At 38.0% G+C, this 144,179-nt stretch overlaps 8 protein-coding genes and 4 pseudogenes across 9 annotated transcripts in view; 4 read left to right on the top strand and 8 right to left on the bottom strand.

Annotated features, from left to right (window-relative positions):
- Positions 1-770, top strand: part of LOC138083260 (olfactory receptor 8D2-like) — a 933-nt gene extending 163 nt beyond the window's left edge. The window contains exon 1 of the mRNA XM_068977041.1: positions 1-770. This exon is cut by the window's left edge and continues 163 nt beyond it. Within this exon, the coding sequence (XP_068833142.1) occupies positions 1-770 (770 nt within the window).
- A 16,914-nt stretch (positions 771-17,684) lies between these two features.
- LOC138082997 (olfactory receptor 8G1-like) lies at positions 17,685-18,671 on the bottom strand. The gene is given in 1 exon segment (XM_068976536.1): positions 17,685-18,671. A coding segment is annotated over 1 exon segment (951 nt). The 5' UTR covers positions 18,636-18,671.
- Positions 18,672-24,159: 5,488 nt separating this feature from the next.
- LOC138084737 (olfactory receptor 8G1-like) lies at positions 24,160-25,100 on the bottom strand. Its single transcript, XM_068979108.1, is given in 2 exon segments — positions 24,160-24,647; positions 24,650-25,100. Coding segments are annotated over 2 exon segments (939 nt in total).
- Positions 25,101-30,367: 5,267 nt separating this feature from the next.
- Positions 30,368-31,289, bottom strand: LOC138083479 (putative olfactory receptor 8G3; annotated as a pseudogene).
- Positions 31,290-38,147: 6,858 nt separating this feature from the next.
- On the bottom strand, positions 38,148-43,543 carry LOC138084427 (olfactory receptor 8G1-like). The gene is made up of 2 exons (XM_068978715.1): positions 43,534-43,543; positions 38,148-39,088 (listed from the first exon to the last, which is right to left on the bottom strand). Exons 1-2 carry the CDS (start codon positions 43,541-43,543, stop codon positions 38,148-38,150), a joined length of 951 nt encoding a protein of 316 aa, XP_068834816.1.
- A 5,830-nt stretch (positions 43,544-49,373) lies between these two features.
- On the bottom strand, positions 49,374-50,583 carry LOC138082960 (putative olfactory receptor 8G3). Of its 2 annotated transcripts, XM_068976474.1 has the most exons (2): positions 50,572-50,583; positions 49,374-50,312 (listed from the first exon to the last, which is right to left on the bottom strand). In XM_068976474.1, the coding sequence occupies exons 1-2, from the start codon at positions 50,581-50,583 to the stop codon at positions 49,374-49,376; spliced, it is 951 nt and encodes a 316-aa protein (XP_068832575.1). The 2 variants fall into 2 exon arrangements, with proteins under 2 accessions (XP_068832575.1, XP_068832576.1); XM_068976475.1 differs by lacking the exon at positions 50,572-50,583 and having other exon boundaries at positions 49,374-50,336.
- A 12,499-nt stretch (positions 50,584-63,082) lies between these two features.
- On the bottom strand, positions 63,083-64,039 carry LOC138084119 (putative olfactory receptor 8G3). Its single transcript, XM_068978234.1, has one exon. It carries the CDS (start codon positions 64,004-64,006, stop codon positions 63,083-63,085), a length of 924 nt encoding a protein of 307 aa, XP_068834335.1. The 5' UTR covers positions 64,007-64,039.
- A 9,915-nt stretch (positions 64,040-73,954) lies between these two features.
- Positions 73,955-74,887, bottom strand: LOC138084602 (putative olfactory receptor 8G3). Its single transcript, XM_068978945.1, has one exon. It carries the CDS (start codon positions 74,885-74,887, stop codon positions 73,955-73,957), a length of 933 nt encoding a protein of 310 aa, XP_068835046.1.
- Positions 74,888-83,580: 8,693 nt separating this feature from the next.
- LOC138083274 (olfactory receptor 8G1-like) lies at positions 83,581-84,542 on the bottom strand (annotated as a pseudogene).
- Positions 84,543-104,747: 20,205 nt separating this feature from the next.
- LOC138083480 (transmembrane protein 225-like) lies at positions 104,748-107,243 on the top strand (annotated as a pseudogene).
- A 3,137-nt stretch (positions 107,244-110,380) lies between these two features.
- LOC138082836 (olfactory receptor 8B3-like) lies at positions 110,381-111,325 on the top strand (annotated as a pseudogene).
- An 8,314-nt stretch (positions 111,326-119,639) lies between these two features.
- On the top strand, positions 119,640-120,674 carry LOC138083481 (olfactory receptor 8C8-like). The gene has a single exon (XM_068977347.1). It carries the CDS (start codon positions 119,643-119,645, stop codon positions 120,672-120,674), a length of 1,032 nt encoding a protein of 343 aa, XP_068833448.1. The 5' UTR covers positions 119,640-119,642.
- The last annotated feature ends 23,505 nt before the right edge of the window (positions 120,675-144,179 follow it).

The raw sequence follows: 144,179 nt of genomic DNA on the forward strand, positions 1-144,179 counted from the left end.
CTCAACTTCACTCTCCAATGTATTATTTTCTCAGCCATTTGTCATTCATTGATCTCTGCTACTCCTCTGTCATTACACCAAAGATGCTGGTGAACTTTGTGTTAGAGAAGAATGTTATTTCCTTCCTGGAATGCATGGCTCAGCTTTACTTCTTCCTTATTTTTGTAATAGCAGAAGGTTATCTTCTCACTGCCATGGCGTATGATCATTATGTTGCAATCTGCTGCCCACTGCTTTACAATATTATCATGTCCCCTAGGGTCTGTTCCATAATGATGGGTGTAGTATATTCACTGGGCTTGTTTGGGGCCACAGTTCATACTACCTGCATGTCAATGTTGTCCTTTTGTGGGTCTCATGTTATCAGTCATTATTTTTGTGATATTCTTCCCTTGTTGAGTCTCTCTTGCTCCAGCACCCATGTTAATGAGATACTGTTGTTTATTATTGGAGGAGTTAATACCTTGGCACCGATACTGGCTGTAATCATCTCTTATGCTTTCATCCTCTCTAGTATCCTCCATATTCACTCCATCAAGGGATGGTCCAAAGCCTTTGGCACTTGTAGCTCCCATCTCATGGCTGTGGTTATCTTTTTCGGGTCTATAACATTCATGTATTTCAAGCCTCCTTCGAGCAATACTATGGAACAGGAGAAAGTGTCCTCCGTGTTTTATACCACTGTGATACCCATGCTGAACCCCTTGATCTACAGTTTAAGGAACAAGGACGTGAAGAATGCACTGAGGAAGATGCTTAGGGGAAAGTAATCACCCCAGCAAAGGAGATTTCTACAGAGAGGAAGGAGTGAACCAGATGAAAAATTGTCATGAGCTCTGTGTTATTTCTTTTTCTCCTGTAGAGACAAAATGCACTGTTACTTATAAAATATATATTTGTACTTGAGAGTGTTTGAGGCATTTTGGTCATTTTTATCAAACAATAAGATTTTCTCATAGCCAATATAATATTTGGAAATTTTACTTGTACTAGGGTTGTGTTTGAAAAGAGATGATGCTAACTGATTCAACATATTGAAAGGCAGAAAGAGAAGTATTTTTAAACTTCCAAAGGAAGCTTTTTTTTTTCTATCCCCAAGCCATTATAGTGAAATATTGAGAATATTGATATCATGACCGAGCTGTGAGGATGCAGTACTTATAGCAAAGAACCACATATAGGTGGATTGCAGTGTGTGTGTTTGAGGGGAGAATAGCTTTAGGGTGGAGAGATGAGGGTAAGAGATGTCAAAGTTAGCCTAGTCTTATCATATTCAGTTAAGATCAATTATAACTAATCTAAAATCTCACATTGCCTTTCTTTGGAGGATATCACTTAAGCCATAACTATCCATTAGAAATCTAATAGAGTCTTGTTCCAACTTGGGGAGTTTAACTTACTATTCTGTATTAGAATAATCAGTTTAATGAGGGCAATGCTGTTTCTTTTCTCCTGGAATTGTATATAGCTCTTTCCCACCCACCCTCTGTATGAATCATAGTGTTGTTTGCTTTGTTTGTTTGTTTATCACCTTGTGACTTTGCCTGTATCCACAATTTCCCTCTGGTGCAGGAATCCAGCCCTCTTGGAGATCAGAAACACAACTTCCTTGGTGCTTCCTTGCCCTGAGACATCATTTTGGGCATCAGCGCATAACTTCCATCTTACTCTACTCTTAAGTATGGGAGTCTTAGAGGTATATGCATGAAGTGGCTGGGGGTCTAGCTAAATGATTTTTTTTTTTTTTGTCGTTCTTCAATGACTTGAATAATCATATAGGAAATGAATCACCAGTCTAGGTTCGATGCAGGATACAGGATGCTTGGGGCTGGTGCACTGGGATGACCCAGAGGGATGGCATGGGAAGGGAGGTGGGAGGGGAGATCAGGATTGGGAACATGTGTACACCCATGGTGGATTCATGTTGATGTATGGTAAAACAAATACAATATTGTAATGTAAAAAAAAAAAAAAAGTTAATGTTACCTTAGCTGCAATAGCTGCATTTTAGCAGAGTAATAAAACTTCAAAAAAATCATGTGCACTATAATGATTAGAATACTCCCATTTGAATGTAATTCATTCAGTGGATATCACTTTTCAAAAACCTTTGGCTCCTTTTGCATTCTGAGGTCTATGGGCATGATGAATAAGGGACTTGAAATCATACATCCATTCCTATCTTCATTATCTTGGTTATTCATACAGCAAATACTACAGTATATACCTAGCCTATTCCTCATACTGGTGATAAAGAGATGAATAAAAGAACAGAAGTCTTTGTCTTCATTAGATTTAGGTTTTGGTATCAAACAAAATAAACAAGGAGACATATATGTAATGTAACAGGTCACAAAATACTTTTTTAATAAATCAGGTAAGGCAAGAGAATATGGGTGGGGAGGGTGCTTAGATTCAAAAAAGAAAAAAAGAAAAAAGAGCAGAAGTTTGGTTGTGAAACTTGTGGTAGTTTTTGCCACAGGACATAACTAGGCTATGAGGAAGAAAGTTGCAGAGCGTCACATTTTTCTGACAATTTAAGAAAGTCTTTTTCTCAAATTTCTCATTTCCATACCATCACCATTTGTAAGTGTGCCTCCAGCCTCTGTATGCTCATTTCCTGGCCTGAACACAGCTTTCATCTAAGAAGGTGAAATTTGGGGGTTGGGGGCATCTTTCTCTCGAGGAGCTATAGCAAATCTTTGTTTTGGGCCTTCTATTAGTTCCCTGTGGCTACTGTAATGAATTACCATGTGAAAAAGAAAGTGAAAATGTTAGTTGCTCAGTCATGTCCTACTCTTTTGTCAACCCATGGACAGTAGCCCACCAGGTTCTTCTGTCCATGAGATTTCCTAGGCAAGAGTGCCGCAGTGGGGTGCCATTTCCTTCTCCAGGGGATCTTCCGGACCCAGGGAATGAACCCAGGTTTCTGCCTGAGCCACCAGGGAAGCCAAATCAGTTCAGTTCAGTCGCTCAGTCGTGTCTGACTCTTTGCCACCCCATGGATTGCAGCACGCCACGCCTCCCTGTTCATCACCAACTCCCGGAGTTCACTCAGACTCACGTCCATCGAGTCAGTGATGCCATCCAGCCATCTCGTCCTCTGTCGTCCCTTTCTCCTCCTGCCCCCAATCCCTCCCAGCATCAGAGTCTTTTCCAATGAGTCAACTCTTCGCATGAGGTGGCCAAAGTACTGGAGTTTCAGCTTTAGCATCATTCCTTCCAAAGAAATTCTAGGGCTGATCTTCTTCAAAATGGATTGGTTGGGTCTCCTTGCAGTCCAAGGGACTCTCAAGAGTCTTCTCCAACACCACAGTTCAAAAGCATCAATTCTTCGGCACTCAGCCTTCTTCACAGTCCAACTCTCACATCCATACATGACCACAGGAAAAACCATAGCCTTGACTAGACGGACCTTAGTCGGCAAAGTAATGTCTCTGCTTTTGAATCTGCTATCTAGGTTGGTCATAACTTTTCTTCCAAGGAGTAAGCGTCTTTTAAATTCATGGCTTCAGTCACCATCTGCGGTGATTTTGGAGCTCAAAAAAATAAAGTCTGACACTGTTTCCACTGTTTCCTCGTCTATTTCCCATGAAGTGATGGGAAGCCCAATAAATTACCATAATGGAACTTTATTCTCTCACAGTTCTGTAGGTCAGACATCCAAAAATCACATTGAGTGGACAAGAGCCTAGTCCCCCTAGAGGCTCTAGGGAGAATTTGATCCTGGCCTCTTCTGGCTTCTGGTGGAATTCCTTGGCTTTTGGCTGTATCACCACAATCTCTGCCTGATTGGTTACATCGCTGCCTCCTGTTCAGTGTGAAATCACCCTATGCTTCCCTCTTATAAGCATGTGTTTGACTGTATTTAGGACCTTCTGGATAATCCATTGTACTCTCCCCATCTCAAGATCTTAATGTAGTCACATCTGCATAGCCTGTTGTGGCCCTAAAATGTAGCACCCATAGGTTCCAGGGTTTAGGAAGTAGATATCTTTGGGGAGATAGTTTTTCAGTTTATCACAGGTCCATGGGAAAACAAGGACCTATGAGATTAATTTAGAATTGTGTGTAACTTCTAGGCTTCTCAGATAGCTAGTCTTAGACAATAGCATGAAAAAAAATGACTCAAACTACAAGACATAAAGCCACAAAATATTACTGTAACGATTTTAGGACATGTATCTAGATACCTGGAAAAAGGATATTCTTTGAGTCCAAGTTATTATCAGGATATGTGGATATAAAAAAAAGCAATTTCTTTTTTTTTTTTTCCTTTTTTTTTTTTTTTTTGTTTTTTGTTTTTTTTTTTTTATTTTTTTTTATTTTTTTATTTTTTATTAAATTTTAAAATCTTTAATTCTTACATGTGTTCCCAAACATGAAACCCCCTCCCACCTCCCTCCCCATAACATCTCTGTGGGTGATCCCCATGCACCAGCCCCAATCATGCTGTATCCTGCATTTCTATACCCTGGAGGCTCACTAGAGGCATTCATAGGTTTTTCATATCTGTCTTTTAAAATAAACTCCAGTACTTTAGTCAGCCATAATGATCTCACTTATCTTTTCTGAGGGTTTGGCTCCTTGTATTGATTTGAAGTAGAGTGTCTGTCACATTATCTAATCATCTATATTTTACTCAGGCAGGTTCTAAGCTGGCAGAAACAGATCCTATACATTATGGTTAGTCAACAAATCTACCTCCGTCATTGCCTACATACAGAATAATTTTGCCCATCCATATAAGTGAGAAAGAAGAACATATATGAGTGGTAGGAGAAAGTGAGTCTCAGAGAATTCTAGGAACTTCCTGAGTTCAGTTATTTTGACCAAATGGACAGTATATATGTAAAATGCTTAGTTATAAGCATCTATTAACAGTGGTTCTAATTGTAAACCTAGGAAGAGCAGTTATAGTCAGTGATATTAATATTATTGGAACAGGTTTGGAACCAGAGAATGAAAACACACTACTGAACAAATCCAACTCTGAATCAACTGTATTGATACATCATTCATGTGTCAAATTTTGCTAGGGATCCTTGGAAGCTTTACAAATGAACTTCATTAGAGAAGGGAGTTCAGTGGTAAAACCCTGGTATTTCTGGCAAACCTAGAACAGAAAAGCTGAGGGGGCTCTTAAACACTACCATTGTCTTTGATAGTGGTGAGATGGTTGGATGGCATCATCAACTCAATGGATATGAGTTTGAGCAAACTCTGGGAGATAGTGGAGGACAGAGAAATCTGGCGTTCTGCAGTCCATGTGGTTGCAAAGAGTCAGACATGACTGAGTGACTGAAGAGCAGCAACTAAGTCACTAAGAACACATGCCACAATTATCTTAGAATAGGAAGAGCATGGGAAAGTTTTAATAAACAAAAATGGATTTAGGTTGCTCAAACCATTTAATGATATTGACTCCTGTCACAGGAAACAGTATTGGAGCAGACGCAGAACCATCATTGCATTCTGGTAATTAAAGACGAGTTCAGGGGGGAAGATTCGTGGAATATATGTCTTGGGCTCCCAGGAGATTTCTGACCTGTATAATGCTCTGAGTCCTTAGATAGGAAGGGCAGACAAGACTTTTGTCTATATTGCCAAACTCTGTGGTTCACAGCATTTGGCCTCTAGAGGGCTGCCACATTTTTAGTTTGACAGAAGTGCTGTGCTTAGTCACTCAGTCGTGTACCACTCTTTGCAACCCATGGACTTTAGTCTACCAGGCTCCTCTGCCATGGGATTTTTCAGGCAAGAAAACTGGAGTGGGTTGCTATTTCCTCCTTCAGGGGATCTTCCCCAAACAGAGATCAAACCTGCATATCCTGTGTCTCCTGCTTGCAGGTGGATTCTTTACCCTCTGAACCATAGTCATTCAAACAGAATGAGCAAACAAATAAGCAAATAACCAAGAAATATAACTATAATTTACTGTCAGCATCATACCATATAATTAAACAGTATTTGGAATCCCAACCACAATAAAAATAAGATGGAAATGATAACCCCCTCCCCCCAAAAAAGAGGAATATTTGTACGCCCATGTTCATAGCAGCATTATTCACAACAGTTGAAAGTTGGAAGCAACCCAGATTCTATTATCAAATGAGTAAACAAAATGTGATATGTACATACAGTGAAAAATTATTTGGCCTTAAGAAAGAAATTATGACTCTCACCATAACATGGGTGAACCTTAAGGAGATTATGCTTAATGAAATAAGCTGAACACAGGGAGAAAAACATTATGATTTTGCTTATATGTAATATCTAGTGTAGTCAAATTCATAGAGACTGAAAGGAGTGTGGTTACCATGACCTGGGAAGAGAGAGAATGGTAAGTTATTGTTTAATGAGTATAGTTTCAGTTTCTGGGGATGATGGTGATGATGATTGAATGACAATGTGAATGTACTTAATGGCACAGAACTGTACACATTAAAATAGTAAATATGTATATTTTATTATAATTTTTAAAGGGAAAATAAAGACAGTCTTTACATTGAATCATTTAGCTGTAAGGAAAATTATATTTTATTAGTTTCCTCCATTTTTTTCTACTGACTGATGAAATCATAGTCAAGAACCAGCTGAAATCATAGTCAAGAACCAGCAATTGCCTTTCAGCAATCACTGATCTTATTTCACTGTGTTTCAGAATCCTCATAGGTGACATGAAAATATAAAATAAGAAGCTTCTGTTGGGATCTTTACTACTCTTGGGAAATACAGCAATAGGCAGGCACAGGGGATGATAAGATTATTTTTGAAAAGGATTCTTAAATACTGAGCACTGGGATAATCTCTAGGCTCAATGGGTATTGGGGGACCTGTGAGTATATTTAATGGTGTCCCTAAGTTTAACAAGCCACAAACAAAAGTGGAATAACATGCCACTCCCTTGCTTTTTAAGACCAGGAAATCGAACATCACGATGTTTTTTGGTAAGAGTTTGTACTATTAGATCAATTTTGATGTTTTACCTTTAGCCAATCAAATAATTCAACCATTGACATATAAATGTGCACATCAGCCAGTTGAAAGGGATTTGTTCTTTCTTTGTGATTACAAGAACCTGTTTCCTAAGCAAAGTAAGCAATTTTTAAGAACTTCAGTCTCTGAGCAGTGTCAGGGTAAGTGTCCAGTTTTATTCATGGCAATTGTACCCAATCTAATAGAGGATGGTTGGTGATTAGCAATGCTGCTAACCATGTGTAATGTTTGTGCTTTATCCAGGAGACTTGACCTACTGTTCTTTCCACTTGGTTATGTCCACCCTTCTCCTCTCTTATTAATATCATCTTGTCTCTTCCTCCTAATTTGGGTACAACCTCCTGCAGGTGTGTTTCCAAACTGAGTTCACCTACCTCTGGTGCTTAAAGCGTCAATGGGATTTCCATATGGCTCTGAGCTTTCACTTCCCTGTAGTGCTTCTAGTTGATGTATTTATTACTTGTCCTTTTTGTACACCAGCCCGCATAAGTCTCCACAAGATAAAAAATAGATGTAGATACAAACCCAGGTAACATATTAAATATTGGAAAGAATATTAGACAAAAAATCCTACTCCTCTTTTGACTTGAAACATTGTTCTCAGGTCAGTGGGAGATAGAGAAGAGTCCTTTCACCTCCTTAGCCCTGCTTTGTTTCCTCTTGGTCTCAGAAGCACTTGCCAAAGGTACACTCTTTGGAATAAAGAGCCTTCAATGCCAATAATATGCAATACTTCCAATGCCTCTCAAAATATACAAATATGTAGATCAAATGTTTAAAAGCCTAAGCCCCTCAAACGTTTAAAATAATTTTATCACTCACACCAAGATGAAAAATCTAGAATGAATAAGAAACACACAGATGCTTTTTCTTCCTATAAAGGTAATGTATATCCATTTCCCTGCATTGTGTTCCTTTTGAAAAAAAAAAAAAAAACTGTAGTAGGGTATAGTGACTTTGTGACTCCTTTGTCGCTCAGTTGGTAAAGAATCTGCCTGCAGTCCAGGAGACCCGGGTTTGATCCCTGGGTTGGGAAGATACCCTGGAGAAGGAAATGGCAACCCACTCCAGTATCCTTGCCTGGAAAATCTCATGGACATAGGAAACTGGTGGGTTACAGTCTATTGGGTCGCAAAGAGTCAGGCACGACTGAGCGACTAACACTCACACTATAGTGACTTTACAATGTTGTGTTAGTTTCTACTATATTATCCTCTTTCTTTTAGATTTCTTTCCCATTTAGGTCACTACAGAGCACTGAGTAGAGTTCCTTGAGCTACAGAGTAGTTCAAACTATAACACTCCTCTAAGTTTTATAGTTTTTGGTCTTACATTTAGATCTTTAATCCATTTGAGTTTATTTTTGTATATGGTGTTAGAAAATGTTCTAGTTTCATTCTTTTACAAGTGACTGACCAGTTTTCCCAGCACCACATGTTAAAGAGATTGTCTTTTGTCCATTATATATTCTTGCCTCCTTTGTCAAAGATAAGGTGTCCATCAGTTCAGTTCAGTTGCTCAGTCATGTCTGACTCTTCATGATCCCATGAATCGCAGCACGCCAGGCCTCCCTGTCCATCACCAACTCTCGGAGTTCACTCAGACTCATGTCCATTGAGTCAGTGATGCCATCCAGCCATCTCATCTTCTGTCGTCCCCTTCTCCTCCTGCCCCCAATCCCTCCCAGCATCAGAGTCTTTTCCAGTGAGTCAACTCTTTGCGTGAGGTAGCCAGAGTATTGGAGTTTCAGCTTTAGCATCAGTCCTTCCAAAGAACACCCAGGACTGATCTCCTTCAGAATGGATTGGTTGGATCTCCTTGCAGTCCAAGGAAATCTCAAGAGGCTTATCCAATACCACAGTTCAAGAGAATCAATTCTTCGGCGCTCAGCCTTCTTCACAGTCCAACTCTCACATCCATACATGACCACAGGAAAAACCATAGCCTCGACTAGACGGACCTTAATCGGCAAAGTAATGTCTCTGCTTTTGAATATGCTATCTAGGTTGGTCATAACTTTTAGGTGCGTGGATTTATCTCTGGGCTTTCTATACTGTTCCATTGATCTATATTTCTGTCTTTGTGCCTATACCATACTGTCTTGACTGTGGCTTTGTAGTAGAGCCTGAAGTTAGGCAGGTTGATTTCTCCAGTTCCATTCTTCTTTCTCAATGTTGCTTTGGCTATTCGAGGTTTTTTGTATTTCCATACAAATTGTGAAATTATTTGTTCTAGTTCTGTGAAAAATATGGCTGGTAGCTTGATAGGGATTGCATTGAATCTATAGATTGCTTTGGGTAGTATACTCATTTTCACTATATTGATTCTTCCAATCCATGAACATGGTATATTTCTCCATCTATTAGTGTCCTCTTTGATTTCTTTCACAAGTGTTTTATAGTTTTCTATATATAGGTCTTCTGTTTCTTTAGGTAGATATATTTCTAAGTATTTTATTCTTTTCGTTGTAATGGTGAATGGAATTGTTTCCTTAATTTCTCTTTCTATTTTCTCATTCTTAGTGTATAGACACACAAGGGATTTCTATGTGTTGATTTTATATCCTGCAACTTTACTATATTCATTGATTAACTCTAGTAATTTTCTGGTGGAGTCTTTAGGGTTTTCTGTGTAGAGGATCATGTCATCTGCAAACAGTGAAAGTTTTACTTCTTCTTTTCCAATTTGGATTCCTTTTATTTCTTTTTCTGCTCTGATTGCTGTGGCCAAAACTTCCAGAACTATGTTGAATAGTAGTGGTGAAAGTGGGCACCCTTGTCTTTTTCCTGACTTTAGGGGAAATGCTTTCAGTTTCTCACCATTGAGGATAATGTTTGCTGTGGGTTTGTCATATATAGCTTTTTTAATGTTGAGATATGTTCCTTCTATTCCTGTTTTCTGGAGAGTTTTTATCATAAATGGATGTTGAATTTTGTCAAAGGCTTTCTCTGTATCTATTGAGATAATCATATGGTGTTTTTTTCTCAATTTGTTAATGTGGTGAATTACATTGATTGATTTGCAGATACTGAAGAATCCTTGCATCCCTGGGATAAAGCCCACTTGGTCATGGTGTATGATCTTTTTAATGCATTGTTGTATTCTGATTGCTAGAATTTTGTTAAGGATTTTTGCATCTATATTCATCAGTGATATTGGCCTGTAATTTTCTTTTTTTTTTGTGGCATCTTTGTCAGGTTTTGATATTAGGGTGATGGTGGCCTCATAGAATGAGTTTGGAAGTTTACCTTCATCTGTAATTTTCTGGAAGAGTTTGAGTAGGATAGGTATTAGCTCTTCTCTAAATTTTTGGTAGAATTCAACTGTGAAACCATCTGGACCTGGGCTTTTGTTTGCAGGAAGATTTCTGATTACAGTTTCAATTTCCATACTTGTGATGGGTCTGTTAAGATTTTCTATTTCTTCCTGGTTCAGTTTTGGAAACCACTTGTAAAAGAATGAAACTAGAACACTTTCTAACACCACACACAAAAATAAACTCAAAATGGATTAAAGATCTAAATGTAAGACCAGAAACTATAAAACTCCTAGAGAAGAACATAGGCAAAAGACTCTCCGACATAAATCACAGCAGGATCCTTTATGACCCACCTCCCAGAATACTGGAAATAAAAGTGAAAATAAACAAATAGGATCTAATTAAAATTAAAAGGTTCTGCACAACAAATGAAAATATAAGCAAGGTGAAAAGACAGCCTTCGAAATGGGAGAAAATAATAGCAAATGAAGTAACTGACAAACAACTAATTTCAAAAATATACAAGCAACTCCTACAGCTCAATTCCAGAAAAATAAAGACCCAATCAAAAAATGGGCCAAAGAACTAAATAGACATTTCTCCAAAGAAGACATACAGATGGCTAACAAACACATGAAAAGATGCTCAACATCACTCATTATTAGAGAAATGCAAATCAAAACCACAATGAGGTACCATTTCACACCAGTCAGAATGGCTGCTATCCAAAAGTCTACAAGCAATCAATGCTGGAGAGGGTATGGAGAAAACAGAACCATCTTACACTGTTGGTGGGAATGCAAACTAGTACAGCCACTATGGAGAACAGTGTGGAGATTCCTTAAAAAACTGGAAATAGACTGCCTTATGACCCAGCAATCCCACTGCTGGTCATACACACTGGGAAACCAGAATTGAAAGAGATACGTGTACCCTGATGTTCATCCAGCACTGTTTATAATAGCCAGGACATGGAAGCAACCTAGATGTCCATCAGCAGATGAATGGATAACAAAGCAGTGGTACATATACATAATGGAGTATTACTCAGCCATGAAAAATAATACATTTGAACCAGTTCTAATGAGGTGGATGAAACTGGAGCCTATTATACAGAGTGTAGTAGGCCAGAAAGAAAAACACCAATACAGTATACTAACACATATACTATGGAATTTAGAAAGATGGTAACGATACCCTGAATGTGAGACAGCAAAAGAGACACAGATGTATAGAACAGTCTTTGGAGTCTGTGGGAGAGGGAGAAGGTGGGATGATATGGGAGAATGGTATTGAAACATGTATAATATCATATATGAAATGAATGGCCAGTCCAGGTTTGATGCATGATACTGGATGCTTGGGGCTGGTGCATTGGGACGACCCAGAGGGATGGTACAGGGAGGGTTGAAGGAAGGGGGGTTCAGGATGGGAACACGTGTATATCTGTGGCAGATTCATGTTGATGTATAGAAAACCAATACAATATTGTAAAGTAATTAACCTCCAATTAAAATAAATATATTTATATTAAAAATGCTTAAAAGGAAAAAAATCATTCCTTATGAAAATGCTTTATTTAAAATAACAGCTTTTGACTAAGTATTTGCAAGTGTTATGCTAATTTCTTTTATTTTAAAATTTAAGTCTCAGAAACAACCTTATTAAGTGAAAGAAGACATAAAAAGCTTGGGGAGTTTTTAGTAACCTGATCATGTAGCTAGAAAGTAACTGATCTGAGATTAAAACTCAGGCCTGATTGCAGTTAAACTTCTAACATCTCTGCTGTGAAAGCTCCCAGGAAATTTTACTTAGAGAAGCAGAGACCTGATGTTCATATTCAAATAATCGGAGGGCTGCTTGTTGATGTGTTGTGTGCTTATCCGGGGTGAATAACGTGTAAATAACTGGAACTAGTAAAAATTTAGATTTTGTTTCAGTATAGGAAAAAATGAATGGCTGAGTTGCCTTGTTAAGTGTTGTGTTCTCATCATGATAAGGGTTTGATTATTTGTAGGATGATATTCTTTCAAATATGAAGAACTTGCATTCCCAGTTTAAATGCAAAGTTTTCCTACCCACACCCTTAATATCCTCTGAAATTCTTTGCCTTTATTACATTGTTCATTTTCTCAAATATATCTGAAAAGGCACACATTTAACAAATGATTCTCCTGGTGAGCAGGTGGCTTTGATTTAAATATGATATATCTATCTATCTCTATAACAATGAGAATTATGAATATAGGTATAAAAGTTACAATAACAACTTAATACCATTCTTAATGTATCTTAATAAAAGATAGACATGTGCCATGGGGAAGGCCAGAATACCACTGAGTAAGAGCCCCTTAAAATGGCAGAAACTCTTTGGGATGCTTTTGTGTTTGGTCTGTAGTTTTTTTTTTTTAAAGGAGGTAAGAATCTGTTGTGTGTGTGTGTGTGTATATATATATATATATATATATATATATATATATATATATATATATAGTTGATTCATGTTGTTATATTGTAGAAACTAACACAACATGCTTGTAAAGTAATTATACTCCAATTTTTTTAAAGTATAAAAATTGATTAATTTAAAAAGAGACAAAACTGAAGTTACGTTAATAGAAAAATGTCCAGGCACTGCTGAATGCTTCATGTACATTAACACCTTTAGTCCTTACCACAATTCTCTGAGGTAGGTAGGGTTAATTCCTGTTTACATTAGGAAACTGAGGTACAAAGAGTTAAGAAAATTGCCCAAGTTCCTACATCTGTTAGATGGTAGAGTCAGATCTCCCAGAAAGTACAGTAGGAACATCTGCTGAGTTATTGGGCTTCCCTGATAGCTCAGTTGGTAAAGAATCTACCTGCAATGCAGGAGACCCCAGTTCGATTCCTGGGTTGGGAAGATCCCCTGGAGAAGAGATAGGCTACCCATTCCAGTATTCTTGGGCTTCCCTTGTGGCTCAGCTGGTAAAGAATCCGCCTGCAATGTGGGAGACCTGGGTTCAATCCCTGGTTTTGGAAGATGCCCTGGAGAAGGGAGCGGCTATGCACTCCAGTATTCTGGCCTGGAGAATTCCATGGACTATACAGTCCACGGGGTTGCAGAGAGTCAGACACAACTGAGCAAGCTACTCATGACTGAGCTGAGTTACTAATTCTGCCTTTCTAACATTCATTCAAAATAATGATAATTTTAAATGAAAATAAGTTTATATTGCTTATTTTTATAATGTAATTTTATTATCTCTTAATTCTCACAAAATCCTTGTGAAACAGTGATAATGAATCCCAATTTCTAAAAAAGAACACTGACATTCAGATAGTTAGAAACTTTTCTGAAACTAAAAAGTGAAGAGCAAGTCATACTCAGATCTTCTGATTCCAAGTTTAGTGTTCTTTCCTCAAAAAAAAAAAAAAAAGACAATACAGATGCCAATTGTCCTTTTATGACTGAAAAACCACTTATAGATTCATTCTTAAGATTTGGAGAAGTCTTCCAGGCATCCCCACAACCATTAACTGTCCATTTATTATTCACTGAAAAATTTATGGTACTAGATTGTAGCTCCAGAGAGGGAGGTGAGTCTCTCAACAACATATTATGTTTCAATAGGTCCCACAGCTACATTAGTTCTTCCCTGGTGCCTCAGATGGTAAAACACCTGCCTACAATGTGAGAGACCTGGGTTCAATCCCTGGGTTGGGGAGATCTCCTAGAGAAGGAAATGGCAACCCACTCCAGTACTCTTGCCTGGAAAAGCCCATGGACAGAAGAGCCTGGTAGGCTACAGTCCATGAGGTCACAAAGAGTCAGGCACGACTGAGTGACTTCACTTTCACTTTCATAGCTACAGAGAAATTTCATTTCTTGAGGACAATCCCTAAGGGGATATCTCAGATTATGGTGCAGCATCAATGAAAATTTACATCAAGAAATATCAGCCTGTCTCTTTACTTCACTTCTATTTATGAGTTTCAATATTCTTCAAGTTTTGCAGATATTTCCCCCATTGAACTGGCCTGAAATAGTCTCACTCAGAGAAATAACTTCTACCTCTCTAATTGGGTGTTGATTTTTACTTTTGCAAGTTTGTCCATTTACATGAACACAAAAGCATTTATTTATTTTTTTTTCTTTTTTTTTTATTAAATTTTAAAATCTTTAATTCTTACATGTGTTCCCAAACATGAAACCCCCTCCCACCTCCCTCCCCATAACATCTCTGTGGGTGATCCCCATGCACCAGCCCCAAGCATGCTGTATCCTGCGTCAGACATAGACTGGCGATTCAATTCTTACATGATAGTATACATGATAGAATGCCATTCTCCCAAATCATCCCGCCCTCTCCCTCTCTCTCTGAGTCCAAAAGTCCGTTATACACAGCTGTGTCTTTTTTCCTGTCTTGCATACAGGGTCGTCATTGCCATCTTTCTAAATTCCATATATATGTGTTAGTATACTGTATTGGTGTTTTTCTTTCTGGCTTACTTCACTCTGTATAATCGGCTCCAGTTTCATCCATCTCATCAGAACTGATTCAAATGAATTCACAAAAGCATTTATTTAAAGTATGTATTCTCATATTATTTGTTTTGTAAGTGCATGGGTGGGTGGTAGAAATTGGTCAAGAAAATCAGAAGAGGAAAAAGTCAAGTAGGGTTAAAAGACTGATGAATTGAATGTGAAACAGAAGGGAAGGATACTTTTTCATATGATTCATACATGTGAAAAGTTATACATATGAAAGAAATATCCAAGTTTGGAAAAGAAGATCTAGGGTTCACTCTACGTATTGTGAATGATGCTATAGATTTGTATGTCATCCTCTTCAGGGTAAAAGCTGAAACTCTGAGCAACTGCAGAATTAATACCAACTAATGCCATAGTTCTTCCCTTGGTTTATAGACTTCAAGCATTCCTGAAAAGCAAAAAGAAGATAGGCTGATACGGCTAAATCATCATAAGTGATGATAGTTTCTTATGATTCTAACCAACATCATGAGAACAGTTGAGTGTAGTGTCTCTTGCACAATTCAGAAAAGGAAACTTTCACAAATATTTAAGTACAAAACTTTATTAATTATTATAATATTATCTTCCCTAAATGTCTCTCATTTTGTCATTGTAGAAACTCATTTATAATAATAAATGTCTAATTTCATTAACAAAAGAGGCTGCAGGGGCAAACACTTGCATCTGCCTTTTTAAGCCAGTTTTCTGTATTTCAAAACTATAACATCTCAAATGTTATACAACATTTCCAACAATTCCTGAGACACCATTGGTTCATAATAACTTGCCTTAGTGTGCCAATGTAACAGTGTAGCATATATTATAAATCAGATTATTTTGACATACCAACTAGGCAACAATCAAGTTATTTTTAAGAGTCTATAGATCTGTCTTCTAGATCTATACAGAGTACATTTTGTATAGATCTTCTTTATATTTTCTTACATGTTTTGAAGATCACAGAAGTTATATTATATAACAAAATATTTAAGGATGGGTATGACTGACCTAAAAAACCCTTCTTAGAATATGAGAAAGCTGAAGGAAAAAGACCTGCTCATCAATGCATTTCAGTCCATGTGTCCGAATATTAACTTTCATCTGGTTCTGATTAAATCTCTGAAGCCACTTTCCAGTAGTTTTGAATACAGGTAACAAAGAAAGTACAGAAACGAATGTGTCTGGTTCTCACATTCTAATAGACTTGATTGAATCCATGATTTGTGAATTATGAATATGAGAATTTAAATACCCTAAATCCAGCATCAAGAAATAAATTTTCACAAACAATTTATACAAATTAACTTCCTTCATGTGTTAAAATGACCTTCAAAATCCGCTTGTAATTCAGTTCTCTCTCATCAACGTAAAAAACTGCTTGTGAAAAAGCAATTGAAGCTATTATTAAGTCAAATGGAATGATAAATTTGATGCTCCTCTTTTGGGAGTTCACCAATGCAGGAGCCACAGGAGATGTGAATTGGATCTCTAGATCTGGAAGATCCCCTGGAGTAAGAAATGGCACCCCACTTCAGTATTCTTACCTGAAAAATTCCATGGGCACAGGAGCTTGGTAGGCTACTGTCCATGGGGCCTCAAAGAGTTAGACATGACTGAGCAACTGAGCAAGCGTGCATGCGCACACACACACACCCAGTGACAGTATCTTCAATTGTAACCCTGAGTTGCCTAGATTAGCAACCCATTGTCTTGGTAATGGTAAGCCTGACATGCCCAGTATATAAAGTAAGTATTCACATATTACTTCTTTTATAAGTGCATGGGTGGGTGGTAGAAATTGGTCAAGAAAACCAAAGAGGAAAAAGTCAAGCATGATTCTTTGAACTCCTGATACCTCAAAAATGTTGAATTGAATGTAACTCAGAAGGGAAGAGTACTTTTTTCTTATGATTTGTAAACATGAAAGGTTATACATATGGAAGAGTTATCCGAGTCTGGAAAGGAAGATGTAGTGTTCATTCTAGGAATTGTGGCTAATGTGGCTTCTGGTATAGTGCCAGAATTATGTAATAGATTCACACTTGTTTTCTAGAGTCCAGTCACACATCAGAAACAAGGTAAACTCTAGGATTCTTTAAGTATCATCTAACATTAGCAAAAAAGGATATTGTAAAAAGACTTAAAGAGAATGCATGATACACTAAACTGGATAATGAATTATAGTAGGTCATGTGATTTTCATTTATCATAAAAAAGTGCCACTTAAGAAAGCAAAACATGAAACCTGGAAATTACTGTTTATCCATCTATCTACATATATATTAGATGTAAAAATAAAAGTGTATACACTTATCTAAAACCATCTTTTATTTTCTTAACACTGTCTTTGAAAAGCAAAATATTTTAATTTTGATGAGTTATGATTTTGGGATCATATCTAGAAATTTTTTCCAGGCCCAAGGTTGGTTGTCAATGCAACTTAATGACTTGAGAAATCAGATATTCACAAGTTAGGGTTTGGGAAAGGTACTTTTCCAGATTAGATGTGCAAAAGTTAGAGATTACAATCATTATACTGATAGCAGTTTCGCTGTTTTCTTTTCTTTTCTTTTCTTTTTTGGACAGAAGAAAGAACATTAGTGATAACTGCAAGAAGATATTTCATTGACAGAAGGTTTTTATCAATTGTAGACAAGAATAGAGGGAGGAACGGTGTTGATGGCTTTAAGTGGGCCCATGTATCCAGATCATCCTATTTCTTTTAATCTGTACCTCAGTGATGTTTATGAGAGAAAAACTCAGAGACAAATGGCATCACATGAAATAATGTCAATAGAATGCCACTAAATGTATGGATATATATTAATAAATATATATTAACATGTGGGTTAAAATTAAATATTAAGTTGCACAATAAAACAGGTAGTTAATTAGACTAAAACTTCATTCTCATATTAATTCTGATCAGAAGAATATTCTTCTCTCTAGCATTTTCTTCAGGGCAACATTGACATCCCTGTTCCGTAGACTATAAATCAGGGGGTTCAGCATGGGTACAACAATAGTGTAAAACACAGAGGACACTTTCCCTTCATCCATGGAACTGACTGATGATGGCTGCAGATACATGAATGCTGCAGACCCATAGAAAATAGCAACAGCTGAGATGTGGGAGCTGCATGTGCTGAAGGCTTTAGATCTGCCCTTCACTGAAGGAATGCGGAGGACGCTGGAAATAATGAAGACGTAGGAGCTGACAATGATCAGGCTGGGGGCAAAGATGTTAAGTGCGCTAAAACATAGAACCAGTAATTCATTGACATAGGTGCTAGAGCAGGAAAGCTTTAGGAGGGACAGAAGATCACAGAAATAATGGTTGATCACATCTAATTTGCAGAAATGAACTCTAAGCGTGCAGCCTGTGTGGGCGAAGGCACATATCAATCCCATCATATACACTCCCGAAATGAGGGAGAAACAGGCCTGATGTGACATGATAATATTATACAGCAAGGGGATACAGATGGCAACATAGCGATCATATGCCATTGCAGCCAACATGTAACACTCAGAGATAGCAAAAAGAAGGAAGAAGTAAAGCTGAGTTATGCATTCAGGGTAGGAGATGATGCTCTTCTCTGTCATAAAGTTCACCAGCATTCTGGGGGTAATGACAGTGGACTGACAGAGGTCAATGAAAGACAAGCTGCTTAGGAAATAGTACATGGGAGTGTGCAGGCAAGAACTGAGCCCAATCAATATGATCATGCCCAGGTTCCCCACCACCGTGACCACATAGATTCCTAGGAGGAGGAGGAAAAGGGGCAGCTGGAGTCGTGGCTGTTCTGTGAGGCCAGCAAGGACGAATTCAGTCACTGATGAGTGATTTCCAGGGTCCATTTTCTTCTCTGCAGGTTCTAAGTTTGAAAACAGAAAAATGAGTGCACATGTGTGTGTGTGTGTGTTTTTGTGTGTTTGTGTATGTGTGTGTATGACAGAGATAGAGGCTTATGCATATATGTATGTGTGTGTGTGTGTTTGTGGGTGTGAGAGGCAGAGAATAATTCTGCAGAGATCATTCTTTATCCATCATCAGAGGACACACATAATGAAGGGAATTCTCCAGTATATCCTGCTACTGTAGGATAAACAATCATTCTGGTTGATTTAGAATAGAAATTATAAACTTCAAGCTCTTTATAATTAAGATATTTCATAAAGTTTAAGAGAAACAATTTATAAATTTTTAAAGCCAGTCAAAAGAAATATTTCTAATATTATTTCTGAGTATTCATCTTTCCTCCAAATTTTTATGTTTATATATTAATATCATCAATGTCAAGTGGCATAGAACTTTCCTTTCATTTATAATAAGTAATATAGTGTATGCTTTCTTTTCTTTTTTTTTTTAGTGTATGCTTTCTATAATTAATAAAGAAAGGATTCATAAGTCTTTGAAAAGTAATTATATTAGTTGAGGTTATATTCTTTAGTAACATCTCAACTGAAAATATCTGATGACCAGTATCATTTCACCTGAGATCAATGCTTTAATGGCTCAGCTTCCTTCTCCCTGGATTTTGACTCCAGAGGGCAGAAATGCAACTGCTTGGCAGACATCATGTTTATACCTCAACAGATTTTCCCACCCCAGGAACCATTCATTCTTCTTATTCTAAATAGGATAATCTTAGGGGTGAGAATATAATGGCCCAAATACAAGCCATGTACTCTACCACTATGACCAGGGCATCACTGTACTGAGATTGATCTATACAGAAACGCTTAAGTGTTAGGTATGCCAATATTTTAAAAATATAATCATGTATTTTGTACATGTTCTCAAAAGAATTCAAAGATGGTAGAGATGTGGATGAGTAAAGTACATGCAAAATAAAATAAGTAATTTTAGTGTCAATTCAATACTAGTCAACAGTGATATGTTTTTTTAAAGACCAGTGTACCTTTGGTCTAGATTTGCAAAGGAAATGAGTAGGTACTAGAAAATAGAAATTCATATTCTTAACAGTCAAGCAATATTTGGACTATTGTGTTCAGTTTGAAGTAAAATACTGTGTGTGATAAAGGAGAAGCTGCACAGTTTCATAAATTTGATCTATAAATATGGTATTTTAAGATGGCTAAAACAATCGAAGATATTTTTTTCCAGCAAAGGAAAAATTCTTGTGACACTGGGCAGTTATCTCAACGTTCATTATATGGCAGTGAGAGGTACTGAACTTATTTTATATGTTCAAGAGATTGAGTAAAATTAACTGCTTCAAATTATGGAAAGAAATATTTGGTTTTACAGCAAAGACAAATATCCCTATCATCAGACACACCCCAAGCTGACAATCATAAAATTTGAGCTCAGACTGAGAAACCATGTGCATAGCACGTATTCTTTAAGGACACACCTAATGAGTAGTTGGATTTAACGTAATTCTATTATCTTCATTCTAATGGAACCTGAATATTGTGGACAGTAGGAGATTGAATCCTCAGCTAAACACCATTCTTGCTGTGTGGTCTTGAGATAACATGTTTACTCTCCAACACTCCGAAAAACAGAAATAATAAAATCTACCTTCCATGTAAATTCTGATAAATGATTCCTATGAGATGCTTAGCATGGTACATACCTTTGGAAAGACCTTAATACTGTCAATGCTATTTTAATTTTGATCTATTGAGTTTGTTCCATTATATCTTTTGGTTCAGTGGCATTTTCATTTCTGCTATAATGGCTGGCTGCATATTATCACTCTGGGTTATTTAACTTATATGCATAGTACATCATGAGAATCGCTGGGCTGAATGAAGCACAAGCTGGAATCAAGATTTCTGGGAGAAATATCAATAACCTCAGATATGCAGATGACACCACCCTTATGATAGAAAGCGAAGAAGAACTAAAGAGCCTCTTGATGAAAGTGAAAGAGGAGAGTGAAATATCTGGTTTAAAACTCAACATTGAGAAAACTAAGGTCATGGCATCTGATCCCATCACTTCATGGCAAATAGATGGGGAAACAGTGGAAAGAGTTACAGATTCTATTTTTTTGGGCTCCAAAATCATTGCAGATGGTGACTGCAGCCATGAAATTAAGAGACACTTGCTCCTTGGAAGAAAAGATATGACCAACCTAGACAGCATATTAAAAAGCAGAGACATTACTTTGCCAACAAAGGTTGGTCTGGTCAAAGCTATGGTTTTTCCAGCAGTCATGTATGGATGTGAGAGTTGGACTATAAAGAAAGCTGAGTGCTGAAGAATTGATGCTTTTGAACTGTGGTGTTGGAAAAGACTCTTGAGAGTCCCTTGAACTTCAAGGAGATCCAGCAAGTCCACCCTAATGGAAACCAGTCCTGATTATTCATTGGAAGGTCTGATGTTGAATCTGAAACTCCAATAGTTGGCCACCTGATGTGAAGAACTGACTCTTTTGAAAAGACCCTGATGGTGGGAAGGATTGAGGGCAGGAGAAGAAGGGGATAACGGAGGATAAGATGGTTAGATGGCATCAATGATTCAATGGACATGAGTTTAGGTAAACTCTGGGAGTTGGTGATGGACTGCGAGGCCTTGTGTGCTGCAGTCCATGGGGTCACAAGTAGTTGGATACAACTGAGCCACTGAACTGAACTGAACTGAACTGATGATGGCTGGAATTTTTTTTTTTTTCTTAAGACATTTTCTTGTTCCTCCTTTCTACCTAAATACATACAATGATCATGAAATTTGAAGTTTTTACTAAAAATAAACTTCCTAAATATTAATATTTTATAAGGTATCCAAATGAAGTTTGAATAAATTTCTGTCATTCCATGATTTATTTCACCCAACAGCAAAAATTATTATTTTTATGTCTCACCAGGTGTCACATGTTTTAAGTATTATACAAAACAGCATTTGATAGAATTTCTTTTATGACTCATTATATTTCTTTATCTTCTCTCACACATTCCCAGTGTATCTGATGAAATATATTCAATAGTTAGAGTCCTTGAGTTAAAGGCTTTAATAATGGAAACGCCAGTTATAAGATCATTTTCTGTGTGCTGAGGATACCTTTCTCATGTTTACATTTAGTACGTGCTTAATTCTGTATCAATTATTATGAGTTACTTATCAGCTTTTCTTCTATACTAGACTGTTAATACAGTGTTTGGCACAATGCCTTATATACAAGTATCAGTAAATATGATTTTTAATAAAATTGTTGAAAGGAGTGTAGTGATAAGCTAACATAGACTGCAACACAAGTGAACAAAGCTCTCACACTACCTGAGTTGAAATGAGTAAACAAAGAAATACTGGCCATACTTTTATCCAGCGGACACAGAGAGATGATAAGGGAAACTTTGTTCCTCAGGGAGTGTGGATATTAGAGTGAGGAGTGATAGAGACAGAAAAATAGCTACTCACATCTTTTCATCTGAGGGACCTAGAACAGAAGATTCAACTTTCTAAAGTCCTGGACTGGGATGCAGATACATCTCTCTTTGTCTCCAAAACACCAGTGCTGTGTATTCTTCTCCTCTATTTCTCTGTAGGGAAAATGGTTCTGGTGATGCAGGTGGATAGTTCTGAGTACTAACCTTGCAGAACTTCTTGTTGTTGTAGGGTCATAACCTAGAAGACTGTTGTAATAATTGTGAGTCACTGGTCCTAGCTTCTGTTGAAGTTGATGGCCCCATGCAAATGTTGGTTGATGTGAATGGTGACTTATAATCTGAGTATTGATGCTAAGAGTCAGATGAGGAACAGATAATGCTAATGATCTCCCATTAGGATCATATCCCACACATATCAACTCTTGGGAAGAGTTACAATTAGCAATTCCCTCTTCTCCCGTTGACTCTCTAGTGTTTAATAGTGTCATATCATTGTAATTTATCATTTTTGTTAGATTATAGGTTGGAAGAAAGGCTGGGATAGATCTTATTAGAACTCTGGTGAATTTCATGTCAAGCTATATAAGAACTCAAAATTTTAGGAAAATTTTAAGACCTGCGTTGAACACTCTAAAATGATTTCACAAAAGAGATTAAAAAAATAAAAATAAATTTGTGTGCAATATTTGAACAATTTTTTTCTCATTGACATATATTAACTGTATTCAGATGCCATGATGTATTTATAAAGCAGTAGTGCTTGAAATATTTTAACATGTAGGCTGCAGGAAGGTTTCAGCTGGTTACTGTCATAATCCCATGAAAAGTTCCTAACAAGTAGAATAAGTTAATGACTTTATCTAACTCTATAAAAAAAGAAATATTGAGGAATAATATAGAAATATGTCACTTAATGTGAAAAAGTTTACTAGATGTTGTTTGCTTAATGCATAGAATAATTAAAAATCATGTTCTGGTTCAAGGTGACAACCTAGGAAGATCCACAACTCTGATTGCAGCAATATAGCAAACTGCATTGTATTTTCTCTTTATCTTAAAAACAAATTTATTGAACTATAATTTACATGTGGTAAAATTCTACATATTAAGAATTTTCTCAATATCAATATAGGTGAAGTTCTTCTGCTTGGGTATAGAAAACCATGATAATCTAGACTGGAGTATTTGAGTTCCAGATACCAATGTATCTCCAGATTTGTTATGTTGACCCATCAGATACCAACCATACATACTATTTTTTAACACATGTAGACTGCATGCTTGAAAACCAAGAGTTTTGTTTCAAGGATATTGGCTTTTCAACTTTATTTAATGACTTAAGAAATCAGCTGTTCACAAGTTATCTTACCTGCAGTGGGGCTTGATACAGAAGCTACTTACATTCATGCTTCGAAGTTTTTGTATAGAAATAATTTATGATGTCATCAGTTTTATTGCAGGTCTTTGAAGAACTCATCAAATATAAATTTAATTGATTTTAACTTGGTGGATTCATGTTGATGTATGGCAAAACCAATACAGTATTGTAAAGTAAAATAAAGTAAAAGAAAAATAAATAAATAAATAAAAATACTGAGAACTGAAAAAAAAATAAAGTCATATGTAGCTAATTAGAGAAAGTAAAGGACAAAGACAGTATGAAATATATACAGCTTCACATAAATGTTTTTAAAAAGGAAATAAGGAAGTTATCAAAGTGTTTCTAGTGTCAAGAACTATTTTAGGTCCTGAAGATATGGAAGTAAAATACAAGCATGGGGGTAACCTTTACGAACATTACAGTAGATATATATTTTGGACAGTAAGCATGCAAGTACACACCAAAAACAATAAATGGCATAGTAGGAGGCATACTGGTTCGAGCAATGTAACAAAGCATGAAACTTTGTTCTTAACTCAGATTTTAAGCTCTGGTAAGGATTTTGAAGTAAGAGAATCATATATCCATTCAATGTAATAGGCAATGACTAGATCTAAAATATCATGCTCATGTTATGTCTGGTCATAAAAATATTCTTCTCTCAAGAATTTTCTTCAGGGCAACATTGACATCTTTATTCCTGAGGCTATAGATTAGGGGATTCAGCAATGGCACAACAATAGTATAAAACACAGAGGACACTTTCCCTTGGTCCATGGAACTCACAGATGATGGCTGTAGGTACATGAATGCTTCAGATCCATAGAAAATAGTGACAGCTGAGATGTGGGAGCTGCATGTGCTGAAGGCTTTGGACCTGCCCTCCATGGAACGAATGTGGAGGATGCTGGAGATGATGAAGATGTAGGAGCTGAGGATGGTCAGGATGGGGACAAAGATGTTAAGTGCACCAAAGCATAGAACCAGTATTTCGTTGACATAGGTGCTAGAGCAGGAGAGCTTTAGGAGAGGCAGAAGATCACAGAAATAATGGTTGATCACATCTAATTTGCAGAAATGAACTCTAAGCATGCAGCCTGTGTGAGAGAATGCACATACCAATCCATCATATACACTCCCGAAATGAGGGAGAAACAGGCCTGATGTGACATGATGGAATTATACAGCAAGGGGCTACAGATGGCAACATAGCGGTCATATGCCATTGCAGCCAACAGGTAACATTCTGCAATTATAAAAACAAGAAAGAAAAAGAGCTGGGTCATGCATTCAGGATAGGAGATGATGTTCTTCTCTGTCACAAAGTTCACCAGCATTTTGGGGGTAATGACAGTGGACTGACAGAGGTCAATGAAGGACAAACTGCTTAGGAAATAGTACATGGGAGTGTGCAGGCGAGAACTGAGCCCAATCAGTATGATCATGCCCACGTTCCCCACCACCGTAACCACATAGATTCCTAGGAAGAGGAGGAAAAGGGGCAGCTGGAGTCGTGGCTGTTCTGTGAGCCCAGCAAGGATGAACTCAGTCACTGAGGAGTGATTTTCTGCTGCCATTTCCATCTGCATAGTCTCTGGAGGGGAAAGAGTAAAACACTGTCATCGGAGGGAATTCATTCCATTCTTTTAAATTTGGAGTAGAGTGCTCCATATAAATGATTCACATTTTTGGCATCCTATCCACCTATATAATCACTTAACTGTGGGTCTATTTATGGAATGAAAGTGCATCTAAAGCCAGAAAGAAGAACACCAATACAGTATACTAATGCATATATATGGAATTTAGAAAGATGGTAACGATAACCCTGTATGCGAGACAGCAAAAGAGACACAGATGTATTGAACAGTCTTTTGGACTCTATGGGATAAGGAGAGGGTGGGATGATTTGGGAGAGTGGCATTGAAACATGTATAATATCATATAAGAAATGAATCACCAGTCCGGGTTCAATGCAGGATACAGGATGCTTGGGGCTAGTGCACTGGGATGACCCAGAGTGATGGTACAGGGAGGAAGGAGGGAGGGGGGTTTAGGATGGGGAACATGGGTACACTCGTGGCTGATTCATGTTGATGTATGGCAAAACCAATACAATGTTGTAATTAGCCTCCAATTAAAATAAATAAATTAAAAAAGAAATCTCAATAAAAAATAAATTCAATATTTATAAAGCCTCATTTTCAAATATAATAAATATATTTTATTTTTTTAAATGTAAATTTATTTATTTTAATTGGAGGTTAATTATATTACCATATTGTATTGATTTTGCTTCTATTAAAGCTTTTAGCCATGTTTATAATAATAAAAACATGCATGGCAGCTTTATGCATAACAATACAAATTGGAAACAATTCAAATTTATGTCCATCACTGATGAATAGATGAGTGAGTCATAGTATAGTATGTACATACATAATCATATGCATATCCACATATATACATATATGTATGCGCATATATAAACATATACAGCAACATATATTGATGGTATCTATAGATTGGATTTAAAGTGTGACATTCAGAGTCTTTCAATTTATCATCAACCACAAACTGCCTCATCCATCTACCCTTTGATGCCATGTCAGTATTACCATTTTCTATTTGTGCCATAAAAATCAACCCTGAATATTCATTGGACAGGATTGTTGCTGAAGCTGAAGCTCCAATACTTTTGCCACCTGATGTGAAGAGCTGACTCATTGGAAAAGAGCCTGATGCTGGAAAAGATTGAAGGCTAAAGGAGAAGCAGGCAGCAGCTGTCTGTCTTTTTTTTTTTTTTTCCCACATGAAATAATCCTATCATCTCTCTTTGTCTCTGTTGTGTGGTAAATATGTTCTCTTTTCTTTTCAATCTTACTTAAGTTAGAAATTATCATGAAAACATTCTCCAACACCTTGTAATTGATTTAACTTTCCCACTTTACATTCAGAAAACCGTCATTTCTAAACAGCATATTTTTAGACTTGAGATATATTGTAAGTCAGTTGATACACAGAATCATACTTATTCTCCTCTGTATAACAAGTAAATTGCATAGTGTTTAGGACATAAGGGGATATAAATGGGATTTTATAAATAATTCCATACAAGAATGTATGAAGACTATTTGCCTGAATTTTCATGGTATTATTTCCAGACTTAATAGTCTCAAGCCACAAACGTGAGATGAATACACTCACCTTTCTTCTTGCTGGAAATCTCAATACCAAATTTTGTTTGCAACATTCTTCCTTTGACTCAGAAGATAGCTCTGTATTGGTGTCAGGAATGATAGGTACCCAGCTTTCTGCTGTCTTTAGTGTTGAGAGGGCTGGCACAGCCCCTTTTGAAGCTGGTCTACATCACAGGTCAGCATCTCTAATTTTAAGTCTTCAGTGTGTGTTTCTTCAGCTTCAAGGTAGCAAACACCTTGTACCTTTCTCAGTTCTCCCTTGAGCGGTTGTGATCACTGTGCTATGAAGGTGTGTCATGGATTTCATATAAGCCAGGCAATAAAAAACATGGAGTCAAATACTCTCCAAGGATTTCCGTTTCTCAGAAGACAAGCTCTTGAGAAAGAAGCAGCTGCAGTTGACATGTCCCCAGTTGTCTATCTTTTTCCTTAAGAGGAATTCTCTGTCAATCCTGAACTCAACAATTAGTGACCAAGATTTCTTCACAGGATCACCTGGAGATTTTTTCAAAATAAAATCCTCAACAAGCATCAGATCCTTCTCAGATTCTGCATCTCATACAAGCTCCTGGCCAGTTCTAGTTGTTCCTAGTCCACTCTGTGAGTAAAAGGTTTTAGAGGATTGGGCAACATTCTGACAAGTTATCTTAATGTTAAAATGGAAACAATTTTTAATATGATGAGGTAAATCATTTATCCTTGCAAAAATGTATTTAATCCATTTTACATGTAAATACAAAATACACATATTAATTCAAGTCAAATCTATATGTTATTGGATTTAAAGTTATGGGGTGAGAATTCAGAATATTGACACTTTTTGATCTTTTAGGTGCTCACTATTAATGATTCTAGTGCTAAGCTGCATATATAAAACATTTTGTTAGGCACTTATGCTTCATGTTTCCTCTGTTCTTATGTATTGTATTTTCACTTTTTGTTCTAAACCAGGAAAATTGGAAACATACTTAGAAATGATTGAATTAAGGTAAATTGCACACTCAAGTCAGGAGAAATGTTATAGTTAAATATAAGAAGACTCAGTTTTATTTTTTACCAGTTTATACTTTTGTTACATTGAAAGTAAAAGTCACTCAGTTGTTTCTGATTCTTTGTGACTGCATGGACTATGAGTCCACAGAATTCTCCAGGCCAGAATACTGGAGTGGTTAGCCTTTCCCTTCTCCCTGGGATCTTCCCAACCCAGGTCTCCTGCTTTGCAGGTGGATTCTTTACAAGCTGAGCCACAAGGGAAGTTAATGCTTCTCAATTTTAGATATTGATTTAAACTCATTAAAAAAATTATCAGGGAAGTTTTTTTTTTCTTTTAATTTCAATACCGAGGTTGAACCCTATGCCAATTAAGTCAAAATTTCAGGGTGTGAGGTCAGATATCAATATTTTTCAAAAGCTCCTCAACTTTTAATGTGCATGGGAATAAAGCAGATTCTTATAGTAAGTCTTTTTTTTTTAAGGCTACTAGTTTAAATTTTATTTTTTTAAATATAAATTTATTTATTTTAATTGGAGGTTAATTACTTTACCATAGATTTGAGATTATACATTTTAAATAAAATCTTTCAGATTTTGCCACTATTTCTCGTCTGTCGACCACTCTGAGAAACAAGGTTCTAGAGGGTCTCTTGTTTTGAATACCTTCCACTGGAGTTCTTTCAGATTCAAGGAAAATCCACCCTACCCATGCACCAAAAATCTTTTAGCTTTGTGTTTGCTATGGCTGCAGAATTCTGATATGTTTGGAGAAGAATACTGTGTGTCTGGAATGCCACTGTATAAGTGAACAGACTATGATTGAAGTTGCTTCAGTGTGCCAAATAAAAGTAAAAAAGAGTTGGAATTTGGTAAAGGTCAGATATAGAAAGAATGTAAACAAGAAGTAAAGAGATCATTCCTATACTTATTCAGAAATTAAAAATATGAAGAGATCCATATAAGCCATATGTTCATTTCTGACAGGTTATATGTTCTGATTTAGCTGATTTATATATATATATTTATATATTCTGGACTATATATAACAGACTAGGAATTATGCCTAAGGTAGAAGTTGTAATTGTAGCCATTCTAGCTTCTTTTATAGTATTGATGAATAGTAGGTCAAATACTATGAAAATAATGACAAATAATATGAAAATTAAGTCAAATAATATGAAATAGATGAAGATGAATGTTTGCCATTGATGGATGAATGGATAATGAAATACACGTGTGGTAAATAAAATTGTGTTATATATATAGTCGTCTATTTGAACACTATAGTTGAATAAGGCAGCACACTACCCAAAGAATGTCGATCTGTCAGTAATGAGTAAGATGGTTTGAACTGAGAAGAGGCTGAAGACAACTGGGTACTCAGAGTTTCATGTGAATTTATAGTTACCAGATGTTAATGCCCAGAAGCTAAAAAGAAACAATATGAGGGGAGATAAGAGATGTTTCCAAGATGAAACTGACAAGAAACGGCAATTGTTTATAACTTATATGGCAAAAGGCATGAACCTCATGAAAGTAATACAACTTACAGAATTTGGGTTTATTATGAATAGCTGTTAACATACATTTATTGTTGTAGTTTAGTGGCAAGGTTATGTTGGATGGATGCTTCGCAACCCTGTGGACTGTAGCCTGCAGGCTCCTCTCTCCATGGGATTTCTCAGGCAAGAATACTGGAGTGGGTTACCAGTTCCTTCTCCAGGGGATCTTTCCCACCCAAGGGCTGAACCCACATCTCCTGCATTGGCAGCTGTATTCTTTACCGCTGAGCCACTGGGGAAGCACCTGTTACATAAACAGTATAGCACTAATGGTTTAAAGATAAAAATGTGTTGAGCTACTTGTGTAGAAATTGTTGGTATTGAACATGATATTTTGAATCTCTTTGATAAGTCTTATCATAAGATTCTGCAATCACTCTGCTTGTGTTTTTGCTTGATCAATGTGAAATATTTTGATTGTTTTCATTAAATCAAATGAAATAAAAGTAAAAATAGCATTGGAGAGATCTAACAAAAAGCAATACAATCTCACACAAAAGGTAGATGCTTAATGTGTAGAAAGAAATTACTGGGAAGACCTTACACCTACCCATAATTACATGGAGCCAATAGATTACTTTGAGTAAAATTACAGTTCTCGGAGCCAGACATTCTAGCCTCTGTCTTTATTATGTTTGGGACTATGGGGACATTTACTCAAAGTAAACAGGCTTCAGTTGATTAATCTCTCAAATGGAAACAATACTAAGGCTTGCCTTGAGAGAATATCATAAATATTAAAGAAAGTTGTCTAATATAAAGTGCTGGGCACATTGTTTGATATTTTATACTATCTCAATAATAATATGTCATTACTTTATGATGATCATCATAGTTATTCTGGTTTTTATTTTTTTAATATTACACTGAAACTTTAAATCTCGAGTCTCTGACTTTATTCTTGATATTTCTCCATAGTCATATAACACAAATTCAAAGGTTTTAGCCTGAAGAGAATTGGGGAAATGTATTGTCTGAGAAAATGATCCTGAATTCCCAAAAATTTGAACAATAAAAATAAAATATTACATATCTCAGTAAAGCAAAGGTTTATTTCTGATATGGCACCAACACTGAGTCTATTCATCTACATTTTCAACAGTCCAGAATTTTCTTCAGGGCCAATTTGACATCCTTATTCTGCAGAGTGTAGGTCCAGAGGGTTCAGCATGGGCACAGTGCAGGTATAAAACCCTTGTCTTTATATGAGCCCCTTGGTCCATGGGACTCACAGATGATGACTGAAAGTACACAAGTGTTGCAGATCCATAGAAAACAGCAACAGCAAAGATGTGGGAACTGCAGGTGCTAAAGGCTTTGGACCTGCCCTCCGTGGAGTGAATGTGGAAGGTTTTGTAGAGAATGAAGTTGTAGGAGATAAGAATAGTTAAGACAGAAATCAGGACGTTGAAAGAACTGTAGACTAGAGCCAAAAAATTGTTGAAATAGATGCTAGAACAGGATAGCTCCAAGAGTGAAAAAACATTGCAGAAATAATGGTTAACCACATTGGCCTTGCAGAAATAGAGCCTCAAAATAAGGCAAGTATGGAAGGTCGACTGAGTGATTCACAAGACATAAACTGCTGCTGTGAGCTGGAAGCACCTATAATAAGACATGATGGCATTATAAAGCAAGGGGTTACAGATAGCAACGTAGCAGTCATATGCCATTTCAGCCACATATAACTCTCTGCAATAATAAAAAGAAGAAAGAAATAGAGCTGAGTCAAGCATTCAGGGTAGGAGACGACATTTTTCTCTGTCACAAAGTTCACCAGCATTTTGGGGGTAATGACAGTGGACTGACAGAGATCAATAAAGACAAATTGCCAAGGAAATAGTACATGTGGGTGTGCAGGTGAGAATTGGCCCCCATCAGTGTGATCATGCCCTGGTTCCCCACTACCGTGACCACATAGATTCCTAGGAAGAGGAGGAAAAGGGGCAGCTGGAGTCGTGGCTGTTCTGTGAGGCAGCGGGGATGAACTCACTGAGGAGTGATTACAAGGATCCATGTTCTTCTCAGCAGATTCTAATTAAAAAAACAGAAAATGAATGTATTTCTGTGTGTGTGTGAGTGTGTGTGAGAGAGAGACACACACACACACAGAGACAGAGAGAGAGAGAGAGAGAGAGAGAGAGAGAGAGAGAGAGAGAGAGAGAGAGAGAGAGAGAGAGAGAGAGAGAGGCAGAGAGTAATTCTGCGGAGATCATTCTTTATCCTTCATCAGAGGATATATATGATGCAGGGAATTCTCCAGTATCTCCTGCTACTCGAGGACAAACAATCATTCTGGTTGAACTAGAATAGAAATTATAAACATCAAGAACTTTATAATTAAGAAATTTCATAAAGTTTAAGAGAAACAACAATTTATAGATTTTTAAAGTCAGTGAACATGAAGATTTATATTATTATTTCTGAGTACTCTTCTTTCCTCCAAGTTTCTCTGTTGATATATTAATATCATGCATGTCAAATGACATAGTATTTTCCTTCCATTTATAATAAATAATAGTAGTGTGTGCTTTCTATAATTAATGCAGGAGGATTCACAAGTCTGTGGAAAGTAGTTATATTAGTTGGGGCTGTCTTTAATAACATCTCAACTGAAAATACCTGAAATGTGACCACCAGTATCACTTCACCTGAGATCTGATGGACTAATGTCCCAGCTTCCTTCTCCCTGGACTTTGACTCCAGAGGGCAGATATGCAACTGCTTGGCAGACATCATGCCTATACCTCAATAAGTTTTTCCACACCAGGAACCATTCTTATTCTAATTTGGATAATCTTAGGGGTGAGAGTATAATGGCCTAAATACATGTCATGTACTCCAACACTGTAACCAGGGCATCAGTGTACCAAGATTGATCTATGCAATTTGGACTTCATGATTTAAATGGTGGAGGTGAGAAAATGATTCTATTCTCCAAATCAAAAAGTTCTTTTGAACACAAACACTAGGTGTTTGGTATGTCAACCTTTTAAAAATATAGTCATGCATTTTGCATGTGTTCTCAATAGAATTCAAAGATGGACGAGATGTGGATGAGTAAAGAACATGCAAAACAAAAAAAGTAAATTTAGTCTCAATTCAATACTAGTCAAAAGTGTGATGTATTTTTTAAAGACCAATGTATCTTTAGATTTGCACAGGAAATGAGTAGGTTCTAAAAAATAGAAATTAATATTCTTAACACTCAAGTGATATTTGGCTATTGTGCTCAGTTTGAAGTAAAACACTGTAGGAAAAGCTACACAGTTTCCTAAATATGATCTAGAAATCAGTTATTTTAAGATGGCCAAAATAACTGAGAATACTTTTTTTCTGGCAAAGCAAAAATTCACGTGGCACGAGACAGTTATTTCAAAATTCATCATATGGCAGTGAGAGGTACTGAACTTACTGTATACTTTCAAGAGACTGGGTAAAATGAATTGCCTCAAACCATGGGAAGAAATATTTAGTTTCACAGCAAAGACAAACATCCCTATCACCAGACACATCCTGAGCTGACAGTCATAAAGTTGGACCACAGCCTGAATAGCCACATAGACAGCAGATATTCTTTAAGGACACACCTAATGGGTAGTTGGATTAAATGTACTTCTATTATCTTCATTCTAATGGATCCTGAATATGGTAGACGTTAGAGGTTTGAATCCTCAATTCAACCCCATTCTTGCTGTGCGGTCTTGAGATAATATATCTACTTTCCAACTCTCCGAAAAACAGAAATACTACAATCTATATTCAGTGTATATTCAGATAAATGATTCCTATGAGATGCTTAGCACAGTCTCATTTCTTTTTAATCTATAAAGTTTCTTTCCATTATATCTTTTGTTTCAGCAGCATTTTCATTCCTGCATTTTTTTTTCTTTAAGACATTTTTTTGTTCCTCCTTTCTACCTAAATATATACAATGATACTGAAATTTGAAAGTTTTACTAAATATTAACTCCTAAATATCAATATTTTCCAAGGTTTCCAAATAAAGTTTGAATAAATTTCTGTCATTCAATGATTTATATCACCCAACAAAAAAATCTTTTAATTTCATGTCCCATCAGGTATCACATGATTTAACAATTAGGCAAAACAGCATTTGGTAGAATCTCTTTCTTTGACTCATTATATTTCTTTATCTTCTCTTACACATTCCCAGTGTATCTGATGAAATTTATTAAATAGTTAGGTCACTAAGTTAAGGGCTTTAATAATGAAAATCCCAGTTAATAAGACCATTTTTATGTGCTGACGAATACCCTTCTTATGTTTACGTTTCAGTTCAGTTCAGTTCAGTCGCTTAGTCATGTCCGACTCTTTGCGACCCCATGAATCGCAGCACGCCAGGCTTTCCTGTCCATCACCAACGTCCGGAGTTCACTCAGAATCGTGTCCATCGAGTCAGTGGTGCCATCCAGCCATCTCATCCTCGGTGGTCCCCTTCTCTTCCTGCCCCCAATCCCTCCCAGCATCAAAGTCTTCTGCAATGAGTCAGCTCTTCGCATGAGGTGGCCAAAGTACTGGAGTTTCAGCTTTAGTATCATTCCTTCCAAAGAAATCCCAGACATGAACCCCCCTCCCTTTGGGAACGCATGTACACCCGTGGTGGATTCATGTCAATGTATGGCAAAACGAATACAGTATTGTAAAGTAAAATAAAGTAAAAATAAAAATTAAAAAAAATAAAAAATAAAATATTAACAATAACGATATTATAAAAGAATCATAAAATATTATTTTAAAAATATTTCCCTTATTGAATTCTAACTGGAGAGAAAAAGAAAACATTTCACTTGGTAAATAAAAATATTTATCTAACTGAAAAAAAAAAAAAGAAAAGAAATCCCAGGGTTGATCTCCTTCAGAATGGATTGGTTGGATCTCCTTGCAGTCCAAGGGACTCTCAAGAGTCTTCTCCAACACCATAGTTCATAATCATCTGTATCAATTATTATGAGTTGTTTATTGGCTTTTCTTCTGTACTAGACTGGAAACTCAATACAGTGCTTGGTACAATGCCTTATATACAAGTGTCAATAAATATGATTTTTAAATAAAATTATTGAAAGGAGTGCAGTGATAAGTTAACATAGAGCCCAAAACAAGTGAGTGAATCTCTCACACTGTGTGAGTGGAGGTGAGTAAACAAAGAAATACTGGCCAGAAGTTTCTCCAGCGGGGACAGAGAGATGATAAGGGAAACTTTGCTCCTCAGGGAGTGTGAATATTAAGAGTGAGGACAGAGAGAGACAGAAAAATAGCTACTCACATCTATTAGTGCACTGTGAAGGAGATGGTTGGATGGCATCACTAACTCAATGGACATGAGTTTGGGTAAACTCCAGAAGTTGGTGATGGACAGGGAGGCCTGGTATGCTGCAGTTCATGGGGTCGCAAAGAGTTGGACACGACTGAGCAACTGAACTGAACTGAACTGAACTGAAGGGAGCTAGAACAGAAGATCAAATTTTTTGAAATCTAGGACTGAGACTCAGATACATCCCTCTTGTTCCCCTTATTCTCTTTTATTTCTCTGAAGGGAAAATGGTCTGGTGATGCTGGTAGATAGTTCTGAGTACTATGCTGGCAGGACTTCTTGTTGTAGGGTCATAAACTAGAAGACTCTGTTGTAATGATTTTGAGTCATTGGTCCTGACTTCTGTTGAAGGGGATTCAGTTCAGCCACTCAGTCGTTATCTGACTTTTGTGAACTCATGAACCACAGCACGCCAGGCCTCCCTGTCCATCACCAATGCCCAGAGTCCACCCAAACCCATGTCTATTGAGTCGGTGATGCCATCCAACCATCTCATCTTCTGTCGTCCCCTTCTACTCCTGCCCTCAATCTTTCCCAGCATAAGGGTCTTTTCCAATGAGTCAACACTTCACATAGGATGGACCAAGTGTTGGAGTTTCAGCTTTAGCATCATTCCTTCCAAAGAAATCCCAGGGCTGATCTCCTTCAGGATGGACTGGTTGGATCTACTTGCAGTCCAAGGGACTCTCAAGAGTCTTCTCCAACACCACAGTTCAAAAGCATCAATTCTTTGGTGCTCAGCTTTCTGCACAGTCCAACTCTCACATCCATACATGACCACTGGGAAAACCATAGCCTTGACTAGAGGGACCTTAGTCAGCAAAGTAATGTCTCTGCTTTTAAACATGTTGTCTAGGTTGGTCATAACTTTCCTTCCAAGGAGTAAGCGTCTTTTAATTTCATGGTTGCAGTCACCATCTGCAGTGATTTTGGAGCCCAGAAAAGTAAAGTCAGCCACTGTTTTCACTGTTTTCCCATCTATTTGCAATTAGGTGATGGAACTGGATGCTATGATCTTGGTTTTCTGAATGTTGAGCTTTAAGCCAACTTTTTCACTCTCCTCTTTCACTTTCACCAAGAGGCTTTTTAGTTCCTCTTCACTTTCTGCCATAATGGTGGTGTCATCTGCATATCTGAGATGATTGATATTTCTCCCAGCAATCTTGATTCCAGCTTGTGCTTCATGCAGCCCAGCATTTCTCATGATGTACTCTGCATATAAGTTAAATAAGCAGGGTGACAATATACAGCCATGACGTACTCCTTTTCCTATTTGGAACCAGTCTGTTTTTTCACGTCCAGTTCTAACTGTTGCTTCCTGACCTGTACACAGGTTTCTCAAGAGGCAAGTCAGGTGGTCTGGTATTCCCATCTCTTTCAGAATTTTCCAGTTTGTTGTGATCCACACAGTCAAAGGCTTTGGCATAGTGAATAAAGCAGAAAGATATGTTTTTCTGGAACTCTCTTGCTTTTTTGATGATCCAGCAAATGTTGGCGATTTGATCTTTGGTTGCTCTGCCTTTTCTAAAACCAGCTTGAACATCGAAAAGTTCACGGTTCACATACTGTTGAAGCCTGGCTTGGAAAATGTTAAGCATTACTTTACTATCATGTGAGATGAGTGCTATTGTGTGGTAGTTTGAACATTCTTTTGGATTGCCTTTCTTTGGGACTGGAATGAAAACTGACATTTTCCAGTCCTGTGGCCACTGCCAGGTTTTCCAAATTTGCTGGCATATTGAGTCCAGCACTTTCACAGCATCTTCTTTCAGGATTTGAAACAGCTCAACTGGAATTCCATCACCTCCACTAGTTTTGTTCATAGTGACGCTTCCCAAGGCCCACTTGACTTCACATTCCAGGATGTCTGGCTCTAGGTGAGTGAAGTCAGTGGGCCCCTGCAAATATTGGTTGATGTGAATGGTGACTTATAATCTGAGTATTGATGCTAAGAGTCAGATGAAGAACAGATAACGCTAATGATCTCCCATTAGGATTATATCCCACAAGTATCAACTCTTGGGAAAAGTTACAATTAGCAATTCCCTTTTCTCCCATTGACTCTCACGTATTTACTTCAGTTCAGTTCAGTCGCTCAGTCTAGTATCATATTATTGTAATTTATTGTTTTTGTTAGATTATAGGTTGGAAGCAAGCCTGGGATAGATGTTATTAGAAATCTGGTGAATTTCACGTCAAGCTCTATAAGAATTCAAAGTTTAGGGAATTTTTAAGACCTGCATTAAAGGAACCCTCTAAAGTGATTTTACACAAGAGATAAATAAAAAATCAGAAAAAATATCTTTGTGTGCAATATTTGATTGATATTTTTTTTCTCATTGACCTATATAAACTGTATTTAGACCCCATGATGTATTTATAGAACAGTAGTACTTAAAAAATTGTAACATATAGGCTGCAGGAAGCTTTCAACTGGTTATTGTCATAACGCCAGGAAAATTTCCTTCTAGGTACAGTAAGTTAATGACTTTATCTAACTCTATAAATAAAAGAAATATTGAGGAATCACATAGAAATCTGTCACCTAATGTGAAAAAATTTACTGATGTGTTTTGCTTAATGTACAGAGTAATAAAGAAATCATGTTCTGGTTCAAGGTGGCAATCTAGGAAGATCCACAACTCTGAAATAATATAGGTTATCATATTTTCTCTTTATCTTGAAATTAAATTTTTTGAATTATAATTTGCATGTGGTAAAATTCTACATACTAAGAATTTTCTCAGTGTCAATATAGGTGAAGTTCTATTTTAGTCTGGTTATGGGAAACCCTGGTAATCGAGGCTGGAGTAATCGAGTTCCAGAACCCACTGTATCTCCAGATTTGCTATGTTGACTCATCAGATAACAAATACACATATTATTTTTTAACACGTGTATGCTGCATGCTTAAAAACCAAGAGTTTTAGTTCAAGGATTTTGGGTTGTTGACTTTATTTAATGACTTAAAAAATCAGGTGTTCACAAGTTATCTTACCTGTATTGCGGCTTGATACTGAAGTTACTCAAGTTTATGCTTCTAAATTTTTGAATAGAAATAATTTAGGATGTTATCAGTTTTGTTGCAGATCTTTGAAGAACTATTCAAACATAAATTTAATTGATTTTAACTTTTGAAAGTCATATGTAGCTATTAGAGAAAGTAATGGATAATGACATTATGAGATATATATGGCTCCCTATAAATATTTTTAAAAGGAAATGAGAAAATTATCAAGGTCTTTCTAATGCCAGGAACTATCTCAGGTCCTGCAGATACAGGAGTGAAATACATGCATAGGGATAACCTTCATGAACATTACAGTACAGTGCATTTTGGACAATAAGCAGGCAAGTACACACTGAAAACAATAAATGGCATAGTAGGAGCATACAGGTTTGATCAATGTTACAAAGCATGAAGGGTTCTTAGCTCAGAAATTAAGCACTGGTAAGGATTTTGACGTAAGAGAACCATACATTCATACAGTGTAATAAGCAATGGCTAGACCTAAAATATCATGCACATGTCATGTCTGGTCACAAAAATATTCTTCTCTCAAGAATTTTCTTCAGGGCAACATTGACATCTTTATTCCTGAGGCTGTAGATTAGGGGATTAAGCATGGGCACAATAATAGTATAAAACACAGAGGACACTTTCCCTTGGTCCATGGAGCTCACAGATGATGGCTGCAGGTACATAAATGCTGCAGATCCATAGAAAATAGTGACAGCTGAGATGTGGGAGCTGCATGTGCTGAAGGCTTTGGACCTGCCCTCCATGGAACGAATGTGGAGGATGCTGGAAATGATGAAGATGTAGGAGCTGAGGATGGTCAGGATGGGGGCAAAGATGTTAAGTGCACCAAAGCATAGAACCAGTAATTCGTTGACATAGGTGCTAGAGCAGGAGAGCTTTAGGAGAGGCAGAAGATCACAGAAATAATGGTTGATCACATCTAATTTGCAGAAATGAACCCTAAGCATGCAGCCTGTGTGAGAGCATGCACATGCCAATCCCATCATATACAGTCCCGAAATGAGGGAGAAACAGGCTTGATGTGACATGATGGAATTATACAGCAAGGGGCTACAGATGGCAACATAGCGGTCATATGCCATGGAAGCCAACATGTAGCACTCAGAGGCAGCAAAAAGGAGGAAGAAGTAAAGCTGAGTTATGCATTCAGGATAGGAGATGATGTTCTTCTCTATCACAAAGTTCACCAGCATTTTTGGGGTAATGACAGTGGACTGACAGAGGTCAATGAAGGACAAGCTACTGAGGAAATAGTACATGGGGGTGTGCAGGTGAGAACTGAGCCCAATCAGTGTGATCATGCCCAGGTTCCCCACCACCGTGACCACATAGATTCCTAGGAAGAGGAGGAAAAGGGGCAGCTGGAGTTGTGACTGTTCTGTTAGCCCAGCGAGGATAAACTCAGTCACTGAGGAGTGATTTCCTTTTGCCATTTTATCTGGGAAGTTTCTGAAGGAGAGAGAGAGTGAAAGGGACAGCTTTGACGGCATGCCTTTTTTATGTTTTGTTTATAAAGTTACCTCACATAGAAGGTTAACTGTTTGAATATTTCCTTGGTTTCTATGAAAAGTTTAAACTCTAGATAAGTTTTCTAAACAACATTTTCTTAATAAAATGTTTTTACAGCTTGACAGAAAATATATTAAGCTATTTCACTTACACATTTTTCAGCCATAATAGTGATCATGTTACCTACTTGAATGGCTATTCCTTAATTCAAACATTCACTTATCTTAAGCACTTTTTTTCCCAATTGAGGACCCAAATCTTAGAGGACCTATTAAAATGACAGAAACTGGTTGAGCATCAACCTGGAGTGAGCAAATCTCATGTAAGTGCAGAACCTTTTATTAACTAGAATTTAATTTCTGTCAGAGAAGAAAAGAGACACATCAAAACAGATTTTGTAATTATTTTTTCTGATAATTATAAAACATGGGTTTCTATGTAAAAATCTTCACTTTTTAATGTTTTTTTTTTTGAAATAAAACAGCACAAACAACATTCACTGTGAACTAGTCCACTGTTGGCATGTTTGCGGACTAAATGGTTTAAGAAAAGATGTATGAATTGTGCCTGTGAGTTAAAGTGCAAGTATCTGCATTCATCTACTGACTCATCAATTACTACTTGATAATCTTTGAACAGTAAAATAATCTCATTGTCTAATTAGAAAAGATTAGCAGTCTGAAAATGGTAATAATAACAATAGCTGTTTTTATTGTTGTTATACCATGTTATTATTTGGAGAATAGAAGATAATTACACACTTCAAAATACAGAAAGAGCACTTATAATGGCTAAACTTTTTCTTTTCCATCTTTCATTAACTAAAAAGGTATTAAAACTAGTCATAAAATTAGGGGATATAGAATCAGAAATGCAGTCTCCTATTCTGTTAAGCAGTAAACAGATTATTATTACATATGGGTAGAAATAAAATAGAAAAATTGTTACTTGAATACAAATTAAAAAGAAAAAGATCTAAATTGTTCTACTTCACAGCTAAATAAAAATAAAATTGAAGTGAATCTTAAATCTAGGCATAAAGATTAAACTGTTAAACTTTGTGAGAAAACACTAAAGAATATACAACATATTGGACTAGTCTAAGAATTTGTTAGAAAGAACACACATACATACTAACCAATATAACCAAATAATATAACCAATATAACCAAACAATATTGATAAATTCTTTTTATTCAAATTAAAAACTTCCTCAAAATACATTATTAGAATATTAAAAGCACTATGGACTGTTATTGAGAGTATGAAATATAATACTGAAATGATAATAATATGAAGACAATCAAACAAGGTAAAAATAAGAGTGTGAAACTATGTGAACAGATATATCACAGGTGAAGATAAAAGAATAATTAACAACATAAAAAGATACTGAAATCTTTATTCACCAGAGAAATGAAAATAAAACTAAACCATAATCAGAAACAACTGCACATCTAACATGTTAATGTCTGGCCTTCATGCCTATCTCCCTTCCTCCTTGAATCTGGGTTCATTTAAAATATACATATACCATCAGAAAATGACTCTCTTTCTAGATTCCAACCTATCTCAAGTCAGAGGAATTTTACAGTGAGGACAATATTTTAGTTTCTCAATATGAACATGAAAGAGACGCAACTTACCTTCACTTCACACAGCCAAGTGTCGCTGGCTCTCAGGATGTTGTTGTGGGTAAGATGGAGTTCTGTGGGCTGGTCACTTTTCAGTGAGATATAGAACATATCTGAACACAGAGTGTCTGTTAATTCAAGGACTCCCCAATATGGTTTGATCATCAGAGTCACCTAGAGAGCTTAAAGTATCTGCAAAAATAATGACTGTAAAAATATAAACATGATTATAATTAAGAATAATATTTCCTGAATCATTGTCCTTATACTCTTTTGCTCTGGGATGTTAGTATCTGCAGAAGATCAAGATAAACAATTTCAGCTTCTATTTCTTCTCCTAAAGATTACCTTTACAGCTCAAAATAATTCACAGACTCTTGGTACTTCCAAAGTTAACAACTTCAACATTTTATTGAAATTCCATTCTACTGCATAAGCAGTACCACTTCATAAATTTTACTTTAATATTTGATACTTATATTTTAAAAATATCTTTTCTTTGTTTCTTTTTTATCTTTAAAAATGTTCTCAAAAGTTTTTATTCATCAGCTCTCCAAATTCTCTCAACTCATCTGGAGAAATTTTTATTACACATTTTATAACTTAACATCAGAATTAAGGATTCAGAATCTTTGAGGATTTTAGAAGATCTGAACTTTCAATAAAGTAATTTAGAACAAGTAAGCCAATAAACCTGCCAATGTAATCCTGATGATTAGCCAGGTTTGGGAACTACTGAATTAGAAGACACAAAGTCAGTGTAGTGGCATGTTTTAGGTGGAGAATTTGAAACATTCTGTTGTTTTTTTTTTTAACTTTTTCTTTTGTCTTTTCATTTTTCCCTCCTTTCTTCTCTTTCCTCCTTTCTATCCTTCTTCTGCTCCTTCTTTCTTCTTTCTCTTCTCAATAATTTAGCAAAAATTCATGAGACAGCATTTACCAAAAAGCAAGGTCTATTCTAGAGTGTGAAAACTACACACATAAAATTAAAGATGATATTCATCATAAAGTAACATAATATGCAAAAATTGGATGAAAACTCAGAGGGCCATGCAAATTTGCATAGATCTCCTAATGGATTCAGAGCTAGGGAACAGAATATTTTGGAATTTTTATTTCAAAATGTCTTCTGTTATTTATTAGTCCTGACACAATGTCCATAAGATCTACCTATGAGAGTCTGAATATTTCTTTGGAAACAAGTTATTATACTCTACTTACATAAGAATCAATTAAAGATAGAGATTTCCCTATCATATATAGATAGATTAGATATACTAGAAAAATTAAGAATTTGATGTATATAGCAATGTCAATTAAGTAGCATGGCCACTTAAGCAGGGTTAAGTCTTTTGTCAAAATATGAGATGAGATCACTAAACATTAAAAATGACAAAATACTTTTTACTGGCCTTTCAATATTTGAATTTTAAAGGGGATAGGAAGAAGTAAAGGTAGAAAAGAGAAGTTGGGGCTCAAACTCTCTCTGTGAAATTTTTCTTTTCTCAGTGAAGCTTGAGCTTGAAGATTGCCAGTCCCTTCTGGTGTAGTACACACTCTGTGGTCAACAAAACTGCTGAAGTTCCCACAACCTAGTCCCTGAGGAAGGACAATAACTGGAAATGTGAATAGAGACACTAAAAACACTTAAAACAAATAAACTGAAATTTAGCAAAGCAAAGAGTTGTTATGTTTAAATTTAGATTAAAAAAACCCAATTCTTTGTATACTGGTTATAGCATTGGGTGCAATTCACCTGAAAAGAATAAGGTGTCAATTCATTATTAACTCAATAAAACCCACAAAGTAAGTGGCTGGTTAATAAATTAGTTTCAGATTACACTTGTAGAAACACAATATCTAGAGTATGGTCAGTAGTAACCCCAATAATATAGTTTTCTAACACTAGTTCCATGGAATTGCAAAGCCACAAATCATCATACGGGTTCGAAGGTCTTGGGTTCTTAACATATCTGAAGAGGGGATGAATCTACTTCCTCATGTGTTAAGTTGGTCACCACTGGTCGTATGCAGCCTGATCCTTAACCTGTCAATTCACATAATATTACCATTTTCTATGTGTGCAATTAGGTTAGGAAGCACTGTGCTAAACTTACATTATATCTGGAGTTTGGAGTTATAGAAATTCTTTTTAAGGCGAGACATCAACAAGAGAAAAGGCAAATAAAAACTGTGAAGAACTTAGAAAATATGTGAGGATAATGAAATACATAACAGATCGATCTATCTATCTATCTTAGCAGATATATCTCAAGGGAGATATAGCCTAAAGAAAATCAACTCTGAATATTCGTTGGAAGGACTGATGCTGAAGCCAAAACATCAGTAGTTTGACCACCTGTGAAGAAGAGCTGATTCATTGGAAAAGACCCCGATGCTGGGAAAGGTTGAAAGCAAAAGGAGAAGGGATTGGAAGAGGATGAGATGGTTAGATAGCAGCACCAACTCAATGGATATGAATTTGAGTAAGCTCCAGAGATAGTGAAAGACAGGGAAGGCTGGCATACTGCAGTCCATGGGGTCACAAAGAGCTCGGCAGGACTTTTCAACTAAGCAATAACTTCTCAAGGGGATCTAAAGGGAAGGAAGACACTTTATGTATGACATTTGAAAGATCAAAGAAAATCAGTTCAGTCTCTCAGTCGTGTCCAACTCTTTGTGACCCCATGAACTGCAGCATGCCAGGCATCCCTGTCCATCACCAAATTCCGGAGTTCACCCAAACTCATGTCCGTTGAATTGGTGGTGCCATCCAGCCATCTCATCCTCTATTGTTCCCTTCTCCTCCTGCCCTCAATCTTTCCCAGCATCAGGGTCTTTTCAAATGAGTCAGCTCTTTGCATAAGGTGGCCAAAGTATTGGAGTTTCAGCTTCAGCATCAGTCCTTCCAATGAATACACCCTTCACTATATACAAGGGAAATTTTTCTAAAAATTGGGGTTCTTAGAAATGGCAATTCTCGATCATTGAATACACTTAACCATAAATCAGATAATGAACCACCAGGGATGTTAGGAAAAGGATTTTCTTCATGGCTTTTAAGACAAAGTATGGATATCTACACCACCTCTTGCCACTTTCCAGACTCAGTTTGTATCTGGCTCCTTTCAGTTTCAGGTTACATTCAAATTCACAACATTTTGTTTTTCTAGAATAAGTCAAATTCTCTCAACTTATCTATATTTTTATTTACTCATGCTTTCATTATTTCACATGAAAAAAAGTAGTATTACCAACCCCATTATCTCTATTGTCTGCTATTTTTTTTCTTTTCTAATCTCATTTACAATTAATGTCATCATGAAAACCTTCAATTCCTTGAAATTGGTTAGACTTTCTTACTACATGCTCAAGAATCTTCCATTTCTAAATAGCTTGTGTTCAGACTGAAGTTGGTCTATAAATCAGATGAACAAATGAGACTTATTCTCCTCTGGTCAGTAAGCAGCCTACATCTGGCACATCATAGCAAGTTAAAAATATGCTATGAATAAATTGATAATTATATGAATAACTGTTTTGTGGAATATTTGCCTAAATGCCAATGGTTATTACTTTCATAATTAAAGTCTCAAAAAAAGAATGTAAAATCAACACATCTTTTTTCTTCTGGAAACCACAATGCCAAATCTCGTTGGAAACATGCTCTTAGGGAAGAATAGTACTAGTGTGAGTGTTGGGAGTGATAGGTATCCAGCATTCTGCTGTCTTTAGTGCTGAGAGGGCAGGGACAACCCTGGTCTCAGAGCCACTTTTGAAGCTGATCTGCATGACAGGTCAGCATCTCCAATTCTAAGTCTTCAGTGTGTTTGTTCAGCTTCAAGGTAGCAAACATCTGCACCTTCCTCAGTTCTCCCCTGAGTGGTTGTGATCACTGTGCTATGAAGGTGTGTCCTGGATTTAGCTATGCCAGCCAATAAATAACATGGAGTAAAATACTCTCCAAGGGTTTCCATTTCTCAGGAGACAAGCTCTTGAAAAAGAAGCAATTGCAGTTAACATGTCCCAGTTGATCTGCCCCCAGATTTTTTCCTTCAAGAAGGATTGTTTGCCAATCCTGAACTCATCAGTTAGTGATAAAGATTTCTTCACAGGATCACCTGGGGACTTTCTTAAAATGCAGATCCTCATCCAGTGGTTTGGAGGAGTATTTGAGATTTTGAGATTCTGCATCTCTTACAAGCTCCTTGCCAATGCTACTGGTTCCCAGTCCACTCTGTGAATAAAAGGTTTTAGAGGATCATGACTCATCTTGACAAGTTGCATGCATGAGTGCTGAGTCACTTCAGTCGTGTCTGACTCTTTTGAGATTCTATGAACGGTAGCCTGCCAGGCTTCTCTGTCCCCGGGATTCCCCAGGAAATCATACTGGAGTGGGTTGCCATGCCCTCCTCCAGGAGATCTTCCTGACCCAGGGATTGAACCTGCGTCTCATATGTCTCCTGCATTGGCAGGCTGGTTCTTTACCACTAGCACCACCTGGAAAACCTCCTGACAAGTTATCTTAATATTAATAAGACAACAGATTTTAAAATAATGAAGTAAACTGATTAAGCTTGTATAAGAATACATTTAATTCCTTTAATTGTAAATAGGAAATATAAATATTGATTCAAAAGTCAAATCTACATAAAATTGGATTTAAGTTTTCAGGTAAGAATTCAGAATATTTATGTTATATTTGTTTTTTTTTTTTGAGGTCCTCACTATTAAAAATTCTAGTTGCTATATATAAATAAACATTTTATTAGGCATCTTTGTTTCTTATTCCTTCTATTTTCATATTCCTTCTATTTTTTATTTGTTTGTATATTTTCATTTTTTGTTCCAAAATCAGAAAATGGGAAATAATATAAGGTTTAACTTAATCAAAGTAAACTGGACACTCAAGTGAGGAGAAATACTATAAAATATAGTTAAATATATCAGTTCAATTATTATTACCAGTTTATGCTTGCATGCATTCGTATTTCTCAATTTTGGATACTCATTTCAAGTTAACAAGGGAGTTTATTTTATTATTATTTCAATACCCATGGTACACCCTATTTCAATAAAGTCAAAATTTTAAGAGTATAACATAAGATATCAGCATTTTTTGAAAACTTCTAAACCTTTAATGTGCACAAGAATAACCTAAGGATCTTGATCAAAAGTTGTTTGTGATAGTAAGTCTCATAGATGGCTTGATATTATGCATTTTAAATAAAACCTCTCAGATCTTGTCACTGCTCATCTATGGACCTCTTGGAAAAATGAAGGGTAGAAGATCTGTTGTTTTGAATAACTTCCCTAGAGTTCTTTCAGATTTAAGTAAGGTGCCCCCCAATTAAAATGTTTCTTTAGTATTGGATTTGCTGTGGCTGCAGGATTCTGGGATGTTGGAAGGGCAATATGTGTGTCTGGAATGCCACCTTATAGGTGAGCAGACAATGATTTACAGTTTCTTCTGTGTGCTGAATAAAAAAAAAATGAGAAAGAGATTATGGAGTTTAATAAAGGTCAAGGCTGTATATTATCACCCTGCTTATTTAACTTGTATGCAGAGTACATCATGCAAAATGCCTGGCTGGCTAAAGCACAAGGTGGAAGCCAAGGTTGCTGGGAGAAATATCAATAATCTCAGATATGCAGATGACACCACCCTTATGACAGAAAGAGAAGAGGAACTAAAGAGCCTCTTGACAAAGGTGAAAGAGGACAGTGAAAAGCTGACTTAAAACTCAATGTTCAAAAAACTAAGATCATGGCATCTGGTCCCATCACTTCATGGCAAATAGATGGGAAGAAACAGAAATAGTAGACTCCAAAATCACTGCAGATGATGCCTGCAACCACAAATTTAAAAGACGTGTACTCCTTGGAAGAAAAGCTGTGATCAACCTAGACAACATATTAAAAAGCAGATACATTACTTTGCTGACAAAGGTCTGTCTGGTCAAAGCTTTGGCTTTTCCAGTAGTTATGTATGGATGTGAGAGCTGGACCATAAAGGATGAGTGCCGAAGAATTGATACTTTTGAACTGTGTTGTTGGAGAAGACTCTTGAGAGTCCTTTGGACTGCAAGGAGATCAAACCAGTTAATCCTAAAGGAAATAAATCCTGAATATTCATTAGAAGGATTGATGCTGAAGCTGAAGCTCCAATACTTTGGCCACCTGATGTGAAGAGCTGACTCACTGGAAAAGACCCTGATGCTGGGAAAGATTGAACATAGGAGAAAAAGGAGGGCACAACAGAAGATGAGATGGTTGGATGGTATCACTGATTCAGTGGACATGAGTCTGAGTAAGCCCCAGGAGATGGTGAAAGACAGGGAAGTCTGGAGTGCTCCAGTTCCTGAGGTCACAAAGAGTCAGACATGACTGAGTGAGTGAACAACAACAACAACAACAACAACAACAACAACAACAACAAAAGGTCAGACACAGAAAAGATGTAAACAAAAAGTAAAAACAGATATTTTTCCTATGACTGTACATCCTGAAAAGCGTTAAGAAACCCATAGATGCCATTCTTTCAGTTCTAATAGGGTACATGTTCTGATATGTTGTTGTTGTTCAGTTGCTCAGTCGTGTCTGACTCTTTATGATCCCATGGACTGCAGCACACCAGGCTTCCCTGTCCTTCCCCACCTCTCAGAGCTTGCTCAAACTCATGTGCATTGAATTGGTGATGCCATCCAACCATCTCATCCTCTGTAGTCCCCTTCTCCTTCTGACTTCAATCTTTCCCAGCTTCAGGGTTTTTCTAATAGGTCAGCTCTTTGCATCAGGTGGCCAAAGTACTGGAGCTTCAGTTTCAGCATCAGTCCTCCCAATGAATGTCTGGGGTTGATTTCCTTTAGGATTGATTGGTTTGATCTCATTGTAGTCCAGAGGATTCTTAGGAATCTTCTCCAACACAGCAATTCAAAAGCATCAGTTCTTAAGTTTGTGCTTCCAGGTATGGAATCAAGATTGCACAAGCAGAAGGAATATATATATATATATATATCAGAGTAAGAATCATGCCTGAGACAGGAGGTTTTTTAAAAAATCATTTTTCTAAATTAATTTTAATTGGAAGGATAGGAGTTTTAATTGTAGCCATTTATCTTCTTTTAAAATACTGATTAAAATTAAGTCAAATAATATGAGAGCACTTGGAAAACGAATGTCTGACATCAATGAGTTAATGGATAATGGGATACAAGGGTAAAATAATATTATGTTATATGTGTTTTTGTTACATAATTAGGCACTACAGGTGAATAAGGTTAAACACTTTCTAAAGAACACTGACCTGTTATTAATGAGTAAATGTTTTGAACTGAGAAGAGACAGAAGACAGCTGAGTATTTAGAATTTCATGAGAGTTTATAGTTGTTGCTTAGTCTCTGAGTCATGTCCGACTCTTTTTTGACACCCGTGGACTACAGACCACCAGGCTCCTCTGTCCATGGAATTTCCCAGGTTAGAATAATGGAGTGGGTTGACATTTCTTTCTCTAAGGGGTCTTCCTTACCCAGGGGTTAGACTCACTTGTCCTGCATTACCAGGCAGATTCTTTGCCACTGAGGTACCAGGGAAGACCCAGATTTATAGTAACCAGATGGTAAAATGCCCAGAAGCAAATAAGGAATCATATAAGGGGAAAGAAGAAATGTTTCTGAGATAAAACTGATGTGAATGGCAATTATTTGTAAATTATAGCTTTTTTGGCTACTATGAGTAGTTTTTCCATAAATAATACAGCATTACTCGTATAAAGATAAAAATGTGTTGGACCACTTTTATAAAAATTGTTGGTGTTGAGCATGAAAATTTGAATCTCTTTAGTGAATTTCCGTCATAAGATTCTGCAGTAACTCTCCAACTGATTTCTTTTTCCTTTGATTAAGACAGTTTTGAAATATTTTGATTATTTTCATTATATCAAAAGAAACAAAAGTGATACTAAGATTGGAAAGAGAGAAAAAAATGACACAGTCTTATAAGGAACTGTAGGTTAATGTTCAGAAGAAAATTACTGGGAAGGCCTTAGACTTACCCACAATTACTTGGGGCCAATATATCACTTTGAGTAAAATCACAGATTCTGGAGCCAGACATTCTAGACCCTTGTCATTTATTATGTTTGGGAGCTTAGACATTTACTGAAACTAAATAAGTGTCAGTTTATTCAGATTTCAAAGTAAAATAGCACTAGGGCTTGCTCTGAGAGAAACCTGTAAATATTAAATGAAGTCATCTACTTTAAAGTGCTGGGCTTTGTGCTTGATAGTTTATACTATCTCAATCATGTATGTTATTATTTTATGATGATCATCATAGTTGTTGTGGTTTGTATTTTTTTTAATCAAACTGGAACTTCTTTAATTCTTAAGACTCTCTCACTTTATTCTTGTTATTTCTCCATACATAGTCACTGTAACACAGGTTCAATGGAAGTGGCTCAGAGAGAATTTGGGAAAAGCATTATATGAGAAAATGATTCTGAATTTCCAAAAATTTGAACAATAAAACTAAAGCATTGTATATCTCAGCAAACCAATGACACTATGACATTGAGTCTATTCATCTACATTTTCCGCTGTCCAGAATTTTCTTCAGAGCAAATTTGACATCCTTATTCCTCAGACTGTAGATTAGAGGGTTTAGCATGGGTACAATGCAGGTATAAAACACAGAGGACACTTTCCCTTGGTCCATGGAGCTGACTGATGATGGCTGCAGGTACATAAACGCTACAGATCCATAGAAAACAGCAACAGCTGAGATGTGGGAGCTGCAGGTGCTGAAGGCTTTGGACCTGCCTTCAGTGGAGTGGATTTGAAGGATGCTAGAGAGGATGAAGATGTAGGAAGCAAGGATGGTTAAAACAGGAATCAGGATATTAAAAGCACTAAAGATTAGAGCCAATAATTCATTCATGGAGATGCTAGAACGGGATAGCTCCAAGAGTGGCAAGAGATCACAAAAATAATGGTTAATCACATTGGCCTTGCAGAAATAGAGTCTAATCATAAAGCCTGTATGGATTGCAGATTCAATGATGCACAAAATATAAACTGTCACTGTGAGCTGGAAGCACCTATAATACGACATGATGACATTGTAAAGCAAAGGGTTACAGATGGCAACATAGCGGTCATATGCCATTACAGCCAGCATATAACATTCTGCAATAATAAAAGCAATAAAGAAATAGAGCTGAGTCATACACTCCAGGTAGGAGATGATATTCTTCTCTGTCACAAAGTTCACCAGCATTTTGGGGGTAACGACAGTGGAATGACAGAAATCAATAAAGGACAAATTGGTGAGGAAATAGTACATGGGGGTGTGCAGGTGAGAACTGAGCCCTATCAGTGTGATCATGCCCAGGTTCCCCACCACTGTGACTGAGTAGATTCCTAGGAAGAAGACCAGAAGGGGAATCTGGAGCTCTGGTTTCTCTGTGAGCCCAGCGAGGATGAACTCAGTCACTGAGGAGTGATTTCCAGGGTCCATTTTCTTCTCAGCAGGTTCAAGTTTAAAAATAAGGAAATGAGTGTATTTTTGTGTTGGTGTGTGTGTGTGTGTGTGTGTGTGTGTGTGTGTGTGTGTGTGTGTGAGAGAGAGAGAGAGAGAGAGAGAGAGAGGGAGGGGGAGAGAGAGAGAGAGATATTTATGAACATAAGCATGTGCATGTGTGTGAGGCAGAGAGTAATCCTGCTGAGATCATTCTTTAATAGTCATCAGAGGACATACATAATGTGGGGATTTCTTTAGCTTCTATTGTCATTCTAGGACAAACTAGGATTCTGGTTGAACTAGAATAAAAATTATAAACTTCAAGAATCTTATAATTGAGATATTTCATAAAGTTTAAGAGAAACACTGATTTCTGGACTTTTAAAGGCAGTCAAAATGAACGTCTCTACTATTATTTGAGCACTCTTCTTTCCTCCAAATTTCTGGATTCCAACCTATTTCAAGTCAAAAGAATTTTACATCAAGGCCAAGGTTTTAGTTTGTGAACATGAACGTGATATAATAACTTATCATCACTTCACATAGTCAAGTGGCACTGGCTCTCATGATATGCTCGTGGGTAAGATGGAGTTCTGCGGGCTGGTTACTGTACAGTCAGATGTAAAAGAACATATCAACACAAAGATGGTCTGTTAATTCAGGATTCCCCAATATGGTTGATCATCAGAATCACCTAGAGAGATCACAACATTTATAAAAGTAATGAGTGTAGAAATGTAAACATATAATTGAAAATGAAAATCTTTAATCATCTTCCTTAACATTCTTTACTCCAGGGATAGATTAATCTCTGTGGAATAGCTCTGATAAATCATTTTTTCTTTCTGTCTCTTTGAAAGATTTCCTCTACAGTTTTATTTTTATTTTTATTTTTTTTTTATTTTTTGAAATGTTCTGTTTTTTTTTTTTTAGTTTTTTATTTTTTTAATTTTAAAATCTTTAATTCATAATTCACAAATTTGGTACTTCCAGAATTCCAGAATTTTATCAAATTTCTCTTTTATTATATATGCTGTTACTTTAGTTAAATCATTACCACTGCCTCCTTTTTAGTCTGATATTTGATAGTTTTATTTAAAAAATGCCTTTCCTTTTTGCTCTTTATCTTTAAAAATGTCCTCAAAAGTGTTTAGAATCTTGGAAAATTTTAAAGATCTCAACACCTGATAATCAAAATAATATAAAACAAATAAGCCAACAAAACTGCCAGTGTAATTCTGATAATCAGTGAGGTTTGGGAACTACTGTGTTAGAAGACACAAAGTTCATGTAGCAGCATGTTTTAGGTGGAGAACTTGAGAAATTTTTTTCTCCTTTCTTTTCCTTTTATCTTCTTATTTCTTACCCCCTTTCTTCCCTTTCCTCCTTTTCATCCTCCCTCTACCTCCTTCCTTCTTTCTTTCTTCAATAATTTGGCAAAAATTGCTGAAACAGCACTTCATTTCAAAATGAAGTTTAGTCTAGAGTATAAAAATTACAAAAACACAGTTACTTACCTTATGAAATTCAAAATTTGATATTAAGAAGGCCTAATATTCATTATAAAGAAGCATAGTATGAAAATAAAATTGGAGTGAAAACTCAGAGGGGCATGAACATTTGAACAGCTCTCCTAATGGATTCAGAGCTAGGGAATGGAATATTTTGTAATTTTTGTTTCAAAATGCCTTCTGATATTTATTAGTCCTGATTCAATGCCCATCTTATACACCTAATGTAAGAATTAGGTGTATATAGGAATGACATAAACCGTGTTTATATGGGGTTTGAGTCATTTATTAGAATGTAAGATGCAATCACTGAACATTAAAATGACAAAGTTACTACTTACTGGCCTTAGCTTATTTGACTTTTAATGGGGATAGGTAAGAATACAATTAGAAAAGAGCAGTTGGTACTCTAACTCTCTGCTGAAATTTTTCTTTTCTCAGTGAAGCTTGGGCTTGAAAATCGCCAGTGCCCCCTGATTAGTGCACACTCTGTGATCAACAAAACCTTCCAAGTTTGTACGACTTAGACCCCGAGGGTGACAGCAACTGGAAAAATGAATAGAGACACTGAAAACAATTAAAACAAACAAATTGAAGTTTAGCAAAATAAGGGTATTTATGTTTAAATTTAGATTAAAAAAACCTAATCATTTGAATATTGGATATAGCTTTGTGCGCCATTCATTTGAAAAGAATAAGGGGTCAATTTTTTATTAACTCAATAAAATTCACAAAGTAAGTGACAGGTTAATAAAGAAATTAGTTTCAGATTACACAATGTCTAGAGTATGATCAGCAGTAATTCCAGTCACATGATTTTCTAATATTAGTTCCATGGAACTACAAAGCCACAGATATGAGGAAGTGAGATAGAACCAATGAGTTAAGCTGGTCACCACTGGCCACATGCAGCCTGCTTCACTTAACCTGTCACTGCACACAAATATTACCATTTTCTATGTGTATGATTAGGTTGGGAAGCACTATACTACACTTAAATTATAAATGAGTTTGGAGCTTAGTTCCAGATATTCTTTTTAAGGAGAGATACTGACAAGATAAAAAGCAAATAAAGACTGTAAAACTTGAAAAATATTTGAGATGTCGGGATAATTAACAGATGCCGTTATATATCTCAAGGGACTCTAAAGAGGCAACAGACATTTTATGTACGGCATTTGAAAGATCTAAGAATACAAGGAAAAATATTCTAAAATTTTGGGTTCTTAGAAATGTCTGTTCTTAATCAACGAATACATTCAATCAGACTCAGTTCACATCTGATTCCTTCCGGTTTCAGAAACTTACAGTCAAATTCAGAAAATGTTTGTTTTCTGGAATAAGTCAAATTCTCTCAACTTATCTAGATTTTTACTTACTCATATGAAATAATAGCCTCACCAACCCCATTCATCTCTATTGTCTGCTACATAGTTTTTCTTTACTAATCTCATTTAGAATTAATGTCATTATAGTAGTAGTAGTGTTAGCTGCTCAGTCATTTCTGACTCTTTGTGACCTCATGTAGCCCACCAGGCTCCTCTGTCCATGGGATACTCTAGGCAAGATTACTGGAGTGGGTCACCATTCTCTTCTCCAGGGGATCTTCTCAACCTAGATATCAAACCCAGTCTCCCGCATAGCAGGCAGATTCTTTATCACCTGAGCCACCAGGAGAGCAGAATATCATCATGAAAACTTCATATTCCTTCTAATTGATTAGACTTTCTTACTACAAGCTCAATAATCCTCCATTTCTAAACAGCACATTTTCAGACTCCAGCTGTACTATAGATTAAATGATGAACAAGTCTGACTTAGTTTCCTCTGTATCCAAGAAAATATCCCACATTTGGCACATCACAGAAAGTTTAAAAACATGGTTTATGAATAAACTGACAATTTTATGAATGAAGATGTTGTGGAATATTTGCCTGAATGCCAACGGTTATTACTTTCATAATTGAAGTCTCAAATACTAAGTATAAAATCAACACACTCACCTTTCTTTGTTCCTGGAAATCTCAATGCCAAATCTATTTCACAATGTGCTCTCAAAGAAGAATAGCACTAGTGTTAGTGTGGGGAGTGATAGGTACCCAGCATTCTGCTGTCTTTAGTGCTGGGAGGGCGGGCCTGACAGCCCTGGTCTCAGGAGTCACTTTTGAAGCCGTTATGCATCACAGATCAGCATCTTCAATTCTAAGTCTTTAGTGTGTGTTTCTTCAGCTTCAAGTTAGCAAACATCTGCACCTTTTTAGTTCTCCGTTGAGCAGTTGTGATCACTGTGCTATGAAGGTACATCCTGGATTTAGCTATACCAGGCAATAAGTAACATGGATTCAAATACTCTCCAAGGATTTGCATTTCTCAGGAGACTGGATCTTGAGAAAAGAGGCAATTGCAGGTGAAGTGTCCCCAGTTGTCAAACATTTTCCTTCAAAAGGTATTATTTGTCAATCCTGAACTTATCCACTAGCAATAAATATTTGTTCACAGGCTTCTGCTAAGGATTTTGTTAAACTGCAGATCCTGATCCAGCCAGTCTAAGTTGGATCTGAGATTCTGCACTTCTGACAAGCTTCTACCAATGCTGTGGCTTCACCATCTAGACTGTGAATAGTAGATTTAGAGTATCAGGACATATTCTGAAAATTTATCCTACTGTTAATAAAGCCAGAAATTTTTAATAATGAATTAAAATCATTTTTTGTGTAGTATATATATTTAATTTTTATAATAATATATAATATAAATAATTGATTCAAAAATGAAATATATATATAATTGAATTTTAGAGTTTTATGGGCAAGAATACAGAATATTGATGTAATGTTTTTTTGAAGTGGTCACTAATAATAATTTTACTTGTTAAATTTAAATTTTACTTGTATATTTAATGAAACAGTTTATTATAAGGCAATTATGTTTCATAATCCTTCTTTTTTATATACTTTGACTTTTTTTTTTCCCAAAGCTGAAATAACTGGAAGCAGTCTTAGATTGTAGCATGATGTAAGATAAATTGGAAACTAACATCAGGGAGCACTTATAAGATATGATTAAATGAATTAGGCTCAATTATTTTTAAAAGACTTTACAGTTGGGCAACACAGTGCTTCTCAATCAATTTCCACATTAAAATTGTGGAAAAACTTACTCATTTACTCAAGTGAAATAAGCTTCAATTATACTAGAGCTTGCCTTAAGGGAATACAATAAATAGTTTCCCATTTGAAAATAGGGCATAGTGTTTATATTTCACAAAATCTTTTATTATTTGTTATATTTATTGGAGTATAATTGCTTTACAATGTTGTGTCAGTTTTTCCTTTACAACAAATGATATTTGTTTTTCTCTTTCTGCCTTCAGTTCAGTTCAGGAGCTCAGTTGTTTCTGACTCTTTGCTACCCCAAGAATTGCAGCACGCCGGGCCTCCCTGTCCATCACCATCTCCCGGAGTTCATTCAAACTGCCTCCCATTGAGTCGGTGATGCCATCCAGCCATCTCATCCTCTGTCGTCCCCTTCTCCTCCTGCCCGCAGGCCCTTCCAGCATCAGGGTCTTTTCCAATGAGTCAGCTCTTCGCATGAGGTGGCCAAAGTACTGGAGTTTGAGCCTTAGCATCATTCCTTCCTATGAACACTCAGGACTGATCTCTTTTAGGAAGGACTGGTTGGCTCTCCTTGCAGTCCAAGGGACTGTCAAGAGTCTTCTCCAACACCACAGTTCAAAAGCATCAATTCTTCAGTGCCCAGCTTTCTTCACAGTTCAACTTTCACATCCATACATATCCTTGTATGTTGGATAAAATCATATCCTTGACTAAATTGAGCTTTGTTGGCAAAGTAATGTCTCTGCTTTTGAATATGCTACCTAGGTTGGTCATAATTTTCCTTCCAAGGGGTAAGCGTCTTTTAATTTCATGGTTGCAATCACCATCTGCCGTGATTTTGGAGCTCAAAAAAAATAAAGTCTGACACTTTCTCCACCGTTTCCCCATTTATTTCCCATGAAGTGATGGGACTGGATGCCATGATCTTCGTTTTCTGAATGTTGAGCTCTAAGCCAATTTTTTCACTCTCCTCTCTCACTTTCATAAAGAGGCTCTTTATTTCCTCCTCACTTTCTGTCAAAAGAGGGGTGTCATCTGTATATCTGAGCTTATTGATATTTCTCCCGACAATCTTGATTCCAGCTTGTGCTTCTTCCAGCCCAGCGTTTCTCATGATGTACTCTGCATATAAGTTCAATAAGTAGGGTGACAATATACAGCCTTGACATACTCCTTTTCCTATTTGGAACCAGTCTGTTGTTCCATGTCCAGTTCTAACTGTTGCTTCCTGACCTGCATATAGATTTGTTAAGAGGAAGGTCAGGTGGTCAGGTATTTCTATCTCTTTCAGAATTTTCTACAGTTTGCTGTGATCCATGCAGTCAAAGAATTTGGCATAGTCAATAAAGCAGAAATAGATGTTTTTCTGGAACTCTCTTGCTTTTTCTGTGATCCAGTGGATGTTGGCAATTTGATCTTTGCTTCCTCTACCTTTTCTAAAACCAGCTTGAACATCTGGAAGTTCACAGTCCACATATTGCTGAAGCCTGGCTTGTAGAATCTGAGCATTACTTTACTAGGGTGTGAGATGAGTGCAACTGTGTGGTAGATTGAGCATACTTTGGCATTGCCTTTCTTTGTCACACTTCTCTGAGAGAACGTGGTTCACTGAAGAAGGGAATGGCAAACCACTTCTGTATTCTTGCCTTGAGAACTCCATGAACAGTATGAAAAGGCAAAATGATAGGATACTGAAAGAGGAACTCCACAGGTTGGTAGGTGCCCAATATACTACTGGAGATCAGTAGAGAAATAACTCCAGAAAGAATGAAGGGATGGAGCCAAAGCAAAAACAATACATAGCTGTGGATGTGACTGGTGATAGAAGCAAGGTCTGGTGCTGTAAAGAGCAATATTTCATAGGAACTTGGAATGTTAGGTCCATGAATCAAGACAAATTGGAAGTGGTCAAACAGGAGATGGCAAGACTGAATGTCAGCATTTTAGGAATCAGTGAACTAAAATGGACTGGAGTGGATGAATTTAACTTAGATGACCATTATGTCTACTACTGTGAGCAGGAATCCCTTAGAAGAAATGGAGTAGCCATCATAGTCAACAAAAGAGTCCGAAACGCAGTACTTGGATGCAATCTCAAAAATGACAGAATGCTCTCTGTTCATTTCCAAGGTAAACCATTCAATATCATGGTAATACAAGCCTATGGCCCAACCAGTAATGCTGAAGAATCTGAAGTTGAACAGTTCTATGAAGACCTATAAGACCTTTTAGAACTAACACCCCCAAAAGATGTCCTTTTCATTACAGGGGACTGAAATGCAAAAGTAGGAAGTCAAGAAACACCTGGGGTAACAGGCAAACTTGGCCTTGGAGCACGGAATGAAGCAGGGCAAAGGCTAATAAAGTTTTGCCAAGAGAACACACTGGTCATAGCAAACACCCTCTTCCAACAACACAAGAGAAGACTCTACACATGGACATCACCAGATGGTCAACATGAAATCAGACTGATTACATTTTTGCAGCTAAAGATGGAGAAGCTCTATACAGTCAGCAAAAACAAGACCGGGAGCTGACTGTGGCTCAGATCATGAACTCCTTATAGCCAAATTCAGACTTACATTAAAGAAAGTAGGGGAAACCACTAGACCATTCAGGTATGACCTAAATCAAATCCCTTATGATTATACAGTGGAAGTGAGAAATATATTTAAGGGACTAGATCTGATAGATAGAGTGCCTGATGAACTATGGACAGAGGTTCGTGACATTGTACAGGAGACAGGGATCAAGACCATCCCCATGGAAAAGAAATGCAGAAAAGCAAAATGGCTGTCAGGGGAGGCCTTACAAATAGCTGTGAAAAGAAGAGAAGCAAAAAGCAAAGGAGAAAAGGAAAGATATATCCATTTTTATAGAGCTCAAAGAATAGCAAGGAGAGATAAGAAAGCCTTCCTCAGCAATCAATGCAAAGAAATAGAGGAAAACAGCAGAATGGGAAAGACTAGCATCTCTTCAAGAAAATTAGAGATACCAAGGGAACAGTTCATGCAAAGATGAGCTTGATAAAGGACAGAAGTGGTATGAACCTAAGAGAAGCAGGAGATATTAAGAACAGGTGGCAAGAATACACGGAAGAACTGTACAAAAAAGATCTTCACGACCCAGATAATCACGATGGTGTGATTACTCACCTAGAGCCAGACATCTGGAATGTGAGGTCAAGTGGGCCTTAGAAGACATCACTATGAACAAAGCTAGTGGAGGTGATGGAATTCCAGTTGAGCTATTTCAAATCCTGAAAGATGATGCTGTGAAAGTGCTGCACTCAATATGCCAACAAATTTGGAAAACTCAGCATGGCAACAGGACTGAAAAGTCAGTATTCATTCCAATCCCCAAAAAAGGCAATGCCAAAGAATGCTCAAACTACCACTCAATTGCACACATCTCTGACCTGGGAGCAGTGCACTAAGAATAGTTTAGGCAATTTGAGCTTCATGGTTGAAGTACTGGCAGTCAGATAATTATCCATATTTCCAAAATATAATAATGGCTTTTGAAGACAAACACTAAGGGTCATTTATGATGTGTTTTTAAAAAATAATCATGTGTTTTGCATATGTTCTCCATAGAATTCAAAAACAGTGGGGTTATGAATTAGTAGAATATATGCAAAGTACAAGTAGAAATTTTAGTAAACATTAGTCAACAGTTACATTAAATAGTTGGTGTATTTTTATAAAGACAAATCTGTTACATTAACTAGCAACAGTTACATTAACTAGTTAGTGTATTATTTTTTTAAGACCTATGTGTTTTTAGTTTAACTTTATGAAGAAGTTTTAGTTCAGTTCAGCCACTCAGTCATGTCTGACTCTTTGTGACCCCATGGACTGCAGCACGCTGGGATTCCCTGTCCATCACTAGCTCCTGGAGCTTACTCAAACTCAAAATGATATAGAAATATGCACTTTAGAATGACTGAAATAGCTGAAGACATTTTTTAGCAAAGCAAAACTGCACATGGCACATACAGTCATCTCAATGTTAAATGTATTGACTTATTTTAGAGGTATGTCTTTGTATGTCTTAAGAGATTAAAGTAACATTAACTGCTTGAAACTGTAGGGAGAATATTAGGTTTCACAACAAAGGCTTAACATTCCAATCATCAGACAGACCATGATCTTATAGCCAAAATGTTTCTGGTTGTTCTGAGTGGTCAACTGCATAGCAAATACTGTTTAAAGATAAAAGGACCTGGTTGAATTCAATTACGTTTAGCATTTATTCCAGTTCCCAAATTTCATGATTTCATAATTCTTATTGGTTATGATACTAAGTTACACAGTAGTGAATTGAAAATTTAATTCAACATCATACTTGCTGTCTGACCTGGGGATAATCCCTTCTACTCTTCAACTATCTGAAAAACAAAAACTTAAATATCTGCATTGTTTGAAAACTTAATTAAATGTTGCTTACTTGTTGCTTTTTTTCTGATGATCCAATGGATGTTGGCAATTTGATCTCTGGTTCCTCTGCCTGTTCTAAATGCAGCTTGAACATCTGGAAGTTCACAGTTCAGGTTCTGTTGAAGCCTGGCTTGGAGAATTTTTTAGCATCACTTTGCTAGCATGAGATTAGTGCAATTGTGTGGTAGTTTGAGCATTGTTTGCATTGCCTTTCTTTGGGGTTGGAATGAAAACTGACCATTTCCAGTCCAGTGCCTAGTGCTGAGTTTTCCAAATTTGCTACCATATTGAGTGCAGCACTTTCACAGCATCATCTTTTAGGACTTGAAATAGCTCAACTGGAATTCCATCACGTTCACTAGCTTTCACTAGCTTTCTTCATAGTGATGCTTCCTAAGGACCACTTGATTTCACATTCCAGGATGTCTGGCTCTATGTGAGTGATAACACCTTTGTGGTTATCTGGGTCAGGAAGATCTTTTTTGTATAGTTCTTCTGTGTATTCTTGGCACCTCTTCTTAATATATTCTGCTTCTGTTAGGTTCATACCATCTTTGCTTTTCATTGTGCCCATCTTTGTATGAAATATTCCCTTGGTATCTCTAATTTTCTTGAAGAGATCTCCAGTCTTTCCCATTCTATAGTTTTCCTCTATTTCTTTGCATTGATCACTGAGGAAGGCTTTCTATCTCTCCTTGCTATTCTTTGGAACTCTGCATTCAGATGGGTATGTCTTTCCTTTTTTCCTTTGCCTTTTGCTTCTCTTCTTTCCTCAGCTATTTGTAAGTCCTTCTCAGACAACCATTTTGCCTTTTTCATTTCTTTTTCTTGGGGATGGTCTTGATCAGTGCCTCCTGTACAATGTCACGAACCTCTGTCCATAGTTCTTCAGGCACTCTTTCTATCAGACCTAATCCCTTGAATCTATTTGCTACTTCCACTGTATAATCATAAGGGATTTGATATAGGTCATACCTCAATGGTCTAGCGGTTTTCTCTACTTTCTTTAAGTCAGAATTTGGCAATAAGCAGTTCAAAATCTGAGCCACAGTCAGCAGTGGGTTTCTGTTTCTCTGAGTGTATAGTGCTTCTCTATCTTTGGCTGCAAAGACTACAATCAATCTGATGTCAGCATTGAACATCTGGTGATGTCCACATGTAGAGTCATCTCTTGTGTTGTTGGAAGAGGGTGTTTGCTATGACCAGTGTGTTCTCTTGGCAAAACTCTATTAGGCTTTGCCCTGCTTCATTCTGAACTCCAAGGCCACATTTGCCTGCTTTATTGACTATGCCAGAGACTTTGACTGTGTGGATCACAATAAACTGTGGAAAATTCTTAAAGAAATGGGAATACTAGACCACCTCACCTGCCTCCTGAGAAATCTGTATGCAGGTCAAGAAGCAAAATTAGAACTAAACTTGGAACAACGGACTGGTTCTAAATTGGGAAAGGAGTACGTCAAGTCTGTATATTTTCACCCTGCTTATTGAACTTATATGCAGAGTACATCATGAGAAACGCTGGGCTGGAAGAAGCACAAACTGGAATCAAGATTGTCAGGAGAAATATCAATAACCTCAAATATGCAGATGACACCACCCTTATGGCAGAAAGTGAAGAGAAACTAAAAAGCCTCTTGATGAAAGTGAAAGAGGAGAGTGAAAAAGTTGGCTTAAAGCTCAACATTCAGAAAACGAAGATCATGGCATCTGGTCCCATCACTTCATGGGAAATAGATGGGGAAACAGTAGAAACAGTGTCAGACTTTATTTTTCTGGGCTCCAAGATCACTGCAGATAGTGACTGCAGCCATGAAATTAAAAGACGCTTACTCCTTGGAAGGAAAGTTATGACCAACCTAGACAGCATGTTAAAAAAGCAGAGACATTACTTTGCCAATAATTGATGCTTTTGAACTGTGGTGTTGGAGAAGACTCTTGAGAGTCCCTTGGACTGCAAGGAGATCCAACCAGTCCATCCTAAATGAGATCAGTCCTGGGTATTCATTGGAAGGACTGATGCTGAAGCTGAAACTCCAGTACTTTGGCCACCTCATGCGAAGAGTTGGCTCATTGGAAAAGACCCTGATGCTGGGAGGGATTGGGGGCAGGAGGAGAAGGGGTGACAGAGGATGAGATGGTTGGATGGCATCACCGACTCGATGGACATGAATTTGGGTAATCTTAGGAAGTTGGTGATGGACAGGGAGGCCTGGAGTGCTGTGATTCATGGGGTCTCAAAGTGTTGGACATGACTGAACTGAACTGAACTGAACTGAGGTCTGTTGTTCTGTCCTCAAGTGGTGTCCTACTCTTTGTGACCCCATGGACTGTAGCACAACAGGCTTCCCTGTCCTGCACTATCTCCTGGAGTTTGCTCAAACAAATGTCCATTGAGTCAGTGATACTATCTAACCATCTCATCCTCTGCCGCTCCCTTCTCCTCCTGCCCTCAGTCTTTTCCCACATCAGGGTCTTTTCCAGTGAGTTAGCTCTTCACATCAGGTGGCCAAAGTATTGAAGTTTGAGCTTTAGCATCAGTCCTTCCAATGAATATGCAGGGTTGATTTCTTTTGGGAAGGACTATTTTGATCTTTGTTGTCCAATGGACTCTCAAGAGTATTCTCCAGCATCATAATTTGAGAAAAAATATTTTTCAGCACTCAGCCTTCTTGATGGTCCAACTCTCACATCCATACATGACTAATGGAAAAAACTTAACTTTGGCTATGTCGACCTTTGTTGGCAAAGTGATGTTTCTGCTTTTTAATATGCTGTCTAGGTTTCTCATGGCATTTTTTCCTAGGAGATAATGTCTTAATTTTGTGGCTGCAGTCACTGTCCAAAGGGATTGTAGAGCCCAAGCAAATAAAATCTGTCACTGTTTCCTCTTATTCCCCACCTATTTTCCATGTAGTGGTGGCACCAGATGCCAAGATCTTAGTTTTTTGAATGTTGAGTTTAGAAAGTATTTTACCACCCAATGAGATTTAAACTAGAACATAAGAATTAAAAAATCACAGTTACTGATGTTATGAAATTTGGAACTTCATATTAAGGAGGTCTAATATCTATCATAATGAAACACAATATGAAAATAAAACTGGAATAAAATCAGAGAGACATACTGTGGCCATCTGATGTGAAGAGCCAACTCATTGGAAAATACCATGATGCTGGGAGAGATTGAAGGCAGGAAAAGAAGGAGAAAACAGAGGATGAGATGGTAGGATTGCATCACTGATTCAATGGACATATGTTTGAGCAAAGTCCGGGAGATAGAGAAGGACAGAGAAGCCTCAGATGCTGAGTTCATGTGGTCATAAACAGTCGGACTTGACTGAGTGACTGAACAACAACAGAGAGAAATGGAAATTTGAATGGGTCTCCTAACAGATTCAGAATAGAGAGCAGAATAGAGAATAGTTGCAACATCTTGGAATTTTTATTAATTTCAAATAATCTTCTCTATTACTTATTAGTTCTGACCTAATCTCCAAAGAATCCACCTCTCAGAGTCTGATTAATATATTTTGTTGTAAAACAAGTTACTGAGATCTATTATGAAAGGATCAATTAAGGTTAGAGGTTTCTCTATTAAATATATTGTAGATATATTGTAGATGATTAAGAATTGGGGAATTCCTTGGCAGTCCAAATAACTGATATGCCATCATAATATTGACTCTGTTCATACATGTTTTTCACAGTTTAAAATTTTTTTTCAGGGCAAATTTGACATCCCTATTCCGTAGGCTATAGATCAGGGGGTTTAGCATGGGCACAATGATGGTATAAAACACAGAGGACACTTTCCCTTGGTCCATGGAGCTGACTGATGATGGCTGTAGGTACATGAATGCAGCAGATCCATAGAAAATAGCAACAGCAGCGATGTGAGAACTGCAGGTGCTGAAGGCTTTGGACCTGCCTTCCATGGAGTGGATTTGGAGGATGCTGGAAATGATGAAGATGTAGGAAGCAAGAATAACTAGAGCAGGAGTCAAAATGTTAAATGCACTCAAGAATATAACCAATAATTCATTGACATAGATGCTGGAACAGGATACCTCCAAGAGTGGAAAGAGATCACAGAAATAATGGTTAACGATATTGGTCTTGCAGAAAAAGAGTCTCAACATACATCCTGTATGGATTGTGGATCCAGTGATGCCCAAAATATAAACTCCTACTGTGAGGAAAAAGCAGATGTGATAAGACATGGTGATGTTGTAAAGCAAGGGGTTGCAGATGGCAACATAGCGGTCATATGCCATCGCAGCCAACATGTGACTTTCTGCAATAGCAAAAATGATGAAGAAATAAAGTTGAGTCATGCATTCAGGATAGGAGATAATATTCTTCTCTGTCACAAAGTTCACCAGCATTTTTGGGGTAATGACAGTGGACTGACAGAGATCAATAAAGGACAAGTTGGTGAGGAAATAGTACATCGGGGTGTGCAGGTGAGAACTGAGCCCAATCAGTGTGATAATGCCCAGATTCCCCACCACCGTGACCACATAGATTCCTAGAAAGAGGAAGAAAAGGGGCAGCTGGAGTTGTGGCTGTTCTGTGAGCCCAACAAGGATAAACTCAGTCACTGAGGAGTGATTTCCAGGGTCCATTTTCTTCTCAGTTCCTTCTATATTTAAAGAGAAAATGAGAATATTTTATGCCTGTGTGTGCATGTGTGTGAGTGTCTGTGTGTACGTGTGTACATGTGAGTGGGTGTTGGGGAGAGTAATTCTGGGTAAGTCATTGTTCAGTCTCTCATCAAAGAAGGCTCATAATGCAGTGATCTCCTGAGCCTCTCCTGCTTGCTTCTCTGAGATAATGATGTTAGTTGAACCAGAGAAAAAAATAAAATCAAAATTAATTATTTTATAATTAAGATATTTCATAACATTTTAAGAGAAAATATCAATTTCTAGATTTTAAAAATCAGAGTGAATATTACTATTGCTACTTCTGAGGACTTTTTCTTTCTTTCCATATTCTTTATGTATGTGTTAATACTCATGTAAAATGGCATAGTATTTTTTATATAAATTTATTTATTTTAATTGGAGGTTAATTACTTTACAATATTGTATTGGTTTTGCCATACATCAACATGAATCCGCCACAGGTATACATGTGTTCCCATCCTGAGCCCCCCTCCCTCCTCCCTCCCCATACCAGTGATCCCTCTGGGTCGTCCCAGTGCACCAGCCCCAAGCATCCAGTATTATGCATTGAACCAGGACTGGCGATTCATTTCGTATATGATATTACACATGTTTCAACGCCATTTTCCCATATCATCCCACCCTCTCCCTCTCCCACGGAGTCCAAAAGACTATTCTGTACATCTGTGTCTCTTTTGCTGTCTCGCATACAGGGTTATCATTATCCTCTTTCTAAATTCCATATGTATGTATTAGTATACTGTATTGATGTTTTTCTTTCTGGCTTACTTCAGTCTGTATAATCAGCTCCAGTTTCATCCACCTCATTAGAACTGATTCAAATGTATTCTTTTTAATGGCTGAGTAATGCTCCATTGTGTATATGTAACTCGAAATAGAACTGCCATATGACCCAGGAATCCCACTGCTGGGCATACACACAGAGGAAACAAGAATTGAAAGAGACACATGTACCCCAATGTTCATTGCAGCACTGTTTATAATAGCCAGGACATGGAAGCAACCTAGATGTCCATCAGCAGATGAATGGATAAGAAAGCTGTGGTACATATACACAATGGAGTATTACTCAGCCATTAAAATGGCATAGTATTTTTATTTCACTCAGAATATGTGAGTAGTGTGTGCTTTCTCTAGTAAATTAACATATAATTCATAAATATGAAAGGTTTATTAATTTCAGATATTTTCTGTACTAGAATCATAACTCAAAATATCTGAAGGACTGGGCAACTATCTGTATCATTTCACTTGAGATCTACTTCTTTAATGTCCCAAATCCTTCTCCCTGAACTATGACCCCAGGGAGCAGAAACATAACTGCATGGAAGACATCATCCTTATACCTCAATAGGTTTTCCAGACTCAAGACCCTTCCTCCTTTATTCTAATTTTGATAATTGGGAGTCAGAATATAATGACCTCAATATAGGTCATATATTCCATCACTGTGACCAGGGGATCAGTGTACCAAGTTTAGTTCATGGAATTTGCACTTCATGGTTGATGGAAAAGATGAGAAAACTATAATCACACTCCCCCCCCCCCCCCCAATATGAGAAGCATTTTTGAACACAAATACTAGGTCCTGTTTATTCTGGTCTTTTTTATTAATATAATCCTGTATTTTGCAGATGCTCTCTATGGAATTCAAGGATGATAGAGATGTGGATTAGTAGAGCACATGCAAAATACAATTAGAAAGTTTAATTTAAACTTTTATTTATCAACTCAGTATTTATCAACTGTGGGATGTGTTCTTTGTTTAAAGACCAACTCACTTTTAGTTTACATTTGTATAGATAATGAGTAGATTCTAGAAAATGGAAATTCAAAATCTTACTTAAAACTCAAGCAATAGTTGGATTAATGTGTTCATTCAAGATGCAATACTTTATGTGATAGAGAAAAACTGGAAAACTAGTAAACTAGTAAAATGATCTAAACTCTGCCATATTAGAATGGTTAGAATAACTAAGGATGTATTTCTAGCAAAATTAAAACCCGTGTTACACCTGACAGCTATAGTTCAACATGTTGGTTTGTTTAAGAGTTATTGGGCTCATTTTATGTGTCACCAATAGAATGAAGTAAAAATAACTGCTTAAAACTATTGGAGAAATATTTGGTTTCACAACAAAACAAACACTCCAACTATCAAAATACCCAGATCTTTCAGGCAAAATGTTGATTTCACCTTAAATAACTAGTTACTTAGCAGGAATTATTAATAACAGTAAGCATCTCATGCTTGGATTAAATAATTTTTAACATCTCAGTTTCACTGTTTCATGATTTTATAATTCTTAAAAAATCTGCCTGCAATGCAGGAGACAGAGAAGGAATCAAACCAGGAATCACAGGTTTGATCAAACCAGGAATCAAACCAGGAATCACGGATTTGATCCCTGTGTCAGGAAGATCCCCCGGAGGAGGAAATGGCAACCCACTCCAGTATTATTGCCTGGAGAATCCCATGGACAGAGGAGTCTGGTGGGCTATAGTCTATGAGGTCACAGAGAGTTGGACACGACTTAGTGACTAAACACTCACACATAAGCCCTGGTAGCAAGTTAGAATTAGTGTATTGAAGCGTCGCTGAACTCCATACTTACCACAAGACCTTGAGATAATCAGATCTGCTCTCCAACTCTGAAAAAGCAGAAATCTGTTTCATGTGAAAATTAAATAAAATGATTCTCACAAGGAGCTTAGCCCAGCCCCTGGCTCTTGGTAAGAAAATGTCAAAGTTACTTTACTTGTTAAACTATTCAGCTTTATTTGACCAGCATTTTTATTCTTTAATCATGCCAGAATGTTAAGTTTTCTTATCCTTAGAACATCTTCTTGTTGCTCCTTTCTACATTAATACATATAGTAATATAGAGATTTGAAATATTTTACTGAATATTAACTTCTTAAATTATGAATATTTTCCATGGTCTCCAAATAAGGCCAAGCCAAATTATTTGTCATTCCTAGATTCAGATCATCTGACAAGAAAAATTTTCTATTTGATGTTCCAACAGGTATCACAAGTTTTAATTATTTCACAAAAGAACATAATAGGCTTTCATTTTTGACTCATCAAATTCCTTTAGCTCGTCTCACTCTATGCCCTTTATCTTATAAAATGCATTTGATTTTGAAGACCCATTAGTTAAGGACTTTAACAGTGGAAGCCCCAGTTAATAAGAAAATTTTCTATGTGCCCATGAATATATTTTTATATTATATTTAGTACATAAATAAATCTGCATCAATTATTATGGCTTATTTATTGATTTTTCTTCAGCACTAGAGTGTTTTGTTTACTCAATACAATGTTTGGCATGGTGCCTTACATACAGCAAGCATCAATAAACATGAGCTTTTAATAAAAATCATTTGAAAGATGCTTAGCTACATGTTAATATAGACTCCACAAAAGTGAACAAAATTCTCACACTATCTCTGTCAAAGTGAGTAAAGAAGGAAGAGTTGGTCACAATTTTACTCAGCCAGGGACAGGAGAGTGTCCTTACTCGGAGGTAGTCTTTGCTCATTTGCTGTTGTTTAGTCACTTGGTCATGTCTGATTCTTTGGAAGGACTATAGCATGGACTGTACAGTCCCTAGACTGTAGCATGCTAGGATTCCCTGGCCTTCGCCATCTCCCAGAGTTGGACAAACTCATGTCCATTGAATCAGTGATGCCATTCAACCATCTCATCCTCTCCTTACTTGTAATGTAGTATGAATATTAGAGTGAGGACAGATAGCTATTTAAAAAAGAAAGAAAGAAGGAAAAACTTTCTGCATTTGTAATTGCACTTGGAGGCAGCCACAGAGGGCTTCCCAGGTGGTGCAGGTGGTAAAGAACCTGCCTGCCCATGCAGGTAGATGTAAGAGATACAGGTTCTATCCCTGGGTTGGGAAGATCCCCTAGAGGAGGGCATGGCCACCCACTCCACTATTCTTGTCTGGAGGATCCCATGGGCAGAGGAGCCTGGTGGGCTACAGTCCATGGGGTCACAAAAAGTTGGACACAACTGAAGTGATTTAGCACAGAGCCACAGCTGAAGTTCGAAAATCATAAAAATCAGGGCTGGGATTCAGACACACAGTCCTTGTTCCCTGAAATTTCAGAGTTATGTGTTTCTCCCCAATTTCTCCGAAGTGGGGGGGAATATCTGATGTTGCTGGTGGATAGCTCTGAATACTAACCTTGCAGGGCTGTTAGACGTTGAAGTGTCATAGCCTAATAGCCTCCATGATAATGATATGTCACTGGTCCTGACCTCTGATGAAAGTAACGGCTCTCGGTAAAGACTGGTTGATATGAATGATAATTTTATACTCTGCATATTGATTCTCAGAGTCTAATTAGGAAAAATGAGAGTGAACTCCCATTGGGTTCATATCCTATAAGTATCAACTCTTGGGAAAAGAAGCAATTAGAGTTTTGCTTTTCCCCCTTTGGTTCTCATGTGTTTAATAGTGTCATGTAGCTGTGATTCAGTGCTCTTGTTGGATTCTGTATTGTAAACAAGGATGTGACAGACAGAGTTTGTTAGAGCTCCAGTGAATTTCATGTCCACTTATGGATAAAGTAATTTCCCACTAGGTGAAAATGAGAAAATCGAGGTAAACAAACTTTATAGGTAAGATGTGAAAGCTTTTTTTTTTTTCTTTTTCATGTAAAATACTAATTGTGCTTAAATATTGTGATGTACTCAGGAAACAAAAATACTTATATTATTTTAGTATCCATGAGGAACTGGAAGTGTATCTGATAATAGAGTGATCAGAAATGCATGGAGAATTAGAAAGGTGTATAAGACTGAAAAAGGAGAATGGAGTCAAGATGTCATTTCAGGATGGAAAAGCAGCATGCCAAGGTCATAGGGATGAACCCAGCAATGTTGAGATCTTACAGAACTACCTAGAACAACTTAAGAGCTTTGTAGTAGATACTAACAGTTATGAAAATAGTAGTATTTTTTATTTATGCCCTACACATTTTATTTTAACCAATTTCATATTGCCATCCTCCTCAGATGCACTGTTAAATTCAAATGCTGACTATAGATGGAACAACATACAGTTGTTTAGGACTAAATGTAAATATTGAAAGAGTGTAGGAGATTGCTGGTTATTACTAATTTTCATTCTCCCATTTTTCCTCAATAATAAATGCCCTGAATCTTATTTGGGTGCATGGCTATCTAGACACCTTGGTATTTTCTTTAAAAAAAAAATTGTTTATTTTAATTGGAAGCTAATTACTTTACAATATTGTGGTGGTTTTTGCCAAACATCGACATGAACCAGCCACGGGCACACATGTGTTCCCCATCCTGAACCCTCCCTCCCACCTCTCTCCCCATCCAATCCCTCTGAGTCGTCCCAGTGCACCAGCCCTGAGCACCCTGTCTCATGCATTGAACCTGGACTGGTGATCTATTTCACATATGGTAATATACATGTTTCAATGCTATTCTCTCAAAACATCCCACCCTTGCTTTCTCCCACAGAGTCCAAAAGACTGTTTTTTATATCTGTGTCTCTTCTGTCTCGCATACAGGGTTATTGTTACCATCTTTCTAAATTCCACATATATATGCGTTCGTATACTGTATTGGTGTTTTCCTCTCTGACTTACTTCACTCTGTATAATAAATATTTTCTTAGCCTCTCTTCCAGCTGAGTTTGATTGCCTGGCCAAATTTCACCGAAGGGAAATAGGAGGAGGTAAGGTCTGTCGCTTCAAGTGGTGATCTTCAAGTTAGGGGACATTTCTTTTCCTTCCACATCTTTTCTTCTGATGGCTGAGGGATGAAGATGCAAGATCTGTCTGGAGCTATTGTCTGAGACCGAGAGATGGATGGAAGCTAGATGTTGTAGCAGATCAAAATTTAAAAGAAGTTTATGTTCTGCAGTGAGCCACTGAACCAGTCCTGAAGATCTTTAAGGCATGTGTGTGGGGGGCTGTGTGTGACATACAGTGAAACCTAGTTGCAGCTAAGTTTAATTGCAATTAATTTTGAAAATAAAAATAAATGCAAACTAAAGATCCTGAAGCATGCTAATTGTACATCAGGAACAGTTTTTTTTTCTTTTTTTTAAGAAATTAATATGGCGTTGAATCCAATTTAATGAGTGTAAATTCTGTATGGAACATTATTCAAGTCCATCAGAATGCCTACTTTAGAATGCATTTACTCAAGTCATGCTCTTTTCAATTACTAAAACATTTGAAAACATCTCCTGCCATAATAATGTTTAACAAATCTTATGTATTCATTAAAATTGTTTTCATTTGTAGTAGATCTCCAAGTCCTTGATTTCTGTTTTTTATGTTTTGGAAATACTCTGATATCTGTTCTAATATGTTAATACTACATCTTCCACGAGTTCTCAGATTGAGATCCGTAACCCTGCAGATCCATAGAAAATTACTAAGGAAGCTTTAAATTTTTACCTTGCTTAGTATTTTTAAAATTTGTGTGTGTTAGGACTTCCCTGGTGACTCAGACAGCAAAGAATCTCCTGCAAAGCAGGAAACCCAGGTTCAATCCCTGGGTCAGGAACATCCCTTGGAGAAGGAAATGGCAACCCACTCCAGTATTCTTGCCTGGAGAATTCCATGGCCAGAAGACCTGGTGGGCTACAGTCTATGGTGGTCACAAAGAGTTGGACACGACCGAGTGACTAACACACACACATTCACATTTAAAATTTTGTAACACTTTTTTAAAGTTTTAAATATTTATAAATGCTTGAAAACACAAAAAATTTCATAGTCATTTTCATATATCAAACATCAATGTAAGAAATTTACTAGCTGTTTTTTGATTAATGTGCAGTGTACTAAAATAGAAATACATATGGGTGCTCTGGTTCAAAGAAATAACATACAGAATTCACATTCTCCCATGGATACAGTGAATTTAGAGCTACATAGAAAATAATTTCCTGTGGGGTGGTTTTTGAGGAGAGGAGGACTAGTTGATCAATTCTTACACATTGGGCAAACAAGAAAAGGCCACATTGAAGTGGATATGAGAGGTTGAGACACAATCTTGTCGTAAACCACAGCTCGCTGCAACAAACCACAGTCAGCATAACTCAGAACCCTGAGCTGCTTCTTGAGGAGCTAACAGCTTGAACCCCACATCTGGCACCACAACTGTTAAGACCTGAGCCAAATAGAGAAGTCCACAAAACATTTAGCAGGAATGTCAGCAGGGTTTGTGATCATGAGACCCACAATGCTATAGGGAGACGAGAAACAGTTCTTAAAGAAAAACATCTTTTTTTTTTTTTTGGTCTCCTGGGCCTTCATTGTTGTCTGCAGGTTCAGTAGTTCTGCTGCACAGGTTCTCTAGTTACAGCATTTGGGCTTTGTTGCCCTATGGCATGGAGAAGGCAATGGCACCCCACTCCAGTACTCCTGCCTGGAAAATCCCATGGACAGAGGAGCCTGGTAGGCTGCAGTCCATGGGGTTGCTAAGAGTCGGACACAACTGAGCAACTTCACTTTCACTTTTCACTTTCAGGCATTAGAGAAGGAAATGGCACCCCACTCCAATGTTCATGCCTGGAGAATCCCAGGGACGGGGGAGCCTGGTGAGCTGGCATATATGGGGTCGCACAGGGTCGGACATGACTGAAGCAACTTAGTAGCAGCAGCAGGAGCCCTACGGCATGTGGGAATCTTAGTTCCTTGAGTAGGGATTGAATCCATGTCCCCTGCATTGGAAGGCAGATCCTGAACCACTGGACCACCAGGGACATCCCTGAGAAACCATTCTTAAAACTCACATTCAGGTAGACTGACCCACCCCAGAGCTCACCTCAAGGCAACTCCCTTTTAGAAAAGCACCTGGGCTTTTTGTGAAAGAGGATTTTTTGCTTATTTTTTGCTTATTTTTAAGCATAGGCAAGAAGAATAGGCATCTAAGGAGACACACATTGAGAGCTTATTGAAATACTTTCTGGGGTACAGGCAACACGGCAGCAGGTCTGCACTCTCCCTGTCCCTAACTCCAGCTTCCAGTTATCTCCTGGAAGGGAGATCATAGTCTTGTCTGGAACCCTGACTTTTGTGGCTGTGGCTCAGAGGACTGCTCATTGGAAGGACTGATGTTGAAGCTGAAACTCCAATACTCTGGCTGCCTGATGCAAAGAGCCAACTCATTGGAAAATACCCTGATGCTGGGATTAAGGGCAGGAGGAGAATGGGACAACAGAGGATGAAGTGGTTGGATGGCATCAGTGACTCAATGAACATGAGTTTGTGCTGCAGTTCATGGAGTTGCAAAGAGTCAGACATGTCTTAGCAACTGAATAAAAACAGCTTAGTGGACACTGCTAGGTCACCTGGCTGTGGTCATCAACCAGGCTTGTACAGTTGAATCTCAGGATTAAACTGATAAAGAGCTCAGAAATGGGAAGAATTTAACCAAGTCTTTAATAAATAATTTTACAACTATAAAAAATTACTAAGAGATCATAAGAGCCATTGTTTTAATTCTATCAGTGCATCTGTACTTGTTATATCAGATAAGATAGCACACTAGCCAAAGAACATCAGTCTGGCAAATAAGATGATTTGAATTGGGAAAAGATAGAAAACATTGAGTATTTAATATATCATGCAAATTCATACATACAAGATGTTAAATGAAATACAATAAAACAACATAAGAGAAAAGATATTTCAAAGATACAACTGACATGAAATGGTGACTATTTATAAGTTATAGGAGGAAAGAGCATGAACCATATGACAGTGATACAGCTTAGCTGGGATGTTGGCTTTCATGAGCATCTGCTTTCATAAATAGCTATTTCTTGTCTAAAGATAAGACAATATTGTTGAGGCTGTTTTATAAAATTGTTGCTACATATTGCTTTATTATATCAAGTATAACAATTCAATCTCTGCTCAGTTGCTCAGTCGTGTCCAACTCTTTGGAGGACTGTAATCTGCCAGACTCCTCTCTCCATGGAATTTTTCAAGCAAGAATACTGGAGTGGGTTGACATTTCCTACTGCAGGGGATCTTCCCTGACCAGGGATCAAAACTTCATATTTTGTGTCTCCTGCTTTGGCAGGCATATTCTTTACCAATAGCATCACCTGGAAATCCCCAAGTCTCTGAGACTCAAATGACTCTTTTTCTTTTGTTTTGATGAAGTCAGGTTTGAATGTTTTTCATTATTTTCATGATATCAGAAGAAATAAATAGGAAAAAAGTATGAAAGAGATCCAGAGGAAAGAAACTCAGTCTTATAGGGAACTGAGGTTGCTTTATGTATAGAAGAAAATTCCTATGGAGGCTTTAGATCTGCCCACAATTACCTGGGACCAAAATATAACCCAGTAAAATCATGGATTCTGGAGCCAAACTCCCCACATCCTATCATTTGTTACTCTTGGGAACATGACATTTACTCATGGTCCCAAACTAAATGCCTTTCAATTTCATTTCCCTCCTAAGAGAAATAATACTACGATGTGCTTATACAATACTGTGAATATAAAATAAAGTTATTCACTTAAATGCTGGACATTGTGTTTTATACAAAATTATATAGATTACTATGATTGACGTCAAAATCTTCATCTTCTTCCTCAATATTTTTCTTCTGGTTTGGATTATCACTAAAAATAAAACTAAGACCACTTTATCTTCTGGAGTTTTTTACTTTATTCATAATCACAGCCTATGACTTTACATATAAATATTACAATATAGGCTCAAGAAGTGGCCTGGATAAAATCTTGGAGATGTGTTATATAGGCAAGTATGATTGCTTTTTTCATATCCAATAAGCTTAATACATAATATATCTTAGTGAATCAAATGACTGATATGATATCATTATATTGTTTCTATTCATACACACTTTCCACTCTCTACAATTTTTTTCAGGGCGAATTTGACATCCCTATTTCGTAGACTATAGATCAGAGGGTTTAGCACGGGCACGATGATAGTATAAAACACAGAGGACACTTTCCCTTGGTCCATGGAGCTCACAGATGAAGGCTGCAGGTACATGAATGCTGCAGATCCATAGAAAACAGCAACAGCTGAGATGTGGGAACTGCAGGTGCTGAAGGCTTTGGACCTGCCCTCAGTGGAACGAATATGTAGGATGCTGGAGATGATGAAGATATATGAAGCGAGAATAGCTAAGGCAGGAGTCAAAATGTTAAATGCACTCAAGAATATAACCAATAATTCATTGACATAGATGCTGGAGCAGGATAGCTCCAAAAGTGGAAAGAGATCACAGAAATAATGGTTAACCGCCTTGTTTTTGCAGAAAAGGAGTCTCAACAAAAATCCTGTGTGGATTGTGGATCCAACGATTCCTAAAATATAAACTCCCATTGTGAGGAAGAAGCAGATGTGATAAGACATGGTGATATTGTAAAGCAAGGGATTGCAGATTGCAACATAGCGGTCATATGCCATTACAGCCAACATGTGACACTCTGCAATAGCAAAAATGAGGAAGAAATAGAGCTGTGTCATACATTCAGGGTAGGAAATGATGTTCTCTGTCACAAAGTTCATCAGCATTTTGGGGGTAATGACAGTGGACTGACAGAGATCGATAAAGGACAAATTGATGAGGAAATAGTACATGGGGGTGTGCAGGTGAGAACTGAGCCCAATCAGTGTGATCATGCCCAGGTTCCCCACCACCGTGACCACATAGATTCCTAGGAAGAGGAGGAAAAGGGGCAGTTGGAGTTGTGGCTGTTCTGTGAGCCCAGCAAGGATAAACTCAGTCACTGAGGAGTGATTTCCAGGGTCCATCATCCTCTCCAAGGTTCTAAGTTTAAAAATGAGAAAATGAGTGTACATGTGTGAGAAGACGTGGTCATGTGAGTGTATTTTATGAGGGGGAGGGACGGATTCTGTGGAGCTCATTATTTGATCCCTCATCAGACGACACACATAAAGCAGAAGTCTCTTGTGTCTCTCCTGCTACTTGGGGACAAACAATGATTCTGGTTGAACCAGAGAAGGAAATATAAACTTCACAACCCTTAGAATTCAAACGCTGCCTCACTTTTGAAGAGAAAACACCCATCTATGGATTTTTAAAATCAGTCAGAATGAACATTGCTCTTTTTATTTCTGAGGACCTTTTCTTTCTTCCCATATTCTATATTTATAAGTTATTTTATTCTGCTGTGGCTAAGTCCCTTCAGTCATGTCCGACTCCATGGGACCCCATAGATGGCAGCCCACCAGGCTCCCCCGTCCCTGGGATTCTCCAGGCAAGAACACTGGAGTGGGGTGCCATTTCCTTCTCCAATGCATGAAAGTGAAAAATGAAAGTGAAGTCACTCAGTCACGTCAGACTCTTCATGACCCCATAGACTGTGGCCTACCAGGCTCCTCTGTCGATGAGATTTTCCAGGCAAGAGTACTGGAGTGGGTTGCCATTGCCTTCTCCATATGTATATGTTATTCATAATCAACAGTTAGAACTGGACATGGAACAACAGACTGGTTCCAAATAGGAAAAGGAGTATGTCAAGGCTGTGTATTGTCACCCTGCTTATTGAACTTATATACAGAGTACATCATGAGAAACGCTGGACTGGAAGAAACACAAGCTGGAATCAAGATTGCTGGGAGAAATATCAATAACCTCAGATATGCCTATGACACCACCCTTATGGCAGAAAGTGAAGAGGAACTAAAAAGCCTCTTGATGAAAGTGAAAGAGGAGAGTGAAAAAGTTGGCTTAAAGCTCAACATTCAGAAAACGAAGATCATGGCATCTGGTCCCATCACTTCATGGGGAATAGATGGGGAAACAGTGGAAACAGTGTCAGACTTTATTTTGGGGGGCTCCAAAATCCCTGCAGATGAAATTAAAAGATGCTTACTCCTTGGAAGAAAAGTTATGACCAATCTAGATAAGCATATTCAAAAGCAGGGACATTACTTTGCCAACTAAGTTCCGTCTAGTGAAAGCTATGGTTTTTCCTGTGGTCATGTATGGATGTGAGAGTTGGACTGTGAAGAAGGCTGAGCGCCGAAGAATTGATGCTTTTGAACTGTGGTGTTGGAGAAGACTCTTGAGAGTCCCTTGGACTGCAAGGAGATCCAACCAGTCCATTCTGAAGGAGATCAGCCCTGGGATTTCTTTGGAAGGAATGATGCTAAAGCTGAAGCTCCAGTACTTTGGCCACCTCATGTGAAGAGTTGACTCTTCACATGGAAAAGACTCTGATGCTGGGAGGGATTGGGGGCAGGAGGAGAAGGGGACGACCGAGGATGAGATGGCTGGATGGCATCACGGACTCGACTGACGTGAGTCTGAGTGAACTCCGGGAGATGGTGATGGACAGAGAGGCCTGGCCTGCTGCGATTCATGGGGTCTCAAAGAGTCGGACACGACTGAGCGACTGAACTGAACTGAACTGAAATGAACTGAACTGAACTGAATCATATAAATTAGCATAGGATTTTTATCTCACTTGAAATAAGTAATAATGGTGTATACTTTCTATAATTAACAGAAGATTCACTCCCCCATGTGATTTTGTGTTTGTTACATCTACTCTCCAACACTCTTATAAACAAAAACACCAATATGCATTTTATGTGAAAATTAAGTTAAAAGATTCCTACAGGGAGTTTAGTGCAGTTACTTGCTCTTTGTAAGCAAATGTCATTTTTTTAACCTATTGAGTTTGTCTCTGTTATATCTTTCATTTGACCAATATTTTCATTTCTAAATGATGACCACAGTTTTAAATTTTCTTTTCCTTAGCACATCTTCTTATTGCTCCTTTCTACATATATTAACATATACAGTAGAAATAGAGATTTTAGTTATTTTATTTGCTATTAGCTTTCTAAATTATCAATATTATGTATCAATTAACAGTATTTTCCATGGTCTCTAAATAAATTCAAGTCAATTTGTTTGTTATTTAAAGATGTATATCATCTGATGATAAACTTTTTTTTAAGGTCACAATAGCTGTCACATGATTTAATTATCTAACAAAGAAACATGGTTCACTGTCACTTTTGACACATTAGATTCCTTCAGTTTTTTTCTCTTTATCCCCTTTATCCTAGAACTAACAGTCAACATCCTTAAGTTGAGGACTTAAATGGTCGAAGCCCCAGTTAATAAAACCATTTTCTATGTGCCCAGAAGTACATTTTTTATCTGGTAAAGAATTAACTTACCAATGCAGGAGACATGAGTTCGATCACTGGGTTGGGAAGGTCCCAAGGAGAAGGAAATGGTAACCCACTGCAGTATTCTTTCCTGAGAAATCCCAAGGACAGAGGAGCCTGGAGGGCTATAGCCCATTGAATTACAGAGTTGGACACAACTGAGTGACTAGACAACAACATGTTACATTTAATGCATACAAATCTGTATTAATTATTGAGAGTTATTTACTGGTTATTCTTCTGTACTAGATAATATTTGGCACCATGACTTACATACAGAAAGTATCCACAAATATGCTATTTTAATAAAATTATTGAAAGAAGTTTAGTGAAAGGTTAACATAGACTCCCTGGAGAAGGAAATGGCAACCCACTCCTGTATTCTTGCCTGGAGAAACCCATGGACAGAGGAATCTGGCAGGCTACAGTCCATGGGGTCACAAGAGTCAGACATGACTAAGTGATGAAACCACCACCACCACCACATAAGTGAACAAGGTTCTCACAATGCCTGAGCTGAAGTGACTAAATAAAGAAATGTTGGCCATAATTTTATCCAGCAGGGACAGGTAGATGATAAGGGAAACTTTGCTGCTCTGAGAGTGTGACTATTAGACTGAGGACAGATAGAGACAGGAAGATAACTACCTACATCTGTTAGTGCCCTGGGAGAGTGCTGTGGTAAAAGACCTAAAATTTTTAAATTCAAGACTGGGATAAATCCTCCCCAGGCCTTCTCTGGTGGTTCAGATGGTAAAGAATCCACCTGCAATGCAGGAGACTAAGGTTCAGTTCCTGGGTGGGGAAGACCTCCCAGAGAAGGGAAATGGCAGCCCACTCCAGTATTCTTGCATGGAAAATCCCATGGACAAAGGAAGCTGGCATGCTGCTGTCCATCAGTTACAAAAAGTTGGACATGATAGCGACTAACCAGCACCACCCCCTCCCTAAAACTTTAGAGCTATGGGTTTCTCCCCCAACTCTGAAGGTAAAAATGATTCTGATGATGGTGGTGGATAGTTCTGAGTACTAACCTTTCAGGATTTCTTGGTGTTGAGGGTCATAATCTAAAAGTCTCTGTTTTTGTGATTTTGCATCACTGGTCCTGACCTCTGGTGAAGCTGATGATCCTTAGCAAAGATGGTTGATATTAACGGTGATTTTATATTCTCAGTATTGATGCCAAGAGTCTAATGTGGAATAAATAATGATTCTTACTTCCCTTTGGAACCTTATCCCACAAGTATCAACTCTTGGGAAAATTAGACAATTAGAATTTCACTCTTTTCTCCATTGCATCTCAAGTGTTTAATCTGGTCACATGGATGGGGTTAATTGCTCTTGTTAGATTATACATTGTAAGCAAGGATGTGATAGAGTTTTTAGAGCTCCAGTGAATTTCATGTCAAGTTAACTGAAAGTTCAAAATTTCAGGAAATTACAAAGACATACACTAAAGGAGTTTCCTAAAGTGATTTTCCACAAGGGGAGTAATTGATAATCAGAGAGCAACATTTACCTGTAAGCTTTAAAAGTTTCTGTTTTCATTTTCTCTATTAACTGTATTTATCTATCATGATATACCCATAAAAAAATCCTTTTAGCATTTTAACTTGGGGACTGAATGAAAACATCTGTTAGATAGTGCCATAATCCCATGAGTTCTAACAAGTCTAACAAGGAAAAATAATGACTTATTTTTCTCTACTATTATAAGAAGTATGTTGAGAAACAATATAGAGACACATGTGTTATCGAGATTATTTTAATTCTACATAAATTCTGAATTGTATTTGTTAGGAAATAAAAATTGTATTTAATGTCTTTATTCAAAATATGTGTTAAATGTTATATCATTTTGAGGAAAAATTTACTATGAAATGTGTTGATAAAGTTTGCTTTTTTCAGCTTTGAGATATAATTGACATATAACATTGTATAACCTTACTATATACAATTGATTTGATACAATTTAATGTTGCAAATTGGTTTCCACTATGGTTTTAGCTAACAACTCCATCATGTCACATAGTTACCATTTCCTTTTTATGGTAAAAATATTTAAGATTTACTCTACTAGAAACATATAAAATGGACTTCCCTGGTGATCCAGTGGTTAAGACTCTGCACTTCCACTTTAAGGGGCTCAGGTTCAACCCCTAGTTAGGGAACTAAGATCCCACATGCCATGTGGCCAAAAAAATTTAAAAAGAAGAATTAAATGAAAAAAACATATAATACAATATTATTAACTGTAGTCATTATTTTGTATATTAGATCCCCAGAGCTATTTATCTTACAGCTGGAAGTTTGTGCTCTTTGACCTGCATCTCCTTATACCCCAATTGACCATCTGGTAAAAACCATTCTACTTTTGGTTTCTATGAGATCAGATTTGTCAGATTCCACATATAAGTGATATTATACAATATTTGTCTTTCTTTAACTTATTTCACTTAACCTAATGTCTCTAGGTCATTCCATGTTGTTCCAAATGACAGAATAATATTCCATCGTGTGTATATCCCACATACCTTAGGCTCTTTCTGTATACTGGCTAATCAAAGTTTGAAAGGCTTTAGATTACTGTTGGGTATCAGATTTTAATCAGATTTTAAGGTATTGTTGCAAATTTCTGTGAAAAAAGGGTAGCATAAACATAGGATAGAATAATCCATAAACACATAGGAAAATGTTGCTCATCAATAATTATCAGACCTAGAACAATAAATGTAACACAAAAAATTGTTCTCAACTTTCTAACTTTTATAGAATACCCACAAGCATTCTTTAATGATAAGGAGTACCATAAAAGACATCATTATTGCAGTATGTGTGAGAAACCAGAAATGTGCTTGATAATAGTGTCAAGTGGTCAGAAATACATGGAGAATTAAAACTTGCATTTGTTCTTGAAAGGTGTTTATAACTGAAAGGTGTGAAAAGCTGGAAAATGAGAATGGATTTACAAAGCTATGTCAGGACTGGAAAGCAGCAAGAATGAAGTGACAGGAATAAACCTCATTGCTAAGATATTATAGGAACTATTCCACCCAGCAGGACAAACAGTTTTCTGGCAGATTCTAATAGCTATGAAATATTAATATATTTTGCATGTTATACATATAAGTTTAATCACAGTTCACATTATTATTCTTTTAGATACAAAGTCAAATTCAAATGTTAACTCTAGGGAGAACAACACACAGCTGTCCGGGACTAAATACAAATACTCAAAAGAGTGGAAGACAGTTAGTTATTCCTAATTTTCTCTTTTTTCCTCAATAATAAATGCCTTGATTTTTTTTGTGGGGTGGGCAGGTGGCTACAAAGATACCATGGTATTTCTTAGCCCCTCTTATAGCCACCTTGGACTATATGACTGGGTCACACCAAAGGGAAATAGGAGGAGGTGAGGTCTGTCACTTCCAGGCAGTTGTCTTCAAGTTGGGGGACATTCTCTCTCCTTCCTTGTCTTTGGTTCTGATGGCTGAGGGTTACAGATGAAGGATGAATCTGGAACTATTGCCTAAGACCAAAAGATAGATGGAAACTAGATGTCATAGCAGAGCAACAATCGATAAGCAGCTTATGTCCCCAGTGAGCCACTGAACCTGTCCTGAGTCACCTGTAGGTTTAGGTACCAGAGTATGTGTGTACTTCTGTGTGTGTGATGAACAGTTATACCTAACTGTGACTAAAACAGAAAATATAAAGTAATTTTCTGAAATCCACTCCTGTGACATCCTTGAAAATGCTAATTGTATGTGAGGAATTGGACATTTTTTAGAAATTAATATATGCTTGTATGAGAATTAATGAAAGACAAACTCTGTATGAGAGCTTAATCCAAGTTTATCATAGTGCCTAGTGTTAGAATATATTTTTTGTATCATGTTCTTTTCCATTATTAAAATATTGTGCCCATCTGTACTGGTATCTAAAAAAATCCCATATATTTGTTAATTTTTGTCTCATTTGTAGTAGTTCTTCAAATCCTTCACCTCTCATTTTTGTGGTAAAGTTTCATTTCCACTTGGAATCTGTCTGCAATCTACTCCAATATTTTAATCGCATATCTTCTACCAGTTCTTATATCACTAGAGTCAGTGCAGACATGTTTTATCTTTCTTTAATCTTTTGATAGCTTTAATGCACAAGTAGAGCTTCCGTGGCGGCAGTAATGGTAAAGAATCTGCCTGCCAATGCAGGAGATGTACGAGACACAGGTTTGATCCCTGAGTTGGAAAGATCCCCTGGAGGAGGAAATGGCAACCCACTCCAGTATTCTTGCCTGGAGAATCCCATGGACAGAGGTCACAGAGACTGTAGCCTAACGGTCTACAGTCCATGGGGTCACAGAGAGTCAGACACGACTGAGCATTGAGCAGCAGAAATACACAAATGCATGCTCAGAAACAAACAAAAATTCTCAGAAATATTCCTTCCTATCTTTCAGCCATCCATGTGAAAAAAAAATGTATTCAATGTAGTTTGTTGAATGCATAGAGTAATAAAATAATTATTACACACACAAGCCTTATAAAACATATCCTAGCAATAAAAATGGAGATTGGTTTATAATATATAACATTCATATTAGTTGCACATAAACATAGACATATATACATACACATATGTACACATATGGATAAATATATATGTATTCAGAGAGTTTTTATGGGATCAAAGAGTGGAGTATGAACTTGAGGAATGATTGGTATATAGAAAGTCAAGAGGGAATTTTCCTCTAATTCTCAAAGAGAGGAATAAGCTTGCCTTGCACATTATGAATTTAGGTTTTATGAGGTAAGATAAATGGTGCTATCTCACAGAAGTGTTACTGTTACATGTCTGAAGGCAAGCTGACTTCAAAGAAAACACTACCTTAGAATTATTAGATGGGACTCATGATGTTTAAAACACAGTTTGAAAAGAAAAGTGAAAGTGTTAGTCACTCAGTCATGCCTGAGTCTTTATGACTCCAAGGACTGTAGCCCACTTTGCTTCTCTGTCCATGGACTTTTCCAGGCAAGAACACTAGAGTGGGTTGCCATTTCCACCTCCAGGGCATCTTCCAGGCCCAACGACTGAATCCGTGTCTCCTGCACTGGAAGGCAGACTCTTCATCGTCTGAGCCACCAGGGATTTTTACCAAGTATAATAGCTCATGCTGAGTCAAAGGGGTAAAGAGGGTATTTATTGTTTACATATACCTTTTTCCTCTTCAAAATAACTTAGTTTCCTTTCTATCAGATAATTTGGGGATAAGATGGGTACTTACCATTAAACAGAAAATAATTTTTCAATTTTAAATGCCTATGTGAATCAATGATCCATATGGTTATAATAATAAAAGAATATCACTTCTAAATCTAAGATTCTATAATGTGAATGGCAACAAAAGGATATATTTTTTAGAGACAAGAGAAAATCAGTACATTATCAGGGAAACGGAGATGGTAGAATTATCTCAGAAATGTGGAGTTAAGGAAAGCTGCACAAAGATATAAGTCAAAATACACATAATTCTTCAGGGCCATTTATAGCTGTCAATCTCTTCCACAATAGTGTGGACCATATGTGTGTCCTGTGACATAGAAATTATGTCTTATCACCCATCATATGCCCTTGTACTTCCTAATACATTTTGTGCACAAACTAAGAATTAAAGATTGAGTTTTATAGATTGTAAATGGTTAAACATTGTTTACTTTAGAGATCTCACTTTTGGAGATATTTGCCTTATTAGTAAACAGCACCAGGGATACAAGATATTGAGAAAGTCAAAAGATATATATCAGATGGATTTATTCCTTGAATTAAGATAAATAAATTTTGGAATTTCCCTGGTAGTCCAGTGATTAGGACTGAGCACTTTCACTGCAGTGAACCTTGGTTGGGGGAACTAAGATCCTGCAAGTCACACACCGCATCCAAAAAATAAAAATTTAAACTTAAAAAAATAATTTTAAAAAGATGAATAAGTCTTGACTAAAAAAGTTCCATATTCCATGCATATAATAATCCACATGAAGGCGTTTGGCTATTGTTTTAATGTTTAGAGGTAATACAGAATTTTATGGACATGTGGACGCTGACACATCCTCAAACGGTGCTGTTCTCCATATGATAACACTATGAGTCCAGTCCTCTCCCTGCCACTTCCCCCCAAATAATCAACTCTTAATAGTAGCAATGATCTCATTAATTGTGGACATACATTCCTGTGTCTGGACTATTCCTTACCAAACTTTCTCAGGAAATTGTAAATTTCTTCCAAGGCAAAATACTCTTTTTCATAGGAAACTTATTTTTTCAAGGATTTTATTAAAGGCAATTTAGACATCGTTATTCTTCAGGCTATAGATTAGAGGATTCAGCATGGGCAAAATAATGGTATAAAACACAGAAGACACTTTCCCTTGTTCCATGGAGCTGACTGATGATGGCTGCAGGTGCATGAATGCTGCAGATCCATAGAAAATAGTGACAGCTGAGATGTGGGAGCTGCATGTGCTGAAGGCTTTGGACCTGCCCTCGTGGAACGAATGTGGAGGATGCTGGAGATGATGAAGATGTAGGAGCTGAGGATGGTCAGGATGGGGGTGAGGATATTAAATGCACTGAAACACAAAACTACCGCCTCATTTATGTAAGTACTGGAGCAGGAGAGCTCCAGTAGAGGAAAAAGATCACGGAGGTAATGGTTGATCACATCAGCCTTGCAGAAAAGCACTCTTAGCATGCAGCCTGTGTGAGCTGCGGCACCAGTCAAGCCCATGATATAAACCCCAACTACCATGCAAGAACAGAGCTGATAAGACATGGTGACATTGTAAAGCAAGGGGTTACAGATGGCAACATAGCGATCATATGCCATTACAGCCAACATATGACATTCTGATATAACAAAAACAAGGAAGAAGAAGAGTTGAGTCATACATGCTGGGTAGGAGATAGTATTCTTCTCTGTCACAAAGCGCACCAGCATTTTGGGGGTAATGACAGTGGACTGACCGAGGTCAATGAAGGACAAGCTACAGAGGAAATAGTACATGGGGGTGTGCAGGTGAGAACTGAGCCCAGTCAGTGTGATCATGCCCAGGTTCCCCACCACCGTGACCGCATAGATTCCTAGGAGGAGGAGGAAAAGGGGCAGCTGGAGTCCTGGATGCTCGGTTAGCCCAGCAAGGATAAACTCAGTCACTGAGGAGTGATTTCCTGCTGCCATTTTCCTCTGGGAATTTATGGAAGAAATGAAGAATTGAAGTGGATATTTATAGTCTTATAACACAATGATGTGTAATATAAAAACCAGACTTTTCAAGCAGATAGCTCCAGTTCTCTGTCTGTTCCTGATCTACGTTAGTGGTCAAAGTGCATCTCAGTAACATAGAAGATGTAACTATTAATAAATATAAGATAGAATGTTCCTTTGTTTGTTCAATGTTATCAAACCAAAGAATTCTCCCAATGGGTCTCAGTATTGTCCAGTGCCTAGACAGCAAAAGAAATATCCTGTTAACTTTATTATAAGAACTTTCCATGATTGGTTTTCATTCCTCTCAACTCTTCTACAGAGCAAATACTAGTATGCCTACTTTACATGCTGGATAACTAATATAGTGGTTGGATATTTTCTCACAGTTAGGCATGTAAGCAGTACATGGTCAAGCATACAAAAAAAAGCCTTTCTGTCTCACTTTCCATCTCCTCTTTTAGCTAGTCATATCTGCCCTTCTATCTCTTTGTCATATCAGAGCAACCATTCACAGTAATTAAAGTAAGTGGAAAAATTAATATAAAGTACTGACTAAGCTAAGTCACTACAGTTGTGTCCAACTCTGTGGAACCCCACAGATGGCAGGCCACCAGGCTTCCCGGTCCCTGGGATTCTCTAGGCAAGAACACTGGAGTGGGTTGCCATTTACTTCTCCAATGTATGAAAGTGAAAAATGAAAGTGAAGTCGCTCAGTCTTGTCCACTCTTAGCGACCCCATAGACTGCAGCCTACCAGGATCCGTCATCCATGGGATTTTCCAGGCAAGAGTACTGGAGTGGGTTGCCATTGCATTCTCCAGTAGTGTATAAATAACTGATCCTTTGCAGTGAATACTGTCACTATAGTCACCTTTTCAAAAATAATGAGGAGAATTCAGAAGTGTGAAATATTAAAGCCTAAATTCATTCATCCTAAAATCTCTTATGAAATATTACCATATGCAATGTACTTTGTATGACCTGTTATTGTCCTGGGCTTAGGTTCTGGGAAACCAGGGCTGCAGAATGTCAATCTTGCATGATCCTTAGGCTATAACAACAGTATTGTTGCGGTCTTGGTGTCTTTGTACTCACCTTCAAATTCGCCTTCAAACCAAAACACTCCCCCATAGGCACAAGAGAACAAAGCAGAAAGAATATTTGCATCATTCTATCTCTGAGATATGGGGGAAGAAGGCTGATGATTCCATGCACAGCACAGTGTGATGACTTCAAAAGAAAGAGACCCAAAAGGTATCAACAGAGGTTATCAGTGTGTCAAAACTGATTACTATTTATTCAGTGCATACTATGTGTTGTGCAAGGCCTTTTAAAAATGGTGTCCCAGCAATCTTTTTTAAAAATTTTTTAATTTTTCCCAGCAATCTTATGAGTGTACTATTACCATTATATAGATGAAGGTGCCATTAATAAATTCAGAGACTTAAGTGATTTTTTAGCCATGACTAGTTTTTCAATATAAACGTGGATAATGAGAGATCATATTGCCAACATCCGGTGGATCATCGAAAAAGCAAGAGTTCCAGAAAAACATCTCAGTTCAGTACAGTTCAGTCGCTCAGTCACGTCCAACTTCTTGCGACCCCATGAATCGCAGCACGACAGGCCTCCCTGTCCATCACCATCTCCCTGAATTCACTGAGACTCACGTCCATCGAGTCCGTGATGCCATCCAGCCATCTCATCCTGGGTCGTCCCCTTCTCCTCCTGCCTCCAATCCCTCCCAGCATCAGAGTCTTTTCCAATGAGTTAGCTCTTCGGATGAGGTGGTCAAAGGACTGGATCTTCAGCTTTAGCATCATTCCTTCCAAAGAAATCCCAGGGCTGATCTCCTTCAGAATGGACTGGTTGGATCTCCTTGCAGTCCAAGGGACTCTCAAGAGTCTTCTCCAACACCACAGTTCAAAAGCATCAATTCTTCGGCGCTCAGCCTTCTTCACAGTCCAACTCTCACATCCATACATGACCACAGGAAAAACCATAGCCTTGACTAGACGGACCTTAGTCGGCAAAGTAATGTCTCTGCTTTTGAATATGCTATCTTGGTTGGTCATAACTTTTCTTCCAAAGAGTAAGGGTCTTTTAATTTCACGGCTGCAGTCACCATCTGCAGTGATTTTGGAGCCCCCAAAAATACAGTCTGACACTGTTTCCACTGTTTCCCCATCTATTTCCCATGAAGTGATGGGACCAGATGCCATGATCTTCGTTTTCTGAATGTTGAGCTGTAAGCCAACTTTTTCACTCTCCACTTTCACTTTCATCAAGAGGCTTTTTAGCTCCTCTTCACTTTCTGCCATAAGGGTGGTGTCATCTGCATATCTGAGATTGTTGATATTTCTCCCAGCAATCTTGATTCCAGCTTGTGTTTTTTCCAGCCCAGCGTTTCTCATGATGTACTCTGCATATAAGTTCAATAAGCAGGGTGACAATATACACCCTTGATGTACTCCTTTTCCTATTTGGAACCAGTCTGTTGTTCCATGTCCAGTTCTAACTGTTGCTTCCTGACCTGCATACAGATTTCTCAAGAGGCAGGTTAGGTGGTCTGGTATTCCCATCTCTTTCAGAATTTTCCACAGCTTATTGTGATACGCACAGTCAAAGGCTTTGGTATAGTCAATAAAGCAGAAATATATGTTTTTCTGAAACTCTCTTGCTTTTTCCACGATCCAGCGGATGTTGGCAATTTGATCTCTGGTTGCTCTGCCTTTTCTAATACCAGCTTGAACATCAGGGAGTTCACGGTTCACGTATTGCTGAAGTCTGGCTTGGAGAATTTTCAGCATTACTTTACTAGCATGTGAGATGCGTGCAATTGTGCGGTAGTTTGAGCATTGTTTGGCATTGCCTTTCTTTGGCATTGGAATGAAAAGTGACCTTTTCCAGTCCTGTGGCCACTGCTGAGTTTTCCAAACTTGCTGGCATATTGAGTGCAGCACTTTCACAGCATCATCTTTCAGGATTTCAAACAGCTCTACTGGAATTCCATCACCTCCACTAAGTTTGTTTGTAGTGATGCTTTCTAAGGCCCACTTGACTTCACATTCCAACATGTCTGGCTCTAGACCTAAATCAAATCCCTTATGATTATACAGTGGAAGTGAGAAATAGATTTAAGGGTCTAGATCTGATAGACAGAGTGCCTGATGAACTATGGAATGAGGTTCGTGACATTGTACAGGAGACAGGGATCAAGACCATCCCCATGGAAAAGAAATGCAAACAAGCAAACAAGCAAAATGGCTGTCTGGGGAGGCCTTACAAATAGCTGTGAAAAGAAGAGAGAAAAAGCAAAGGAGAAAAGGAAAGATATAAGCATCTGAATGGAAATTTCCAAAGAATAGCAAGAAGAGATGAGAAAGACTTCTTCAGCGATCAATGCAAAGAAATAGAGGGAAACAAAAGAATGGGAAAGACTAGAGATTTCTTCAAGAAAATTAGAGATACCAAGGGAACATTTCATGCAAAGATGGGCTCGATAAAGGACAGAAATGGTATGGGCCTAACAGAAGCAGAAGACATTAAGAAGAGGTGGCAAGAATACACAGAAGAACTGTACAAAACAGATTTTCACGATCCAGAAAAACATCTATTTCTGCTTTACTGACTATGCCAAAGCCTTTGATTGTGCGGATCACAATAAACTAGAAAATTCCGAAAGAGATGGGAATACCAGATCACCTGATCTGTCTCTTGAGAAACCTATATGCAGGTCAGGAAGCAACAGTTAGAAGTGGACATGGAACAACAGACTGGTTCCAAATAGGAAAAGGAGTACATCAAGGCTGTATATTGTCACCCTGCTTATTGAACTTATATGCAGAGTACATCATGAGAAACGCTGGGCTGGAAGAAACACAAGCTGGAATCAAGATTGCTTAGAAAAATATCAACAATCTCAGATATGCAGATGACACCACCTTTATGGCAGAAAATGAAGAGGAACTAAAAAGTCTTTTGATGAAAGTGAAAGTGGAGAGTGAAAAAAGTTGGCTTAAAGCTCAACATTCAGAAAACGAAGATCATGGCATCTGGTCCCATCACTTCATGGGAAATAGATGGGGAAACAGTGGAAACAGTGTCAGACTTTATTTTTGGGGGCTCCAAAATCACTGCAGATGGTGACTGCAGCCATGAAATTAAAAGACGCTTACTCCTTGGAAGAAAAGTTATGACCAACCTAGATAGTATATTCAAAAGCAGAGACATCACTTTGCCAACAAAGGTCCGTTTAGTCAAGGCTATGGTTTTCCAGTGCTTATGTATGAATGTAAGAGTTGGACTGTGAAGAATCAATGCTTTTGAACTGTGGTGCTGGAGAAGACTCTTGAGAGTCCCTTGGACTGTAAGGAGATCCAACCAGTCCATTCTGAAGGAGATCAGCCCTGGGATTTCTCTGGAGGGAATGATGCTGAAGCTGAAACTCCAGTACTTTGGCCACCTCATACGAAGAGTTGACTCATTGGAAAAGACTCTGATGCTGGGAGGGGTTGGGTACAGGAGGAGAAGGGGACGACCCAGGATGTGATGGCTGGATGTCATCACAGACTCGATGGACGTGAATCTGAATGAACTCCGGGAGTTGGTGATGGACAGGGAGGCCTGGTGTGCTGCAATTCATGGGATCACAAAGAATCTGACACGACTGAGCGAATGAACTGAATTGAACTGAACTGAATGATTTCCTAAGAGTACAGATAAAAAAAGAAATTGACATAGTCATAAGAAACAAAAGTAGTATAAGGACTTGAACTAATACTGATATCTTCTGGAAATACTATCTCAAAATCAAAACATGCATAAAACATAGCCTAGATGCAAAGAGCATAGGAGCTGGTAAAATTTATAATCATAATACCAACATTTATTTTCTGCCACCCTCTTGTTATTGACACTTTTCATCCATAGACAGAAATTTCAGTTATGTTTATGAAGATCATCATTTCAGAGTAAGGTTCTCTTAGTCTTTAGCTAGGAGGACACTGCAAAGTTGTGATTTTTTTTAGAAAGCTACTTTTGTAGAGTTTAGTGATAACAGCAGGTAAAACTGTTTCCCTTTTTAAATACAAATTTACTTTTTTATAAAGGTGGAACTTGTACTTTGAGATATTATTTTGAGAATTATTCCATGGTACTGTAAACTTAGACTTGTACTGAAAAATATTATGCTAATAACTCTGATGATACCATAAAAGAAATCATTATGAAATTGTAGATGATATTAGCATAGAGAAGACTAACAGACACTTTTATGATGATAATGATTCTAGAAGATACTATTAGCCTGTGGATCTGATAGCCTTTCATATTATAAAGAATTTAACAGTCTGTAAGCACAGTTTTCTGTGGACACTTAGGATACAGAGATGAATAAGATAGAATCCCTACTCTTCATAGTTTTACAGTCTAGAGAGAGTGGAGGGGGCAGACTAGACAATGTGATAAATTATTGAACAGATCCTCCAGAACATGGTGACTATGCTGCTAACCCAGAGTAGGGGTCAATGAAAGCTTCCAAAAGTAACCTAAATCTGGAAGAATATAAAGAGGAATAAGTTAGGTCTGCAAAAAACATTCAAAACTGGGAAGAAGTGGCCTAACGAATCTGTGTTCAAAACATCTGGATCAAGAGAAATCACATCAAACTGCCAATGATTTCATTAAAAAGAACATAACATCCAAAATTAAGGGAGTGATAGTCACACAAGAAAATACATCTGGTGAATCGTACTTAGTTCTGGGGGCTATAATTTATGATGGTGAATTTCAAATTATAATTATCCAAGACAACAATATTTGATTCAAAATACTTTACTCCAAGTACCTACACAACTAATAACATGAATTGGAATTAGATTTATTGTATGTCACCTCAAAGGACAGAGCTGCAGCCTGTAAAATACGTGTTTCAATAGCAAGGCTGTCTAACCATTAAATGCATCTGAATATAATACGGGCTGAATTGTGAAAAAGATAGTTTTCTGCATTCAGAGATTTTACACTGAGAAGTGAGTAACCATTTTTAGATAGCAATCATTTTTAGGAAGTCGCTGTAATTGTGTGTGAAGTGGTTCAGTCAGTTAAGTTCAGTCGCTCAGTCATTTCCGACTCTTTGCGACCCCATGAATCACAGCATGCCAGGCCTCCCTGTCCATCACCAACTCCCGGAGTTCACTCAGACTCATGTCCATCGAGTTGGTGATGCCATCCAGTCATCTCATCCTCTGTCGTCCCGTTCTCCTCCTGCTCCAAATCCTCCAGTGATTTTGGAGCCCACCAAAATAAAGTCTGACACTGTTTCCACTGTTTCCCCATCTATTTGCCATGAAGTGATGGGACCAGATACCGTGATCTTAGTTTTCTGAATGTTGGGCTTTAAGCCAGCTTTTCTACTCTCCTCTTTCACTTTCATCAAGAGGCTTTTTAGTTCCTCTTCACTTTCTTTTTTTTTTAATATAAATTTATTTATTTTAATTGGAGGCTAATTACTTTACAATATTGTATTGGTTTTGCCATACATCAACACGAATCCTCCACCCTCTACACTTTCTGCCATAAAGGTGGTGTCATCTGCATATCTGAGGTTATTGATATTTTTCCTGGCAATCTTGATTTTTCTGAGATAAAAAATTCTGAAACAGACGAAGTTCACATACTCACCCTTTACTTGGAAACTTTAGACTGGGTTGTATGTCTGCTTTGGAGCAAGTACTCTCTAGGGAAATCTTGATGCTGATGGTAGGGACTGTTCAGGATAGAAATTCCTATGCTGTCTTTCACTCGGTGTTCAAATTCACATCTTGATTAGCATTGTTTGTAGAGTTACTATGAATAATCAAGAGTCATGACTCCTTATTGTAGCTTCCTCATAATGCTATCAGAGATGCTTGCCAGAGTGACATGCTTTTATTTAAGGTTTCAATATATAAGAGGTATTAATAATTTCAAAGACATGTTGGAAGCTATTGGAAACTCCCGTTAAGATTTCCTTTCACCAGGGATGAGCTATTGGAGTATAGGAGCAATTAAAATTTGCTTTTTTCATTCTTTGTTGATAATATCATTAGCTGTCTTGTGTGTAATACTCTCAATGTTGAAACAGTAGACAGTCATTTGCTTAAGGACTGAATTAAAGCCTGCAGACATTGCTCTAGATGGCCTTTGAAAACAACTTCCCATATGAATATAATTTCTGAAATATTTGAAACCATGATTTCAATATTTTTCTGTTTATTTGAGGTTTGGGGAATATTTAATTGTATCTAATTATTAGTAGTAAACACTTCATTATCACAATAGGTAATGTGTCAGTTTTGTTAGCTGTAGCTGCTCTATATAGTTTTCAAACATTTTATTTTTATGTATATATGTCAATTATCTATAGCCAGAATTTACTGACAACTTACTATGTACTACATTTAATATTAATCTTGTTATATTTGCTAACTCATTCAATTCTCACTATAGCTCAGTGTGGAAGATGATATTAGGTTGAAAAGTGAAGCATTAGTTGTTAAGTCATTTCCAACTATTTGTGACCCCATGGACTATAGTCTGACAGATTCCTCTGTCCAAGTGATTCTCCAGGCAAGAACACTGGAATGGGTAGCTATTCCCTTCTCCAGGGGATCTTTCTGACTCAGAGATTGAACCTGGTCTCCTGCATTGCAGGCGGATTCTTTACCATAAGAGCCACCAGGGAAGTCCTGAATATTAGGTTGAATCAAGTAGCAATTTGATATGATTAAACTTAATACATATGGAATACTTAAAAAATAAAGAAGCTGAGGCACAGAAAGATTAGTTAATTTTCCTAACCTTTTCAGGATAGTAAGTTATAGTTCAGTTTATTCATAAAATAATTATGTTTCTTATATTACATATATTTTAAAGCAGTCAATGATTTATTAATTCAGCAGACATGCAACACACCATAGTAGGTGTTAGGACAAACACTCATACATGCAAATTGTATGTTTTCAAATGTGTCTACAATAGTACTTCACGCATTATATATAGCAAATAATTATATAGCAGTTGTGCTGTGCTTGTGCTGTCCTTAGTCACTCAGTATTGTCTAAGTCTTTGCTGCCCCATGGACTGTAGCCCACCAGGCTCCTCTGTCCATGGGATTCTCCATATAAGAATACTGGAGTGGGTAGCTATCGCTTTTCCAGGGGAACTTCCTGACCCAGGAATCTAACTGGGGTCTCCTGCACTGCAGGCATATTCTTCACCAGCTGAGCTAGCCAATAAGCCCATATCACTTCATTTGTGTCAAATAGTATTTTAAGTACTCTTCTGCTTTATCTTCATTTATTTTGAATATACTAGAATTATTCTCACTTTGTAGATAAGGAAACTGAATAGAAAGTTTTATGAAGACATTATAAATAATTTGGGGCTGGGATTATAATGATGAACAAATTAAATATACAAGGATTGCTGTTTAGTGCTCTTCGAGCTCCCCAGTATGGTAGCCACTATTCTTGTAAGCCATTCAGAATGTAACTAAAGTACATCAAATTTCAAATTCACCATTTTTCTGTTATACTGACATATTTTAAGTACTCAATAGTCACATGTAGCCAATGATTACTATATTGGAGAAAGCAAATATTGAACATCAGACCTATTTCCAAAAATTCTATTGGACAGTGCTGGTTCAGTAGAAGAGGGAGAAATTGATGAAAGGATTCATCCAATGTAAAACCATAAAAATGATAAGGAAGATAGGTCCACGGTGCTATGAGTCTGTCATTTATGGCCTCAAGTATCTAAGCATTTGTCTGCATAGAGGTGACCACTCAGGTGATAGTCTTGGACCCAGAAGGTCAGTTCCAAGGGCAAGTTATATTCATCTTGAGACTGAAGTGGGAAAAATGTGGGGAAGTTCTGATACAGCATATGAAACTAAAATGTCTTTTTGCCTAGATGCAAGGGACTGACAGAGGGTTTCTGTTCTGTGCTTCTAAGGGATTTTGTTACATTTGTACATTGGAAAATTTCCAGCATTCCTGCTCTATAGTCTTTTTCACATGTATTCAACATTTGATTCACTGGATAAAAGTAGTTGACACTTGCACAATGGCAGAAGTTAAAGGGATACTGACTCTCAAGCCGTTGAAAATCCAGGTGTGACTTCTCAGTCCTCCATTCTCATAAAGCAGCCTTGGGTCATGTAGTAACTTAGTAAATGATTATTGGAAGAAAAAATATGCATATAAGTGGACATAGGCAGTTCAGACCTGTGTTTTTTGAGTCAACTGTATAAGAACATATTTATCTAGATTTGTATTATAAAGTTGTTTTTCCAGAGGATGGAAAAAATTTTTAAGCCAGTATATTAAGCCCATGAATAAAACAAGCTGCTTTATCTATCAGTCAGTTCAGTTCAGAAGCTCAGTCATGTCCAACTCTTTGCGACCCCATGAATTGAAGTATGCCAGGTCTCCCTGTCCATCACCAACTCCTGTAGTTCACCCAAACTCATGTCCATCGAGTCAGTGATGCCATGCAGCCATCTCATCCTCTATCATCCCCTTCTCCTCCTGCCCCCAATCCCTCCCAGCATCAGTGTCTTTTCCAATGAGTCAGCTCTTCTCATGAGGTGACCAAAGTACTGGAGTTTCAGTTTTAGCATCATTCCTTCCAGAGAAACCCCAGGGCTGATCTCCTTCAGAATGGACTGGTTGGATCTCCCTGTAGTCCAAGGGACTCTCAAGAGTCTTCTCCAACACCACAGTTCAAAAGCATCGATTCTTTGGTGCTCAGCTTTCTTCACAGTCCAACTCTCACATCCATACATGACCACTGAAAAAACCGTAGATGGACCTGATTAGACGGACCTTCATTGGCAAAGTAATGTCTCTGCTTTTGAATATGCTCTCTAGGTTGGTCACAACTTTCCTTCCAAGGAGTAAGCATCTTTTAATTTCATGGCTGCAGTCACCATCTTCAGTGATTTTTGAGCCCCCCAAAATAAAGTCTGACACTGTTTCCCCATCTATTTACCATGAAGTGATGGAACCAGATGCCAAGATCTTAGTTTTCTGAATGTTGAGGTTTAAGCCAGCTTTTCTAGTCTCCTCTTTCACTTTCATCAAGAGGCTTTTTAGTTCCTCTTCACTTTCTCCCATGAGGGTGGTGTCATCTGCATATCTGAGGTGACTGATATTTCTCCTGGCAATCTTGATTCTAGCTTGTGCTTAGCCCAGTGTTTCTCATGATGTACTCTGCATATAAGTTAAATAAGCAGGGTCACAATATACAGCCTTGATGTACTCCTTTTCCTATTTGGAACCAGTCTGTTGTTCCATATCCAGTTCTGACTGTTGCTTCTTGACCTGCATATAGGTTTCTCAATAGGCAGGTCAGGTGGTCTGGTATTCTCGTCTCTTTCAGAATTTTCCAGTTTATTGTGATCCACACAGTCAAAGGCCTTGGCATAATCAATAAACCAGAAATAGATGTGTTTTCTGGAACTCTCTTGCTTTTTTGATGATCCAGCAGATGTTGGCAATTTGATCTCTGGTTTCTCTGCATTTTCTAAAACCAGCTTGAACATCTGGAAGTTCATGGTTCATGTATTGCTGAAGCCTGGCTTGGAGAATTTTGAAAATTACTTTACTAGCATGTGAGATGAGTGCAATAGTGTGATAGTTTGAACATTCTTTGGCATTGCCTTTCTTTGGGATTGAAATGAAAACTGACCTTTTCCAGTCCTGTGCCCACTGCTGAGTTTTCCAAATTTGCTGGCATATTGAGTGCAGCACTTTTCCAGCATCAGCTTCCAGGATTTGAAATAGCTCAACTAGAATTCCATCACCTCCACTAGCTTTGTTCATAGTGATGCTTTCTAAGGCCCACTTGACTTCATTCTCCAGGATGTCTGGCTCTAGGTGAGTGATCACACCATCGTGATTATCTTGGTCATAAAGATCTTTTTTGTACAGTTCTTCTGTGTATTCTTACCACCTCTTCTTAGTATCTTCTGCTTCTGTTACTTCCATACCATTTCTGTCCTTTATCGAGCCCATCTTTGCATGAAATGTTCCCTTGGTGTCTCTAATTTGCTTGAAGAGATCTCCAGTCTTTCTCATTCTGTTGTTTTCCTCTATTTCTTTGCATTGATTGCTGAGGAAGGCTTTCTTATCTCTCCTTGCTATTCTTTGGAACTCTGCATTTATATCTTTCCTTTTCTCCTTTGCTTTTTGCTTCTCTTCTTTTCACAGCTATTTGTAAGGCCTCCCCAGACAGCCATTTTGCTTGTTTGCATTTCTTTTCCATGGGGATAGTCTTAATCCCTGTCTCTTGTACAATGTCATGAACCTTAGTCCATAGTTCATCAGGCATTCTATTTCTCACTTCTATGTATAATCATAAGGAATTTGATTTAGGTCATAGCTGAATGGTCTAGTGGTTTTCCTTACTTTCTTCAATTTAAATCTGAATTGGGCAATAAGGAGTTCATTATGTGAGCCAGTCAGCTCCTGGTCTTGTTTTTGTTGACTGTATAGAGCTTCTCCATCATTGGCTGCAAAGAATGTAATCAATCTGATTTCGGTGTTGACCATCTGGTGATGTCCATGTGTAGAGTCTTCTCTTGTGTTGTTGGAAGAAGGAGTTTTTAATGACCAGTGCGTTCTCTTGGCAAAACTCTATTAGTCTTTGCCCTGCTTCATTCCGTACTCCAAGGCCAAATTTGCCTGTTACCCCAGGTGTTTCTTGACTTCCTACTGTTGCATTCCAGTCCCCTATAATGAAAAGGACATCTTTTTTCGGTGTTAGTTCTAAAAGGTCTTATAGGTCTTTATAGAACCGTTCAACTTCAGCTTCTTCAGCATTACTGATTGGGCCATAGACTTGGATAACTGTGATATTGAGTGGTTTGCCTTGGAAATAAACACAGATCATTCTGTCGTTTTGAGATTGCATCCAAATACCGCATTTCAGACTCTTTTGTTGACCATGATGGCTACTCCATTTCTTCTGAGGGATTCCTGCCCACAGTAGTAGATATAATGGTCATCTGAGTTAAATTCACCCATTCCAGTCCATCTTAGTTCACTGATTCCTAGAATGTTGACATTCACTCTTGCCACCTCTGTTTGACTGCTTCCAATTTGCCTTGATTCATGGACCTGACATTCTAGGTTCCTATGCAATATTGCCCTTTATAGCATCAGACCTTGCTTCTATCACCAGTCACATCCACAACTGGGTATTGTTTTTGCTTTGGCTCCATCCCTTCATTCTTCTGGAGTTATTCTCCACTGATCTCCAGTAGCATATTGGGCATCTACTGACCTTGGGAGTTCCTCTTTCAGTATCCTATCATTTTGCTTTTTCATGCTGTTCATGGGGTTCTCAAGGCAAGAATACTGAAGTGGTTTGCCATTCCCTTCTCCAATGGACCACATCCTGTCACATCTATTCCTCTGTGCTTTTGCTAATTCTGCTCCCTTAATCCCTTAACTATTTTGATTTCAGAACTAATTCTTATTTCTCTGCTTAACATTTCATTTAATGTTTCTTTCTTCATTTGAAATTTTTCCTGACATCTTGCCCATTTTGCAATAAATATCCCTCTTCAGTTCAGTTCAGTCCATTCAGTCACTCAGTCGTGTGTGACTCTCTGCGAACCCATGGACTGCAGCATGCCAGGTTTCCTGTCCATTACCAACTTCCAGAGCATGCTCAGACTCATGTGCATTGAGTCAGTGATGCCATCCAACCATCTCATCCTCTGTCATCCCCTTCTCCTCCTGCCTTCAATATTTCCCAGCATCAGGGTCTTTTCCAATGTCAGTTCTTTGCATCAGGTGGCCAAAGTATTGGAGTTTAAACTTCAGTATCAGTCCTTCCAATGAATATTCAGGACTGATTTCCTTTAGGATTGACTGTTTGACCTCCTTGAGTAAAAAGAACTCAGAAGAGTCTTCTCCAGCAGCACAGTTCAAAAGCATCATTTGTTTGGCGCTCAGCTTTCTTTATAGTCCAACTCTCGCATCCATACATGACTGCTAGAAAAGTCACAGCTTTGACTTGACGGACCTTTGTTACCTTCAGTAGTCTCTTAAAATCCTGTGTATTTGTGCGTCATTGCAATAAACTTGTTTGGGGCAGGATCAATGTCTTATCTGACTCATAAGTCCAGCTCCCATCACTATGCAGAATATAGAAATGATACTCAAAAAACACTTGTTGAAGGAATCAATAAAGTTTACCTGTATATAAATTGACAAATATTACTTACCAAAAGCAGCAGAGTTAAAATGTAGCTTGTTAATATGTAGTTTAATTATTTAATATTATTTTGTTAATTGACTAGATATAAAACAGTATTGTAACATCACATTGCTATATTAAAAAGTGAATAGGTTAACCATCTATGTTTATTAGTTTGGTTTCTTCCTGTGTGAACTTTCAAGATATTTCAATATATTTTAAAAGATCATATTTGTGTGATGTTTCTTATTCTACTCAGTTTTACCCTGTCTGTAATTTTTACTTTAACCATGTGAAAATTTTTAAATACCCTGATTTATGTCAACATCTATAGTACAGTTCTTCTTCCTTCAATTGCTAAATTCCAGCACAAATGAAATATACACAGAAATCAGAAACACAGCCATAGCACCCAAGGAGCTTAGAGGACACAATATAATGTAATCTGTATAACATTAGGGTTTTTATGATCTAAAGTTAGAAAACAAAGGAAACATAATTAAAGTCATGTTGGAATTAAGTCAGACTTTTGCAGAAGGATTTTAGTAGATGAAATAGAAATGAACTGCATTTCAAAGACTTGGAACAACAACTCCAAAGACACCAAATTGTGATAGTGTTTGTTTGTTTGTTTGTTTTGAGAAGTAACAAATATTTTGGTAATTTTGAACTGAAGGGGAAAATAGAGACTGGACATTTAGATGCAGACAGGTAATACAAATTATTTTACATATTAAAAAGTTTGCTTTAAAGTTAATAGATAGACACGAAAGCATCTAAAGCATGAGAGTAATGTCATTAGATGATGTTTCACACTGTTAAACTTAAATGCAAGTTGGAGACTGGACTTGAGAATTTTCTGAACAGCCAAAACTATTTAACCCATGTAAGTAAGCAAACTCATTCTAGCTCATTTCATGAACTTAAGTGAGACTTAATTTAGGCTATTTCTTGTAAATGCCTCTGATAATCATGAAAGAAGGCTTCTAAGTGGCATGGTAGTAGAGAATCTACCTGTCAATACAGGAGATGCAAAAGAAGCAGGTGGATCCCTGGGTTGGGAAGATCCCCTGGAGTGGGAAAAGGCAACCCACTCCAGTACTCTTGCCTGGAAAATTCCATGGGCAGGAGAAACTGCAGACTATAGTCCATGGAGTAGCAAAGAGTCAGACATAACTGAGGGACACACACAATCATGAAAGCAGATTAAGTAATCTTCCTAAAATTGGGATGAGTGTTAATGCAAGTTTGTGTACAGTGAGGGCAAGTCCACTGAAATGTTTGGGGTTTGAAGCAAAGAAAGGTTTATTGTAAGGTCATGCAAGGAGACAGGTGATTCAGGAACTTAGAAGCCCCTAGCTCCCCAAAAGAGTTCAGCAATGCACTTTTAAAAAGCAGATAGTGGAGAGGGTTCACAGGGTATGTCCTCAGCTCCTGCACAGTTCTCTGGCTGAAGGTGAGGGAACAGTGTGGTGTCACAGAGGTTAATTTAAATCAGAGATTACTTTGCCAACAAAGGTCTGTCTCGTCAAAGCTATGGTTTTTCCTGTAGTTATGTATTCATGTGAGAGTTGGATGATAAAGAAAGCTGAGTGCTGAAGAATTGATGCTTTTGAACTGTGGTGTTGGAGAAGACTCTTGAGAATCCCTTGGACAGAAAGGAGATCCAACCAGTCCATCCTAAAGGAAATCAGTCCTGAATATTCATTGGAAGGACTGATTTTGAAGCTGAAACCCCAATACTTTGGCCACCTGATGCGAAGAACTGATTCATTGGAAAAGACCCTGATGCTGGGAAAGATTGAAGTTAGGAGGAGAAGGGGATGACAGATGAGATGGTTGGGTGGCCTCACTGACTCTGGACATGGGTTTAAGTAATCTCCGGGAGTTCATGATGGACAGGGAGGCCAAGCATGCTGCAGTCCATGGGTTCGCAGAGAGTCAGACATGACTGAGTGACTGAACTGAACTGAACTTAGGCTCCAGGAGGCCTGGGTTTGTGCGCTCTTGATTATCAAACAGTTAACATCTTCCATTTGGGATGGAGTGGGTGTTCACATCTGCAAAATAACTCAGGAATTCTGCACCAAATACTGTTATCTAGGTACTTCAGAGAGGAGCTAAGGCAGATAGGCTGTTCCAGGAATGCCCAACAGGATCCTGCTCAAACACTTGAGATGGTCACTTGTGACCAGTGTAAGGTACGGAGTTAGAGTAGGTGAGGTTCAGAAAAAGAATGAGACTGGTACTCTACAGGAACAGATCACTTTTAATGAGGCGAGAAGGAGCAGAAGTCAGATTAGCGAGCAGCTGCTGCTCTTATCTAAGAAAAGAGTAAGTATATATAGGCATGTATGTAGAAAGCTACTGTCTTAAGGGGGCCTTTTTTTTTCTAAGATTGTTGGGAGTAGCTGTCTCTTAAACAGCTGGGATAAGGAGTTCTGGAGATCAGCCAGAGGCTGGGCCAGTTTGGAGCTGGGCGTGATCAACCTAAGGTCTTTTTTCCTTCAGGTGAGAGAGTTCTTTGTTTTGCCTAGAATGGTGGGGAGGACCTGGAGGGGAGTTTTAACTCTAGGCTACCTTGAGCCATGCAACTTTCCTTCATTCCAGACTTTAAGGGATATATATAAAAAGAGAAAGAGATGTGGGCGCTGTTAATGTTCAGGGCTTTTTTGTGCTGATAAATGAGGCTCATGGGTTTGTAGTCTGGGAGGAAGGAAGTCTAAGGCTTTCAGTGTTGATTTTCTATTTTTGCCATCAGAGTTTTAAGCAAAAGAACAGTCTTGACTTGGTCTTGAGAGATGGCCCGAATCTATTCCTGGAGAAACATTTGAAAGAGATTGAAGAGACAGGGTCCACATAAGAGGAATAAAATGATAAGTACCAATGGTCCCAAGAAAGGGAGTAACCGAGGAAGGGCCTGTTGGAATAGGTTTTGGGGATTGTAAAGGTTTTGTAGCTCTTTTTTGCAGTGTTCAATTCTGTCTCTAAGTTCTTTGACTCTGTCCTGGACTATGTCCATTTCATTAACAAAATTGTAGCAGTCTAGGTCCAGGGCTCATCTATTTTGTAGGGCCACAGAAGCTAATGAGTTAATTTCTCTTTGGACTGAAACGAAGGACCCTGTTACTTGCTCCATATCTTCATTAATTTCTTGGGGCAGCTTGTTGTAAAAATGAGCCGAGGTCAAGATGTCCCCAAGCTTGGTGTCTAGGGCATTGTGGAGTTCTGCCAGCAGAGCGGAGTGTAGGAAGCTTGGTGTGGGAGAAGCCTAGGAGGGAGCATGGGCCTTCCATACATCACCTCAAAGGTGCTCAGCCCCAGGGTCTTTCTGGGCAAAGCCTGTACTCTGAGGAGAACAATCAGCAAAAGTTTAGTCCAATCTAGATGTACCTTGAAGGTAAATTTGGTAAGAGTTTTTTTGATTATTCTATTCATCTTTTCTACCTTTTCTGAGGGTTGGGGACGGTATGGAATGTGAAATTTTCAGGGTAAGAATTGGACAAGTTGTTGGGTACCTTGGACATAAATTTCAGGCCCTTATCAGACTGTAGGAATGAAGGCAGACCAAAGCTGGGGATAATTTCTATGAGGAGGATTTGGGCCACAGTGTGGGCTTTTTTGTTTGTAGTGGGAAATGCTTTTACCGATCTCGAAAAAGTGTCCACAAGGACCAGGATGTATCTGAATCTCTGAACTGGGGGTATATGAGTAAAGTCTATGTGCCAGTCTTGTGCTGGGAGGCTGTCTTATATTTGATGGGTTGCAAAAGAGGTAGGTTTAAGGTTGGAATTGGGATTAATACATTGACATGTTTGACAGGAGCGGGTAAAGTTATCTAAATATTGTTGGTCACCCGTGGATATGGGGAAGTGGTTACGGAGGAACTGTTGGAGTGTCTTGGACGAGGGATGAAAGAGTGAGTGTAGATAAGAGAGGATTTTTCTGGTGGTGGGAGAGTCAGATGGAGTCAGAGCTAAGATGACAGGGGACTGGAGGGAGGGGTGGGACAGGGCTATCTCTTTTGCCTTCTGGTCTGCAGCATTGCTGTAGGCTAATATGAGACTTCTCTTTTGATGTCCCCTACAGTGGAGGATGGCGGCTTTGTTTGGTAAGAGTGTTGCTTCTAGAAGTTTGTGGATCAGATCTGAATTAATAATGGGGGATCCCTTTTGTGTTAGGAAACCTCTCTCTCTCCATATTAGAATGTTTGAGTGAAGTATGTTATAGGCATATTTGGAGTCCGTGTGGATGTTAACCCTTAGATTTTTAGCCAGAGTCAAAGCTCTGGTGAGAGCTCTCAGTTCTGCCTGTTGGGAAATGGTATGAGGTGGCAGAGGTGAAGCTTTAATTGTCTGGGTCTCATAATTGTGGCAAAGGTCTCCTGGATGATGGCATATCCTGCTGCGAAGGGTGGTGATTTTTGAGAGCTGCCATCAAAGAACCAGTGTGGGGTGTCTGGGTCTAGGATGGGCTGATCTGTTAAATATTAAAAGGGGTTTTGGGTAAGATCTACTGTTAGGCTGCAGCTATGTAGGAGAGGGTCTGTTATAGATGATGTGGGTAATAAGCTGATGGGGTTAAGCAGAGATCAGGGGGAGAATGAGAGCCGAGTGTTGAGAGAAAGGCATGTAGGACTTGCACCCTGGAAGGGGAAAGGGAGAGGAAAGCCTGATGTGATAGTAAGTCTCAGAAGGTGTGTGGAGAACAGACTGTTAAAGGGGCATGTCTAGAGAGTTTATTTGCTTTGGGTATGAGGGCTGCGATTGCAGCCATGGCCTGTATGCAGGGAGGCCACCCCTTTGTCATGTTAAGCTGTTTTGACAGATAGGCTATGGGAGCCCAGGTATCTCTGGCCCACTGGCATAAAAGTCCCAGGGCGTGTCCTTGGTTGGAATGGGCAGAGAGAAAGAATGGTCTGGTGTGATCTGGCAGGTGGAGAGCTGGCATTTGGAGGAGGCTCTGGGTGAACTGGCAAATAGGATTGGCCAGAGAGGAGGGATTAAAGAGGGGCTCATCCAGACATCCTTTAGTTGTTTCATAGAGTGGCTTTGCAATGAGGGAGAAGTTAGAGATCCAGATATGGAAAAAGTCTAGGAGGTCGAGGATAGACAGGAGTTTTTTTTTTTTTTTTTTTTGGAAGTGGACAGTTAATTAAGGCCTGGATTATATATGGGGGAATAGTTCTTTGTTGGTGGGATATGGAGAGCCCCAGGTAGGTGACATTTATCTGTACTACTTGGGCCTTGGATCGGGACACCTGATAACCCCAGGATCTTAGGGCCCCAAGGAGTTTGGCAGTATGTTGGAGGCAGAGTTTTCAGGTTGGGCTACAAAGGAGGGGGTCATCTACCTATTGGAGGAGATGACTTGGGGCTAGGTCGAGTGTCTGTAGGTCCTTTTGTAAAGCCTGTCCAAAAAAGTGGGGGCTGTCTCTGAACCCCTGGGGAAGAGCAGTCCATGTTAGTTGTTGGAAAATGTGAGTCTCAGGGTCTTGCCAGGTGAAGGCAAAAAGGGGTTGGGAGAGGGGGTGGAGGGGAATAGTGAAAAAGGCATCTTTCAGATCTAATACTGTGAAGAGGGTTGCAGTTGGGGGTATGGCAGACAGAAGGGTATAAAGATTATGGACTACTGGGAATGTCAGTGTAATAGCCTCATTGATTTTTCTCAGGTCCTGGACCAGTCTCCAAAAGTTTGGTCCCTTTTTTACTGCCAGAATAGGGGTTTTGTGTGGTGAATGGGTAGGAATTAAGATATCGGTTTGAAGAAGATGGTCTATAATCGGCTTAAGTCTCCTGTGGGCCTCCAGGGTGAGAGAGTACTGTTGTTGGGTGATTATAGTCGAGGGGTCTTTTAGGGTAATGTGGACAGGAGTTTAGTCACAGGGTAGGGAAGATCCCCAGGAGGAGGGCATGGCAAAGTACTCCAGTATTCTTGCCTGGAGAATCCCATGAACAGAGGAACCTGGTGGGCTACAGTCCATAGGGTTGCAAAGAGTAGGACACAACTGAAGGGACTTAGCATGCAATCACACACATGCAGGCTTGCTCTGACCACTCCTCCTTTATTCTTTGTCATAAGTGGTAATGTTAATCAGAATTTCCATCACTGCTTCTTGTCACATTCTGTGTGATATCCTGTCATGGTGATATGCACACCTATGTTTCAATTGCCATTCCTAGGTTGATAACCCTTAACCTACTACTAAGTTTCAAGACTAATTTTGTCATATGCTCTCGAGGCATCTTAAACTTAAACAAAATCAGTACTTACTAAATTCTTTCTCATAAGCAAGCTTGTGCTTGCTCCCATGGTTTACATCTTATTTAATGGCATCTTGCCTCCTGTTTTCCCTAACTATGTATACGATTTCTTCTCTGACCTGTGTCACTAATCCCTCACCTATCTTCAAAACATCCCAAATTGTGAGTGGGCTTTCTGTTTTGTGATGCTAGCTAGCTGACATCTCATGTAGTGATACAAATACCTTGTGCGTTTCATTGATCCCTATCTAATGTTCATCAGTCCTGGAACATATAATCTTAACGTCTTCCATCATACATATCTAACTTCTTTCAGGACCTCTAGTTGCTCCTCTATCTGACAGTGTTCTCTGTGTGTGATATCATCCCTCCTTCTGTATCTGGTTCCTCTTTCAGGGAATCTAGGCCCTCTAGGTGCTTCCACAGCAGTAGGTCTCAGGGTCAAGAGTCAGACCAAGATGACTCCATGGCAGTTGGCATCTGTGACAACAGACTAGCCCAGATGGAGGTGTGGGGAACAATGTGATTTATCGTCTCTGTTTCCTAAGTTACTTCAGCTTCTGCCATGGCCAATGTGTCAGCAATCACTAAAAGTTAGATTTTGCCCTATTTCTTGTGACTAATCATATCTAAGAAGAAGCGCATGAGATATTGGTGATGGTCTCTGCTTGAAACTCCCAATCACAATGGTGCTCACACTTGTCAGAAAGGTCTAAGCCACCAGAATGTTCTCCTCCTGGGTCTTAGTCTTCTTGGCAGTAGAAATCATCATAGAAGAATGGGCTGAACTGAAGTTGGGACCCTAAAAACCTAAAATAAGCCACAATCTATGGATATGTTGTACTTCCCTGGGGCCAGTAGGTCAGAGTTATACTATGGAAAGAGATGGGTAGAGAAAAAGGGTTCATCCTTCCTTAACTTCCATTCATCTCACCATTATCCTCTAGTGTAACCACCTGTGGTTGCAGTGTGCCCACTTCCATAATCAACACAAAAAAGCTCAGTATTAGCATGTTTTGGAGAAAGGCTTAGAAGCTCACAGACTTACCTGATGGATCTCTGAGAAGCCCTGACAGTAGCAACAGGGAATCTAGCACATCTAGAATGTGAGGATATAAAAGAAAGGTGACTGGTAGCAAAGAAAACACATTACATTGCCACTAGAGGAAGCCAAGAGTGTTTAGCAAGAAATACATTAAAAAAAAAAATGGAGAAAGAAGTTTACAAGATACAAAGATAGAGAACAGTTTCTTTTGGTTCCATCTCCCATTTAGCTTAAGACTCCTATCTCTTTCTTTCCCTACCTATGCTCTTTATTATTTAATCAAATGTTTCACCTCATTCTTGTTTACCTAGAGATTTGTGTGCCCCAGGTAGAAATGAGCCAGAAGAAATATCTGTCCTCCTCCCAATACAGCTTCTTCTTTTCAACAGATGGCCTGGAAGTGGTCAGGAACATTCTGATTGTGGTGTTCAGCCTTTCCTTCATGCATAACTTGCTCCTGGGTTTTGAATTCACCTATATGATTCCTCAAACCAAATATACTCTCATGACTGCCTGCCTCGCTTTCCTTACAGGTAACTTCCTGTCTTCAGTCACAAGTAACTTTGTCTTCCCTAACATAGGATTGGGGGCATACTTGGTTTGTAGGTCCAGGCTGTGGTCTCTGACTAACTCAGCCCTCCCAGTTCTTTGGCTTAGATATGCAGCTGCCAAATTGGATCCACCACTCAAGTGGCATTGCCCTTTGGACAAGGTACAGTTGTGCGTGGTAGGGGTTTGGAAGTCAAGCATATGTCGGGTTAACTTAAGTATGAGAGACAGGGTCCGTCAGAAGGGACTTTTCTTTTTCCTTTTGTCTGGACATCAGGCATCCTTCTGCTCAGTGCACTCCTGTTGTATCACCACATGCTATCTCAGGGTGAATTTGTGTACTGCTCGAGTTACAAGGTCTCCTGGATAATTTTCACTGCGTACTTAGACATTTTATTGTTATTCACCTCTGGTGAGTGTCTTCAGGGCCCTTGATGGGAGCTAAGAACCAATTCATCTGTGAGAGGATTGGAAAGAGGATGGAGGGAGAGTTACCAACCTTTGGATTTTAAAGGGCTAGTGGAGGAGTTAGACTCACTCTGAGGATGGTTCCTGCAAGGATGTTCAATATGCTTGCTTCTGAGGGAACCCCTCATTTCCACCTTTTCTTTCATACCTGCCCCACTTAAGAGTGGAGATAACTGCCAACTTCAAGACTAAAGAGAGTGGCTGATAGGGAACGTTCACTCATGTGAAGGCAGTGACCCTGGGGGCATAGTGTCCTGCCAGGCCAGAAGCAGTAACCGATGCTCAGTGACCACCTACAAACTCCGGAGAGTCTTCTAAGAAGCCTTTAAAATTTCCCTTGGAACTAAACTTCCTAACTCAGAAGCACATCCTCCATCAGAAAGAATGCTCAATTGTGTTGAGCACTGCCTGTATGTGTGCGCAGTCACTCAGTCGTGTTCGACTCTTCCACGACCCCATGGACTGCCAGGTGTCTCTGGCCATGGGATTTTCAGGCAAGAATACTGGAGTGGGTTGCCCTTTCCTCCTCCAAGGGATTTTCCCAACCTAGGGACTGAACCCAAGTCTCCCGCATCTCCTGCATTGCAGGTAGGTTCTTTACATGCTGAGCCCTCAGGGAAGCCCCAAACCTTGTGCATGTGTGCTCAGGTGAGTCCAGCTTTTTGTGACCCCATGGACTGTAGTTGGGCTGTATTTAAGCTATTCTGCAAACACTTCTAAACTCTCCTGCTAAAGCATCCCCCTCCTGAGTGGCTTGGGACAGTTCAAAGGGAACCATTAGGCTTTAGAGCTGGGCCTTGTGGCCCATAGGGAGGGAAGTGTTTCTGTGACTTTTCTATTGTTCCTTCATCACCCTCCCCTGGCTTCTCTTTTCCCAGGATTCCTCTCTCTCTTACAGTACAAGCAGTCCATCAATGGTTCTGGCAGCCTGATCACCATCCCCAAATCTGCCAGAGAAAGTCAGGTTATGGAGCACTGTGGGGTTTCTATCAAAGTCGTCTTGTTTCCAACAGGTACTGCAATGCCTAGTAGTATTGTCATGCTACACTACACCCACATGATAGAAGATCCTCAAAGAAAACAAAAACAAAAAACACACACATCAAAGCATGTCATGTAACCAGGGCTCTATGATTTGACAATTTATCTTTCAGTATATGTTCATCTTAATGGCAACAGCTTGTGCACATGTGGTGTGTGTAGGTCCAGCTGTATAGTCTGGTTTGGCATTATATAAATGACTATAACTGGGTTGGAGTCTATAAGATCCAGAAAACTTAAAGAATATTTTTTTATCATGACCAGCTTTTATTTGTTCTCATCACTTAATAACATCTGTTATTAGTATAATAAATATCATCATATAACTGATGGTTGCTGTGTTATTAACTCTATATATCACAATGATTTAGAATAAGGTTTACTACCTTTAGTCTCATTGATTTTATTGTAAAATATTTCAACATTTCAGAAAAAATACAAAACAACATATAAACACCTGTATATACATCACCCAACTTTCACATTATAGACATAACTGATATTCCCATAATTCTTTTTCTAATCTTAATTATCTCATTCATTTCACTGCAAAACACCTTTAATGAAGCTTGTTGATAATTTTACATTCATGGCATTTTTCTTACAACTTTATGCATCTATAAAATCTGTAGAGAATAGCTATCCAGTTGTTCAAAGATCAGTAAATGCCATACTGTACAGATCATTTTTAGCAACTCATTTTTCACTCAACTCTGTGGTTTTGTGATTTATTGATAAGTTTTGTTCTACTTCATTCATTCAAACTACTGTTAAGTTTTCCCCTTTAGGGATACAATGTGAAATACTCATTCTCCAGTCGATGAGAAGCTAGCAGTTTTCTTTTGTTGTTGTTGTTTTGTCACTAAGCTGTATGCAGCTCTTTTGTGACCCTGTGGACTGTAGCCTGCCAGTCTCCTCTGGCCATGGGATTTCCCAGGTTGCCATTCCCTTTTCTAGGGGATCTTCCTGACCCAGGGATCGAGCCCGTGTTTCCTGCATTGGCAGGCAGATTCTTTACCACTGAGCCACCAGGGCAGCCCTGTTTTCTTTATTCTGTTACAAATAGTGCTGCTATGAATATTCTTATACACAGTTCCTTCTGCCCATGAGCAAGAGTTTCTCTTGGATGTTTAGGACTAGATCAGCTGTATCAGAGAATGTTTTCAATATGATAACTGCCTGTGTTATTGTTGTTCAGTTGCTAAGCTGTGTCCAACTCTTTGCAACCCCATGGACTGCAGCACACCAGGATCCCCTGTACTTCACTATCTCCCAGAGTTTGCATGTCCATTGAGTCAGTGATGCTATCTAACCATCTCATCCTTTGCCACCCCCTTATTCTTTTGCCTTCAGTCTTTCCCAGCATCATGGTGTTTTTCAGTGAGTTGTTTGTTCTCATCAGGTGGCCAAAGTATTGAGCTTCAGCTGCAGCATCAGTTCTTCCAATGAATATTCAGAGTTGAATTCCTTTAGGATTGATTGATCTCTTTGCAGTCCAAGGGACTCTCAAGAGTCTTTTCCAGCACCACAACTCGAAAGCATCAATTCTTCCATGCTCAGTCTTCTTATTTGTAACAAATAATAAAGTGTTTCTTTTTATATGTGTACTTTTCTTAAACCATAAGCTCCTAGAAGGCACAGGATTGTCCTCTAATAATTCCTCAGCATCTGAAATAGTACCTATCAGAAACCCACAAAAATGTAGGGCCTAAGAACTGAGGCCACCAAGTATAACTTACTGATATTTTTCCTGCCTCACATTCAGGTCTACAAAAAAAACCATTGCCTTAATGCTACATAAGCTTTTGCTTGTGGGGTAACAATTCTATTGTAATATTGGTGCCAAGAAACATGGGAAGAGGGATTCTCATTCCTTCAGTGTTTATTAAGCAAATATTTATTCAATACCTACTGAATATGCCTGGTGTTACTAAAGTTGTTACAAAAATAGCATTGAACAAAATAGACAAAATCTCTGCCCATATGGAATTTAGATTCAAATGCATGTGAGCCTCTGAGTGCATGTGTATGTGTTGTGAGAAAACTAAATAAACAAATAAGTGACTACTATTTCATATACGGGTAGGTGCTGTGTATTCAGGAAAGGTCACCTGCTTTTCTGTTTGAGGATGTGCCCCATTTGGCAACAGACCAAAATTTATGCAAAATGGTTTACTTCCAATACATCACTGTTATAATGAATTCAGCTTAAATGCAGAGTAGGTAATTTCTCTTTGCTACAAATCATGCTTTCTGGGGAAAAAACAATGAAAACCTAAGACTTCTAAGTTTTAATCAGGTCCCTTGGATTTCCCAATTCACAATAACCCCTAGGTCTTACTAGTAAGTGGCTCCCTGGGCACCAGTAGATGCTATTTCCATCCCATAGACTGGAGAGGACACTCTGGCAGAGCCACCATCAGAAGTCATGACCTGTAACTGGTGGCACCTCAGAGCCTGGGGTACTGAGGTCTGTGCTGAGTGTCTCAGTCCAAAATGCACTCACAACATCAAAAAAAAAAAAAATTAGCAAAGAGGAAGAATCTCTGTTCTGGGCTGTTCATTTTTAAAATTCATCAGAGCCACTTGCTCTTCCTTGAGAATAAGGAAGCAGAGTTAGCAAGTCCCAACACTGAAGTCTCCCTGTAGAAGGGTCCTGGGTTCGATCCCTGGGTCGGAAGATCCTCTGGAGAAGGAAATGGCGACCCACTCCAGTACTCTTGCTGGAAAGTCCCATGGATAGAAGAGCCTGGTGGGCTACAGTCCCTGGGGTCGCAATGAGTCAGACATGACTGAGCATCTTACTGTACTGTACTATACTGTAGAAGGGTGAATGTTGAATTTTATCTGTCCTGTTACTCGTCTTCCAAACCTCATCTATAGAAGTGAAGGACTCTGATGACATGCCTTCTCTCTGCTGAGATGACTACTGATCATTTGGTGAGCCTGGTAAACTGTCAGAGCAGAAGGGCAGCAGAGATGCTGCTGTCATTAGGTCACAGGGTCACTGAATCTTATCCCTGTAGAACTTGCCCATTAGTGTTTTTGATACACATCTTTAAAAATTCCCTCAGCCTTTACACAGAAGAGAAAACAAAGGCACAGAGGGGTGAGCTGGGGTTCCTTCTCACATTCTGGGTCTGTCTCATTAGAGTGGGGTTGGGTGGAGAGATCAGGGTACTCATTTTAATGTTACCCTCTGTCCTGCTCCCCGGTATGTCCTAGGGAAGAATGGCCCCAGGGAATGAATCTTCAGTGACTGAGTTTATCCTGCTGGGTTTAACACAGCAGCCAGAACTCCAGCTGCCTCTCTTTTTCATTTTCTTAGCAATTTATGTGGTCACTGTGGTGGGGAACGTTGGCTTGATTATTCTTATTGGTCTGAACCCTCACCTGCACACTCCCATGTACTACTTTCTCTTCAACCTTTCCTTCACTGATCTCTGCCACTCCTCTGTCATTACCCCTAAAATGCTGATGAGTTTTGTAAGCCAGAACATCATCCCTTATGCAGAGTGCATGACTCAGCTCTGCTTCTTCTCCTTCTTTGTTATTGATGAGTGCTGTATTTTGACGTCAATGGCCTATGACCGATACGTGGCCATCTGTAAGCCCCTGCTGTACAAGGTCTCCATGTCCCATCAGGTCTGCCTCATGCTGACAGTGGGTGTATACGCGACGGGGCTTGTGGGTGCCATGGCCCACACTGGGTGCATGCTGCGACTCTCCTTCTGTGATGGAAACATCATCAATCACTACATGTGTGACATTCCTCCTCTCCTCCAGCTCTCCTGCACAAGAACCTCCATCAATGAGCTGGTGGTTTTCATTGTGGTGGGTGTCAATGTCATAGTGCCCAGTGTCTCCATCTCCATTTCTTACACCTTGATCTTCTTGAACATCCTTCTCATTCGTTCTGCAAAGGGCAGGTCCAAAGCCTTCAGTACCTGCAGCTCCCACATAATTGTGGTTTCTCTTTTTTTGGATCGTCTGCATTCATGTATATCAAGCCTTTTCCTGCTGGGTCTCTGGATAAAGAGAAAGTGTCCACAGTTTTCTACACCAGTGTGGGGCCAATAGTGAATCCTTTCATCTACAGTATGAGGAACAAAGATGTCCAAGTTGCACTGAATAAAGACTTTGAGGAAAAGGGTGTTCTAAGTGGAATTTGTTACTATTTGTTACTAGTAATTATTACAAATATTACTCCTTCCTTTCCCTGTGACAGCTAAGGTGATTCTTTCTCAGATCTTCACTGTGAGAATCTGCTGGGGTGTTTTGGAGGTAAAATCCAAGAAAGTGTGGCAGTCCCCTAAAACTGTGGCTCCTATGGTATGCTGCAAGTCTTTGGGGGTTTCAAAGAGTCAGATATGACTTAGTGACTGAATAACAATGAATCTTAATACATATTTAATAGAAACATGCTCTCTCTGACTCTAATCTAGCACCACAGGATTCACTGTAGACTTTCCTTTTTGCATATTTGTAAATTCTTTCTTTGATGATGTCATTTACTTATTTGACTATACATTGTAAGGAGAAAGGGAGGAAAAAAAAAAAAAACAAACACCTGTATATAAGCACTGTACTCCAGATGGTAAATGCATTTCTCACACTGGTATTGATTTGCAATTCTGAAACTATCACATGTGTACTGAGTGTACTGAGACTGAATGAATGAATGATAATAAATGATAATAAATTTAGATAATAGAAATTTTGTTCTAACAAAATGCATTTGTTCAAATGCATTATTTTAACAACTCCCTGTAAATTTATACTTATTTCAAAATAAATGTTAGCTGTAATCTCCTAAGCACAAGTTGAAGTTAATACATATCTAGGAATTCTAATCAGACACAACTGAGAGACTGAACTGAACTGAGGAATTCTAAAGTCATATTTTCTTGAAATAGAAGGCTATGAATAGTGATATTCTTTTTAAAAAAATAAATTTATTTATTTTAATTGGAGGTTAATTACTTTACAATATTGTATTGGTTTTGCCATACATCAACATGAATCCGCCACAGGTATACATGTGTTCCCCATCCTGAGCCTCCCTCCCTCCTCCTTCCCTGTACCATCCCTCTGGGTCATCTTAACAGTGATTTTCTTATGTGCTCTATGCTTAGTCACTCAGTCATGTCCGACTCTTTGTGACCCCATGGAATGTAGCCCTCCAAACTGCTCTGTCCATGGGAATTCTCCAAGCAAAAATACTGAAGTGGGTTGCCTTGCCCTCCTTCAGGGGATCTTCCCAATTCAGGGATCGAACTAAGGCCTCCTGCATTGCAGGTGGATTCTTTACTGTCTGAGCCACCAGGGAAGCCCAAGAATACGGGATTGGGTAGCCTATCCTTTCTCCAGGGAATCTTTCCAACCCAGGAATTGAACCAGAGTCTCCTGCATTGCAGTCAGATTCTTTGCCAGTTGATCTACCAGGGAAGCCCCTGATTTTCTTATAGACTTAATTTATTAAAAGCAAAGACATATTGAGTCAGAACAGCCCAAAATCAGTTTTCATGGAATATTGCTTTAGCATTATACCTAATAGCATTTTACTGAAATAATAATGTCTAAAAGCAATAAAAATATCATTTTGCTATATGTCTATAAAATGTCAAAAATATTTAAAGATACTCAAACTGTTTTATAAAACAAAGTAAATAACCTTTACTGAAGTGTTCATAAATTTTTACAAAAATTAATGTTACCTGGAATGACAGTTAATGACATTTTCAGTGACATTAACTATTTTCATTTTTATGACAGACAGAGAGGATCTTTTTCTATGCCCCAGGGGTTGTATATTCCCTGAAAGAAAACTAACATTTACTGTCATGATTAGGGTGTAAAAATAGACACCAGTTTCTTGCCTGCAGAGCTTATCATGATGAGAAGGTCTTAGTGGAGACTTACCCCTGGATTTCTAATCAGGTATAAAAAATTTACAAGCCTTAAGCAAATGCCATGTGCTCTATAACATGGCGGTGTAGCTGCCAAGTCTATGGTTTCCCTTTACAGTCTCCTAATAGATTTATAGCTACAACTTTAACCTGAACCTTAGACTAACTCCTGTAATGTTCAGACTGCTGTATCAATGCTCTGACTCTTTTGCCAACACAGAGAGAAGATTCTATGACTGCATCTCAGCGTCAATATCTCCAAAGCCAGCTCTTCCAAAAGAGTGGAGGTGAAGCACATATGAAGCTCCCTAGGCACTGAGTTCCCTCAATGGAAGGAATGTGAGTTAACCAAGCTTCTTTTTACCTCTGTTTCTATAAAATGAGTAAAAGCATTTCTACTGAATAACAAGAAACTCCAAGGTCTGGATCTGTGACTTGACTGCCTGTATTGTTCTGAGCATATCCTCTGTGTTGGCTTTGTCCTCATTCTGGTAGCAGGGGAACTACAGCAGTTCCAAGTGACAAATCCAGAACATAGCAATATCAGAGGAAGAAAATATTTATTTTTCTTCTAAAATTTTTTTGGTTGAAATATATGTATTATACAACTTTGATGTCATCATAAGAATACAGCTTGGCATGTTTTCATTAACTTAACAGCTAGTTTAATCAGCACCCAAATTAATTTATTTTTCTTTCATGCCATCCTACAAAGCATGGTAAAGTACATCCATCTTGTTTTATTCATCTTATGTTCCTCTAGGATGGAATAGAGGAGAATGTATAGAAACAATGACTATATGGTTAAGTATAAAGTTTAGGCCACCAAGACTCTCCTCCATACCTGTTACCAGTTAATGACTTCATAATATCTTGAAGCAAAGTATCTGTATATCCTATAGACTGTTAACAACTTCCTTCCAGGAAGCAGAATATAGGTGTGACCTCTGCTCTATAGGAATTCTCTTTCTTGAAGGTCATCATAGGGAAACTGAGATATCTAGTAGAGTGATGGAAACTTGAGTAGGAATGAAAAAGCGACTGGTCAGATGACTAGGTTGGAGTAATGGGGACACATTCCCACCACTGAAACTTGTCAAGAGGTAGGTTTGTTCCTCAGCTATCCCATCCCTCTATTTTTTAGTAAAGTTAGAGCTATTATTTGTCCCATACAACTCATGAAAACCAAAGATATGGGAGGGGTCATTGGTAAACCTATGGCTGGTCCATGTTGATGTTTGATAGATACAAATGTAATACTGTAAAGAAATTATCCTTCAATTAAAAATAATTAAATTTAATAAAAAAGACAGGGATTTAAATGTTGAGATGAGTGTGCCTTGAGACACTATGAAGCAGAGGAGGACTTACATGATTTCTCCTAGTCTGAGACTCTTCCTCATAAATAAAACTTATTCAAAAGTGATTTTATAGGGACAGAGCTGCGCTCCCTGTTAGTGAAATTTTCTTCTATTCTCACAGATTTCTAAATTTGAAAATAGAATGCTGGCTAGAAATGATTCGTTATTGACTGAATTTACTTTTGCTGGATTAACAGACTGTCCAGAGCTCCAGCAACCCCTCTTTCACCTGTTCCTAATGATCTATGTTGTCACCATGGTGGGCAACCTGGGCTTGATCCTTCTTATTGGCCTAAATTCTCACCTCCACACCCCCATGTACTATTTCCTCTTCAACCTGTCCTTCACTGATCTCTGTTACTCTTCTGTTTTCACCCCCAAGATGCTGATGAACTTTGTGTTCAGGAAGAATACCATCTCGTATGTGGGTTGTATGACTCAGCTGTTTTTCTTTCTCTTTTTTTTTATCATCTTTGAGTGTTATATGCTGACCTCAATGGCCTATGATCACTGTGTGGCCATCTGTAATCCCTTGCTGTATAAGGTCTCCATGTCCCATCAGGTCTGTTTGGTGCTCTCTTTGGCTGCATATGTGATGGGTTTTGCTGGAGCATCTGCCCACAAAGGGTGCATGCTTAGACCAACCTTCTGCAATGTTGGTTGCATCAACCATTTCTTGTGTGACATCCTCCCACTCCTCCAACTCTCTTGTACCAGCACCTATGTCAATGAGATGGTAGTTTTCATTGATGTGGGTATTGACATCATAGTCTCCTGTTTCACTATCCTAATTTCTTAAATCTTCAAATATTAATATACAGTATATTCTTGTTGCTTGTCTGTTTTGCCTAGTGGTTTGTATGTCTTAGTTCCATGCATGTAATTTGCCCCTCCCTCCTTCCCTCTCAGCTAGTGCCTCCCCTGACAGTTCCCAAGTAGATACTAGGTAACCGGGGAGCCACCAATGTAGCCCACAAAAGCCAACCTTCAGTGAGGGGGTCCAGAGAAAGTTGAAGAGGGATGAAGTGGGGATCTGAAGGAGCTGATGGGGAAGATCCAGCAGGGTTTGCCTACTAGTAAACAACTTTTGAAACTGGGAACTTTTCCAAATACACGTGTTATATCTGAAATATCTTATAACACATATGTATTGCAACCCACTCCAGTATTCATGCTTGGAAGATCCCATGGACGGAGGAACCTGTAGGCTGCAGTCCGTGGGGTCACTAAGAGTCGGACATGACTGAGTGACTTCACTTCCACTTTTCTCTTTCACACACCAGAGAAGGAAATGACAACCCATTCCAGTGTTCTTGCTTGGAGAATCCCAGGGATGGGGGAGCCAGGTGGGGATTGCATCTATATTTCTGCCGTCTATGTAGATCAATCCCCACCTGCCATCTATGGGGTCACACAGAGTTGGACACAACTAAAGTGACTTAGCATCAGCAGCATTAATTATTTTAATGGTGAGGGTTTTTCTTGTCTTTTTTGGTGGTGGGATAATGGATTTTCCCTTTCATTTGCTTTCCTCTGTTAAAATGACTTCATAAAGTTCTTTAAAAAGTAATATGTAAAAAACAGCAAACATTATTCTCAATGGTAGAAAACTTAAAACATTTCTTCTAAGATCAGGAACAAGACAAGACAATTGCAATTAATAACAACTTTCACCACTATTATTTAACAAAGTTTTGGAAGTCCTACCCGTGGCAATCAGAGAAGAAAAATAAATAAAAGGAATCTACATTGGAAAAGAAGAAGTAAAACTCTCACTCTTTGCAGATGATATACTGTACATAGAAAAAACCCTAAAGATACCATCAGAAAATTACTAACACTAATGAATGAATTTAGTAAAGTCACAGGATACAAAATCAATACACAGAAATCCCTTGCATCCCTATACACTTATGACAACAAATCAGAAAGAAAAATTAAGAAAAAAATCTCACTCATTATTGCAACAAAAAGAATTAAAAACATAGGAATAAACCTACTGAAGGAGACAAAAGATCTATATGCAGAAAACTATAAGATACCAATGAAAGATGACACAAAGCAGGTGAAGAGATATATCATGTTCTTGGATTGGAAGAATAAAAATTGTGAAAATTAATATACTACCTAAAACTGTCTATAGAGTCAATGCAATCTTTTCAAATTACCAATGACATTTTTCACAGAACCATAAAACAAAAAAATTCCCAATTTTATGGAAACACAAAAGACCTCAAATAGCCAAAGAAATCTTGAGAAAGAAAAATAGAACTGGAGGAATCATCCTTACAGCCTTCATAACCTACTACAAAGTCACAGTGATCAAGACAGTACTGTACTGGAACAAAAACAGAAATATAGATCAATGGATCAACATAGAAAGCTCGGAGATAAACCAACACACCATGGGCACGTTATCTTTGACAAAAGAGGTAAAAATATATTATACAGTGGAGAAAAAGGCAGTTTCTTCAATAAGTGGTGCTGGGAAAACTGGACAGCTACATGTAAAAATGAAATGAGAACATTTCCTAACACCATACACACACACACACGCACAAGCACACACACACACACACACACACACACACACACACAAAAGAACCCTCAAATTAAAGACCTGAATGAAAGGTCAAAAAATATAAAACTCAATAAATGTAGGCAGAACACTCTGACATAAATCACAGTGGGATCCTATTTGACTCACATCCTAGAGTAATGGAAATAAAAGCAATAAATAGAAAAAATGGGATTTAATTAAGCTTAAAAGCTTTTGCACAGCAAAGGAAACCATAAACAAAATGAAAAGACAATCCTCAGAATGGGAGAAAATATTGCAAATAAGGCAAGTGACAAAATATTAATCTTCAAAATGCATAAGCAGCTCATGCAGCTCACTCTCAGAAAAATAGAGAAGCCAACCAAAAAATGAGCAGGAGACCTAAATAGACATTCCTCCAAAGACGACATACAGATAGCCAATAAACACATGAAAAATGCTCCAATAGCTTATTATTAGAGATATGCAAATCAAAACTACAGTGGGGTATCACCTCACACCAGTCAGAAAAGCCATCATCAAAATCTACAAACAATAATTGCTGGAGAGCATCCGGAGAAAAGGAAAACCTCTTGCCCAGTTGGTGGGAACACAAATTGATATAGCCACTATGGAGAATAGTATGGAGGTTTCTTAAAAAAAAAAACTGGGAACAAAATATCCTTGTGAATGAGTGCATGCTAAGTCATTTCAGTTGTATTTGACTCTCTGTGACCCTATGAACTGTATCCTACCAGGTTCCTCTGTCCAAGGAATTCTCCAAGCAAGAATACTGGAATGGTTGGGTTGCTATGTCCTCCAGGTTATCCTCCAGACCCAGGGATTGAAACTGCATCTACATATCCTGCATTGGCAAGCAGGCATGTTCTTTATGACTGACTCAGCAATTAAACTACTGGGCATATACCCTGAGAAAACCATAATTGAAAAAGACAAATTTACCCCAATTTTATTGTAGCACTATTTACAATAGTCAGGACGCAGAAGCAACCTAGCTGTCTGTTGACAGGTAAATGGATTAAGACGTTGTGGTACATATATACATTGAAATATTACTCAGCCATAAAAGAAAAGAACACATTTGAGTCAGTTCTAGTGAGCTGGATGAACCTAGGGCCAATTATACAGAAGAGTGAAGTAAGTCAGAAAGAGAGAAATAAATATAGTATGTGTGTTATGCTTAGTTGCTTGGTCGTGTCTGACTCTTTGTGTCCCCATAGACTGTAGCCCACCAGGATCCTCTGTCCGTGGGGATTCTCCAGGCAAGAATACTAGAGTGGATACCTATCCCTTCTTCAGGGGAACTTCCCAACCTTTGAATCAAACCGGGGTCTCCTGCATTGCAGGCAAATTCTTTACCAGCTGAACTACCAGGACTAAAACATATCTATGGAAACTAGAAAAACAGTACTGATGAACCTATTTACAGGGAAGGAATGGAACACAGACATAGAGAAAAAACTTGTGAACAAAGTGGGGGAAAGAGAGGGTGGGACTAACTGAGAAAATGGGATTGACATACATTTCCTATCATGTGTAAAGTGGGTAGATGATGAGATGCTGCTACATAGCACTATATAAACACTGCCCAGCCTGGCACTCTGTGACAACCGGGATGTGTGGGATGATGGGGAGAGGGAGGCTCAAGAGGAAGGATGAATATACAGTTGTTCTTGATTTGCAATGTTGTATGGGGGAAACCAACATCACATTGTAAAGTGATTATGCCCCAGATGTCCTTTTGTTTTTGGAACTGGGCATAGACTCCAAGAGATGAGAAAGAAAGTAAATATCAGAACACACATTACTCTGCCTTGGGGATTAAGAAGAATACTTATTTTAAAATTGCAAACTAGTAATATATTGTGTCTCAAAAGATCTGTGACACAGAATGGAAAAAAAAAAAACTCATTTCTACTCTCTGGGGGCTCATTAACTTGAAAGGAAATCATGAGGGAGAGAATTATTTTCTGTGCTTTTAATCAATTTTCCCAGAACTACAGGGTATGAAATGCATTCTACTTGAGTTAACTGATTGCTTTGGAGCTTGTTAAAGTGGATATCATCTTTGCAAGTGAAAAAGACCTTCTGGGGAAATTCTCAAATAGAAATTACGGCCTGTCCACTTAGCACGTCAAAGACAGTGATGGATACTGTCTTCTTCCTTGTCAGAAACTTTGACCTTCTAAGGGCTGTAAGGTAGACGGAGTCCTAAGGTTCAGTGGCAGTGAGGCATCACGGAAAAAGAAAGTGAGTGTTGAGTCACCTATGTCTCAATTCCTTTCAAACCTCAGACTGCGTAAATTGAGGGTTCTGGGACACACCACCTATTTACTGCTCTTTTCAGCCCTGATCCTGAACAGAGCCTGGAGAGACTGAGGAATCATGTGCAGAGACACTGGGAGTCTATCGGTATTTTTTAAGCACAGAGACAAACAAGAGAAGTAAGGGCAGAAAGAAGAAAACGAGGGATCTGTGGGAAGAGTCATTACAAGTCTTGTATTTTGGATGCTTTGATGAGTCTCTTTAGACAACCCTGTGATTATAAAAAGATCCAGCTCTCACTCAGGAAACAGGGAAAGTCCATGAAGGTCCATTGTGAATCTGAGTTCCTGCCCCTGTTCCTACAGATTACGACTGTGTAGTAAATGAATACGGAAAATGCCTCCTCTGTGACTGAGTTTATCCTTATGGGATTGACAGAACAACCTGAACTCCAGTTACCCCTGTTTTTCCTGTTTCTGCTGAACTACCTGGTCACTGTGGTGGGAAATTTATGCTTGATGATTCTAATTTGTCTAAATTCACACCTGCACACCCCCATGTACTTTTTTCTGTTCAATCTCTCTTTTATTGATCTCTGTTACTCATCTGTCTTTACCCCAAAAATGCTAATGAACTTTATTTCCAAGAGGAATGTCATCTCCTTTACAGGATGTATATCTCAGCTGTTTTTCTTCTGCTTTTTTGTCAGCTCTGAGTGCTATGTGTTGACAGCCATGGCCTATGATCGCTATGTGGCCATCTGTAAGCCCTTGCTGTACACAATGGTCATGTCCCCTCAGGTGTGTTCTCTGCTGATTTCTGGTTCATATGTGTTGGGGTTTGCTGGAGCCATGGTCCACACAGGGTATATGATGCGGCTGGTCTTTTGTGATTCCAACATTATTAGCCATTTTATGTGTGACATTCTCCCACTCCTCCAGCTTTCCTGCAGCAGCACTTATGCCAATGAGATTGTGGTTTCTGCTGTTGCGGGGACAGTTGTTATAGTATCTAGCCTCATTATCTTAATTTCTTATGCTTTGATTCTCTTCAATATTCTTCATATACCATCATCTAAAGGTTTGTCCAAAGCCTTGAGCACCTGTGGGTCCCATATTACAACAGTTGGTCTATTCTATGGATTTGCGCTGCTCACTCATGTCAGGTCATCGTCTTCTAGTTTTGTGGAGCAGGGAAAATTTTTCTCAGTACTTTACACTAATGTGGTACCCATGCTGAACCCTCTCATTTATAGCCTCAGGAACAAGGATGTCAAAGTTGGTGTGAAGAAAACCTTGAAGAGAATCACAATGAATGAAACCAGTTATGCTACATTTTCTTTGTTTTTTTCTCGCTCCACTGTATCCTCTTTTGTTTTGTCATGCTCTTCATTTGTCTTTCTAATGTCCTTTTGATAGGATTTCATCTCTAATGTCAGATGTCTTTTCTTCTCTTGCCACTTAATGTAACCTGTGGGCCTATTTAACTGGAGAATCATCTTCAGCCCTAAGTGATCCCATAGCAGTTGCAGGGTAGAGACCAATAACCTTTCCCATCTGATGATAACACTATTATTTTCCGTGTGTCTATTCATCCAATGTACGCCATACAGTAGTATGCAGTCTGACCAATTCTTTTCTTTCTTGATTTCATTACATAGAGCCCTTTCCTGTATCAGTGCTGTCATTACTTACCGTTCCATTAAAGCTGAGACATACCGACAAAAATGTGGACATGGTGAAGATGTAAAAATTCCCCAATTTTTTCTGGATTCTTTTAGTAATAGCTCCTGTTCTGTATCTTAAGTGTCATATAGATAAAGAAATTAAACACTTTGTTGAACCATAGATCTTTATTCTTGAGGGTACTTGAAAATGAATAAGCTAAATTATTTTGTCCACCTTTCTCAATCCACACTAATAACATATGCCTCTTTTTATTGTATTGGTCAGTTGATACACTGTCATAAAATATAATTGAAATTGTTATCAACTTGCATATCAGTGGGTTCTGATAGTGATTAAAAGTTAAACGGTGATATTTTTGACTATAGTATTCATTATCAAATGCAAGGTCAAGATTCATTGTCTAATTATGTAAGAGCACCTCCCTTTAGCAAAGAAAGATGTGTTTCCCACTTTTCAAAACAAAACAAAAATATTTCACAGAAACATTGTCCTGTTGATATTTATTGTTTTAGTTCATAAACTTAACTCCTTCCCTTTATTAGAGGAAAAATTAAATCTCTAGGAAATAATATGTTTCAGAATTTTATAAATGGTCTTAAAAGATAAGTCTCCTTATCTGATTTTTTGCTAAGGAAATAGTTCTGTGACTTGCTCAGAATCAAACAGCTAAAAATGCAGAGACCAGTTTTTGAACCCACTGTTCATCTTGTGAAAAAATGGAAGGGAAGAAACAACTGTGAAGAAAAACAGGGAACTTCTGGAGAATTGTTTCTGAATGAGCTTGCAAGTGGAAATTTTCCAGTGTGGAGGTATTTCAAAAAGCTAGAAATAGAAATACCATATGTCCCAATAATTCCACTCCTGGGTATGAAAAATATGAAAACACTAATTCAAAAAGATATTTGTACCCCAATATTCAGCACAGCATTGTTTACAGTTGCCAAGATATGGGAGCATCCTAAATCTCCATCAACAGATGAAGGGAAAAGATGTGGTAAGGGTAAATCGATAAAATGGAATATCACTCATCCATCAAAAGAATGAAAACTCCCCATTTACAGCAACATCAATGGACTTGGAAGGTATTATGGTAAGTGGAATAAGTCAGGCAGAAAAAGACAAATATGGTATCACTTATATGTAGAATCTGAAAACTGGAACAGATTAGGGAATAGAACAGAAGAGATAGATTCACTGATATAGAGAACAAATTTATGGTTACCTGTGGGGAGAGGGAAGTGGAGACAGGCAGTATAGGGATAGGTGATGAAGACGTACAAAATATTATGTATAAACTAAGTTATAAAAATAGAATGTGCAACACAGGACATATAGCAAAGATTTTATAATAACCATAAATGGAATATAACCTCTAAGAATTGTGAATCTTGTAGCTCATATAATATTGTATATCAAATATACATCAATAAAAATAGAAAAAAATGAATTATTGATTGGTAATTGATATTTCATTACTAAAACTGGATAGAAAAAATTACATTCCACATACACGTACACATTTCCATTAAGATTATGATGATATTTTATATGGAAATATTATCTAATAGATAAAATCATCATAATTCTGGTTCATTGTTGTTCAGTCACTCAGCTGTTTCTGACTCTTTGCGAGCCCCACTGACTGTAACACCCAAGATTTCCCTGTCTTTCACCATCTCTTGGAGCTTGCTCAGACTCATGTCCACTGAGTTGGTGATGCCATCCAACCAGTGTCATCTGTCGTCCCCTCTCCTCCTGCCTCCAATCTTTCCCAGCATCAGGGTCTTTTCTAATGAGTCAACTCTTTTCTAATGAGTCGTCACTTTGCATCAGGTGATCAAAGTATTGTATTAAGCTCTGCTTTAAATATGAGTATTTTGAGTTTTTAGATACTTTACATTTACATGATAATATTGAAAATACCTGTTTTTCTTATTTATTCATCAAACATAACAGCCATACTGAAAAGTTCACTGAACATTCATTTGCTGCTGCTGCTAAGTTGGTTCAATTGTGTCTGACTGTGTGCAGCCCTATAGATGGCATCACACCAGGCTCCTCTGTCCCTGGGATTCTCCAGGCAAGAATACTGGAGTGGGTTGCCATTTCCTTCTCCAATGCATAAAAGTGAAAAGTGAAAGTGATGTCGCTCAGTCATGTCAAACTCTTCGAGACCCCATGGACTGTAGCCTACCAGGCTCCTCCATCCATGGGATTTTCCAGGCAAGCCTACTGGAGTGGGTTGCCACTTCCTTCTCCAGAACATTCATTTATGTTTTGGTAAATAATGAAAACTTCAATTTAATGTCTACCAAGGTCATAAAATATTTCCACCATAGTTTAGTCCGTGCTTATAGCTATATTTTCCCCATATGTATTTGTCCTCGAAAATCTAGCTGAATGATATGAGATAGGCAAGTTTTAGAAGAGCTTATTTAGTCATATGAGGGTGAGTGAACTTCATGCTGTCACTGACTTTTGCTGACTGTCTTTTTACTTGGAGAAATATTTTTGTAAATAGACATATATATAGTTGAAAACTGAGATAACATATATCATAGTTTTGTGAGTTCTTGGTAGTTTCCTTAATGAAATACTTGACAGACATATTTTAGAGTACACAGAGTCATGTACACATTGTACACAAAATATTTTGGAAATAAATTATTAGGTAAGTTTAGACAGCTATATCGGAGAACGCAATGGCACCCCACTCTAGTACTCTTGCCTGGAAAATCTCATGGATGGAGGAGCCTGGTAGGCTGCAGTCCATGGGGTCGCTAAGAGTCGGACACGACTGAGCGACTTCACTTTCACTTTTCACTTTCATGCATTGGAGAAGGAAATGGCAACCCACTCCAGTGGTCTTGCCTGGAGAATCCCAGGGACGGCAGAGCCTGGTGGGCTTCCGTTTATGGGGTCGCACAGAATCAGACATGACTGAAGTGACTTAGCAGCAGCAGCAGCAGCAGCAGCAGCAGCAGCAGACAGCTATATAGGTCTTTCATTCTAAATTTTCTCATGCCAGTTGGATTTACCTCCCTTGATTCCTGTACCTGAAATGTTATATCTGGCCTCTCAGAATATTGTATTAACTCTTTGTGGTTTGTCTAAGACCCCTTTCTTATCATTTTTGAACTACAAACATTTTCATGCTGGAATTTATTTTTTAAATGCATTTTTACTGAAGTATAACTGATTCACAATATTATTTTCAGGTATACAGCATAGTGATTCAGTGTTTTTACAGATTATATTCCATTAAGATTTATTACTAGATAATGGCTATAATTCCCTGTGCTATAAAATAGCTCCTAGTTGCTTATCTTCTTCGTACATAGTCATTTATGTTTCTTAATCCTGTACCTCTATCGTTCCCCTCCTCTTTTGGTTACATCTAGTTTGTTTTTTTTTTTTTTTTCTTTTCTTTGTGAATTTCTCTCTGTTTTGATGTATACATTTCTTTGTTTTATTTTTAAGATTCCCATGTAAGTGGTATCTTATTGTGTATAAAAGAATTATTTCACTAATCATAAAATTTTCTAGATCCATGCATGTATTTGAAAATGGAAAACTTTCATTCTTTATATGGCTGTGTAATATCCCATTGTATGTATATCCATTTGGTTGTTTATGGACACATAGGTGGCTTTCATTTCTTGGGTATTGTAAATAGTGTTGCAATGAATATGGATGTGCATGTTTCTTATTTTGTGTTAATGCTTTATTTTTCTCCACATATATACCCCAGTGTGGAATTGCTGGATATGTGGTAATTCAATTTTTACTTTAAAAAAATGTAATTTATTTTAGTTGGATGATAATTACTTTACAATATTGTGGTGGTTTTTGCCATACATTAACACGAATCAGCCATGGGTGTATATGTGACCCCGATCCTGAACCTCTTTGCACCTGCCTCCCCATACCATCCCTCTAGGTTGTCCTAGTGCACCGGCTTTGAGTGCCCTGTTTTATGCATGAAATTTGTACTGGTAATCTATTTCACATATGGTAATGTACATATTTCAGTGCTATTCTCTCAAATCATTCCACCCTCACCTTCTCCCACAGAGTCCAAAAGTCTGCTCTTTATATCTGTGTCTATTTTGCTGTCTATATATATGGCCATCATGACCATCTTTTTAAATTCCATATATATGCATTAGCATACTGTATTGGTGTTTTTCTTTCTGATTTACTTCACTCTGTATAATAGGCTCCAGTTTCATCCACCTTATTAGAACAGACACAAAAGTGTTCTTTTTGTTAATAGAGTAATATCCCATTGTGAGTATGTACCACAGCTTTCTTATCCAAACGTCTGCCAATGGACATCTAGGTTGCTTCCATGTCCTAGCTATTGTAAACAGTGCTGCAATGAACATTGGGGTACACATGTCTCTTTCAGTTCTGGTTTCCTCCGTGTATATGCCCAGCAGTGGGATTGCTCAGTCATATGGCAGTTTTATTTTCAGCTTTTTAAGGAATCACCACACAGTTCTGCATAGTGGCTGTACTAGTCTGCATTCCCACCAACAATGTAAGAAGGTTCCCTTTTCTCCACACCCTCTCCAGCAATTATTTTTTGTGGACTTTTATTATTGTTTGTAGACTTTTTGATAGCAGACATTCTGACAGGCGTGAGATGGTACCTCGTTGTGGTTTTGATTTGCATTTATCTGATAATGAGTGATGTTGAGCATCTTTTCATGTGTTTGTTAGCCATCTGTATGTCTTCTTTGGAGAAATGTCTGTTTAGTTCTTTGGCCCATTTTTTGATTGGGTCATTTATTTTTCTGGTATTGAGTTGCATGAGCTGTTTGTATATTTTTTACATTAATTATTTATCAGTTGCTTCATTTCCTATTATTTTCTCCCCTTCTGAAGGCTGTCTTTTCACCCTGCTTATAGTTTCTTTCATTGTGCAAAAGTTTTTAAGTTTAATTAGGTCCCATTTGTTTATTTTTGCTTTTACTTCCATTACTCAGGGAAGTAGGTCATAGAGGATCTTGCTTCGATTTATGTCATAGAGTGTTCTGCCTATATTTTCCTCTAGGAGTTTTATATTTTCTGGTCTTACATTTAGATCTATAATCTATTTTGAGTTTATTTTTGTGTATGCCATTAGAAAGTGTTCTTGTTTCATTCTGTTACAGGTGGTTGATCAGTTTTCCCAGCACCACTTGTTAAAGAGATTGTCTTTTCTCCATTGTGTATTTTTTCATCCTTTATCAAAGATAAAGTGTCTATAGTTGCATGTATTTGTCTCTGCATTTTGGTTTTGTTCCATGGATCTATATTTCTGTCTGTGTCATTACCATACTGTCTTAATGATTATAGCTTTGTAGTATAGTCTACAGTCAGGCAGGTTAATTCCTCCAGGTCCATTCCTTTTTCAATCTTGATTTGGCTATTCAAAGTTTTTTGTGTTTCCATATAAATTTTGAAATAATTTGTTCTAGTTCTCTGAAAAATACCGTTTGTAGCTTGATAGGGATTACATTGAATCCATAGATTCCTTTGGGTAGTAAACTCATTTTCACTATATTGATTCTTCCAATCCATGAACATGGTATATTTCTCCATCTATTTGCGTCATCTTTGATTTCTTTCATCAGTGTTTTATAGTTTTCTACATATAGGTCTTTTGTTTCTTTAGGTAAATTTATTCCTAAGTATTTTGTTCTTGTTGTCTCAGTGGTGAATGGGATTGTTTCCTTGATTTCTCTTTCTATTTTCTCATTGTTAGTGTATAAGAATGCAAGGGATTTCTTTGTATTAATTTTACATAATGCAACTTCACTATATTCATTGATTAGCTCCAGTAATTTTCTGGTGGTGTCTTTGGGTTTTGATTGTAGAGGATCATGTCACCTGCAAACAGTGAGAATTTTACTTCTTCTTTTCCAATCTGGATTCCTATTATTTCTTTCTCTTCTCTGATTGCTGTGGCTAAAACATACAAAACTATGTTGAAAAATAGTGGTGAGAGTGGACACTCTCTTCTTGTTCCTGACTTTAGGGGGAATGCTTTCAATTTTTCACCATTGAAGATAATGTCTGCTGTGGGTTTCTCTATGCGGCTTTTATTATTTTGAGATATGTTCCTTCTATGCCTGCTTTCTAGAGAGTTTTTTTTCATAAATTGATGTTGAATTTTGTCAAAGATCGTCTGTGCATCTATTGGAAGAAATGGAGAAATTCTTTTAGAAAAGTATAACCTTTAAAAACTGAACCAGGAAGAAATAGAAAATCTTAACATACCCATCATATGCATGGAAATCAAAATGTAACCAAAAGTCTCCCAAAAAACAGAAGCCCAGTACCAGATGTCTTCACAGGTGAATTCTACCAAAAATTTAGAGAATAACTAACACCTGTCCTATTCAAACTCTTCCAGAAAATTTCAGAGGAAGGTAAACTCCCAAACTCATTCTATGAGGCTACCATCACCCTAATACCAAAACCAGAAAAAGATGCCACAAAAAAAGAAAACTACAGGCCAATATCACTGGTGAACATAGATGCAAAAATCCTCAACGAAATTCTGGCAAACAAAATCCAACAACATATTATAAAGATCATACATCATGACCAAGTGGGTTTATCCCTGGGATGCAAGAATTCATCAGTATTTGCAAATAAATCAATGTGATACACCACATTAACAATTTTTAGTTTTTTGAAGAACTTCTGTATTGTTTTCCATTGTGGTGAATCAATTTACATTCATACCATTATACAAGGGTTCAATTTCCCCCACATTCTTTCAACATTTGGTATTTTTTGTCTTTTTGATGATAGCCATTCTGACAGGTGTGAGGTAATATCTCATGGTTTTGATTTGCATTTCCCAGATGATTGGCAATGGTGAGCATCCTTTTATGCACTTGTTGGCTATCTGTATGTCTTCTTTGGAACAAATGTCTATTTAGTTCTTTCACTCATTTCTTAATTTGGTTACTTTTTTCCTTTATATTGGTTTGTATGAGCTGCATATATATTTTGAATATTAACCACTTGCTGGATATATAATTTGCAAACATTTTCTCCTATTCATTAGACTGACTTTTTATTTTTTTGATAATCACCTTTGCTGTGCTACAGTTTAAAGTTTAACTAGGTCATATTTATGCATTTTTCCTTTTATTTCATTTGCCTTAGGAAACACATTGAAAAAAAATATTGCTACCATTATTGCAGGGAATGTTCTGCCTATGTTTTCATCTAAAAGCTTCAGGACCTCAGACTTTAATTTAGGTTTTCAACCTATTTTGAAGTAATTTTTCATATGGTTTGAGGAAATGTGCTAATCTCATTGCTTTACATGAATTTCTTCAGTTTTCAAGCATCACTTCTTGAAGAGACTATATTTTGTCCATTGCATATTTTTGACTCCTTGTCATTATTTAATTAAGCATAATTGTGTGAATTTATTACCAGGCCCTCTGTCCTGTTTTACTGATATATGTGTTTGTTTTTGTGCAAGTTCCACACTGTTTATATTGCTCTAGCTTTGTATATAGCAATATAGTATAATCTGAAGTCTGGGAGGGTGATACACCCAGCTGCTTCTTTTTTCCTAAGATGGCTTTCACAGTTTCAGATCTTCTGTTGTTCCATATTAATTTCATGAAGATTATTTTAGTTCTTTAATAAATGGGTATTCTTTTAGGAACTTCCTTAAGCTTGTAGATTGTTTTTGGTAAATAGCCATTAATATTAATTCTTCTAATCCTTAAATATGTGGGATAGTGTTCCATTTCTTTGTATATTCTTCAGTTTTCTTCATCCATGTTTTATATTTTCAGAGTATAGTACTTTCCTCTTTTTGGTGAGTTTATCCCTGGGTAAGTTCTCCTTTGCATGTGGTTTTAAATGGGATTTTTAAGTGTTATTTTTAAAATATTTCATTATTAGTGTATGGAAAAGAAACAGAATTTTACCTATTAACCTTATGCTAATTAACAAATCCAAATTTCTTGCCTTCATTAATTAGTTCTAATAGCTTCTGAGCAGAGACTTTAAGGTTTCCTATAAAAGTATTAGGGCATCTGTAAACAGTGACAGTTTTCCTTCTTCTCTTCTAATTTGGATGCCTTTTTTTTTTTTTTTTTTTCTGTTTCTTACACAATTTGTATGGCTAGATCTTCCAATATTGTGTTACATAGAAATGTAGAGATTGGTCTTTTTGTCTTGTTCCTGATTTTAGAGGAAAGGTTTCCAGCTTTTCACCACTGAGTATGATGAAAGTTGTCTTACATGGCCTTTATTATGTTGAAATATATTTCTTCTTTACCCACCATCATGAGAGTTTTTACCATTATTGGATGTTGAATTTTGTGGAATATGTTTTCTGCATCCATTGAGATGGTCATATGACTTTTATCCTTCCTTTTGTTAATCTGGTGTATCAATGGAAACTTGCTCCAATATTCTTGCTGGGAAAATCCCACAGACAGAGCCTGGCTAGGATGTTACTCAGCCTTTGCTATTCCACAGTAACAAAGAGTCGAACATGACTGAGTGACTAATCACACCCCCCCACACACACACACCCCACATTGATTTAATTGAGAATATTGAGCCAACCATGCATCCATGTAATAAATTCTACTTAATCATAGTATATAATCTATTTCATGCATTGTTGAATTCATTTTGCTGTTTTATTGAGGGCTTTTGCATTTACATTCCTCAGAGGTATTGGCCTGTAATTTTTTGAAGTGGCTTTGGTTCTGCTTTCAGCATAATGATGGCCTCTTAGAATGAGTCTGAGAGTTTTCCATTCTTTTCAAATTTTTGGTATAGTTTGAAAAAATCTAGGTGTTAACTCTTCTTCATAGGTTTGGTAGAGTTTCCCCATGAAGCTGTTCGGTCCTGAACTTTTGTTTGCTGGGAGACATTTTTCATTGCAACTTTAATTTTGCTACTAGTGATCAGTCCGTTCACATTGTCTGCTTATTTTAGAATCTATCTTTCCTGGTTGAGTGTTTCTAGAAATCTATCCATTTCTTATTGGTTGTCCATTGAGTTGGTCTGCAACAGTTCATGGTATTTGCTGATAATTTTTTTGTATCTCTGTGAAGTCAGTTGTTATTTCTCTTTTTTCTTTTCTTACTTTGTTTATTTGAGTCCTCTTTCCTTTTTTTTTTTTTTTTTTTGGTAAACTTGGCTAACAGTTTATCACTTTTTTATATTTAAAAAAAGCTAATTCTTTTGTTCATTAACATTTCTGTTTTTTTCTATCTATATTTTATTTATTTCTTCTCTGATCTTTAGCCATGGATTGTTATTTGAGATTTGTTTTGTTTCTTAAGGAGTGCCTGTAATACATACACAAACACCTGTATAGTTTATTGAGTATAGAAATTAGTTTTGGGTTTATAGATACTTGTCAGCAAAAACAAGACCAGGAGCTGACTGTGGCTCAGATCATGAACTCCTTATTGCCAAATTCAGATGTATATTGAAGAAAGTAGGGAATACCACTAGACAATCGAGGTATGACCTAAATCAAAAACCATATGATTGTACAGTGGAAGTGGTAAATAGATTTAAGGGACTAGATCTGATAGACAGAGTACCTGATGAACTATGAGTGGAGGTTTGTGACATTGTACAGGAGACAGGGATCAAGACCATCCCCATGGAAAAGAAATGCAAAAAAGCAAAATGGCTGTCTGAGGAGGCCTTACAAATAGCTGTGAAAAGAAGAGAAGTGAAAAGCAAAGGAGAAAAGGAAAGATATAAGCATTTGAATGCAGAGTTCCAAAGAATAGCAAGGAGAGATAAGAAAGCCTTCCTCAGTGATCAATGCAAAGAAATAGAGGAAAAGAACAGAATGGGAAAGACTAGAGATCTCTTCAAGAAAATTAGAGATACCAAGGGAACATTTAATGCAAAGATGAGCTCAATAAAGGACAGAAATGGTATGGACCTAACAGAAGCAGAAGATATTAAGAAGAGGTGGCAAGAATACAAGGAAGAACTGTACAAAAAAAATCTTCACGACCCAGATAATCACGATGATGTGATCACTCACCTAGAGCCAGACATCTTGGAATGTGAAGTCAAGTGGGCCTTAGAAGACATCACTATGAACAAAGCTAGTGGAGGTGATGGAATTCCAATTGAGCTATTTCAATCCTAGAAGATGATGCTGTGAAAGTGCTGCACTCAATATACCAACAAATTTGGAAAACTCAGCAGCGGCCACAGGACAGGAAAAGGTCAGTTTTCATTCCAGTCTCAAAGAAAGGCGATGCCAAGGAATGATCAAACTACTGAACAGCTGCACTCATCTCAAATGCTAGTAAAATAATGTTCAAAATTCTCCAAGCCAGGCTTCAGCAATATGTGAACCATAAACTTCCAGGTGTTCAGTCTGGTTTTAGGAAGGGCAGAGGAACCAGAGACCAAAGTGTCAACATCTGCTGGATCATCAGAAAAGCAAGAGAGTCCCAGAAAACCATCTATTTCTGCTTTATTGACTATGCCAAGGCCTTTGACTGTGTGGATCACAATAAACTGTAGAAAATTCTAAAAGAGATGGGAATAGCATACCACCTGACCTGCCATTTGAGAAACCTGTATGCAGGTCAGGAAACAACAGTTAGAACTGGACATGGAACAACAGACTGGTTCCAAATAAGAGGAGGAGTATGTCAAGGCTGTTTTTTTGTCACCCTGCTTATTTAACTTATATGCAGAGTACATCATGAGAAACGCTGGGCTGGAAAAAGCACAAGCTGGAATCAAGATTGTCGGGAGAAATATCAATAACCCCAGATGTGGAAATGACACCACTGTTATGGCAGAAAGTGAAGTGGAACTAAAAAGCCTATTGAGGAAAGTGAAAAAGGAGAGTGAAAAAGTTGGCTTAAAGCTCAACATTCAGAAAACGAAGATCATGGCATCTGGTCCCATCACTTCATGGGAAACAGAGGGGGAAACAGTAGAAACAGTGTCAGACTTTATTTTGGCAGGCTCCAAAATCACTGCAGATGGTGATTGCAGCCATGAAATTAAAAGACGCTTACTCCTTGGAAGAAAAGTTATGACCAACCTAGATAGTATATTCAAAAGCAGAGACATTACTTTGCTGACTAAGGTCCGTCTAGTCAAGGCTATGGTTTTTCCAGTAGTCATGTATGGATGTGAGAGTTGGACTGTGAAGAAAGCTGAGTGCCGTAGAATTGATGCTTTTGAACTGCGGTGTTGGAGAAGACTGTTGAGAGTTCTTTGGACTGCAAGGAGATCCAATCAGTCCATCTTAAAGGAGACCAGTTCTGGGTGTTCATTGGAAGGTCTGATGCTGGGCCTTAAGCTCCAATACTTTGTCCACCTCATGTGAAGAGTTGACTCATTGGAAAGCACTCTGATGCTGGGAGGGATTGGGGGCAGGAGGAGAAGGGGACGACGGAGGATGAGATGGCTGGATGGCATCACCGACTCAATGCATATGAGTTTGAGTGAACTCCCGGAGTTGGTGATGGACAGGGAGGCCTGGTGTGCTGGAATTCATGGGGTAGCAAAGAGTCGGATAAGTCTGAGTGACTGAACTGAACTGAACTGATAGATACTTGTGTCTGAGTCTTAGTATTGTATGGCTACTTTGACCTTATAATAGTCAATTAATCCTTCAAACTAGAGTTTTTATATATAAGACAATGATGCTGATTTAGAAAATGTTTAAAAGAGTAACAAGGGGAAGCCTGTTTAATGAATTTAGCAGTGTGTTTGGTTAATGATAATGAATATTGGTACAAATTTCAGTTTCTTCTTATCTCCTGAATTTACTGATTATACTGAGTATCATAATGGCAAAGGCTAACTCTCATTCCGTTTATGTTCATTTCTTTCTTGTAATCTAAATGTTCATAGGATGAAATGAATCAGTGAAGTCTCTAAGAGCCTCTTTACAAAGATTTAGGCCTTGTGCATTATCTACTCTGAATGGAAGAGAACTGTGCAAGACTTGAAGCTTTGCTGTCAGGCTTCAGTTTCCTTCAGACTTACTGTGCTCCATAGTGTTGAGAGGGTAACAGGCAGGAAGGCTAAGGTTCTCCAAAGGGAGAAAATAGCCTGCAAGTGTCAGACATTTTTTGATCTCTCTCTTAAGGGGCAGGAGGAAACAAACTTGTGTTATATTTTCCCCCCTTCTCTACACAAATTAAAAAATAGGTTTTTCTTAAAATACTGTGTTGCCATAATGACACCTGGTTCCACTTGAACTTAACTTTTCTCACATCTTGAGTTAACCAATGCATTTTTCCTATGGAAATATTTGTCTTAAGCTATGTTAATGTACTATGCATTTACCCCAGACTAAGTCTTCAAGTCTGTTCTGCCTAAAGGCTCAGAACTGACTTGACAAACCAGCATTTTATCCTCATATATTGTTCTCCTAATCCATGTAAAGGAAGCTACTTGTATTGTAATCTGCCTTTCTACAAGATTCAAGTCAATCCTTTGATGGCCTGGGATGACTCACCTCGTGGCAAGATTATCTCAAAATACATCTTGTGGGTGAGGGGCCTGGTACCATTCTCTAAGTTTTAAGACATTCTTTTCTTTCAGTAACAGACTGCTAGTAACTATATAACATCCAGCTAAAGGCTAGCAGGTGGGTATTCTTTCTGCTCCCTTCTGATGTCTATGTCAAAAGCTTTCTCTATTTCTTTTTTATTTTAATAAAACTTTATTACACAAAAGCTCTGAGAGATCATCTCTGGCCCCTGACTGAAGTCTTCTCCTCCGGAGGCCAAGAATCCTGGCGTTTTTTGTGGTTCAGCAACAATCTTTCAGTGTCATCCTAGAAATCCAGCAGAGGACTCTGGCTCCAGATGATGTACTTAGGTAACAACAGAAATTTTATACAGTTGCCCTTCTTAAGAAACTGAATTGTTTCAAGAAGGGGGATCCCTTCCAGGGCCCAAAACTGGGCTCTTGTCTAACACTCAGAAATGAATTGTCTGAGGAGACACATGTGCTGACAAAACAAGAGATTTTATTGGGAAAGGGTGCCTGGGTGGAGAGCAGTAGGGTAACCCAGGAGGACAGCTCTGCCATGTGGCTTGCAGTCTCGGGTTTTATGGTGATGGGATTAGTTTCTGGGTTGTCTTTAGCCAATCATTCTGACTCAGAGTCCTTTCTGCTGGTGCATGCCTTGTTTAGCCAAGATGGATGCCAGAGAGAAGGATTCTGGAAAGTGGTTGGACATGTGGTGTCTCCTTTTGACCTTTCCCAAACTCTTCCTGTTGGTGGTGCCTTATTAGTTCCGTGTTCCTTACCAGGACCTTCTGTAATAAAATAGCTCATGCAAATGTTTACTATGGTGCCTGACCAGGGTGGGCAGTTTCAATCAGTGTGCTTCCCCTAACAGAATCATCAAAACAGTAACATAGATTTGTTTGAAAAGGTATATTACATAACATCAGCTATTTTAAGAGCAATATTAAACCTGATAAGTAACAAAAACCACTATCAAAATGTATAACAACAAACTATTACTTTTCTATAATCAAATGTTCAGTTATCTACAGTGTAAAGTGAGAGAAATTCAGGGTTTACAGGTACATCATATTGAAAATAAAGTGGCAAAAGCAATTTTATACAATTACCATTCTCAAAACACTGAATCATCAAAACAGTTACACAAATTTTATTAAGAATGTTATACTGACCATAGTATCAGCTGTTTTCAAAACAATACTAAATCTGAGATCAAGTACTTAATGTAGGCAACATAGCTCTATTTCTTCCTGAAAGTAACTGACATGCCAGAAAAGAGTTTCAAGATGGCATTAACTCCAAAAATACAAAAAAAAAAAACAAAAAACAAACCATGTCAGAGTCACTGAAGCTACAAAATTTTGCAATTTAAAGTAGATTTGTGATTGGTATTTGATTTGTTATATTCATAAAATCTGATATCAAGATCAAACTGCAAGAACCAAGAAAACAACTGATTTACACCATGTTGCCTCTCTTCTATCCAGAATTTGGTGACACCAGGTATCTTTGGAAGCAGTCATGAGGGTGGGGACAGAATATATAAGACACTTAAATGCCTATTTAAGGAGCAATTGGATAGACAAACAAGATGGCGGAGGAGTTCGTGGATGTGGAGAATATGTCTCTCCATGGATACATCTGGAATACACCTTCAGACACAGAAGTGCATGCAGAAAACCAGCTGAGAGCAGACAGGAGTATCTGACCAGCAGAACATAATATATAGAACACACAAAACACGGTAGGACAAAGGAACTAGAGGGAAAAACAGGAGCATTAGTAGGGCTGGGCCTATCCTCCACTGGTGGGGGAACTGAAACAGGGGTCCGATCCCCACATTGGCACAATTGTCTGAGTCAAAGGAGAAACATTTTAAGGCTGAGCGTGAAGCAACTAATCTGTGGCAGTGAAAATGGAAATATAATCAGACAGTCCTTGCCACAGCCATATATACCCCGGACAGGGATGCAAGTCCTCTGGAAGGTGCAGTGGCTGAAAGCTGGAGTTTAGGGATTATGGAGCAATCCTATGGCTAGGGCTGCTGTTGACTGTGGAGAGACAGATCAAGGGGATGTGAGGGAGGAGATTGTGGTGGGAAATGCCTGTGGGGGAAAACCAGGCAGCCATGGAACCAAGGCGATGTTTCTGAGTCACGCCTAGGGGGTGGAGCCATCACCATTACCTCTCTCTACACAGATGTAAGCAATGGCAGCTGAACAATAGAGAGACTGATGCATCAAACACCTGATGCACTGAACTAAAGAGTAGGAACCCAACCAGGATGCCCCTGTAAGTGCCTGATATGTGATATACTGAACAGGATCCCAGTCAGGTGGTCCCTCTATGTACCTGATGTGCGAAACAACAGAGAAGGACCCAAGGAAGGAAGCCCTCTAAGTGCCTGAATGGGTGGCACTATGGAGAAAGACTGGATAAAGAGGCCTTCTGATCACCATCTACAAGAGGCTCGAAAAAGACTCTGATAGGGCCATAACTCCTGCAACAGAGGCAGTCTGTGTCCCTGCTCACTTGGCGCCACCAGGGTCCCCACAAGCCAAGCAGCTGTGCCTCCTTCACATTCAAACTTCATTGAGGCAGAGCTGTGGTAGTGAAAAATATTCTTGCATCTATGCATGCAGGGTCACTTCTGTTGTGTCCAACTCTTTGTGACCCTGTGGACTGTGGCCTGCCAGGCTTCTTTGTCACAGAGGCTTTCCAGGCAAGAATAATGGTGTGTATTGGCCAATACTGGTCGCCATACTCTGCAGTTCAGTTCAGTTCAGTTCAGTCGCTCAGTCGTGTCCGACTCTCAATCCCATGAATTGCAGCACACCAGGCCTCCCTGTTCATTACCAACACCCGGAGTCCACTCAGACTCATGTCCATCGAGTCTGTGATGCCATCCAGCCATCTCATCCTCGGTCGTCCCCTACTCCTCCTGCCCCCAATCCCTCCCAGCATCAGAGTCTTTTCCAATGAGTCAACACTTTGCATGAGGTGGCCAAAGTACTGAAGCTTCAGCTTTAGCATCATTCTTTCCAAAGAAATCCCAGGGGTGATCTCCTTCAGGATGGACTGGTTGGATCTCCTTGCAGTCCAAGGGACTCTCAAGAGTCTTCTCCAACACCACAGTTCAAAAGCATCAATTCTTTGGCACTCAGTCTTCTTCACAGTCCAACTCTCACATCCATACATGACTACTGGAAAAACCATAGCCTTGACTAGATGGAACTTAGTCGGCAAAGTAATGTCTCTGCTTTTGAATATGCTATCTAGGTTGGTCATAACTTTTCTTCCAAGGAGTAAGCGTCTTTTAATTTCATGGCTGCAATCACCATCTGCAGTGATTTTGAAGCCCCCCCAAAAAAAGTCTGACACTGTTTCTACTTTTTCCCCATCTATTTCCCATGAAGTGATGGGACAGGATGCCATGATCTTCATTTTCTGAATGTTGAGCTTTAAGCCAACTTTTTTGCTCTCCTCTTTCACTTTCATCAAGAGGCTTTTTAGCTCCTCTTCACTTTCTGCCATAAGGGTGGTGTCATCTGCTCTTCTGGAGCACTATATTTCCTGTTGCCCTAGCTGCCAACTCCCCTGAGTACCTGGTGCTGCCAGAACTCCCAAAACCCAAGCAGCTGCACAACCTCCACACCTGACCCTCACTGGGACAGACCAAACTCCTCCAGGGAAACTGCAGGAGCAAACCCCAATGGACAACCCACATGCAGAGGTGGAAATAAAACCACAATTGAAACCCAGAGGTGGTGGGCTAAGGAAGAAGACCCAAAACATTCCCACCAGCTGTACAAGCTGCAGATTAAATCCACATGATCAACTTGGCAGACTCTTTGTCTATGGAATATAAAAAAGGACATTGAGAGCTCCCACAGAAGAAAACACACTAGTTTTGATTGCTGAGGACATTAGAGACAAGAACACGTAGGAGCAGGGCCAGAATAGTGTTATGCCCAGAGTCCGAGTCCCCAAAACTGAGAGAATAAGATGTCCACAGCAATGCAAAAGCATAAAGGGGTTTATTACTAGCTCTAGCCAGGGCCCAGGTTTCATCCAGCACAGTGGAATCCGACAAGGGCCCCGAGCTCTGAATCACATATACTTTTATACAGACGGGTCTTTGTTTCTGTAACAGCATAGCTGATTGGTTAAACCATACACGTGTGCGGGATTTTAAACCTCTCATCCCTATCTGCATTGGCTCGGGTCTGGTGCGGGCAGGGGGCTACGGGGATTTTTCTGATTGGTCTAGCTACACTGTCTGAGGGCCTGCCCCTTAGAGCCTGTCCTGGCTTCAGTTTGGTCCTAACAATAGAATCTGAGCTGCCCCCACAGCACATCCAGAGACCAGCACTGTGTTGGAGGGCATCCTAGGGAGGTGAGGTGGACTGTGACTCCCAGTGAGGGAAAGGACTCAGACAGCAATGACTCAAGAAAATAATTTATTATTCTTATGTTTTGAGTTGTTCTGTAGAGTCTTTTGGATTTAAAAATTTTTTTCTTTTCTTTGCATACAGCCCCCCCCCCCCCGCCCCCTGCTGTATATTTCATTGGCACTATGAAATCTAATTAGGCTTTTGAGTTTTTTTTTTTTTGGGGGGGGGGTCACTTTTTTTTTTTTTAATTATTGGTACAAACCTCTGCATCTATGTCAGGCTTTTGCAGTTCTGTGGAGTTTTTCTTTTTTATTTATTTTTTTCTGTCTTCTTCCTTTTTCTTCTTTTTTTTCAATTTTTTCTTTTTTTGTTAGTTTTAATTTTTTAAACATATGTTTTTTCTATATTTATTCCTTTTTTTTTAAAATTTTAAAATCTTTAATTCTTACATGTGTTCCCAAACATGAACCCCCCTCCCACCTCCCTCCCCATAACATCTCTGTGGGTCATCCCCATGCACCAGCCCCAAGCATGCTGTATCCTGCGTCAGACATAGACTGGTGATTCAATTCTTACATGATAGTATACATGATAGAATGCCATTCTCCCAAATCACCCCACCCTCTCCCTCTCCCTCTGAGTCCAAAAGTCCGTTATACACAGCTGTGTCTTTTTTCCTGTCTTGCATACAGGGTTGTCATTGACATCTTTCTAAATTCCATATATATGTGTTAGTATACTGTATTGGTGTTTTTCTTTCTGGCTTACTTCACTCTGTATAATCGGCTCCAGTTTCATCCATCTCATCAGAACTGATTCAAATGAATTCTGTTTAACGGCTGAGTAATACTCCATTGTGTATATGTACCACAGCTTTCTTATCCATTCATCTGCTGATGGACATCTAGGTTATTTCCATGTCCTGGCTATTATAAACAGTGCGGCGATGAACATTGGGGTACATGTGTCTCTTTCAATTCTGGTTTCCTCAGTGTGTATGCCCAGCAGTGGGATTGCTGGGTCATAAGGTAGTTCTATTTGCAATTTTTTAAGGAATCTCCACACTGTTCTCCATAGTGGCTGTACTAGTTTGCATTCCCACCAACAGTGTAGGAGGGTTCCCTTTTCTCCACACCCTCTCCAGCATTTATTGCTTGCAGATTTTTGGATCGCAGACATTCTGACTGGTGTGAAGTGGTACCTCATTGTGGCTTTGATTTGCATTTCTCCGATAATGAGTGATGTTGAGCATCTTTTCATGTGTTTGTTAGCCATCTGTATGTCTTCTTTGGAGAAATGTCTATTTAGTTCTTTGGCCCATTTTTTGATTGGGTCATTTATTTTTCTGGAATTGAGCTGCATAAGTTGCTTGTATATTTTTGAGATTAGTTGTTTGTCAGTTGCTTCATTTGCTATTATTTTCTCCCATTCAGAAGGCTGTCTTTTCACCTTGCTTATGTTTTCATTTGTTGTGCAGAAGCTTTTAATTTTAATTAGATCCCATTTGTTTATTTTTGCTTTTATTTCCAGAATTCTGGGAGGTGGATCATAGAGGATCCTGCTGTGACTTATGTCTGAGAGTGTTTTGCCTATGTTCTCCTCTAGGAGTTTTATAGTTTCTGGTCTTACATTTAGATCTTTAATCCATTTTGAGTTTATTTTTGTGTGTGGTGTTAGAAAGTGATCTAGTTTCATTCTTTTACAAGTGGTTGACCAGTTTTCCCAGCACCACTTGTTAAAGAGATTGTCTTTCCTCCATTGTATATTCTTGCCTCCTTTGTCAAAGATAAGGTGTCCATATGTGTGTGGATTTATCTCTGGGCTTTCTATTTTGTTCCATTGATCTATATGTCTGTCTTTGTGCCAGTACCATACTGTCTTGATGACTGTGGCTTTGTAGTAGAGCCTGAAGTCAGGCAAGTTGATTCCTCCAGTTCCATTCTTCTTTCTCAAGATTGCTTTGGCAATTCGAGGTTTTTTGTATTTCCATACAAATCTTGAAGTTATTTGTTCTAGTTCTGTGAAAAATATGGCTGGTAGCTTGATAGGGATTGCATTGAATTTGTAAATTGCTTTGGGTAGTATACTCATTTTCACTATATTGATTCTTCTGACCCATGAACATGGTATATTTCTCCATTTATTAGTGTCCTCTTTGATTTCTTTCATCAGTGTTTTATAGTTTTCTATATATAGGTCTTTAGTTTCTTTGGGTAGATATATTCCTAAGTATTTTATTCTTTTCGTTGCAATGGTGAATGGAATTATTTCCTTAATTTCTTTTTCTACTTTCACATTATTAGTGCATAGGAATGCAAGGGATTTCTGTGTGTTGATTTTATATCCTGCAACTTTATTATATTCATTGATGAGCTCTAGTAATTTTCCCATCACAAGCACAGAAATTGAAACTGTAATCAGAAATCTTCCAGCAAACAAAAGCCCAGGTCCAGACGGCTTCACAGCTGAATTCTACCAAAAATTTCGAGAAGAGCTAACACCTATCCTACTCAAACTCTTCCAGAAAATTGCAGAGGAAGGTAAACTTCCAAACTCATTCTATGAGGCCACCATCACCCTAATACCAAAACCTGACAAAGATGTCACAAAAAAAGAAAACTACAGGCCAATATCACTGATGAACATAGATGCAAAAATCCTCAACAGAATTCTAGAAATCAGAATCCAACAACACATTAAAAAGATCATACACCATGACCAAGTGGGCTTTATCCCAGGGATGCAAGGATTCTTCAATATCTGCAAATCAATCAATGTAATTCACCACATTAACAAATTGAAAAATAAAAACCATATGATGATCTCAATAGATGCAGAGAAGGCCTTTGACAAAATTCAACATCCATTTATGATAAAAACTCTCCAGAAAGCAGGAATAGAAGGAACATGCCTCAACATAATAAAAGCTATATATGACAAACCCACAGCAAACATTATCCTCAATGGTGAAAAATTGAAAGCATTTCCCCTAAAGTCAGGAACAAGACAAGGGTGTCCACTTTCACCACTACTATTCAACATAGTTCTGGAAGTTTTGGCTACAGCAATCAGAGCAGAAAAAGAAATAAAAGGAATCCAAATTGGAAAAGAAGAAGTAAAACTCTCACTGTTTGCAGATGACATGATCCTCTATATTTATTCCTTTGTTTGCTTTTCCTACAGCTCTCTTCCCCTTACAGTTAATCTTTAATGCATATAAATCTTCTTTATCTACCTCTACTTAACTTTGCCTATGTATTCTTTATTTCTTTCTTTCTTTTCCTCTTAAAATATTTGTTAGTTTTGTTTTCGTTGCTTTATTCCCCACATGGCAACTTGCTTTAGTTTTGTTTTCCAGTTTGTGCTTTAGTTAGTTTTGTTCTCAACTGGTAGATATAATTTTCAATTTCCTTTGTTTGCTGGGTCAATCTACTATATTTTAGTTGAATCATTTTGATTCTGCTTATGGATGTATATGTGTATATTCCATTAATTTAATTATTAATTGCCTGGTTTTGTAACTGCCATTTGTCTGGGGTTGATCTTTGGTTTCTCATTTTTTGCTATTTGTTTTAATGTCACTTAATGCCATAATAGACCACTTGTGAAATCTTCATTCCTGAACAGACATCAAGCCCTGAGCCTTTGTAGTGGGAGCTCTGACTCCAAGGCCCTAGACTACCAGAGAAATAACCATATGGAGTATCAAATAGTGAGAAGTTACACAAAGGAAACAGCTTGAATACAAGACCTGGCATCTCCAATCATCAGTAGCACCCTGTGCAGGACACCTCATCTAAACAACAAACAAAGCAAAACTACAAACCCAATCATCAGCAGACCAGGATTACCACCTCACTCAGTCATGCCCATCAGAGTTAAACACACACACACACACACACACACACACACACACACACACACACACACACACACACACAAAGAAAGCAAACAAACGTCTGGGACAATATCAAATGCACAAACTTTCAAATTACAGGGGTCCCAGAAGGCGAAGAGAAAAAAAAAAAAAAGAAAAGGGTATGAGAAAATTTTTGAAGAAATTATAGTGGAATATTTCTCCAACATGGAAAAGAAAATAGTCAATCAGGTCCAAGAGGCACAAAGAGTCCCAAACAGGATAATCCCAAAGAGAAACATGCCAAGACACATACTAATCAAATTAACAAAGACTAATCACAAAGAAAGAATATTAACAGTAACAAGGGAAAAGCAACAGGTAGTATATAAGGGAAATCCCATATGTTTAACAGCTGATTTTTCAGCAGAAACCTTGCAGGTCAGAAGGGAATGACAGGATATATTTAAAGTACTGAAAGGGAAAAATTTACAATGAAGATTATTGTACCCAGCAAGGATCTCATTCCAAATTGATGGAGAAATCAAACGTTTTTCAGACAAGCAAAGGTTAAGAGAATTGAGTACCACCAAACCAGCTTTGCAACAAATGTTAAAGAGACTTATATCGTGAGAAAATGCAAGAGAAGAAAAAGATCTACACAATCAACCCCAAACAATTAAGAGAATGCCAGTAGGTACATATATATCAATAATTACCTTATATATAAACAGAATAAATGCTTCAACTGAAAGACACAGACTGACTGATGGATGGATGCAAACGAAGACCCATATATGTACTGTCTGCAAGAAACCCATTTCAGACCTAAAGACACATATAGACTGAAAGTGAGAGTATGGAAAAATATATCCCATGCAAACAGGAAGCAAAAGAAAGCTAGAGTAGCAAACTTCATACCAGACAAAATAGACCTTAAAATAAAGAAGATTGCAAGAGATAAGGAAGGACACTACATAATGATCAAGGGATCAATCCAAGAGGAAGACATAACAATTGTAAATATCTATGTACCCAGCATAGGGGCACCTCAATGCATAAGACACAACACTAGCAGACATAAAAGGAGAAATTGACAGTAACACAATAATAGTAGGAGACTTTAAAACCCCACTCACACCAGTAGACACATCATCATGCAGAAAATTAATAAGGAAACAAAAGCCTTAAATGACACATTAGATGAGATGGATCTCATTGATATCTTCAGGACATTCCATCCAAATTCAGAAGAATACACCTTCTTCTCACATGCACATGGAACGTTCTCCAGGATAGACAACATTATGGGTCACAAATCAAACCTCAGTAAATTTAAGAAAATTGAAATCATATCAACCATCTTCTCTGACCACAATGCTATGAGACTAGATATCAGTTACAAGAAAAAACTGCAAAAAGCACAAACAAATGGAGATTAAGCAATATTTTTACAGGTTACTGAAGGAATCAAAAAGGAAATAAAAAATTCTAGATACAAATGGCAATCAAAATGAGACAATTCAAAACCTATGGGATGCAGCAAAAGGAGTTCTAAGAGGAAAGTTCATAGCAATGCAATCCCACCTGAATAAACAAGAAAAACATCAAATAGACATCCTAACTTTACACCTAGAACAACTATAAAAAGAAGAATGATAAACCCCCAAATTAGCAGAATGAAAGAAATCATAAAGATCAGAGCAGACTTAATTGAAAAAGAAATTAAAGAAAGAATAGTAAAGATTAATTAATCTAAAAGCTGGTTCTTTGAGAAGATTAAAAAAAATGACAAATATTTAGCTAGACTCATTACATAAGAGAGAAGGATCAAACCAACAAAATTAGAAAAGAAAAAGGAGAGGTTACAACAGACAATGCAGAAATACAAACAATTAAGAGGCTATTATGAACAATTATATGGCAATAAAATGGATAACCTGGAAGAAATGGACAGATTCTTAGAGAAGTTCAACCTTCCAAGACTGACCCAGGAAGAAATAGAAATTATGAACAACCCAGTTACAAGCACTGAAATTGAAGCTGCAATAAAAAAAATCTCAAAAAACAAGCCCAGGACCAGATGGTTTCATAGGAGAATTCTATCAAACATTTAGAGAAGAGCTAATGCTTATCCTTCTAAAACTCTTCCAAAAATTGCAGAGGAAGCAACAATTTCAAACTCATTCTACAAGGCCACCATCACCCTGATACCAAAACCAGACAAAGACAACACCAAAAAAGAAAACTAAAGGCCAATATCACTGATGAACATAGATGCAAAAATCCTCAACAAGATTTTAGCAAGCAGAATTCAGCAACACATCAAAAAGCTCATACACTATGATCAAGTAGGGTTTATTCCAGGAAAGCAAGCATTCTTCAATATACACAAATGAAACAATGTCATACACCACATTAACAAACTGAAAGATAAAAACCATATGATAATCTCAACAGATG

Source organism: Capricornis sumatraensis, chromosome 8, assembly GCF_032405125.1.
Source record: "Capricornis sumatraensis isolate serow.1 chromosome 8, serow.2, whole genome shotgun sequence".
Lineage (NCBI taxonomy): Eukaryota > Metazoa > Chordata > Mammalia > Artiodactyla > Bovidae > Capricornis > Capricornis sumatraensis.

Coding starts and splice junctions, on each gene's coding strand:
- LOC138083481 (XM_068977347.1), top strand. CDS start 119,643: ATGAATACGGAAAATGCCTCCTCTGTGACTGAGTTTATCCTTATGGGA.
- LOC138084119 (XM_068978234.1), bottom strand. CDS start 64,006: ATGGACCCTGGAAATCACTCCTCAGTGACTGAGTTTATCCTTGTTGGG.
- LOC138084602 (XM_068978945.1), bottom strand. CDS start 74,887: ATGGACCCTGGAAATCACTCCTCAGTGACTGAGTTTATCCTTGCTGGG.